This window comes from Hippocampus bargibanti, linkage group LG19, assembly GCF_051943395.1.
Source record: "Hippocampus bargibanti isolate YZ-2025 linkage group LG19, ASM5194339v1, whole genome shotgun sequence".
NCBI lineage: Eukaryota > Metazoa > Chordata > Actinopteri > Syngnathiformes > Syngnathidae > Hippocampus > Hippocampus bargibanti.
In genome coordinates, this window is record NC_142752.1 from 12,193,168 (window position 1) to 12,337,346 (window position 144,179).

The 144,179-nt window shown below is 42.8% G+C and overlaps 4 protein-coding genes across 6 annotated transcripts; 2 read left to right on the plus strand and 2 right to left on the minus strand.

Annotated features, from left to right (window-relative positions):
- Positions 1-4,947: 4,947 nt before the first annotated feature.
- Positions 4,948-23,047, minus strand: cgrrf1 (cell growth regulator with ring finger domain 1). The gene is made up of 6 exons (XM_089022162.1): positions 22,849-23,047; positions 18,004-18,140; positions 11,337-11,514; positions 9,241-9,388; positions 9,061-9,168; positions 4,948-7,038 (listed from the first exon to the last, which is right to left on the minus strand). The coding sequence occupies exons 1-6, from the start codon at positions 22,950-22,952 to the stop codon at positions 6,655-6,657; spliced, it is 1,059 nt and encodes a 352-aa protein (XP_088878288.1). The 5' UTR covers positions 22,953-23,047; the 3' UTR covers positions 4,948-6,654.
- On the plus strand, positions 19,731-71,423 carry ddhd1b (DDHD domain containing 1b). Of its 2 annotated transcripts, none has more exons than XM_089022147.1 (13): positions 19,731-20,770; positions 25,915-26,094; positions 26,233-26,361; positions 31,947-32,094; positions 32,177-32,286; positions 41,958-42,064; positions 42,230-42,486; positions 50,832-50,907; positions 53,113-53,262; positions 55,290-55,354; positions 59,332-59,510; positions 62,343-62,594; positions 65,286-71,423. In XM_089022147.1, the coding sequence occupies exons 1-13, from the start codon at positions 20,032-20,034 to the stop codon at positions 65,468-65,470; spliced, it is 2,577 nt and encodes an 858-aa protein (XP_088878273.1). In that variant the 5' UTR covers positions 19,731-20,031; the 3' UTR covers positions 65,471-71,423. The 2 variants fall into 2 exon arrangements, with proteins under 2 accessions (XP_088878273.1, XP_088878274.1); XM_089022148.1 differs by lacking the exon at positions 19,731-20,770 and adding an exon at positions 23,459-24,428.
- Positions 71,424-79,888: 8,465 nt separating this feature from the next.
- On the plus strand, positions 79,889-92,575 carry stxbp6l (syntaxin binding protein 6 (amisyn), like). Of its 2 annotated transcripts, XM_089022493.1 has the most exons (7): positions 79,889-80,038; positions 80,758-80,931; positions 81,792-81,922; positions 82,022-82,316; positions 85,988-86,086; positions 89,148-89,260; positions 90,815-92,575. In XM_089022493.1, the coding sequence occupies exons 2-7, from the start codon at positions 80,778-80,780 to the stop codon at positions 90,836-90,838; spliced, it is 816 nt and encodes a 271-aa protein (XP_088878619.1). In that variant the 5' UTR covers positions 79,889-80,038; positions 80,758-80,777; the 3' UTR covers positions 90,839-92,575. The 2 variants fall into 2 exon arrangements, with proteins under 2 accessions (XP_088878619.1, XP_088878620.1); XM_089022494.1 differs by lacking the exon at positions 85,988-86,086.
- A 27,163-nt stretch (positions 92,576-119,738) lies between these two features.
- Positions 119,739-131,568, minus strand: gjd2b (gap junction protein delta 2b). The gene is made up of 2 exons (XM_089022316.1): positions 131,193-131,568; positions 119,739-126,271 (listed from the first exon to the last, which is right to left on the minus strand). The coding sequence occupies exons 1-2, from the start codon at positions 131,261-131,263 to the stop codon at positions 125,431-125,433; spliced, it is 912 nt and encodes a 303-aa protein (XP_088878442.1). The 5' UTR covers positions 131,264-131,568; the 3' UTR covers positions 119,739-125,430.
- Between the last annotated feature and the right edge of the window lie 12,611 nt (positions 131,569-144,179).

The window sequence follows — 144,179 nt, forward strand, 5'->3', positions numbered from 1 at the left end:
AATAACATGATGGTGAATCGTTGCGTGTCGCAGCCAATTGCGGTAACACGCATAAAGAAGGTGTTAATTGACATAAATTCCAAGCGGTCAAATCAGCCCATTTCCAACGGAGCTTGCGTGCCATCTTGTACATTTTCTGGGCGCCAGATCTTCACCGGTTTCATCGCTTGCAGACGGCTCCAATTGATAACGGAAGGACTTCTCTAATCGATTGCAAACATTTATGCTTTCCACTTCAGAACTATTTGAATCATATTCATAATTGGATGAGGAACCAGAAAGCATCTTCTCCGAATCTGAACTCTCTGAAGCCATTTTTTTTTCTTCTGGAGCAAGGCAGTGTGTGACCAATAGTGACGTCACGAACAAGGGGGCGGGACTTTCTGAACCTGCCCACTTCCGACCTCATTTTGTGGCAGTTTTGGGACACTTTAAGTCATTTTTATTGGTGTTTTGCATTTGACATTTTTTTGTGTGACTAATGACAAAAAAAAATGTGTCGGTTGTCCTTTAAACGTGATTCTGAATGATACTGTACATATTTTTGAATCCAATCACCAACGTCAACACAATGTATAAAGAAATAACCATAGCTCTTCAATTTAGAATTGAAAAATCACAGGAAGAAAAAAAGATTTTACCATCGTTAATAAGGGCAGACAAATAAATGTTCATATCTCATGAACTAGTGCTGGAGAAAGGAGAAATATAAACGTCGTAATGTGTGTAATAGCTACACAAAATATTCTCACAATTGTAAAAACAATAGACACTAACTACAATCTTCCTCAGTCACAAAAGTACAATTCAAGCCAATTCTAAATTACGACAGCATTGAGTCAAACCGGCAATCAACTCCATTAGCATGTTGCTAAAATGTTATTAAACAGTGATACCTTGGCTTACGAACGTAATTGTTTCCCAGACTGTGTAAGGCGATAAATGTCTCCCAAAAATTAATTTCCCATAGGGAACCATTAAAATGAGAATAATCCGTTCCCAGGTCCCAATAAAACATAATTTAGCCTTCTTTCACAATTTTAAAGAATGATCCCATGTAGGTGCTTGTTCTGCAATAATTTTACCTAGTATCAGAATCATCTTTATTGCCAAGTATGTAGAACACACAAGGAATTTGTTTCCGGTAGAACACGCTGCACTAGTATCGTCGTAAAAAAAAAACTGCTAAGTGGCACTATACAGTTCCATTTTGGCTACTGTTGAAGAGTTCAAAGAGTTAATGGCTTGGGGGAAGAAGCTGTTTAAATGTCTGCTGGATTTGGTGCGCATGGATCGGTAGCGCCTGCCTGAGGGGAGTAGCTGGAAAAGGTGGTGGGCAGGGTGCGGAGGGTCCAGTAGGATTTTCCGCGCCCTTGTTCGGATTCTTGCAGTGTGCAAGTCCTCGAGGGTGGGTAGGGCGGTGCCAATGATTTTTTTCCGCCGTCCTAACCGTCCGTTGAAGTCGGATTTTGTCCATTTTTGTGGCGGCCCCGAACCAAACGGTGATGGAAGAACACAGGATGGATTCGATGACAGCCGTGTAGAAATGTTGCAGCACCTCCTGTGGCAGGCCATGCTTCTTTAGCAGCCTCAGGAAGTACATTCTCTGTTGGGCCTTTTTCAGGATAGAGTTGGTGTTGACCTCCCACTTCATGTCCTGGGAGACTGTGATTCCCAGGAACTTGAAGGTCTCAACGGTTGACACCAGGCAGTTGGATAGTGTGAGGGGTAGGTGTGGTGATGGATGTTTCCTGAAGTCCACGATCATCTCAACTGTCTTGAGCGTGTTCAGCTCCAGGTTGTGACGGCTGCACCAGAGCTCCAGCTGCTCCACTTGTTGTCGGTACGCAGACTCGTCGGCGTCTTTGATGAGACCGATGACCGTGGTGTCGTCTGCGAACTTTATGAATTTGACAGCTGGGTGCGTTGAGGTGCAGTCGTTCGTGTAGAGAGAGAAGAGCAATGGAGAGAGGATGCATCCCTGCGGGGCTCCAGTGCTCGTGGTTCGTGTTGTGGATGATATATTTCCCAGTCTGACCTGTTGTGTCCGTCCTGTCAGGAAGCTGAGGGTCCACTGGCAGATCGTGGGGGACACACCAAGCTGGAGAACTTTGGGGATGAGGAGTTCTGGGATGATGGTATTGAACGCAGAGCTGTAGTCCACAAACAGGATCCTTGCGTAGGTTCCTGTGTTGTCAAGGTGGTCGAGGATGTGGTGCAGTCCGATGTTGACTGCATCCTCCACAGACCTGTTTGCCCGGTAGGCAAACTGAAGAGGATCTAGCAGAGGTCCGGTGATGTTCTTTAGGTGGTTCAGCACGAGGCGTTCAAAGGACTTCATGACCACAGACGTCAGAGCGACAGGTCTATAGTCGTTCAATCCCGAGGGTGCTGGTTTCTTTGGAACTGGGACGATAGTAGACTGTTTGAAGCAGGATGGGACTTCACACTGCTCCAGAGATCTGTTGAAGATTTGTGTGAAGACCGGAGCCAGCTGGTCAGCGCAGACTCTCAGGCAGGAGGGGGACACTCTGTCAGGTCCTGCAGCTTTCTTGATCTTCTGCTGCTTGAAGAGCCGTCTAACGTCCAGTTCGTGGATCTGTAGGGCAGAGGGCGGAGATACGGTAGTTTCTGGTAATGGTGGGCAGACCGGGGAAATGGTGGTGTCCTTTTCAAATCGGCAAAAGTATGTATTTAACTCATCAGCCATACCATTGTTGTACACTGCTTGGGGGGAAGGTAAACGATAATTTGTTATTGCTTTCAGGCCATTCCACACCGATGCAGAGTCGTTAGCGGAGAACTGTTTGTTAAGCCTCTCCGCATAACGTTTCTTTGCGATGTTAATTTCCTTCGTCAGCCTGTTTCGGGCGAGTTTGTAAACTGCTCGATCGCCGCTTTTAAATGCGGATTCTTTCTCTTTCCTAAGCTGCCTGAGTTTGGGAGTGAACCATGGCTTGTTATTGTTGACTGAGCGGAAGGACTTTGTTGGTACACACATGTCCTCACAGAAACTGATGTATGATGTTACAGTGACTGTTTATTCATCCAATGTGCCCGTTGAAGTATCAAAGACGCTCCAATCAGTGCAGTCTAAGCATTCTTGTAGCAATAACTTTGCTTCATCTGTCCATGTTTTAACTGTCTTGACTACCGGTTTTACACATTTGAGTTTCTGTTTGTATGTGGGAATTAAGTGGATTAAATAGTGGTCAGAAAGACCCAATGCTGCATGCGCAACAGACCGGTATGCGCCTTTGAGTGCTGTGTAACAATGATCTAGAATGTTTTCTCCTCTGGTGAAACAGTCAATATGCTGCTTATATTTGGGGAGTTCACGGTTTAAGCGTGTTTGATTAAAATCGCCCAAAATGATCAGGGGTGATTCTGGATATTTTAGCTCGAGATGGTTTACATGGTCCGCTAGCGTTTGTATACACGCGTTAGCATTAGCTTGTGGCGCGATGTACACGGCAACGAGAATAGTACCTCATCAATTGTGTTCTGTTTAGCTGGGTGATAACGTTTTGCATCAAGTGTACAGATAGCTTGTGCGGGTTATTTGTGGAGCCTGATTGATGGGATATTTTAACCTTCCAGTCTACACTGTGCCTTTGAACTATCAAAGTTGAAATGATTCCAAATGTCACTGTTTTCTTTCCATTTTGTCGTCTGCCTGTCTCTTTAATGTTTAAATCACCTCCCCTTACTGCGGCGTTCTTGACCAATCACGTGGCTTTAACTGAAGACTGGGGGCGGGGAATAGAGAACAAAAACAATTGTCTGCCATTTTCTTCTGAGGAGAACGGGCTCGTTCGTGAACGACACATCAGTCATTGTGGCAGCTCTGTGTGTATCCCGAAAAATAGTTCGTATGCCAAGGTTAAATTTTCATAAATTTAACATTCGTAAACCGAAAAGTTCATAAGCCGAGGAGTTCGTAAACCGAGGTATCACTGTATCTTCTATCTTCAAGGAAAATTCAAAATGGAAGTACAGTGGTACCTCCGTTCTCGACCATAATCCGTTCCAGAACCCTGTTTGAAAACCGATTTGTTCGAACACCGAAACCATTTTTCACATTACAAATAATGTAAATGGTTTTAATCCGTTCCAACACCCTGAATACAGTAAAGTCTCGTTATATCGATATCGGTTATATCGATAGTACCGCTTATTACGATACTATTTTCATTTCCCTTGCACATTTCTAGTCTTTTTATGTATAATTAGTACCGTTTAGTACGATACCCGGTTATTAAGATAATCCGGTTATTACAGTGCTCCTTTTCATCCCCCGCCGGCCATTTTTGTTGTTTATATCGATATATCCGTCGCGCCATTGGTCAACTTGGTCACGTGTCTTGTTACGTGAGCCGCCATCGGTCGCGCCATTGGTCGACTTGGTCACATGAGCCGCCATCGGTCGCGCTATTGGTCGACTTGGCCGTGTGACTTTGTCACGTGACACGCCATCGGTCGCGCCATTGGTCAACTTGGTCACGTGTCTTGGTTACGTGTCACGCCATCAGTCGCGCCATTGGTCGACTTGGTCAGGTGACTTGGTTACGTGCCCAGCACCCGTGTAGCAGAGCAATTTTCATTTTCAGACGCTAGCTCGTGTGTAGCAGACGAGATTGAAGTGTTTGTGTTAAAAGGTAAAAATGGGAAGCAGAAGAAGATTGATGACTTTTTTAAATTGTATACATAATACAGTAAGATGTAAGCGTTGCAGTTTCCCTGTTGTGTTATGTACATGCCCACTGTACTGTATATGAATGCAATCGTTTTTTGCAACAATGTTTCTTGTTTTGTCTGCTGAAGCGCAATGATTTTGAAAATTATTAACATTCCATACTGTGTATTAAAGGACAGCCGATGTCACTTTTTATTCAAATGCAAATAAAAATGACTTCACGCCAAGACGTCTCGCATTACTTGTGAATCCAAACAATGGCTTCAGATTCGGATAATATGCTTTCTTGTTACACATCCAGTTATGAATATGTTTCAAATACACTGTAGTTCTGAAGATTAAAGCATACATGTTTACAATCATTAAAGAATTATATGTGCCATTTTGAGGCCACATTGGGGGAACATCAAGGGAGCTAATGGCCAGCTCCGTTTCTTATATGGCGCTTGGCTACCCTCTTTTGGCGGCTTTTGTTTAATGCAGTTCGGCACAGGATCGGATATATCGATAGTCCCGGTAATATCGATATCTTTCCGGACTCCCTTGAATATCGATATAACGAGACTTTACTGTATTTACCTTTTTTAGTAGAGTACTTTATACATTATTTTATGCATGAAATTGCACATTAAAATGCTGACCAACACATACAAAGCAATGTATATATCAGAAAATGTTAAGCAAAATGGCAAATAACAAATGTAACCCAGGCTAATTGTACGTTCGTAAAGAAAATAATTATGAATAGGACTTTTTACCTTTGTGGTGGTCAGCAGAAGGCGCAGGTGGACGGAGGAGGGAAATTTATTGTTTGGAAGGAGTCCCCTTCCATAAAAACTTCGCGGAGCTCTTCTGTCTGAGGGGTGCTCACACGTTCAAATCTCTTTCCTCGCTCCTGTCACGTGCGAGTTGACAGCGGGGGGCGGGGCTGCCTCTCCCGGCCGCCCTCCACCTGCTGTCAATTCTCTAATCACGGACACGGGGCATTTATACGGTTTGCGATCACCTCGGCAATGCCGGATGATTGACTCAACTCGCCACCGTACCTGGACTGTTCCTTCGATGTGCGAGTGTATCCGGTCTGAGTCATTTTCCCTGTGTCCCGTAAATTTATGTCATCTTCCGGGATTGCGTAATTTTGCACCCTTGTGAGCCATTTGCTTTTTGGCGTAGTAAGCGGGTCGGATCACCCCCTGCCTTCTTACTCGCTGTGTTTTCTTTTATTTGTGAATAAACATCCTGCTTGGGTAGTATACGTCTCCGCCGCCTGCTTTGGGATGCCAAACATTCCACTACGTTCCGACGAGTCAGCTGCCGTCACTCTTGCTCGGAACGTGACAGCTATGGATGACTCGGCTACAGGATGTTCTTTTCTCTTAACATATCCAATGACAGTTGCTCTCACTCCCACAGCCACATCACTAGATTTCACAGCCTCCTTATTCTTTAATATCGTACTGATCGTAGATTTCGTCTTGCTGTATTCCCTAGCCGGATCAGACACTCGCACACGTCCTTCATATTTTGCGATTTTATTTCTTTCTTAAATGCAATAGTTGTACGCACTACTTTTCTTTTTTCACTTGTAAGAGCTCTTACTTTCTTTTGAGGCATGATTAGGGGCTAAAACTCTTCATACACCTATATTAAACGCTAGACCAAAACGCAGCACGTCCGCAAGCGACAACAGAGAGAGAGCGATACACCCGTACGCCGCTCAGCATCCCACCCTCGCGTACGCTCTCACGCGTCATACCAGTGTTCGAACACCGATTGTTGTTCAATCTGCGAAGCAAGAATTTCTCGAATATTTTGTTCGAACTCCGATTTGTTCGAACTGTGAGTCGTTCGAAAACCGAGGTTCCACTGTATGTGTAAATCTTCATGTTGTTCATAGAAAAGCAAGACCACAATTGTGAGAATAATTCCAATAGATAACGCGAGCGTGACACAGATTGCTATGTGGTTGATTGACTTTGTCGTGGCAGTTGTTCAGTGTTGCTCGTATTGTTCACACCAGGACCAAGAGTCAGGGCAAATGACTCCTGGATGAAAGCTCGACATATGGGACAGTGTTTGAAGTGAGAAACACAACTATCGCACACGCAAGCATGCCTACAAGGCAGCAACACTCTGTTGATTGTTGCGTTTTGACACACGACACAGTCTTTGCCCTGCCCATCTGACGAGTCTTCATCATCTTCCTCCTTCTCATCCTCGACTGCTGACGCCACCTTTCCAGCCGCCTCTACCTCCTCATGCTCGGTCTCGCTGGGATGGGTAATGGGGTCCGGATCAGGATGACCAGATTCCCCACTAATATTAGCCGACATGAAGAGAGCCTGCAAGAAGTATCGGTTAATGATTTCAGGTTCATTTATCGGGTGTTCTGCTCGATTGGGCACACCGAAAAGATTTGATTTCCTCAAATGCTGACAGTGTGTTTTATAATCCGCTGCACTATTCAATCAAATCAATATTCGGATTGATATAGTACAGTGATACCTTGGTTTATGAACCCCTTGGCTTACGAACCTTTCAGTTTGCGAACGTTAAATTCATGAAAATTTTTACCTTGGCATACAAACTATTTTTCGGGATACACACGAAGCGCCACAATGAGTGATGTGTCGTTTGCGAACGAGTCCGTTCTAACAAAAAATGGCAGCCGACTTGTTTTTGTCCTCTATTCATCACCACAAGTCTTTGGTTAAAGCCACGTGAATGGTCAAGACCACAGCAGTGGGGGGTGGGGTTAAACATTAAAGAGACAGGCAGATGACAGAGTGAGAAAATGGATAGAAAATTTATTTTTATTATACATAAAACAAGGTATATTTGGTGTAGTTTTAAAGCTTAGAAAATTTGAAAGTAGAAAATGATGTTTTATGGGGACCTGGGAACTGATTATTCTCATTTTAATGGTTTCCTAAGGGAAATTAATTTTTGGGATACACACTTTTCGCCTGACACACTCTGGGAACCAATTAAGTTTGTAAGCCAAGGTATCACTATATTTTTAATAAAGCACTTTTTAACAGCTGCAACGGTAGTCAAGTCACTATAAATAGACCTGTACTACATTATATTGGATTTTCTTTGGTATAGCTCCATTTAGTGGGTGAATAACTCAACCACAGCCAGGTCACTATTTAAAGGTCAACCGACACCTTCGGACAAGTTGTGTCCATAATTTCTAAAATCACTTCAAATGACTTCTATAGAGCGCATTTTACAAAGATTCCACCGCATATAGCTATGTTTTACGTTTTAAGAGTCGCGCTGAATATTCAGGAAGTCAATGCCCCTGACCGAGAAAGTGAAACACAATGCATTTTGGGTACTTCTGGAGCAAGGCAGTGTGTGACCCATAGTGATGTCATGAACAAGGGGGCAAGACTTTCTGAATGTGCCCAGTTCCGAGTTTTGTGGCAGTTTGGGAACAGTCATTTTTATTGGTGTTTTGCATTTGACTAAAAATATCAGCCTGCGTGTTTTGGGTATTTTAGATGCTATAAAACGTTTTTCTGATGTCAATTCGGAAACAAAAAAATCGTGTCGGTTGTCCTTTAAGGATTGTTTTTTTATTAAGGATGTACTTACCACAAATGCTTAATTTGTCGTAAATATCCCCTGCTGATGATTTTGCTCCAGTTGTCGTTTGTTCATACACTGTTTGTTATGTTGCACAATGCAATGTTTGCATTGCGTCATCTGCTACAAGCCACATGAACTACTTTTTCCACGATGCTTTGAATAATATTGATATATTAATGTCTAAGCGCCTTTCAAAACTCTCAAGGAGACTTTACAGTCACAGGATAATGTAAGTTTACGTTTTGTAGCGTCATAAACTTTGTTAGCTTCTTTTGAATCTTTCTTCTGGAGCTGAGGTTCTGTGCATCTACTTTGGAAAATTATATGCAAATGCAAGACATTATAACGCTCGGTAAAGTCCGGAAGAACGAAGCATGCTTCTGATTGGCTGCCGTGCCACGTATGCAAATTGCCAATCGAACCGAAATTCCAAAATTTACAAACCGATCGAAGATTTCGAAATCTGAATAATTCATTCAGATTTCGAAATCTTCGTTCAAACGTTTGCTTTATTGAATAAAGCAAACGTTTGATTTGAAAAAAAATCTTAACTTTTTTTGAAGAAGTTGTCGGCCACCTGGACAGAGACGTTTTGTAAGTTATATGCCCAAAGTAAAAGTTGCATGCCCCGGGCGTTCGGGCAGACGTTATTTCAGACACTGCTTTTAGTGTGGAAAACAGTAAAAATACGCACCACATTTAACAAGTACAACTTGAAGAGTAAGTAAGAAAAACAGTGTTGTTAGCTTGCGATCGTGAAAACATACTTTTAACTCATACTTCTTCCCTCGTGAGGTGAGAAGGTACTGGAAAAGGATCCTTGCAGACAAGTTGTATATATCATCTGGTATGTGAATTATGGTGACACTGGCAACCTGAAAGATGGCATAATGTGTTCTAATTAGATTTTGAAAAAAAAGTACACTCTTGGTGATCAAAGGACTCACAATGTCATAGGTGTCTCGGACTTCTTGTTCCGCCAAGGTCAACACAGCCACGAGAGGATAGCGTTGTCTGGGCAACGGGCCAAAATCTGAGTGTCCCTGATCAGCTGGAATACAAGTGTAGCGTTCCTCTTTATCTTCTTTGCTGATACTAGGAGAATTGTGTCAAAGAGCCAAACAATCAGAGGTTTGATAGACACCATTCACAAAAACCTGCGGTTTTATAATAATAATAATCGATGAGAAGGTTTCTTCAGCCGTCATCTGTACAAATGTGAAGATTTCGGACGTTTCGCCTCCTATCCAAGAGGCTTCGTCAGTGACATAGTTTATTCAATACATTGTAAGAATGAAAATTGTAAAGAGCAGTACATTGGGGAGACTCAACAAATTCTCAAAAAAAGACTTTATCAACATCGCAGGGATAATACAAGAGGGTCTCAATCGGCAGTACATTTGCACCTAAAAGCTAGCAACCACTCATTTGACGACAATGAGGTTAAAATCTTAGCGAAAGAACATAGATGGTTTGAAAGGGGGGTAAAAGAAGCGATTCTTATAAAACAACAAAATCCTTCATTAAACCGGTCTGGTGGGGTGAGGTTCAATTTGGATCGTTCATACAATAGCCTGCTTAGGCAAAACAGGTTAGGCAACATTCGTAATGCTGATGAGGTGATACCGGTGGTAATGGGGCAAATAGGCCAGTCGTTAGTCCGGAATGTAGGAACAATCAGTGGGGCCACAGGAAGTGGTCCTCTGCTCCCCCCAACCTGAGAGGAGGGACCTATCATAGCTGTGTCCGGCGCCGTCATGGCTGGACATTCGGGATATATAAATAGGGCCGATACGACCAGTCAGACTTTAGTTCGCTGACGAAGCCTCTTGGATAGGAGGTGAAACGTCTGAAACCTTCAAATTTGTACAGATGACGGCTGAAGAAACCTTCTCATCGTTCTTAAATTACAGTATATGGGTGTGGAGTTATCTGAGCTTGAAATGGGGGCGGCTGTACAAAATACAATACAATACAATACAGTGATACCTTGGCTTATGAACCTAATTGGCTCCCAGACAGTGTGTAAGGCGAAAAGTGTGTATCCCAAAAATTAATTTCCCATACGAAACCATTAAATTGAGAATATTCCGTTCTCAGGTCCACATAAAACATAATTTTCAACTAAATAAGCCTTAAAACTATACACAATATACCTTATTTTATGTATAATAAATGTGGTATGGTATTGTAATTCAAGAAATAAACTGTACTATATAACAAAGTTGTTTTATTTACCTGTGATGGTCGTTGATGGCTTGATGGAATGGATAGCTTTTTGCATAAAGTGTCTCAAGGAGCTCTGGGTTGTACATTTTAGAAGTTGCAACAGCAACAGATGCTGGGCAGACACACTAGAAACTTCATTAATAGCTGGTTCCCTTGCTAGTATGTTCTCTTCAAATTTTACAGATGGCTTGTGCGGGTTATTTGTGGAGCCTGATTGATGGGATATTTAACCTTGCAGTCTACACTCTGCCTTTGAACTATCAAAGTTGAAACAAGTCCAAATTTCATTGTGTTTTCTATCCATTTTCTCACCATTTCACTTTTGTTTTTTTTTTTGTTTTAAGCTCTGTCGTCTCCCTTTTGTGTGTGTGTGAGTGTGTTTCTGTAATCCCTCCCCTCGCTCACTGCTGCGTGTATCCACTCCCTCCTCTACTACAGATCTTGACCAATCACGTGTGGCTTTAACCGAAGACTGGCGGGGAATAGAGGGGGAAAAAAGCCTGCTGCCATTTTCAGCTTCGTTCACTTCAGAGATCCAGCTCCAAGAACCGGCTCGTTCGTGAATGACACATCACTCATTGTGGCACTCCGTGTGTTTCCCGAAAAATAAGTCGCGGTATCACTGTATTTTCATATTTGTGAAACAATGAAGTTGGAAAGTATACAAAATATGATGGAAAGAGACTTAGGGTATCCCGTTACAACTATCAGTGGGAGAATGGAGGGGGGGTCATTTGGATTTCCTGTTTGAAGATTACACTGCCGGAATTAATTTTCGAATCGAAAACCAGCACTATATTTTCAAAAAGGATACTAGAAGCTCTGGTCATGATAAGAGAAGCAATGCAACACCTCCTTGAAATGTTGTGGAGTGTTGAACCTGGAGCCACCCTGGTGGGCCTGCAATGCTTGCTGCAGGGCACTGACCTCGCAACCCCAAAAACAGCTCAAGACGCAGTGCTCCAAACAACCTGTCTTCAGCCATGCGCCATCTGGAGAATTGGAAAGTAAGAATGTGAAGTCATACAAAAAAAACATCAACCCTTAAATTGGAGACTTCATTCCATGACCAATGGCAGTGTTTGAAATAACGTCTGCCCGGAGGCCGGGGGCGTACAACTTTTACGTCAGGCGTACAACTTTCAAAACGTCTCGGCCCAGGTGGCCGACAACTTCTTCAAGAAAGAAAAAAAAATACACGATTTTTTTCAAATCAAACATTTGTTTTATTCAATAAAGCAAAATCTACAAGCAAATTGCTACAAGTGACGTGGGCTCCTCTTTCTAAGCGCCTTTTAAAGGACAACCTACGTCACTTTTTTTGTTTCCTAACTGACATTAGAAAAACGTTTTATAGCATCTAAAATACCCAAAACACGCAGTATGATATTTTTAGTCAAATGCAAAACACCAATAAAAATGACTTAAAGTGTCTAAAAAGTACAGTGATACCTCGGTTCTCGACCATAATTCGTTCCAGGACCCTGTTCGAAAAGCAATTTTTTTCGAACAACAAAACTATCTCTTTGCTCCATTAACCGAAGACTGGCGATTTGACAGCGGGGGTGCGGGGCTGCCTCTCCCGGCTGTTCTCTATCTGCTGTCAATTCTCTAATCACGGACACGGAGCATTTATACGGTTCGCGATCACCTCGCCAATGCCGGATGATTGACTCAACTCGCCACTGTACCTGGACTCTTCCTTCGATGCGATGCGCGAGTGTATCCGGTCCGAGGTATTTTCCCTGCGTCACGTAAATTTATGTCATGTTATGATTGCGTAATTTTGCACCCTCGTGTGCCATTTGCTTTTTGGCATAGTAAGCGGGTCGGATCACCCCCTGTCTTCTTACTCGCTGTGTTTTCTTTTATTTGTGAATAAACATCCTGCTTGGGTAGTATACGTCTCCGCCGCCTGCTTTGGGATGCCAAACATTCCACTACGTTCCGACGAGTCAGCTGCCGTCACTCTCGATCGGAACGTGACAGCTACGGATGACTCGGCTACAGGATGTTCTTTTCTCTTAAAATATCTATCCAATGACACTTGCTCTCACTCCCACAGCCACATCACTAGATTTCACAGCCTCCTTATTCTTTAATATCGTACTGATCGTAGATTTCGCCATGCTGTATTCCCTAGCCAGATCAGACACTCGCACACCTCCTTCATATTTTGAGATCATTTCTTTCTTAAATGCAATAGTTGTACACAGTATATTTCTTTTCTCACTTTTAGCAGCACTTACTTTCTTTGGAGGCATGATTAGGGCTAAAACTCTTCGTACACCTATATAAAATGCTAGAGCAAAATGCAGCACGTCCGCAAGCGACAACAGTTGGTCACGGAGAGAGCGATACACCCGTACGCCGCTGAGCACCCCACCCTCGCGTACGCACTCACGCGTCGTATTGGCGTTCAAAGCAAGAATATCTCGAATATTTTGTTCGAACTGTGAGGCGTTCGAGAACCGAGGTACCACTGTACTTCAATTTGAAACCGGAAGTGGCCAGTTTCAGAAGGTCCCGCCCCCATGTTCGTGACGTCACGGCAAGACGTCTTGTCTTGCTCGAGAATCAAAACAATGGCTTCAGATTCGGAGAATATTCTTTCTTGATACTCATCCAGTTATGAATATGATTGAAATAGTTCTGAAGAAGAAAGCATACATGTTTGCAATCGATTAAATAATTTATTCCGTGTCATTTTGAGGCATCAGGGGTGGGAAATGTCGCACCCAAAAAAGGCAGAACATGGCGACGAAGCCGTATAAGGAATTAATCAGCCCGTTTCCACAGGCTGATTAATTCCTTACATGGAGCTTTGTCGTCCTCTTCTGCCTCTTTTTGGTCGTACACGACATTTTCAGACCAAAGTACAGCAAAATGCATTGACATGATGGAAGGACTGCTACAAGGTGTCCTTTTTTCGGTCAGGGGCGTTCCTTCAGTGACGTAACGTACAGACTCATCACCAACTCAAAAACAAGACTTCCGGAATATTCAGTGCGAGTCTTAAAACGTAAAATATAGCTATATGCAGTGGAATCTTTGTAAAATACGCTCAGTAGAAGTCATTTGCGTCGTCGGTTGTCCTTTATAACTCTCAACGACACAGTCACTGTATAGTCCAAAGCACGAACAGGCTTCTGATTGGCTGCTGTGCCGAGTATGCAAATTGTCAAACGGACTATACCGTGACTGTAAAGTGTACTTGAAAGTTTTGAAAGGTGCTTAGAAAGAGGAGTGCACGTGGCTTTTAGCAGACAACGCAACGCAAACATTGCATTGTGTACCATGCCGACAAACGACAACTGGAGCAAAATCTTCAGCAAGGGATATTTACCATAAATTAAGCAAGGGAGCATTTGTGGTAGATACTTCCGTAATTAAAAAAAACACTTTATACTTCGCAACAATGTTTGTTTGTTTTTGCAATTACAGTAAAGTCTCGTTATATCGATATCGGATATATCGATAGTCCCGGTTATATCGATACTATTTCTATGCACGCACTGAGAAAATTACATGCAAACAGGGTCGGATATATCGATAGTCCCGGTTATATCAATATTTTTTCGGACTCCCTTGAATATCGATATAACGAGACTTTATTGTAGTTGTCTTATTGTGTTTCAAGTTGTGAAAAATGGGGCAGGCAACTTTACGGCCGGGCAGGCAACTTTATGGCCGGGCAGGCAGCTTTTCAGAGTTGTCTGCCCTGGTGTCCGCTAACTTTTTGTCATGAGTTTCAGACTGTCACGTTTTTGCAATGAGTTTCAGACTGTCACGTTTTTGCAAGGTGGTGATGGCGGGTGCGGATCCCAAAAAGCAGGCAGGAGGGAGCAGGAGGTTGTTTGACAAATTGTATTAAAATAAAGGTCAGCAGGAACAAAATGTAAAACAACAAAATTATCTGAACAGAAAAAAGTATCAAAAGAAAACCAAGTGTAAAAGTCCTCCAAGGTTAAACAAACACGCACAGCATACAATGCATGCAATTGCAGACAAAGCATGCAACAAACAATGAACCGACACCGGATAGTCGTGCCGGGAGTCCTTTTAAGTGTCACTGATGAAAACGACCAGCACCTGCGAGGCTGCAGGCAGGGCTGACGTCGCTACCCGTTGGTCGCCAATCCGAACGTGGCAGTCCGCCACTGATCGGGACGACCTGTGTAGGTGCAGGTGGGGCCAACAGCGCCACCCGTTGGTCGCCAAATTGCACTGCCAGACACCCAGTGTCACCCTGGACGGCCACCTGGAAGGAGGTCTCGGCCAGACGTTGACGTGGACGTTACAGCTCGTCAAGTGACGCAATTCAAACTCGACGAGGCGTGGGCTAACGTGGACGTAGCATTGCGAGGCACAGGGTAGAAATGAGTGTCTGGCAGTGCACGCCCACGTCCAGCCACGGTGTCGTCGTGCATGACGGATTGAGTCGCATCCACGACGAGCCGTGCAACGTCCACGACGAGCCGTGCAACGTCCACGACGAGCCGTGCAACGTCCACGTCAACGCCAGTCCGAGACCCCACTCGCAGCTGGATCCCGGAGCGGCTAAGGACTGGCAGTTCCGGCCGTGACCTGGTCCCATACGGCCGTCCGTCCGGGGTGCCACTCTGCGCCTGCGACATCCGCGTTGAGCCAAGCGTCGTCGCGTGAACGTGCGAGAGGGATCGCACTCACGCCGACGACGATCCGGGCCGCGTCTTCATCCATCCCAGGCCGAGTCCCGTTCCCATCAGGCCGCCGCCTGTCGTATGCTGGAGAGGCAGCGGTTGCCGTCTCCACCATTGTTCCCTGGCGAGTGGAACTTTTGGGAGACTGTTGGGACTTCTGAAAGCAGCCGCCTTTGTGTTTGTGGAAACATGGCTGACCGACAGCATACCGGACAGTGCCATCCAGCTAGCCCAGCTAACTAGCTTCCGGGCAGACAGAGCGCTCGTCGAGGGGGGGGAAGACTCGCGGCGGGGGACTCTGTGTTTACATCAGTGATGCCTGGTGCCGCAACGCTGTTGTGGTATGCAAACACTGTTCGCCACTGATGGAACTTATGGTCATAAAATGTCGGCCATTCTACCTGCCGAGGGAATTTAGTGCCATACTGCTGGTAGCAGTTTACATCCCCCCAAGCTCAATTAACAACAGGAGCGCGGCATTGAATGAACTCTACCAGCACATCAGCGAGCAACAGACAGCCCACCCAGATGCTTTCCTTATCCTGGCTGGCGATTTCAACCACGCCAACCCCAAAAGTGTTTTTCCACATCTCCATGGACACATTCACTTTCCGACGAGAGGTAACAACATTCTGGACAATGTTTTCACCACACACAAAGGAGCCTACAAAGCCTACCCCCTCCCCCACCTAGGAGCTTCGGACCACTCCACTATCATGTTAATGCCCGCATATAGGCCTCTTGTCAAAGTCATCAAACCAGTCAAGAAGCAGATAAGGGTGTGGCCTGATGGGTCGTCAGAGGCACTCAAAGACTGCTTCTCCAACACCGACTGGAACATGTTCAGACAAGCGGCCACCTACAACAACAACACCGACCTCCAAGAGTACACAGACTCTGTTACCTCCTACATGAGGAAGTGCATGGATGACGTGACTGTCACCAGATCTGTCACCATCCTGGCCAACCAGAAGCCATGGCTGACGGGTGAAGTCCACAGGCTCCTCAGGGCTCGGAACGCTGCCTACAAAGCTGGCGATGAGCTGGGCCTGAGGACAGCCAGGGCCAACCTGTCACGTGGCATCAGGATGGCCAAGAGACAGCACTCCAGGAGGATCGCCAACCACTTCAAAGACAGCAGTGACACCAGGAACCTGTGGCGGTGGGATACAGACCATCACAGACTACAAGCCCACTCCACAGACCTGCGAGAACTCCACCACTCTGCTGAACCAGCTGAACGACTTCTTCGCCCGCTTTGAGGCAGACAACAGCACTCCAGCACAGAAGACCCCACCACCTCCCGGCGAACAGGTGCTGACACTGTCCCAGGACAGCGTGAGGCGATCCCTCAGAGGGACCAACGCACGAAAAGCCCCGGGTCCCGACGGCATTCCTGGCCGTGTTCTGAGAGACTGCGCTGTGGAGCTCACAGATGTCTTCACGGACATCTTCAACACCTCCCTGAGCCAGGCTGTTGTGCCCACGTGCCTCAAAGCCACCACCATTATCCCGGTCCCGAAGAAGTCGTCCCCCACCTGCCACAATGACTACCGCCCGGTCGCACTCACTCCCATCCTCATGAAGTGCTTCGAGCGGCTAGTTATGAACCACATCAAGGCTGCCCTCCCCCCCACCCATGACCCCTTCCAATTTGCATATCGGCCCAACCGCTCGACCGATGATGCCATCTCCACTGCTCTCCACACAGCGCTCACCCACCTGGAGACCAGAGACTCCTACGTCAGAATGCTGTTCATCGACTTCAGCTCAGCATTCAACACAATCATCCCCCAACAGCTTACCAATAAACTGAGCAAACTGGGGATCAGCACCTCCCTGTGCAACTGGCTGCTGGACTTCCTGACGGGGAGACCACAGGCAGTCAGAGTTGGCGACAACACTTCCAGCACCATCACGCTGAACACAGGGGCCCCCAGGGGTGTGTGCTGAGCCCCCTCCTCTTCACTCTGCTCACGCACGACTGCTCACCATCATCACCCAGCTCCAACCTCTTCATAAAGTTTGCGGATGACACGACTGTGGTGGGCCTCATCAACAACGACGAGGAGACAGCCTACAGGGACGAGGTCAGCCGCCTGGCCACGTGGTGCAAGGACAACAATCTCCGTCTGAATGTGGAGAAGACGAAGGAGATTGTTGTGGACTTCCCTTGAAGGGGGGGTACTGTCATGATCTGGTTGGCGACCAACAGGTGGCGCTGTCGGCCCCGCCTGCACCTGCACAGGTGCTGGTCGTTACAATCAGTGACACTTAAAAGGACACCTGGCACAACCATTCGTTGTCAGGTAATTGTTAAATGTCATTGTATGCTGTTGAACGCAATTGTATGCATTGTGTGCAGTGCATGTGTTTGTTTAATCTTGGCGGACTTTTAATCTTGGTTTTCTTTTGATACTTTGTATTTTTTCTGTTCAGATGATTTTGATGTTTTAGATTTTGTTCCTGCTGACTTTATTTTAATACAATTTGTCAAACACAACCTCCTGCTCCCTCCTGCCTGCTTTTTGGGATCCGCACCCACCATCACCACCTTGAAAAACGTGACACAGACACTGCGAATGGATGCAAAAATTGAACAAATTCATCTTATTTTTCCCCTCTAAGTGAATATTAATATTTTATCATTTTATGTTCACTGTTCTTTGACGGTGCAGGCACCTGCAGAGGCTCCTCTTGTTGTATATTGTCAAGTTGAGTTGGAAAAAAAAAACATTTGTGATGTATGTAACACATTACGCACGTATGAAAAGTTGTACTTCACTTCATTTTACTTACCTGCAACTGATGCGTATCTTGAACCAATTTTGAGGGAAAAAGGATTAGTCACTTGAACCATTTGCTTTTCAGGTGTTGTTTGGATGGACTCTGTGTCATCAGAGCTCCGCAGGATCACTGGAACATCAAAGCCAAACCTGAAGACATTGAAGCAAAAATAATCATATGGAGTGATTGGTAATCATGCATGAACATGGTCGTACAGTATATTGGCGATTGGCTGGAAACCAATTCAGGATGTCCCCCGCCTGGTGCCCGAAGACGGCTAGGATAGGCTGCAGCACCCCCCGCAACCCCAATGAGGAATATGCGGGAAAGAAAATGGATGGATATATCTTCTTTTCCATTCGGCTTTTCCCTTCAGGGGTCGCCACAGCCACAGTGTCCTTCATCTAACCCGGTTTTGTGCATCCTCTTATCTCACACCAGCGACCTTCATATCCTCTTTGACAACATCCATAAACCTCCTCTTAGGCCTTCCTTTCAGTCTCCTACCTGGCAGTTCAAGGTTCAGCATCCTACTCCCAATATATATATATATATATATATATAGATCTGACCCCTGATAGAGTCCCACCTTCACCTTGAATTCCTCCGTCACACCGACAACTATCCTACAGTCATGATACATATCTTGCAGCACTTTGACATACTTTTCTGTCACTCTAGATTTCCTCATGCAATTCCACAGTTCTTCTCTGGGCACCCTGTCATACGCTTTCTCCGGATCTACAAAGACACAATGCAGTTCCCTCTGACCTTCTCTGTACTTCTCTATCAGCATTCTTACAGCAAACACTGCATCTGTTGTACTCTTTTTTTTTGGCATGAAACCATACTGCTGCTCACAAATGTTCACTTGTGCTCTTGGTCTAGTTTAAACGTCTACACGTTCCCATAGTTTCATTGTATGGCATCTTCTCACCATCGAAGATCTTGTTGAACAACCCAGTCACAGTCTACTGGGGTTAAATCAATTTTAACGGGATGATTTCTTTTTATCACAAGATTAATGCTGCATGTTTTTTCTTCTTTGGAGGGGTTGAAAAGCCTTACGTACAAGAAAATCATAACCTTGCATAGCAACAAACTTGCAAATCAACACAGATAGCGGGATGATCTGATAAAATGATACGAGTTAATTATTCATAAAATATAAGTGCACTGTAGAAGAGACAGGAAGCTGAGCTGGACATAGCAGAACTGAAGAGTCACAACAAAACACAAAGAAACCACGCTAATGTAAAAGAGTGGCGAATAGTCATACAATGTGATTAAATAACCACCAGCCATCTCCTATCTATGATCCACTACAAAATAATTCCCCAAAACATGAAAAGAGGAATATCATACGACTGCCATTACAGGCTCAAAACCAAAAGTACGGTGAGTCTCGAGGGTTAAAAGTGTACACATTATACATATTCGTTAATACGACTGTATTTGCGAGTTTAAGGCTCTGGCACACACCATTTAAACAAACATATTTAAAAAAAATCAAAAGCCATTAAAGAAGTAAAATTAAAAATTATTGCAATTATTGCGTTATTATCGAACGCCATATTGTTACTAAGAGGAAATAAAAAAGATGAATTCGAATCACGTTATTTCCGTGAAATACATTCAAAATTCAACTATTGTAATTTGTATGCCTATTTTTCGTCGCCGGTACTATTATGTTCTATCTTCGATTCTTTTTTGGGAGATATTTTATTTTGATGAGCTAAACCGGAATCTCTCTCTTCGTTTTCTTTACAACCACACTGCTCATTTGCCTTCCAAACCATCGTCGTTTATTGTAACAGGAGCAACGGTTGTGTACGACGATTTAAAAAGAGGGAGGATGTGTAGACTTGCAACATGATATATTTTAACGAAAGGGTTCTGATCGTTTTGGAAGCCGTTGCTATAATGTGGGTGAATATAGTTGTCATGTGAACCGGGACCGGCAGGCGTACAGATGTGACTCGTGGGATTATAGAAGAACGCGGTGTGTTTAGTTAATTGAGAGCAATTTGAATTAAAATCATGAGCAATATGAAGGACAAAGACAAAGCGACTATGCGCCAACAGAGCTCGGATAATAACTCGGTGAGCAGCAGTGAATGGGACATGGCAAATGATGTTTTCGTGTCCGGCTACGACATGAACCCGATGGGAGTGGATACTCGCACCGGCGAGAGTGACCCAGTCGAACATAGTTTGGACAGACACATTCCTCTTTTATCACAAGACGGCATAATGCTGGGCCTATCTAAAGGAGAATACTCGAGCCCGTCTTATCTGGACATGGACCCGGACTACACAGAAAGTGACGGCAACGTGACAACCAAGAAGCGCATTCGCTCCAATAGCTCCAGGCACAGGGGTGAGATCGTCACGGAGCTGGGCCCGGAGGAGGTCAGGTGGTTTTACAAAGAGGACAAGCGGACCTGGAAGCCGTTCGTTGGACACGACTCATTGAAAATCGAGACCACTTATGGAAGATTTAGCGAGCAGAACCCCGACAAGGTCAAACACCACTGTGAACTCGCCTCGACCGAGGGCAAAGATGTCGCCACGTCCAGTGAGACCCAGCCAGTGGAGAGCGTGCCAGTGGACGAGTCCATCGTTCGTATTGAACCGACGATCCGCCAACGGCCTTCAGCGTCTGATGATTTGAGCGACCGGGATGACAACAGCATGAACATGAAAGCAGTGTGTGTGAGGGGAGGCCTCTATGAGGTGGACATCGGAGAGAAGGAGTGTTACCCTGTTTACTGGAACCGTAAGCACGCAATGTTCTTGTCTCTAAACCTGCACGGTCAACACTGATGAACCGGCCCATAATCCAATAAAATAAGGCAACAAATAAATTAGCCCTACAATATACCCAATCATTATTACATTTATAACTACAACACTACTTTTTGTGACTCATCAAACTACAATTTGCAACAGTGATAAAATGTTGCATGCAAGCTCTAAATACCATATAAACACTTCATCTATTGTAAGACGTCTTGTTAAATTAACCCTATATTATTAAATGTTTCAAGAAATAAGCCACAGAAAAAGAAAAGGCCCGTATTGGCCTGTCACACCTGCCACCCAAAAATGTCATGCGCGTGCCTTCCTCTTCAATGTCATGGAGTGCTGGAAACTATTCCAATTTATTTAAAGCATATCCTTCAATTCACACAGGAGGGCACAGACTGTCCACTTTTAGGACCACCATTATTGTACAGTATTTCCCCTATTACTTTATGACACTTAAAGGACAACCGACACCATTTTTTTTTGTTTCCTAACTGATGTCAGAAAAACGTTTTAGAGCATCTAAAATACCCAAAACACGGTGGCTGATATTTTTAGTCAAATACAAAACACCAATAAAAATGAGTTAAAGTGTCCCAAAACTACTTCAAAATGACCTCGGAGATGCAGAGTTTCAAAAGGTCCCTCCCCCTTGTTCGTGACGTCACACCAGGACGTCTTGCCTTGTTCTAGAATCAAAACAATGGCTTCACATTTGGAGAAGATGCTTTCTTGTTACTTATCTAGTTATGAATATGATTCAAATAGTTCTGAAGAGGAAAGCGTAAATGTTTGCAATCGATTAAAGAAGTCCTTCCGTATCAATTCAAATCGTCAGGACTCCAATGTAGCGTCTCAGAAAATGCACAAGATGGTGCCCAAGCTCCTTTGCAAATGGGCTGATTTGTCTGCTGAGAATTTGTGTCAACTAGTGTCAAATAGTTGTCTTGGTGCAACACACAACGATTCACCATCGCATTATTTATGTTTTCCTTCTAATTTTGCCATCAACACGAAGTTTTCAGAACAAACAAAGTACCCGAAATGCATTGTGTGTCGCTTTCTCGGTCAGGGGGCGTTCCAGACGTGACGTCACGTCAGGCATCGTCATCAACTCGAAAACAAGACTTCCTGAATATTCAGCGCGAGTCTTAAAACGTAAAATATCGCTATATTCGGTGAAATCTTTGTAAAATGCGCTCTGTAGAAGTGATTTTACAAATTATGGACACAACTTGTCCGGAGGCGTCGGTTGTCCTTTAATAGCAATGGCATTTGCGTGACTATAGTTCTAACCACATTTTAAATTAAAAGCTCATATGAATTGCTCAAGACGTAGAAATTGAATGCTGAGAAATTCAGTCAAAGAAATAATTAATAGTGGAGACTGAGTGGCAGTAGGTGTTGATGATGTCGAGGTTTTCTTTGGGAGTGACCAGGTTTGATAGGATCAGGAATGAGTACATTCGAGGGACAACTCATATTAGAGGCTTTGCAGGGAAAGTCAGAGAGGCCAGACTGACATGTCTAGAGGAGCGAGAGTGACTATGTCGGGAGAAGGATGCTGAGCCTTGAACTGCCAGGCAGGAGACCGAGAGGAACACCGAAGAGGAGGTTTATGGATGTGGTCAAAGAGGACATGAAGGTAGCTGGTGTGAGAGACGAGGATGAACAAAATCGGGATAGATGGAGGACATTGATTCGCTGTGGCGACCCCTGAGGGGAAAAGCCAAAAGGAAAAGAAGATAAGTGCACGGCATTATATGGCAGATTCCCACTACAGATCGTCTGTGTGTGCCTTGCATTTGAAATCAATTGAAAAAAATATGTTTTTGCCCTATAGATGCGTAATAAAAGAAACAACGCAAGTGTAATTCCACGTTTAATATTCCAGTCCCCACCTCGTGTTATATAGGGTACCTACGTGATCGAGTTGTTCGAATGTTCGAATCAAAAGGAATGAATCCACCCATACATTACAGACTTGAGTCATAAATAGATATCGACAGTTACTTTGTTTACAGAAAGAAGTCACGAAACATCACTTACCAGCCAAGGACCATGGCAGCTGTCACAACAAAACACAAAGAAACCACGCTAATGTAAAAGAGTGGCGAATAGTCATACAATGTGATTAAATAACCACCAGCCATCTCCTATCTATGATCCACTACAAAATAATTCCCCAAAACATGAAAAGAGGAATATCATACGACTGCCATTACAGGCTCAAAACCAAAAGTACGGTGAGTCTCGAGGGTTAAAAGTATACACATTATACATATTCGTTAATACGACTGTATTTGCGAGTTTAAGGCTCTGGCACACACCATTTAAACAAACATATTTAAAAAAAAAATCCAAAGCCATTAAAGAAGTACAATTAAAAATTATTGCAATTATTGCGTTATTATCGAACGCCATATGGTTACTAAGAGGAAATAAAAAAGATGAATTCGAATCACGTTATTTCCGTGAAATACATTCAAAATTCAACTATTGTAATTTGTATGCCTATTTTTCGTCGCCGGTACTATTATGTTCTATCTTCGATTCTTTTTTGGGAGATATTTTATTTTGATGAGTTAAACCGGAATCTCTCTCTTCGTTTTCTTTACAACCACACTGCTCATTTGCCTTCCAAACCTTCGTCGTTTATTGTAACAGGAGCAACGGTTGTGTACGACGATTTAAAAAGAGGGAGGATGTGTAGACTTGCAACATGATATATTTTAACGAAAGGGTTCTGATCGTTTTGGAAGCCGTTGCTATAATGTGGGTGAATATAGTTGTCATGTGAACCGGGACCGGCAGGCGTACAGATGTGACTCGTGGGATTATAGAAGAACGCGGTGTGTTTAGTTAATTGAGAGCAATTTGAATTAAAATCATGAGCAATATGAAGGACAAAGACAAAGCGACTATGCGCCAACAGAGCTCGGATAATAACTCGGTGAGCAGCAGTGAATGGGACATGGCAAATGATGTTTTCGTGTCCGGCTACGACATGAACCCGATGGGAGTGGATACTCGCACCGGCGAGAGTGACCCAGTCGAACATAGTTTGGACAGACACATTCCTCTTTTATCACAAGACGGCATAATGCTGGGCCTATCTAAAGGAGAATACTCGAGCCCGTCTTATCTGGACATGGACCCGGACTACACGGAAAGTGACGGCAACGTGACAACCAAGAAGCGCATTCGCTCCAATAGCTCCAGGCACAGGGGTGAGATCGTCACGGAGCTGGGCCCGGAGGAGGTCAGGTGGTTTTACAAAGAGGACAAGCGGACCTGGAAGCCGTTCGTTGGACACGACTCATTGAAAATCGAGACCACTTATGGAAGGTTTAGCGAGCAGAACCCTGACAAGGTCAAACACCACTGTGAACTCGCCTCGACCGAGGGCAAAGATGTCGCCACGTCCAGTGAGACCCAGCCAGTGGAGAGCGTGCCAGTGGACGAGTCCATCGTTCGTATTGAACCGACGATCCGCCAACGGCCTTCAGCGTCTGATGATTTGAGCGACCGGGATGACAACAGCATGAACATGAAAGCAGTGTGTGTGAGGGGAGGCCTCTATGAGGTGGACGTCGGAGAGAAGGAGTGTTACCCTGTTTACTGGAATCGTAAGCACGCAATGTTCTTGTCTCTAAACCTGCACGGTCAACACTGATGAACCGGCCCATAATCCAATAAAATAAGGCAACAAATAAATTAGCCCTACAATATACCCAATCATTATTACATTTATAACTACAACACTACTTTTTGTGACTCATCAAACTACAATTTGCAACAGTGATAAAATGTTGCATGCAAGCTCTAAATACCATATAATCACTTCATCTATTGTAAGACGTCTTGTTAAATTAACCCTATATTATTAAATGTTTCAAGAAATAAGCCACAGAAAAAGAAAAGGCCCGTATTGGCCTGTCACACCTGCCACCCAAAAATGTCATGCGCGTGCCTTCCTCTTCAATGTCATGGAGTGCTGGAAACTATTCCAATTTATTTAAAGCATATCCTTCAATTCACACAGGAGGGCACAGACTGTCCACTTTTAGGACCACCATTATTGTACAGTATTTCCCCTATTACTTTATGACACTTAAAGGACAACCGACACCATTTTTTTGTTTTGTTTCCTAACTGATGTCAGAAAAACGTTTTAGAGCATCTAAAATACCCAAAACACGGTGGCTGATATTTTTAGTCAAATACAAAACACCAATAAAAATGAGTTAAAGTGTCCCAAAACTACTTCAAAATGACCTCGGAGATGCAGTTTCAAAAGGTCCCTCCCCCTTGTTCGTGACGTCACACCAGGACGTCTTGCCTTGTTCTAGAATCAAAACAATGGCTTCACATTTGGAGAAGATGCTTTCTTGTTACTTATCTAGTTATGAATATGATTCAAATAGTTCTGAAGAGGAAAGCGTAAATGTTTGCAATCGATTAAAGAAGTCCTTCCGTATCAATTCAAATCGTCAGGACTCCAATGTAGCGTCTCAGAAAATGCACAAGATGGTGCCCAAGCTCCTTTGCAAATGGGCTGATTTGTCTGCTGAGAATTTGTGTCAACTAGTGTCAAATAGTTGTCTTGGTGCAACACACAACGATTCACCATCGCATTATTTATGTTTTCCTTCTAATTTTGCCATCAACACGAAGTTTTCAGAACAAACAAAGTACCCGAAATGCATTGTGTGTCGCTTTCTCGGTCAGGGGGCGTTCCAGACGTGACGTCACGTCAGGCATCGTCATCAACTCGAAAACAAGACTTCCTGAATATTCAGCGCGAGTCTTAAAACGTAAAATATCGCTATATTCAGTGAAATCTTTGTAAAATGCGCTCTGTAGAAGTGATTTTACAAATTATGGACACAACTTGTCCGGAGGCGTCGGTTGTCCTTTAATAGCAATGGCATTTGCGTGACTATAGTTCTAACCACATTTTAAATTAAAAGCTCATATGAATTGCTCAAGACGTAGAAATTGAATGCTGAGAAATTCAGTCAAAGAAATAATTAATAGTGGAGACTGAGTGGCAGTAGGTGTTGATGAGATCAGATGAATCTGATCACAGATGTTGATTTTCAATTTCCCCAGAGCAAGATCGCATTCCTGTGATGCGAGGTCAGTGGTTCATTGATGGAACCTGGCTTCCTTTGGAGGAGGATGAGAGCGACATGATTGAAAAAGAGCACCTAGCCCGTTTCCGCGGTCAACAAATGAGGGACACCTATGAAATGGAAGCAGTGACCACCACCACAGTAGACAGCAAAGATGGTAAGAAAAGTACCAATTGTGTAGAATCAAGCGATAATGTATAACTGTTTAACTGCATAAATAGCTTTCATGCACAACATCTACTGAGGAAATAGTTCAAATTGAACTGGTTGTTGATTCCTGTCTCACCCTCGACAGCTATTCACAGTTTGAAGCTGAGCCGCAACCATGTCGACTGGCACAGTGTGGATTTGGTCTACCTGTATAGTGACGCCACAACATCGAAGATTGCACGAACTGTCACTCAGAAACTGGGCTTTTCGAAAGGTAGATGGGAAAACTTGTAATAATATTACTATTTTGCTATTCTTCTTCTTCTTCTTCTTCTTCTTCTTCTTCTTCTTCTTCTTCTTCTTCTTCTTCTTCTTCTTCTTCTTCTTCTTCTTCTTCTTCTTCTTCTTCTTATTATTATTATTATTATTATTATTATTATTATTATTATTATTATTATTATTATTAGTAGTAGTAGTAGTAGTAGTAGTATGTTTTCCGCACTATAAGGCAAGGGGCACCCAAAAGCCTTCATTTTCTTCAAAAGATGACCCTGTGCCTTATACGCAGGTGCGCCTTATATGTGAATTAATATTGAGCAACAACAGGTCTCACAACTACTGTCAGCAGCATCCGACTCCATTTCCCCTGTAGATGAAGTAGTAGATGATGTAGTAGTAGTAGTAATGCTGGTGTAAATAAAACATCATTTTATTTTTGTAATCTCTTAAAATTAATTCACCTGCTGCAATTTGTTCTCAATTTCGCCATAATTTCCGTTTTTTGGCACAATGTTTCGAAATGGAAAATGTCTTGTTTGCTTGTTTTTGTATTTAGTGTCTTAAAAAATAGTTTTGAAAATTTCAAGGTCAAAATATTCCATGGAAAATAAAAGTTTTAAAGAAGGAAGATTGTCATCTCTGAAAATGATATTTATGATTGCATTGTGATGAACTCTGATAAAACCCTGGAATATTTCTGAGGTCATAAAAATGCAGAAACCACATAGTATGCTATTCTGCAATTTCTATTTTCATGTTTGATATTAAAAAAAGGAAAATTATGGGGAAATCCTGCAGTTGAAATTGACGTTTTAAAATACAGTAAAGTCTCGTTATATCGATATTCTCGGGAGTCTGAAAAAATATTGATATAACCGGCATATCGATATATCCGATCTCGCGGCATGTAAATGTTCTCTTTGCGTTCATAGAAATAGTATCGTAATAAGCAGTACTATCGATATAAACGATATCGATATAACAAGACTTTACTGTAGTGTAGGTCATTTATTGAAGGTGCGCTTCATAATCTGGTGCGCTTTATCGTGCGGAAAATTCGTTATTAAAAAAGAACCATCTCTGCTTTATGTTGCACATTTAACACATTTGACAATAAAGTTCATATCAACATGAACATGTTCATAGACAAGAAAATTTTTATCTCAGAAAAATAATTATCTCACCAGACATTTTGATTTTCCATGCACTCATTCTCACGCCCTTCAATGAAAATCAAATTAAACATTTATCAAAGAAAATAATAATGGCAGACAAATTATTGCAAAGCAACACAGTATGTTCTATTTTTGTGACCGGCACCGATCTGGCTGAACGACAGCTAGTATATTCATTTTAACCTTGTGTCGCGTCATGGGTGTGCACTGGCAGGTTTAAGTTTTACCTCCATTGGAAAATAATAGCATTTATGTATTTTTTCTTTTTGGCTGTTTAAAAGGTCTGAAAACAATTTCCCATTTCAGAACAGAAAAGAACAGGCACCATTATGTGTGTCATTCATTTAATAATAATAATAATAATAATAATAATAATAATAATAATAATAATAATAATAATAATTTGCATTTAGTCTTTCAAAACTCTCAAGGTCACTTTACAGTCACAGGATAAGTTTTTCTATGGGTGAGTAGCGGCAGCCACACGCGCGAGCGTTCACTCAACCCGGAATAACACAAAAAGATAGAAAGCTAGTTAGCTAGCTAATAGATAGCTAGCTAATATGTTTCCTGACTTAAATATCTAGGTAGCTATATAGCTAATACATAGCAAGTTAGCTAGATAGCTAATATGAAATAGAAATAATAATAATAATATTATGTCTGTGTAAGCTTTCAGTCGTACAGGAGTGGTCCATTGAAAAGGTTTCTTCAGTCATCATCTGTACTTCTTTGAAAGTGTCGGACGTTTCGCTTCTTATCCAAGAAACTTTGTCAGCAAACTAAAGTCTTACTGGTAGTTTAGGCCCAATATATATATCCCTACTGTCCATAGATGGCGGTGCCGGACCCTGCTATGATAGGCCCCTGCTCTCAGGTTGGGGGGAGCAGAGGACTACTCCCTGCTACTCCACTGATTGTTCCTATTGTTATGACTAACGACTGGCCTGAATGCCCCACTTCCACCGGTATCACCTCATCAGTATTCCTAATCCTATTTTGCCTAAGTAGGCTGTTGCACTAACGATCCAAATTGAACCTCACCCCACCATATCGGTTTAAGGAAGGATTCAGCTGTTTTATGAAAATCGCTTCTTTTACTCCCCTTTCAAACCATGTATGTTCTTTCGCTAAGATTTTAACTTCATTGTCATCAAATGATTGGTTGCTAGCTTTTAGGTACATATGTACTGCCGATTGAGGCCCACTAGTATTATCCCTGCGATGTTGATAAAGTCTTTTTTTGAGAATTTGTTTAGTCTCCCCAATGTACTGCTCTTTACAATTTTCATTCTTACAATGTATTGAATAAACTACATTACTTTGTTTTTCATTTGGCAGCCTATCTTTTGGATGTACTAATTTTTGCCTTAGTGTTTATCGGTTTGAAATAAGTAGGAATTTTGTGTTGCCAAAGGACTCTTTGTAGTTTTTCAGAAACTCCTGCAATGTAAGGTACTGCTACTCCTCTCCTTTTTGTATCTTCAGAATTTTGGGTTTCATTCCCTATTCTTTCTTTCTGACATTTGTTAAATGACCACTGTGGGTACCCACAGTTTGTGAGTGCTCTCCTGATATGTTTTGAGTCCTTTGCTCTACCTTCAACACTTGTTGGTATTAGTTTAGCCCTATGCTGGAGGGTTCTGATAACTCCTAGTTTGTGTTGTAAAGGGTGGCTAGAATCGAAAAGTAAGTATTGGTCAGTGTGTGTAGCCTTCCTAAAGACTTTTGTTTTTAGCGCGATGTCCTCTTTTATAATTACTTTACAATCCAAAAAGGCTAGTTGGTTCTCTTTAATGTCCTCACGAGTAAATTTAATGTTGATATCTACCGAGTTGAGTTTATCTGTGAAGGATAGAATTTCTTGTTTTTTAATTATGACAAAAGTATCGTCCACATATCTAAGCCAGTGTCTAGGTTTTGTCCCCGGGACGGATGTGATAGCCTGTTTATCTTTCTCTTCCATGTACAGATTAGCCACTATGGGAGAAACTCGTGAGCCCATAGCAAAACCATTAATTTGTTTGTCAAACTTCTCCCTAATTTGAAAATACAGTAAAGTCTCGTTATATCGATATCAGATATATCGATAGTCCCGGTTATATCGATACTATTTCTATGCACGCACGGAGAAAATTACATGCAAACAGGGTCGGATATATCGATAGTCCCGGTTATATCGATATTTTTTCGGACTCCCTTGAATATCGATATAACGAGACTTTACTGTACGTAGTATTAAGGCAGATTTCCAATAATTGGCAGATGTGGTCCGGTTTAAGTTTGGTTCTTTCATGCAGAGAAACGTCCACCAGCAGTCTCGTCCTCACCACTGAGACTGCTGCTGGGGTTGGGACAGATGTGAAGAGAGAAGTCACATCATAAGATGCCAATGTTTCCTCAGGTCTTTGATCCTCTCTACAAACCCCGTGGTGTTCTCTACGTGATATTCTGTGTTACCAACCAATGGAGCTAAGATAGTTTTTTGGCTACATTGAATGTAGAGGAGTCAATGCTACAAACAATGGGTATGAGGGGGAACCCTTCATGTATTTTTGGCAGGCCATAGATACATGGCGTGGCCTCTCCCGGGTATCATCTAAAATACATCTGTTTGTCTATATGTTTTCCTTTCTCTAAATTTTGGAGAAAGTCTATCATTTCTTTCTTTCTTGTATCTATTGGAAGGGTCCCTTTTTAGTTGCTCATAAGTGTAAGAATCACTGATTAGCCTATTTATTTTGTCTTCATAATCCAATGTGTTGAGAAGCACTTTACACCTACCCTTGTCTGCTCGCAAAATAGTAATATTTTTATCTTTTTGTTGAGTAGTTAACACCTTTCTTTCTTCTAATGTTATGTTGGACGCAGATGGTTTGGCACTTCTAAGAAGGGCTGATATTTTAATGCGTAGATCATCTGCCTCTGCATACGAAAGTTAATTTTTAATAGCCGATTGAGTAGCTGTGATATAGTCTATCTTCGGTATAGTTTTAGGAGTTACTGAGAAATTTAAACCTTTGGTTAGTACCGCCTTTTCTGTCTCTGAGAGATCTCTGTCTGACAAATTTTTGATCCAATTCTCTCTTGAAATCTGCTCATAACAAATTTTTCCAGTGTTTACAAGTAGATGTGATTGTTTCTGTAAAAGTAATTTTTGAAATGTACCCTTTTGTCTGTCTTTGGTTTTGTTGTGGTGCCTCATGTATCCGGATTTGGTAAATTCACACACTTCCTGATACATTTTGTGGGTAAGTTTGTAATCGTTGATAAGAAGTTTCTATTTCTGACTGTTTTTGTGACTGTTTTTTTTTATCTCTATGTTAAGTCTCCTAATTCTCAAATTAAGTATTTTCCTAGTATGATTTTGTTGCATTTTATCGGCTAAGTATACGGGTTCCAGGGGTGCTTGCTTCAAGCATTTAGGAATTAACCGGCTCTGTCTTCATCTAAGATTGAATCTGAGGTGGTTCTTTAAGTCAGCTAATTTAAAAGTGGCCTTTTCTAAGTTACGTACCACCAGAAGGATGTCTCTCCCAAAGTTGGCAGCAATACGTGTATATACTAATATGTTTCCTGACTCAAATTGCTAGGTAGCTGGCTATATAGCTAATAGATCACAAGCTAGCTAGATCGCTCATACGAAATAGAAATAATAATATAATAATAATACATTTCATTTCCAAGTGAAGGTCATCCCACAGTCACAGGACAAGTTCCTCTGTGGGTGAGCAGCGGCAGCCACACGCGCCAACTCAAAAAGTTTGAAAGCTTGCTAGCTAGCTAATAGATAGCTAGACAGCTAATAGCTAGCTAGATAGCTATCTAGATAGCTAATATGTTTACTGACTCAAATAGCTAGGTAGCTAGCTATATAGCTAATACATAGAAAAACTTATCCTGTGACTGTAAAGTGACCTTGAGAGCCCCGAAAGGCGCCTACAAATGAAATGTATTATTATTATTATTAGATAGCAAGCTAATATGAAATATAAATATACATTGTCCACTACTTATTTTTTTCGTGTAGCGTGACGCACAGGCAGGGAGACACGATGTCGATGACATACGTTTTTCCGGTTTGCAGGTCCAGATTAGGAAACATGTCAGAATTTTAACCTCTCGTTAACCCTTTTAGGCACAGCCGTTACTAAACTGGACAACGTACTGTATTGTTTTTTATGGTAACGGTGCATGAAAGTGTTGATTAAAAAATAAGTTTTACGTTTAAGTGTTAGGTACTTGAAATTCTGGCCATGCACATTCAGCCAATTTCAGCAAGCGATTGATTGTGAGAGTGTCGAAGGTCATGTTTTTGTTTTTGTTTTCGTTTGAACCATTGATTCTTCACACTGCTGGACACACACACATTAGAAGCTAACATGCCCCCTCTCCTACCCGACAGCTTCCAGTAGCGGGACACGTCTCCATCGGGGGTATGTGGAGGAGGCAGCGCCAGAGGACACACCGCCCGAAACAACCCACATCGTGTTCGTGGTGCATGGCATCGGTCAGAAGATGGACCAGGGTCGCATTATAAGGAACACCAGCATGTATGCTCTATTACTCAGTACAATAAGTAATCAATGTGATTGTTTTCGGCAAGGAGTTTATTTTTTTTATTTATTTTGTTAGGATGAGGGATGCTGCCAGAAAAATGGAAGAGAAGCACTTTCCGAATCGCACCACAGAGCATGTTGAGTTCCTTCCTGTTGAGTGGAGGTCCAAACTGGCTCTTGATGGAGGTATGTCACACATTGCAGCCATTGAAGATAAAACCTAAATATTGGGATGAGATACAGGTACATTATGAAATTCTGTATTTGAGTAAGAATGGTGTAGTCATTCAGTCATCCGTCTTTTCAGACAATTAAGATGATACATAATGTGAGTGACCGCATTTTCTCCAGTCTCAAAACTCAAACACAGGAAGCCAACACATAAAAGGGGAGATTATATAAAGGCAACCCACCTACGATAAGAAGGTTTCTTCAGCCGTCATCTGTACTTTTTGAAGGTGTCGGACGTTTCGCCACCTATCCAAGAGGCTTCGTCAGCGAACTAAAGTCTGACTGGTCGTATTCGGCCCTATTTATATATCCCTAATGTCCGGACATGGCGGCGATAGGTCCCTACTCTGCAGACTCAAGAACCACCTGGATACTCTGCTGTTGGTCTCCTTGTTCCTGGCCATCCATTGGAGAGGAGCATGATCAGAGGCCACTGTGAAACATCTTCCCAGGAGATAGAAGCGTAATGACTCCAAAGCCCATGTAATGGCAGGACACTCCTTTTCCACTGTGGAATAGTTCTTTTCCCTGGGCAACAGCTTCCTGCTAAGGTAAAGGATGGAATGTTTCTATCCTCCATGTACTTGTGAGCGTATGGCCCTCAGACCAACTTCTGACGCATCAGCTTGGACGCACAGCGCCTCTTTCAGATTGATGAAGGCCATTTCGGCCTCTGGGTTCCATTTCACGAACCGGGAGTGTTTTTTTGGTTGTTAATTCTGTCATGGGGGCTGCTATAGTCGCAAAGTCAGCGATAAATCATCTATAGTAGCCAGCCAGGCCTAAGAATGACCTCACCTGCTTTTTGGAAAGGGGCTGGGGCCAATCTTGTATGGCCCGTAGTTTTGCCTCTTGAGGCTTCACCAGGCCTCGTCCTATAGTGTAGCCCAGGTAGTTGGTCTCGCCAAACACCAATCTGCACTTTTTCGGGTTTGCTGTGAGACCTGCTTGTCTGAGGGAGTCAATCACAGCTTGCACTCGGGGTAAGTGACTCTCCCAGTCGGGACTCTGTATGACAACATCATCCAAGTATGCTGCTGCGTACCTCTTGTGGGGGGTGAGAATCCGATCCATTAGGCGCTGAAACGTGGCGGGTGCTCCATGGAGACCAAACGGGAGCCTGGTGTATTGATAGAGTCCCTCAGGTGTGGCGAAGGCTGTCTTCTCCTTTGATGCAGGGGCACCTGCCAATAACCCTTTGTGAGGTCGAGAGTGGTGATGAAGCGTGCCTGTCCCAGGGAGTCAATAAGATCATCAACACGAGGCATCGGATACGCATCAAATTCAGACACCTCATTCAACTTCCGATAGTCATGACAGAATCGTATTGACCCGTCTGGCTTGGGAACCAACACAATCGGACTTGCCCAGGCACTTTGGGACTCCTCAAATACTCCCAGTTCCAGCATCTTCCGTATCTCCTCCTGAATAGCTACCTTACGGGCCTCCGGCACACGGTATGGACGTTGGTGGACTGTTTTTCCAGGCGTGGTGCGTATTTCGTGTTGCACCACGTCTGTGTGTCCAGGTATGGAGGAGAAGACGTCTTGGTTACGCTCAACCAATTCGAGGGTCAGCTGGCGTTGGTGGGGGGACAAACTTGGACCCATCTGAACTTCTTCTCTGGCCGGTTCCTTGGCCTCGCTGGGGGGGAGACAACTGAACAGCGCCTCTCTTTAGGAGGTTAACGTGATAAATCTGCTCAGGTTTCCTCTTACCAGGTTGACTCACCTTGTAGTTTCCCTCCCCCATGCGTTCGATGACCTCAAAGGGCCCCTGCCAGGATGTCAGGAATTTGCACTCCACAGTTGGCACCAAGACCAGCACTCTGTCCCCTGGCTTGAACTCTCGAGGCTGGGCAGGTCTATTGTAGGAGACTTGCTGCTGTCGTTGGGCCGCTTCCATGTGTTCTCACACGATCGGATAAATGGCCTTCATCCTTTCCCTCATGTCCCCCACATGCTCGATGAGGGTACGTTGTCGGCACGGCTGCTCTTCCCAAGCCTCTTTGGCGATATCCAGTCCCCGAGGTCTGTAAGAGTACAACAGCTCAAAGGCTGAGAAACCGGTAGAAGACTGTGGTACCTCCCTCACGGCAAACAGCAAGTACGGCAGCAGTTGATCCCAGTTTCGGCCATCTTCTTTGGTCACTTTCCTCATCATGTCCTTGAGTGTCTTGTTGAACCGTTCTACCAACCCATCTGTCTGTGGGTGGTAGATGGATGTTCTCAGTTGCTTGACCTTGAGCAGGGCACACGGGTCCTTCATGACCTTGGACATAAAGGCGCTTCCCTGGTCTGTCAGTATCTCCTTTGGGATTCCCACCCTGCTGGCGAGAGCAAACAGTTCCTTTGCAATCTGCCTAGTGGTAGCCTTTCTGAGGGGAACAGCCTCTGGGACCCGAGTGGCATAATCAATCCTAACTAAAATATACTGGTGTCCCCTAGCACTTTTTGGTAGAGGTCCTACTATATCCAGCCCAAGCCTCTGAAAAGGGGTCTCAATGATGGGCAAGGGAATGAGCGGGTTTCTGTATGTGGGCTTTGGCGCCACCTGTTGGCACTCGGGGCAAGAACGACAATAGTTCTCCACATTCTTGTGCACCCCTGGCCAGAAGAACTGTTGCAAGATTCTCTCTTTTGTCTTTTCAACCCCTAGGTGTCCCCCTAGCAGGTGTGTGTGTGCCAAGTCCAGTACTGTATCTCGGTGTGGCTGTGGCACGAGAAGTTGTTCACGTACTTCATCATTTTGCTTCGTTACCTGGTATAATAGCCCCCGGTCAACAGCAAAATGGGGGTATGTGGGACTTGTCCTTTCCCCCGGTACTACACCCTCTAAAACCTGCACATTCTTCATGGCGTTGGCAAGGGTAGGATCCTGTAACTGGGCTGTACCATACCGGCCTGTTAGAGGAGGCAGCTTCTGGGTCCCTGGGCTCTCATCACCACTGGAAGCCGGGAGATTTTCTGGGGCAAGAGTCTCCTCGGCTGTCTCTGGGCCAGACTCCGTCTCCGGTGGTGCATTTGCTGTCCGTAGGAGAGCACAGGCTGGGGAGAGTGAATTAGGGGGGTAGGCTTGAGTATTCACTGCATGCGTCTTACCTCTCCCCTTCCGAGGTAGTCGGGCCAGTCTTTCCTGTGTTTCTCTCCACAGTGGGTGAAAGGCCGGGCAGTCACGTCCAATCAGGAGGGGGACAGGGAGAGAGTCAACCACACCAGCTACCGTGCGGATGATTCCTTTGGTTGTGGTCATGGTGAGTTCGGTAGTGTGGTACTCTCTGGTGTCTCCGTGGACACAGGAGACGGGAAGGGTTTTCACTGGAGACAACCTGGTTGGATCGACCAGCGTTTGGCGCACCAAGGTGACCAGGCTTCCGGAGTCCAGCAGGGCTTCAACATCCTGTTGATTCACTGTCACTGGACAGGTGGGGGGTCTTGTTAGTGAGCTGTCACCCCCCCCCCCGCCCCAGGAGGGAGGCATAATGAGCAGGGAGGGCACTGGAAGAGTCAGCGGTCGGCGTGGACTCTTCCGTTGGTTTTCCACACTGCCATGAGATGTGTCCCGTCTCTCCGCATCTGTAGCATTGTCTGGGATCAGCGCCCCTGGGTATCCGCCACTGCCTGGGTGGGCTTCTGATGCCGCCTGGAGCCATCTTGGCTGTGTTGGGGAGCTTGGGCACCTTTGGGCGGGCCATTCCAGTCCGGGGTGGAGATGTGTTGCCGGTTTCCCTCTTGGTCGTTCGCAGCATCTCCGCTGTGGCCTGGTACTGCTCCACTGCTGCCACTGTTTGACACGCAGTAGTCAGCGACTGCTGACTGATTATCCTTTTTGCCTCATAGGGCAGGGCCCGTAAGTAGCGATCCACGACAATGGCCTCGACCACATCAGCTGCCGTGTTCCTCTCCGGTTCCAGTCACTTCCGGGCGATGCGGGCCAATTCGTGCATCTGTGCCAGTGGAGGTTGGTCTGGCTGGAACGTCCAGGTGTGGAAGCGCTGTGCCATCCCGAACTTGGTGAGCCCATGTCGGCTGAGAATCTCAGCTTTTAGATAATCGTAGTCTTCTGCTCTGTCTGCGGTCAAGTCCAGGACAGCATTCAGCGATTCCCCTGTCAGGAAGGGTGCCAGCAATCCCACCCATTGCTGCTTGGGCCACCTTTCGCCTCAATATCATCCGTCACCCCCATCTTGGCTAAAAAATCACCCGCCTTCACCCGGGGCATGTTCTTGGCGGCCAATTGTTTTTGCAAGAGCAATTCCTCTGCCTTCAGTTCATTTGCTCTCTTTTGCTCCTCTAGGAGAACCAAATTGGCCTGATATTGGGCTTCCTGACTTGCGAGAAGGGTTTTCAAAATGTCTTCCCTTTTTTTGTTTTTGTAATTTAAGATATTTTCAATTTGGAAAAAACAAAACGCAAACCATCTATGTCCATGCACTTATTAACGCTTGTCCAGTGCCCGCATCCTCCACCATATGTGATATCATGAGAGGCTAGTTCTCAGCGGGACAGGACAAGAAGCGCAATGAGCGACAGGTTTGAATACAAACAAAGGTTTTAATAGAGGGTTTCAGGGGGAATTTACAAGCAACAAAGGCAAGAATAGTGTCTCTTCCAATACTTAAATCATAATAAAGTCTCTTCTGAGGTAAAACTGAAGACAGAGTTCGTTTTCATGGGGTTCTAGGCCTCACCCCTCTGGATGTCCTTCTCAGGTAGCCTCGCCCCCTTTAGCAAGGGTCCAAATCCAGTGTTCTGCCGTATGGTCCCAACTGGCAATGAGTTCCACACAGCAATCAGTTTCTCCACAGAGCACAGCAACAGAGCTTGTCTTCCCCGCCCTGCACACTCAGAGGCTTTCTGCCTTAAAAGCGTTGCTTGCCAATCAAGCCGTGATCAGCCACAGGTGTGGGGTTTTAATTGCTGCCTTCCACCAAATGGGGCCAAAACTCTCTCTGGGTGAAGCCATCTTAGGGGAATATACTTGCCCTCCAGGACACAGCCTCTCGTGACATCACAGTACCCACAGTTAGTGAGTGCTCTCCTGATATGTTTTGACTCCTTTTCTCTACCTTCAATGCTAGTTGGTATTAGTTTAGCCCTATCCTGGAGGGTTCTGATAACTCCTAGTTTGTGTTGTAAAGGGTGGTTAGAGTCAAAAAGTAAGTATTGGTCAGTGTGCGTAGCCTTCCTAAAGACTTCTGTTTTTAGCGCACTGTCCTCTTTTATAATTACTTTACAATCCAAGAAGGCTAGTTGGTTCTCTTGAATGTCCTCACGAGTAAATTTAATGTTGAGGTGATTTGTGAAGGATTGAATTTCTTGTTTTTTTAATTATGACAAAAGTGTTGTCCACATATCTAAGCCAGTGTCTAGGTTTTGTCCCCGGGACGGATGTGATAGCCTGTTTATCTTTCTCTTCCATGTACAGATTAGCCACTATGGGAGAAACTCGTGAGCCCATAGCAAAACCATTAATTTGTTTGTAAAACTTCTCCCTAATTTGAAAATACAGTAAAGTCTAGTTATATCGATATCAGATATATCGATAGTCCCGGTTATATCGATACTATTTCTATGCACGCACGGAGAAAATTACATGCAAACAGGGTCTCCTGAAATTGAAAATATGTAGTATTGAGGCATATTTTCAATAATTGGCAGATGTGATCCGGTTTAAGTTTGGTTCCTTCATGCAGAGAAACGTCCGCCAGCAGTCTCGTCCTCACCCCTGAGACTGCTGCTGAGGTTGGGACAGATGTAAAGAGAGAAGTCACATCGTAAGATGCCAAAGTTTACGTGATATTCTGTGTTACCAACACACGGAGCTAAGATAGTTTTTAAATATTTGGCTACATTGTATGTAGACGAGTCAATGCTACAAACAATGGGTCTGAGGGGGAACCCTTCTTTATGTATTTTTGGCAGGCCATAGATACGTGGCGTGGCCTCTCCCGGGTATCATCTAAAATACATCTGTTTATCTATATGTTTTCCTTTCTCTAACTTTTGGAGACAGTCTATCATTTCTTTCTTGTATCTATTGGAAGGGTCCCTTTTTAGTTGCTCATAAGTGTAAGAATCACTGATTAGCCTATTCATTTAGTCTTCATAATCCAATGTGTTGAGAAGCACTGTGCATCTGGCCTTTTCTGCTGGCAAAATAGTAATAATGTCTGTCTTTTTGTAGAGTATTTAACGCCTTTCTCTCTTCTAATGTTATGTTGGACGGAGGTAGTTTGGCACTACTGAGAAGGGCTGATATTTTAATGCGTAGATCATCTGCCTCTGCATACGAAAGTTTGTTCTTTTTAATAGCAGATTCAGTAGCTGTGATGTAATCTATTGTAGGTATTGTTTTAGGAGTTAGTGAGAAATGTAAACCTTTGGTTAGTACCGCCTTTTCTGTCTCTGAGAGATCTCTGTCTGACAAATTTTTGATCTAATTCTCCCTTGAAATCCGCTCATTCCTAATTTTTCGCGTGTTTACAAGTAGCTGAGATTGTTTCAGTAAAAGTAATTTTTGAAATGTACCCTTTTGTCTCTCTTTGATTCTGATGTGGTGCCTCATATATCCGGATTTAGTAAATTCACATACTTCCTGATAGATTTTGTGGGTAAGTTTAGTTTGTAATCGCTGATAATAAGTTTCTATTTCTGACTGTTTGCTTTTTATCTCTATGTTAAGTCTCCTAATCCTACAGAAAAAAAAAACGTTAGAGACGAAAATTTAGATTCATGTGATTAAAAAAACTGACTGTAATTAACTATTCACAATTAATGCAATAATTTGACACATCTACCATTATTTAAATCTATCACCTTTAGAACTCACTTGGAAAAGCCTTTAATTTTAACCTTATGAGTGGGTTAGTGCAAAATATGTCTGCACACCCTCTGAACTCAACTCAACTGTATTTATAGAGCACTTTCAAACAGCCATCACTGGATACAAAGTGGTGTACATGGAGCAACTATCATACTGTATATCCAAAAAAACGGCGATTAATCAGCAACAAAAATGCCACAAATGACCAAACTGTAAAACTAACATCAAATAGGAGTAATGCTGAGTCAAATGCTTAAATTCCAACCTACGACCTCATCGTGATGGGCAACAAAAGGCTCTGGCAGAAGCAGGGCTGGGGACCCGGCTTCTCACCAAATTCACATGAAACATCTTCACGACTTCACGACCGACTGCAATTCCGACTGAGGCAACGGCATCCGGGGGAACTGACGTGCCTCCCTTCAGCTTGGCAGGGTGAGTGATAAATGTGTTGGGAAAGCACTACCACAACTCCACTCACCATCACCTCCTCAAACGCAGTGAACGCCTCAAAATTGCTTGCTGTAACATTCAGACTCTGCGACAAAGGGACCCAAGCCCTCACCATGAGGTCGCTAACAACTATGGTGTCAGTGTGGCATGTCTCTCTGAAGAACGCCTCTCCGATACCGGGCAGCGACAGCTTAAGGTCCCTGGTGTCTATGCGGTCTATAAACTGTACCACAGTGGAGTGACGGATAACAGCAACCATCACAGCATTGCAATTGCCCTTGCTCCTGAGGCGCAGACTTCCCTGATGGCGTGGGAAACCATCTCCCACCGAATTGCCAGGGTGCGATTGCTAACATCTCTGATGTGGCAGTGTACGCGCCCATACTGAATGCTGCTGACATTGCAGTTGAAGCAGTTCTCCCATAATCTCCAGACGACCGTAAAGGGCATCCTCTCCAATGACATTTTGGTGGTTGGAGGAGACTGATGTGCGCACCGGACTAGCAACTGACACCACACGGCAAGTGAACCAAGACTGGATCACTGTAAACACGCTGGCAGAACGATCCATGCTTGTGCGAGTAACATGAGCAGACAACTTCCACGAACTACGGCGACTTACCACTGGGAGTATTTGGACAGATCAAAAGCCTACTGGCACGACTTTGCCGAAGAAACATAGATGACCACCTCTGTGGGAGATACCTGCGAGCTTTTTCAGGCGGTAACGGAGGCACACTGTAAATCAACCGGAGTCAGTGAAACAATCTGCACATCCATGATAACCTCATTAGAGGAACGACTGCAACGCTGGCACGAACACTTCAATCTCCCTCCATCGCTTTTAGCGCCAGTGCTTCCGGCAATTGACAAAGAGTATGACTGCAACTTGGACCTGCCAACGGTTGACAAAATTCGAAGTGTCGTGTGTCAACTCCAATAAAGAGTACAAGTGATTGTTCAGGGGAATGTTCAGTGGGAGGTTATTCCACAGAGAGCGACCAGCCGAGCCCATTCCAGATGAATGAAGCAAAGCAGTGTTACAACCCTTTTTCAAGAAGGGGTACACGTAGCTGTGCACCAACTCCAGAGGTATTTACCCTCTCAATTTGGCTGCAAACGCATTTGCTGAAACACTTCCAGATGGCCTCTGACCATCGAGATATTCGTGGTCACGAATATCTTGTGACCACGAGATATTCAATCTGTGTCGCATCATAGAGCAATGACTGGCCTAACAACAATCGACAGTCGTGTGCTTAATCGACTTTGCGGCGGCATTATGAGTCAGTCGACTGGAGTGCTTTGTGGAGGATCATGCAGGGCGACAGGATCCTTGTGAAATTGCTTTGGTTCAACCAGGGGCACGACTGGCCAACCTGAGTCCGCCTACGACAGCGAATCAGTAGCCTTCGAGGTGCGGGAGGGTTTCTGACAAGGCATACACAGATGACAGCACTGCTCAGAAACACGTTTGAGGAAGTTGAAATCCGCTGACAAAAATCCATTGGATGGTCTTGACCGTTGAAATGCGCATCAACATCTCTAAAACCAAGATCATCAGCCCAGTTTATCAATGGTCCCTGGAGGGCGTGAACTGGGAAAACGTTGATTCTTTCACGTATCTCGGCTGGAAGGGGCTGTTGTTTGACGTGGCACAGGATAGCCATGCTTCGGGCACCATGATCAGGTACAGTACGTTCTCGATGCCAAGGCAGAAGCCTGGTTAATCTGCCCAGAGTTAAAGCCGTTACAAACAAACAAACAAAGGCAAATGCCAAAGAAGGTAATGCGGCTGTTTCCAAATTAGCAAATTATGTTCAAACTCGGGTAGTCAAGTGGTTAGCACGCCGACTTCACAGTGCAGAAGTCGCCGGTTCGTGTCCTGCTCTGCCCGCCCTGTGTTCAGTTTGTATGTATATTATCTGCGGGCTCGCGTGGGTTTTCTCCGGGTCCTCCGGTTTCCACCCAGGCAGATTGAACCCTCCAAATTATCCTTAGGTGTGAGTGTGAGAGTGACTGGTTGTTTGTCTTTGTGTGCCCTGCGATTGGCTGGCAACCAATTCAGGGTGTCCCCCGCCTAGTGCCCAAAGATGGCTGAAATGGGCTCCAACAACCCCCGCGACCCTAATGAGGAATAAGCGTTACGGAAAATGGATTGATGGATGGATGGACGTTCAAACTCATAAAATGGGAGCCATAACCAAAAGTCCCACTTATCAACCCTCAATCAAGTTTAGCTGTTCTAATAGGTAGGATCTAACTTAGAATCAATGGCCTGTGCATAAGATTTAAGTCGAACTGTTCTGTTGATGTACATTTCATAATTGCATCGTCTACTTATGTAGACACGGTGGACACCATCACTCCAGACAAACTGAGAGGTCTCAGAGACATGTTGAACAGCAGCGCCATGGACATCATGTACTACACCAGCCCACTTTACAGAGATGAGGTGAGACTTTTTCTGGTGACCTGCAAATTTATGCAGTGTACACAATGAGTTTTATAAACAGGTGTGATTAAAGGCAACGACAATAATAGTAATACATCATCGTAATAATACATTTTATGTTCATTTGTCTCATGTGATGAATTTTTGCTGTGTTTATCAATGTAGATTACACGGGGTTTGACACTGGAGCTGAACCGACTCTACTCACTTTTCTGCACAAGAAATCCAGACTTTGAAAAAAATGGAAAGGTGTCCATCGTGTCACACTCCTTAGGGTGTGTCATCACGTTTGATATCATGACCGGTTGGGACCCCGTGCGCTTTCATCATTTAGAAGTGCCGGATCCAGAAGAAACAAAGGCCCGTTGGCCAAGTGATGACGAGCGCTATCTTCAGGAGCAGCTTAGACTCACACGCCTCAGGTACGTGAAAAATACTGTTTGGACTGAAATCACTCATTCCAACCACAACAAACCAATGTGGTGCATCGGTATAGGAAGAGACTATGGTTGTCTGGGGTACGTTAACACAATAACAATCTTGACAAAGCAATATGAATTAGCATATGACATGGCGATGCTCTTATATTTACACTATGCTCATGTGCAAAAACTGCTTTGCTTGTGTCATTTAAAGACTATATTTTCTGCGCTATTAGGCGCTTCGGAGAATCAGGTGCACCTTCACTGAATGACCTGTTTTCATGTATAGAGTGCACCACATTATGAGACACATAGAATTGAATCTTCAACAGTGCCTGTGTTTGCGTTGTGCATCCACTAGATCAAGGGTGTCAAAGTAATTTTTTGCCGCGGGGTTTCCTCTCGAGGGGCCGTTATGAATTTGGGGAACCCATTAGAATGTTTAAATCCCTTCAAATATTACATATGGACCACACAGCAAATTATTGAATAACTAGTTTTCAAATCTGAAGTCAAGAATAATGACTTTTATTGTGGTTGACATCCAAAAATATGAAATTTTGGCTCAGATTTTAGCAATCGTCATGGAATTTAACAAGTTTGATTTGCTTTCGCGGGCTGAAAAAAATGTATGTGGCGGGCCGGACTTGGCCCGCGGGCCTTGACTTTGACACCTGTGCACTAGATGATGCCATACTAAAGGGAGTACAATACAATACAGATTTATTTGTATTGACCAGGGGTCGGGAACCTATGGCTCTTTTGATGATTGCATATGGCTCGCTGATAAAACTAAATAATATTTTCGCTTTTTCGCCGTTCATCGATGAAAAGGTTTCTTCAGCCGTCATCTGTACTTCGTTGAAGGTGTCGGACGTTTCGCTTCTCATCCAAGAAACTTTGTCAGCAAACTAAAGTCTTACTGGTAGTTTTGGCCCTATATATATATATATATATATATATATATATATATATATATATATATATATATATATATATATATATATATATATATATATATATATATATATATATATATATCCCGACTGGCCAGACGTGGCGGTGCCGCACTCTGCTATGATAGGTCCCTGCTCTCAGGTTGGGGGGAGCAGAGGACAAATCCCTGCGGCTCCACTGATCGTTTCTATTGTCCTGACTGACGACTGGCCTGATTGCCCAATTTGCCTTGGTATCACCTCATCATCATGACTAATCCTCTGTTAACTAAGCAGTCTATTGTACGAACGATCCAAATTGAACCTCACCCCACCATTACAGTAAAGGGAAGGATTTTGCTGTTTTCTGAAAATAGCTTCTTTTACTCCCCTTTCAAACCATCTATTTTCTTTCGCTAAGGTTTTAACGTCATTGTCGTCAAATGAGTGGTTGCTAGCTTTCAGGTGCATATGTACTGCCGATTGAGACCCACTAGTATTATCCCTGGGATATTGATAGTCTTTTTTGAGAATTTGTTTAGTCTCCCCAATGTCCAATGCTCTTTACAATTTTCATTCTTACAATGTATTGAATAAACTACATTACTTTGTTTTTCATTTGGCAGCCTATCTTTTGGATGCACAAATTTTTGCCTTAAAGTGTTTATCGGTTTGAAATAAGTAGGAATTTTGTGTTGCCAAAGGACTCTTTGTAGTTTTTCAGAAACTCCTGCAATGCAAGGTACTGCTACTCCTCTCCTTTTTGTATCTTCAGAATTTTTGGTTTCATTCCCTATTCTTTCTTTCTGACATTTGTTAAATGACCACTGAGGGTACCCACAGTTTGTGAGTGCTCTCCTGATATGTTTTGACTCCTTTTCTCTACCTTTGACGCCTGTTGGTATTAGTTTAGCCCTATGCTGGAGGGTTCTGAGAACTCCTAGTTTGTGTTGTAGAGGGTGGTTAGAATTGAAAAGTAAGTACGTATTGTTATGTCGAATGAGAGGAGAAGAGTTGCTTTGTCAACGTCTTTATTGTGCCACCATCTTAGTCTACCTGCGGTCATGATGTCACCGCTGCTTTTTTGACCTGTCGCAACATCATGTAGCAGTGTGACATATGCTACATTTACCCCCCTCCCTGAAGGAACTAGAAAAACTCTGTAAACAAGGGAAAACGGGTAGACTGCCGGTTTCCCTGCTTAGACGTGTGGGTTATTCTGCCACGCGATAGGCTAAGCACTGGCTAGGGTCTGAACATTCAAAATCGGTGATTTAATTGTCCAAATACCGTGGGCAAAGGCGAACGCGAGCTGGCCGAGGCTCTGGCCCCACGGGCAAGGCTGGTTCATCACGCTCTTCAAGGCGTCCCACCGGTGTTCTCGGATGTGTGACAGGACGTCAGTAGTCTTTGCCTGAGACGCCCCTATCTGCGACAGCCCTGTCGTTCGAGGGGGTCGGTGCTGCCACTCTCCTGAGGCGGCTGGCATGCCAACGCGACCCGTCAGCCAGACAGAAGGTGATCGGTCAGAGTTGAGTGGTAATCTGGACTGGTGCTGTCCAGAATGAGTCCAATTTGTGAGAGCAGTTGCTTCGTCCGGCGCTTCTCGTTGTGCCCTCTGCTGGCTGAGGAAGAGTAGGGAAGGCCGTCTGCTTGGTTGGAGCCTTCTATAGCCCCGTTGGCCTGGGAGTGAATTGTGGCACCCGCATTGTCAGAGATGGAAAAGCCGAGTGCACAAAACAAGTCCAAGCCCAAGAGGTTGGCGCCTTGACGGGATATTTGGAAGGTGAAGGGGGCGAGAGTCCTCGAGCCATAGCGCACTGTGAAGGTGGCAGTGCCCACCATGCCAATCTTAGTGTGGCCATAGCCAAACAAGTCTTCAGAGTTGGCCTCGATCGGGAAATGAGGAAATAGACGTCAAACTGTGGACATGTTCAACAGTGACCTGGAGGCTGCAGTGTCGAGCAAGAGTGGTAAGCTCACTCCATCCAGTTCCACTGTGCACCACTTGAATGGCTTGGCGCGCGAGCCCACGCACTGGATGGTGGTCCGCCTCGAAGTGGTTCCTCTTTCCGCAGTGCTGGTATCTCTGTCCAATGGCTTTGCAAGTTGCCGCGTGTGTGGGGTGCCAGGTAGACCCACAGTTGGCACAAGGCCTGCGTGTGTTGGCCCCTTGATGTCTGACGACATTTACCTCGGCACCCTCGTAGGTGGAGGTGGGAGCAGAACGGCACATTCTGGCGAAGTGATTCATCTTCCCGCAGCATTGGCATCGTTGTCCGGTGGCTCTGCAAGTGGGCGCACGTGTGGGGTGCGAGGCAGACCCACAGTTGGCACAAGGCGTGCGTGCATCGGCCCCTTGACGTCTGGCCACATTTATCTCGGCACTGTCGTATGGAGAGGTGGAGTCATAGGTGGAGGTGGCGTCTGGGAGTGGAGGGGTTGGAGCAACAATCTGTGCCAACGCGGGAGAGTGTTAAGGTATGGGTGGGTTCATGAACCGAGCCGTTAATTGTGCTGCATTCTCCAATTGGAACGCCATTTCCACAGCCTTCGATAGTGGGAGGTCGTCAGGGGACAATAACAGTTTCTCCCGTAGCTTGGGATCAATCGTGTGCTCCGCTAGTTGATCTCTAATTATTTCCTCCTCCAAGCGGCCGAATTTACAGAGGCCCGCTAAACACCTCAAATCGGCAACGTAGTGGTGTACCGACTCGCCTGTTCGTTGACGTCGTTGACGGAAGTCAATCCGCCGGACAATCACGCTCTGCGGTGGGGCGAAATGTCTGTCCAACAAAGCAACACAATTTTTGTATTTATGCGCGAGCACGAGCATAGCCGTTAGCCGTGCGTTGCTTGCCTCGTTTAGTCCCATCTCCGTCAGATATGTCGTGAAAGAGTCATACCATACTTCGTCGCCAATGTTAGGTCCGGAGGAATGAGAGGAGAAGAGTTGCTTTGTCAACGTCTTTATTGTGCCACCATCTTCGTCTACCTGCGGTCATGACGTCACCGCTGCTTTTTTGACCTGTCGCAACATCCTGTAGCAGTGTGACATATGCTACACGTATTGGTCAGTGAGCTTCGCCGTTCATTTCCTGTTGGGGCTGCAGTTGGCGGAAAGCACAATTTTGATTGGATGATACTGGCCGTCATGTTGAAACAGGTCAACACCCCTTTAAATGAGCCAGACGAGTAAAAAAAGACGAGTACGCTCCAGCTTGAATGCACCGGAGGATTCACGATCCTAATTTGCAATGAAATAATAACATCGATGAAACAGTCGAATGTCAGTGATATTTTAACAAGCCCCATGTTAACGTTAGCATTAATATACTTCTGCGCGAAGTATATTGCAGATAGCAAGTGTGGAAGCTAATGAGCCGTGTGCAGGCTAGCTAGCAGTAACTTCGCCTATGGACCCGGCAAGTTGACTTTCATTCTGATCGTTTGGCTGGATTTTTACCAATCATGAGGAAAGGAAAACCATTCATGTTAACGGTGAGTACTATCACAAAGTTATTTTAAATAATACATTCTGACATTTTGTTTAAAAGTGGCCGCGCGTGCCTGCGTGTTTGAGTGCACGTGCGTGTGTGTGCGCGCGTGTGTGTGTGGCTCTCACTGAAAAATATTTATCTATATTTTACTCCTATGGCTCTCTTAGTCAAAAAGGTTCCTGACCCCTAGTATAGACTTTATATTGTAGAGCTTTCACAACTGCTGCAGCTGTAGCAGAGTGCTTTATAGAACATTTATAAGGTGCACTGTCAGCTTATATGACAATCAAATGTTTTTTATGTGTGCCTTATTGTTCGGAAAATTCAGTACTTTAATGACTTATGTAAGTCATACTCAGTTGGGTGCAGTAGTTGGGCAGTTAATTTACAGTGGATAAAGAAAGTTTGTATTTCCAGTCCTGGAAACAAGATAAGAATCATTGATAAAAACTTTTCCCATTGGTGATGTGACCTCTGACCTGTACAATCAATTGAAACAAAATCTTCTGGAGAGGGGAGCACAAATAAACTACTCTAATTTTGTAGTTGTGAGTGCACACTGTACTGTGATTGTGTTTGCTGAGGTAGGATGTGGGAAGAAGAAACGAGCGCAGTGGGGAAAAAAGCAAGTTGGCTCATAGAATATTGATTGAAGGCTCAATATTGGCCAGGGAGGGAGGGTTGAATCCAATTGGCGTATCAAGCGGTGCAGAGATGCAAGATTCTGACAGATCAGTCATCTGACAAACCTGGCACCTATAGTTAATTAGGAATATTTAAATTAGAAGTTATGGTGAAAAACAAAACCAAATATTTGGTGAGGCGCAGTTTCGTGTTTGCAACAAACACACCTTTTGGAAATAAGACCCCAAAAAATTAACCTTAGTTTTACTGGAATATGTGACATTTTCTCACATTTTTGGTGATGTCAAGCGTAATTTTGGAAACAGTTTTTCTGTAGATGACAAACTCTTATTACCATATCTAATTGCCAAGGTAATGAAGAATAAAGAGATTGTTATCATGTTTACAAAACAGTCAGTACTTGTCAGAAATTCCTGCAGGTCCCTCATAGTGTTTTTGTAAACCATTTGGCAGCTTCTCTGACCAGTTCTTTGTCTTTTTATCAATTTTGGAGGGACATCCAGTTATTGGTTTTGCAGCATTTTCTCAATTTGATGATGCCTATTTTACGAAATTTTTGACTCTATCACTGCCATTCCCAAATTTATTTTTTTTCCATGTTTGCACTTTGTTCCAGCTTTAACAACTTGTTGTTAAAGCGCTATATAAATCAATATGTATGGATTGCATTGTATTTTGGACAGCCGTCCTCATTTCAAGCTCAGATAGCTCCAGACTCATATAACTTGGGAATTATCTTTTTTTCTGATGAAAGAAGACAGTGTAAGATTTCTTATGCTGAATTGAATGTTTATGTAGTCCTAAAACTCAATATTCCGTAGGTCCTGCAATTTGAGTGAAAATGAGTGGACACATCTTGCACACTGTCTGACAGTGAATGAGTTAATGACTTCGAAATACCTTTTCATCCTTTTGCCGACTTTTGCTTTTGAGCAATGCGATCTTGCTGGAAGCTTTTTGCGGACCATTATTTTGCTGTTAGATGTGACGCCCTGCATTCATGTCAGGAAAAGCTAACTAGAACTTTTGAACTTTATTTAGGGATGGCCAGAGGAATTTTTAATAATAATAATAATAATAATAATAATAATAATAATAATAGGCGGCCCGGTAGTCGAGTGGTTAGCACACCGGCTTCACAGTGCGGAGGTCGCCGGTTCGCGTCCCGATCCGGCCTCCCTGTGTGGAGTTTGCATGTTCTCCCCGGACCCGAATTGGTTGCCAGCCAATTACAGGGCACACAAAGACATACAACAGTCACTCTCACACTCACACCTAGGGACAATTTGGAGTGGTCAATCTGCCTGCCATGCATGTTCTTGGAGTGTGGGAGGAAACTGGAGGACCCGGAGAAAACCCACTTTTGTTTTTCTACTTAACCCACGCGTGGTCCACTGGGACTAATAAAGGCATATCCAATCCAATCCAATCCAATCCACACAGGGAGGCCGGACCGGGACGCGAACCGGCGACCTCTGCACTGTGAAGCCGGTGTGCTAACCACTCGACTACCGGGCCGCCCCCGGAATGCCCTTGGTTGGGTGTCCCGCCCGGGGCCCGAAGCGTTTACTTTGAAAAAATTAGAGTGTTCAAAGCAGGCCCGCGCCGCCCGCATACCGCAGCTAGGAATGATGGAATAGGACCCCGGTTCTATTTTGTGGGTTTTCCTTCCTGAACTGGGGCCATGATTGAGAGGGACGGCCAGGGGCCGCTAGAGGTGAAATTCTTGGACCGGCGCAAGACGAGCCAGGGGGAAAGCATTTGCCAAGAATGTTTTCATTAATCAAGAACGAAAGTCGGAGGTTCGAAGACGATCAGATACCGTCGTAGTTCCGACCATAAACGATGCCGACTCGTGATCCGGCGGCGTTATTCCCATGACCCGCCGGGCAGCGCCCGGGAAACCGCCAAGTCTTTGGGTTCCGGGGGGAGTATGGTTGCAAAGCTGAAACTTAAACATATTATGTTATTCCATTTTTAGCTTAGTACATATTATGTTATTGCATGTTTACTTTAGTATACATGGAATTATGAAGCTTATTAGTTGAATAGTTGTGAAAGTAGAATGTAACAAGTATCAACTTTCAGTCTAAATGTTCTCCCAACATACTTGTCCGTAGCTGATTGGACAACAGATCGCTGCTGTGTGACTTCCAATACTTGTCCGGAGCTGATTGGACAACAGATCGCTGCTGTGTACTTTCAAAACTAGTCTGAGCGGGCGGGCTTTGATCTTCTGCTTCTTCTTGCTCTTGTGTGTGTTCCAGGCTCCCCGCTTCAGACGAGAGATGTTCTCTTTTTGTTTCATAAGAATAAAGTAGTTTTTCTGTTCACCATCTATCGTCCCCGCTGGTATTTCAGTACAGAACTTCGTTGAACACCGAACCAGATGAGAAACAGGAATTAGAACCCAACAATAATAATAATAATAATAATAATAATAATAATAATAATACATTTCATTTATAAGCGCCTTTCAAAACTGTCAAGGTCACTTTACAGTCACAGGATAAGATTTTCTGTGGGTGAGCAGCGGCAGCCACACGCGCCAGCGTTCACTCAACCCGGAAGTTAATAGATAGAAAGTTAACTAGCCAGCAAGTAGATAGCTAATAGATAGCCAACAGATAGCTAGATAGATAGCTAGCCACCCTAGATAGCTCTATAGCTAATAGCTAGCGAGATAGTTAGTTAGCTAATACACTGAATGTCACTATTAAATACACAGATAGAAAGCTAGCTAGCCACCTAGTAGATAGCTAATAGATAGCCAGCAGATAGATAGCTAGATAGCTAGCCACTTAGATAGCTATATAGCTAGTAGATAGCTAGTTAGCTAATGCACTGAATGTCACTAACAACAACAATTATAATAATAATTATAATTATCACAAGTGTGTGTGGAGTTTGAAAGCGAAAGTTTATTCTGAATACAGCTACGTGCCCAGTTACAGCACACATGTTTATTTGGACTTCTCTGTCAATGTTTCCTTGTTTTACAGTTGAGCTGCAAAGTTTCAGGACACATCAGAATCGTATTTCCTAGTGGCCTTTTTAAAAATCATAACATCGTGTAATTTGAACAAGGTTTTTAGGAAGTCATTTTATACAGTACAGTACTCCTTTTTTCGAAAAGAAAAAAAAACATTACCGAAAGCAACCCTCTCACAACAGCTGCATTGTATTTGCTGTTATTATTTTGTGACATTATTTATAACAATTAACATATATGCATGTGTATAATGTTATTTTTTTTTCTGTACAGGTTGAGAGATTTGGAAGATCAATTCCAGGGTTTGCAAACATTGTCTTGTGTTGCAGTTCCAGCTTTGAAATTCAAGGTAATTTTGACTGGGAACATTTATTTAAGGTAATCAGCACTTCAACTTCTGGACTGTTCAGAACATAGAACACTCGAATTAAGAAACACTAATCGATTAAAGGACAACCGGCACCATTTTTTTTGTTTCCTAACTGACATAAAAACGTTTTATAGCATCTAAAATACCCAAAACACGCCGGCTGATATTTTTAGTCAAATGCAAAACACCAATAAAAATTACTTCAAGTGTCCCAAAACTGCCACAAAATGAGCTCGGAACTGGGCAGATTCAGAAAGTCCCGTCCCCTTGTTCGTGACGTCACTATTGGTCACACACTGGCTTGCTCCAGAATCAAAACAATGGCTTCAGAGAGTTCAGATTTGGAGAAGATGCTTTCTTGTTACTCATCCAGTTATGAATATGATTCAAATAGTTCAGAAGAGGAAAGCATGAATGTTTGCAATTGATTAAAGAAGTCCTTCCGTATCAATTCGAGCCGTCTGGACTCCAGCTCTGTTGAAAATGCTGGTCCACTGGGAATTTGTATAAATTTACACCTTCTTTATGCGTGTTACCGCAATTGGCTGCGACACATGATTTACCATCGCGTTATTTATGTAGTTTTCCTTCTAATTTTGCGATCAACACGGTGTTTTCAGATGAAAAAAAGTACCCAAAATGCAATGTGTGTCGCTTTCTCGGTCACACGAGTTCCCTCCGTGACGTCGTTAGGGGATCGTCATCAACTCGAAAAACAAGACTTCCTGAATATTCAGCGCGAGTCTTAAACCGTAAAATATAGATACGTATATGCGGTGGAATCTTTGTAAAATGCGCTCAGTACAAGTCATTTGAAGTGATTTTACAAATTATGGACGCAACTTATACGGAGGTGTCGGTTGTCCTTTAAATAATTATTTGGGATACTTGAGTCACGATTTAGAGACCTTTTTTGAATTAACTCTGTGAGGGACAGCGGTCACATCAGTGGACAGCTTTTTGTTTTATTAGGTTATAGGATCCATGAAAGAGCTAAAGTAGTCACTCAACAGTAAATCTATGATTTAAAAAAAGACATTTGCCGACATCTGTTTTTTCTTTGGAAAACACAAGTCAATGTTTTTCACCTTTTCTATGTTACAAATCAAGTCATGAATCTTGATTTTTTTTCATTATGCCATTTCTGCTGTCTTTAATTCAAGGTGGAGGTGGGACTCCACCAGGGGTCAGCTCTGAGCACCTTCTTATTTGCTATGGTAATGGACAGGCTGACAGACGATGTTAGACAAGAATCTCCTTGGACCATGATTTTTGCCAATGACATTGTGATCTGTAGCCAGACCGGGGAACAGGTGGCGGAGAAACTAGAGATGTAGAGATATGCCCTGGAAAGGAGAGGAATGAAGATCAGTCGCAGCAAGACTGAGAATATATGTGTGTGAATGAGAGGGATCCAAGTGTAAGAGTGATGCTACAGGGAGAAGAGATAAAGAAGGTGGAGGATTTTAAGTACTTGGGGTCAACTGTCCAGAGCAATGGAGAGTGTGGAAAAGAGGTAAAGAAGCGTGTCCTGGCAGGCTGGAGCGGCTGGAGAAAATTGTCAGGTGTGATGTGTGATAGAAGGGTTTCAGCTAGGATGAAAGGAAAAGTATATAAAACAGTGGTGAGACCAGCCATGACAGTGCCACTGAAGAAAAGACAGGAAGCAGAGTTGTAGATGTTGAAGTTTTCTTTGGGAGTGACCAGGTTGGATAGGATCAGGAATGAGTACATTAGAGGGACAACTCATATTAGAGGCTTTGGAGAGAAAGTCAGAGAGGCCAGACTGAGATGGTTTGGACATGTCCAGAGGAGAGAGAGTGACTATATCGGCAGAAGGATGCTGAGCCTTTAACTGCCAGGCAGGTGACTGAGAGGAAGACCGAAGAGGAGGGTTATGTATGTGGTCAAAGAGGACATGAAGGTAGCTGGTGTGAGAGAAGAAGATGCACAAAACCGGGATAGATAGAGGACATTGATTCGCTGTGGCGACCCCTGAAGGGAAAAGCCGAAAGGAAAGAAAAATATTTCTGCATTGTCTTTCTGAAATAATGTCCTGTACAACGAATTGAAAATCAAAATCCTTGATGAAACACTAAATTAATCGATAGATTAATCGATTAATCCCCATAATCATTAGTTGTAGCCCTAATTCAAATCACTGTTGTTTTTTCATATTTTTAGGTGGAGAATTTCTTCTGCATGGGCTCCCCACTGGCAGTATTTTTGGCACTACGAGGCATTCGTCCAGGAAGCAATGTCGTGCAGGACCATATCCTCCCCACCTCAATCTGCAAACGTCTTTTCAACATATTCCATCCAACTGATCCTGTAGTGAGTTCATTTTTGTGTACCCGCTACATCCTACCTATTAGCATTTGTCCAAAGCCACAACGTGTAACTGGGTTCATCTGTGATGTCTTTGCACTTGTGCCTGACAATCAAGCAATCCAAAGAAGCTGAATTGCTGGCAAAGCACCACAAATCCCCTCCACCCAACTCCCATATGCTGGATGGTTGTTGTTCAGGCTCTCTTTATGTTTCGTTAAGGAAATTAAAACTAGGGAGCGCCCCTCCCCCCTACAAAAAAACAACTACTCCATTTTGTGTTTCTAAAACTTAAAATAAACTAGAATTATAGCACAATTATCCTTCAGACCAAACATCCACAGCAAAGCTGTTTATTGGTTTTATTAGCTATCTAGCTGGCTATCTATTAGCTATATGGCTATCTAGCTGGCTGGCTTTCTTGCTAGCTATCTGTTAGCTATCTGTTAGATGTGAGTGGCTGGCTAGCTATCTAGCTGGCTATCTATTGGCTAGTTATATAATAATAATAATAATAATAATAATAATACATTTCATTTACAAGTGTTGGGGTAATTCGCTATACAAACATCTCTAAACACCGCTTTCTAATCTTTGTTTACGTTTTGGACTTCCTGATACGTCATATCCTGCCTTCCCTTAGATGATGTCGCATCTACATTACGTCACATCCTATCGCGTCACACCCTGTGCGCCGTATATAAATGCTCTCCCAGTTTTTCTTCTCTCTGTCTCTCATGCTCCCTCCTTAGCCGACACCGCAATGTCTCCGCTCTCTTCAAGATTAAACCAACTTTCTGTTCAACACCTGGCTTCCTGATGATTTAACCACCCTCTGCCACCAACGCCCGTAGAAGCAATGAATCAGGGACGAACGATCAAAATAAACCCATTAATAAGCGCCTTTCAAAACTCTCAAGGTCACTTTACAATCACAGGATAAGTTTTTCTGTGGGTGAGCAGTGGCAGCCACACGTGCCAGCATTCACTCAACCCGCAATAACTCAAATAGCTAGCTAGCTAGCTAATAGACAGATTGATAGCTAATAGACAGCCAGCTAGGTAGCTAATAGCTAGCTAGCTAGTTAGCTAATAGATAGCTAGCTAGTTAGCCAGCTAGATTGCTAATAAATAGCTATTTATCTAATAGATAGCAAGCTAGATAGTTAGTTAGTTATCCAGCCAGCTATCTATTAGCTATCTATTAGCTAGCTAGCTCACTTTCTAGCTATGTGGGTTACTTCCGGGTTGAGTGAACGTTAATAATAATACGTTTGTGTAAGCTCTCAGTCGTACAGGAGTGGTCCATTGATGAAAAGGTTTCTTCAGCCGTCATCTGGACCTCTTTGAAGGACGTTTCGCTTCTTATCCAAGAAATTTCGTCAGCGGACTCTGTCCCCCATCGTGCTGAGATGGGCAGGCTGAGGCACACAGAGGTGGAGGGAGGAAGAGGATCTGAGGGAAGCTAGCGCGTGTGGCTGCCGCCGCTCACCCACAGAAAATCCTATCCTGTGACTATAAAGGGACACTCAGAGTTTTTAAAGGCGCTTAAAAATGAAATGTATTATTATTATCATTCACTTTCGTCTTTGTCAATTGAGTTGTTTATAAATGTAATTATATATTCATTATTACAGCACAACCATACATAAAAAGGAAGGTTGAACAGATGTTTAGATCCTAGTTTACTTCCCTTTTGTTTTCTTAATTAGTTGTTCGTAGCTGATGAAAGGAAAAATCTCAGTAGTCCTAACATGAGTTAGAAATGCGTGACATGTTTCAGAAGCAGGTCCACTTGCGAAAGGGTGGGTCAATAATATGATCCAACAGAGTTATCTAACTATAACAGCTAAATCTGGAAGACCCTCATTGCCACTCTCGCTCGTATGAACTGCACAAATGCATCCATCAAAAATAAAACTACTGCTTATTTTATTGATTATTTTATTTATTGATTATGGGAAAACACTATCCAATGTCCCAGGAAATGGTCATGTTTCTGTCCAAATAATTTTTTTCTCTGCTCTTTTTAGGCATACAGATTGGAACCCCTTATTTTAAAGCACTACAGCAATATTGCACCCGTTCAAATCCACTGGTAAGTCATATTGATTTTCATTCTGGGATGTAGGCTTTCGAATAAGATTCAATTTGAATATCTCTCGATGTGAATCAAAGTTTTTTTTTTTTTCTCCAACGTGTCATCCCTCTGAATGACTCAAAATCATTGAACAAGATTAGTAGGAAAGAATGGATTTGGAACCAGATTCTTGCACGGCCTGTTCATGCTTAACAACTTCAGGGACGGTGGTCACCACAGTGGCAGCTCACCATGATATCAGGTCAAAGGGGAGTATGAAAGGGTTAAATGAGGATAGAATTCAAGAGCTTGGTATGAAGCTCTGGTATTAAGTGACAAAATAACACCAGATCAAAATAATCTGTGGGTTGACGTCCTTAATCCATGACAGATTTTAAATCAACAGTTTCAGAAAATGTTGATATGGTCAGGTTATGCAGTTGACTCTTGGTGGTCATTTTGGTAGACAGTGTGTGTGCATTTTATATTTATTCGGGTATTTATTTGATAGAGTCCAGCGCTCCCCATGAGATGCCTGTGGGGAATAAGCGGATCATAACATGGATGGATGGATAACCAAAGTAATCAGAATATGTAGTTATTTTTTTTTTATTCATAGCTGAAAAAAAATGTTGGTCCCGATGGGCCAAATACTTTTTCCTCAGTGCTGCATATGTAGGCGTCACCAATTCTGGTCCTCAACGTATTTCTAAATACAGTAAAGTCTCGTTATATCGATACGCAAGGGAATCCGAAAAAATATCGATATAACCGGGACTATCGATATATCCGATCCTGTGGGGGGATGCGTAAATGCGGCATCTTTGTTATGGCATGTAATTTCATCATTGGGTTCATGGATTGCGTATCTAACATGTTTTTTTGTACAGTAGTGAAGTGAAAAATAAAGTTGTGCATAAAATAAAAACGTCTTTACACTTTTTAATGACTATTTCCTTTCAAAAATGCAACCAACCAATGCTAAATCGTCAAGTTCTATTCACACGAAGCCACGAACGCCAGCATGTACAATCATATGAAAAACAGTGATTGTTGCAAACAATAAAGATATCTGGATGCAACACAATTAAATACTGTACATGGATGAAAAACCAAAACTGCAACGTTTACATAACTTACGTGACGTTCGAGAGTGGCTGAATAGAATGCCGGCGCGCAGCTGTGACGTTACAACAGCTTTTTGACTGACTCAAGAAACACAAAAAGTGATGTTGGTTGCCCTTTAATGCACAGTATGGAATGTACAGTCATTTTCAAAATCATGACGCTTCAGCAGACAAAACAACAAACATTGTTGCAAAAAACGCTTGCATTCATGTAACAGTACATGTACATAACACTGCAATTAGTATGTATGTAAGCTATTTAAAAAAGTCATCAATCTTCTTCTGCTTCCCATTTTTATATTTTAATATGAACACTTCCATCTTGTTTAACGTTTCTAAAAAACCGGATGCATTTTCTACGGATTCAAAGAAAGATCGCGTGTCCGCAACCCCTTGCAACGCTTTTGTCGAAGTTGCAAAAGGTGTGCATTCAGTCGCTTCTTCTTCATCGTCATCAGCATCATCATCATCACGGTACTGTGGCATACTTGGCTTTGACCTCCGCTGCGATATCCGCATCTGATGAGCTTGGGAATGTCGCAATGTCTTTGTCGACTGCGACATACGATGCAATGTCGGCGACTTTTAGCTTTTCAGCCAACACTGCAAGAGGAATGTTGTCGTCATCCTCTTCGTTAGCTCCAGATGTTTCCTCACTGCACCCTGGATTTTCCAATTTGCAGTGACGGAAGCAGTTCTTGATGGTGTTTTCGGTCACCGTGCTCCACGCTTTGGAAATTGCTCTGATGGCATCCAAAACAGTCCATTGTTGAAGACACACGAGCAGCCGTCTGATACACACGAGCTGCCGTCTGAAAATGGCGTCTGCTCGGGAGAGCTGCTCACGTAAAAAGACACGTGACCAAGTTGACCAATGGCGCGACGGATATATCGATGTAAACAACAAAAATGGCCGGCGGGGGATGAAAAGGAGCACCGTAATAACCGGATTATCGTAACAACCGGGTATCGTACTAAACGGTACTAATTATACATAAAAAGACTAGAAATGTGCAAGGGAAATGAAAATAATATCGTAATAAGCGGTACTATCGTTATAACCGATATCGATATAACGAGACTTTACTGTACATTGATACCCTGGTTTACGAACTTAATTGGTTCCCAGAAAGTGTGTGTAAGGCGAAACGTGTGTATTCCAAACATTAATTTCCCATTGGAAACCATTAAAATTAGAATAATCCATTCCCAGGTCCCCATACAACATAATTTTCTACTTTCTAATTTTCTAAGCCTTAAAACTACACAAAATATACCTTATGTATAATATGGTATGTATAATACTTTATGTATAATAAATGTGCTATGGTATTGTAATTTAAAGAAATAAACTGTACTGTGTAATACAGTCGTTTTATTTACCTTTGTGATGGTCGTTGATGTCTAGATGCGATGGAGCATCAGCATTAAACACTTGATGAGGAACCTAGCCTTCTTCTTCCAGGAATGATTCCTTGCAAGCTTCGGCATCTTTAGCGTTAGAACTGGCTGCCTCACCATGACGAATTACACGATGAATCCCTGTACGACGCTTAAAGTTCTCAAACCATTTGTGGCTCGCCTTGAAATCATCAATGGGTGACGAACTTCCAGGTTGCCTCTTGACGATATCCAAGTGAAGTTGCCGTGCTTTCTCTGCGATAATTTTACCTAGTTCCTCATCAATGGTTTGATATCTTTTTGCATAAAGTGTCTCAAGGAGCTCTGGGTTGTACATTTTGGAAGTTGTGATATTGCAACAGCAACAGATGCAGGAAGTGTCACGATCTGGTTGGCGACCGACGGGTGGCACTGTCGGCCCCGCCTGCACCTTCACAGGTGTTGGTCGTTCCGATCAGTGGCAGACTGTCACGTTCTGGTTGGCGACCAACGAGTAGTGCTGTCGGCCCCGCACAGGTGTTGGTCGTCTTCATCAGTGGCAGTTAAAAGGACACCCGGCACGACCATTCTGTGTCGGGTCAATGTACTGTGTATGTGTTTGCTGCACCCTGTCAGGTTTGTTTATTCTTGGCAGACTTTTACTCATGATTTTCAGTGATACTTTGTACTTTTCTGTTCAGATGACTTTGATGTTTTACATTTTGTTCCTGCTGACTTTATTTTAATACAATTTGTCAAATACAACCTGCTGCTCCCTCCTACCTGCTTTTTTTGGGATCCACAACCACCATCACTACCATGCAAACCGTGACAGGCAGACACACTAGAAACTTCATTAATAGCTGCTTCCCTTGCTTGTCTTTTCTCTTCAAATTGTACAGATGGCTTGTTTGTGTTATTTGTGGAGCCTGATTGATGGGATATTTTAACCTTGCAGTCTGCATTCTGCCTTTGAACTATCAATAAAGTTGAAATGAGTCCTAATTAAAAAAAAAAAGTCAGCTGCCATTTCCAGCTCGGGTCTCTTCGTTCACTTCAGAGATCCAGCTCCAACAAGCATGCTGTGAGCACTCTAACCCCTCCCCCCCTCACTGTTGCGTATCTCCTGCTGCGTGTGTCCCCCATATCTCCTCTATGGCTCCTCATGGATCTTGACTAATCACGTGCGGCTTTAACCAAAGACTGGGGGCGGGTAATAGAGGACAAAAAAAGTTGTCTGCCATTTCCAGCTCCTTGTTAGGAGCTCCAACAACCGGCTCGTTCGCAAACGGCACATCACTCATTGTGGCGCTCCGTGTGTTTCCCGAAAAATAGTTTGTGTGCCAAGATTATATTCTCACGAATTTAACATTCCTGAGGTGAAAAAGTTTGTTATCTAAAGCATTCATAAGCCGAGGTATCACTGTACATATGTACATTGCTCAAAGATGAAGTTGAATTTGATTTATCTTGGCTTTGATGCGGCAGGTACAACACCACTAGCCCCACACCATATGACCAAATTCGCCCCACGTTGCTCAACCTTCCCAAGGAGATGACATCTGTCTCAGACTCAGAAAGCCTTCCGAGCCCCTGTACCTCCCCGCCCCAGGTACGACGACACTACGGAGAGTCCATCACCAGTCTGGGCAAAGCCAGCATCATGGGTATGTATCATGGGTATCATCATGGGTATTTCTGTGTTATTTGCACATCTATCACAAAGGTTTCAGTTCATCAAATCAATTTTAATATCACACTGAGACTACCTTAGAAAACACAAAATGTCATTTCTCATTGCCTATTGAAATCATCATGGGTCTGGAGTTACATGAGCTTGAAATAAGGGCAGCTGTCCAAAATACAATACAATGCAATAATAATCACAATACAGTGGGGCCTCGGTTTACGAACATCTTGCCTTACGAAAAGCAGACGACCGAACAGCGCCCCAGCCGGCCTACCTTTCCACACCCCCTCTCGATGAGTGCACACGTCGATCGTCTTCAACGATACTTTTGCTGTTATGGGACCGAAAAAGACCCCACCACAGGCTCATGTTCAGCCGAAGACGACACAAAACAAAATTACAGTCGAGGAGAAGAAGGAGATGATTGAGAAACACGAACGATGTGTGCGTTTGTGGCGTCACAGGTGCGCACCGCGGCTTTCATGTGAATCTCAGCCTGACACATTTCCCACGCTTGGAAATGGTATAAAGGCGCAGCCGTCGCGGGACAGAAGATCAGAATTCATCTTGGACTCAGACACACATGCAACTCCCAGAGACCTGCTCAGCATCGGACGGAGTTTCACAGTACGACTTGCTCGACTCCACGCCACGATCAAGCTCTCCGTCACTTCCCTGAGAGTAACTAACTGATATGCAAAGTCCACCATTGATACCATCACGTGCGAGTTGACAGCTGGGGCGGGGCCGCAAAATAAAATGGCACACGGGGGTGCAAAAACTCGCGATCCCGGAAAGCAACAAACTTACGCGATCGCGGCTAACATTCACCTTGGCCGAAGCAAACTCTTGTGCTGGCAAGTCCAAGACACTGGCGAGGCGCAATCCCCTAATCACCGACACTGGGACCTTTAAACGAGTCGCTGTCACCTCACCAGTGACATGATTACGACGCCTCACGAGTGTCTTGAACTTGCCAGCATAAGAGTTTGCTTCGCTCGAGGTGATTGATAGCCGCGATCGTGTGAGTTCGTTGCTTTCCGGGATCACAAGCTTTTGCACCCCCGTGTGCCATTTTATTTTGCCTTGCTTGATTGGCTGGACGGCTCGCCCCCGCCCACCTTCTTTTGTCGCGTCATTCCGGGTCCGTGGAATCATTGGACTCGCGCCTTTTGTTGTAATAAAATCTCTGCCAGCACCTACGGGACTCGAAGTGGATGCAGATGACATCGAGGAGCTTGTTGCTGACCATAATGAGGTCCTCAACACAGAGGATTTGATTTGCCTTCAAGAGGACAAGCAGAAGCAAGCTATTCAGAAGTTGTCATCTGTGGGTGAGGAGGAGGAGATGGCTGCAGCATCAAGTGAGACCAGGTGGAATGATGTGCAGGATTTTATTGAACAGTTCCATCCAGAAAAAAAACTGTGACTATGAGAATCATCAACAGGAAGAATGATAATGTGATGCCTCAGTTTCGTAAGACCTTACAAGTCAGAAAGCAACAGTTGTCAATTAAAAGCCATCAACTACCATCACAAATGTAAATAAAGTGACTTTATTATACAGTGCAGTGTATTTCTTTCATTACAATACAATAGCACATTTATTATACATAGAATAAGGTATATTGTGTGTAGTTTTAAGGCTTATTCAGTTGAAAATTATATTTTATGGAGACCTGGGAACGGATTATTCTCATTTTAATGGTTTCCTATGGGAAATTGATTTTTGGGATACACACTTTTCACCTTACACTGTCTGGGAACCAATTAAGTTTGTAAGCCAAGGCCCCACTATAATAATAATAATAATAATAATAATAATAATACATTTCATTTATAAGTGCCTTTCAAAACTCTCAAGGTCACTTTACAGTCACAGGTTAAGTCTTTCTGTGGGTGGGCAGCGGCAGCCACACGCACCATCGTTCACTCAACCCGGAAGTAACTCAAATAGATGCAAAGCTAGCTAGCTAGTTAATAGACAGCTAATAGCTAGCTCGCCATTTAGCTAGACAGCAAATAGATAGCAAGCTAGATATCCAGCGAGCTAGATCGATAGCGAATACATAGCAAATACATAACTGCCATAACATATTGGTTAAAATAGCGCTTTAACAACAGCTGAAGCTGGAACAAAGCGCTAACATGGAAAAAAGGTAAATGCTGCCCCTTGTGGATGAGAAAAAAACATGACAAGCGGCCATGGCCAGCAGTTTATCGGTACCCAAGCATGAAAAAACAAAACCTGAACTAATTCGGGAATCTTTTACTTCGCTGACGGAGCCTCTTGGATAAGAAGCGAAACGTCCGACACCTTCAAAGAAGTACAGATGACGGCTGAAGAAACCTTCTCATTGATTAATTCGGGAATGGCGCTCTACGTCATATTTTCAATTCGCGATTAAATTCGGGAATGGCAGGGAATGAGTTAAAACAGTATTAAAATAGCCCATTCATTGAAGTGTGTGCTTTATAATCCAAACTGCTTTAATGAGCAGGAAATATGGTACCCAACATGTGGATTCTTTTAATATTTTGAATATTTTGGTGTGTTGGTATTTTTTATGTTTTATTGCTATACACGGCTTTACTGCTTCATGTATAGAACTTTCCATACAGCGATGGTGGTTTCAAAGTGCTCTATAAGTGTAGTTAAGTTGAGCTAAACTAAGAGTTGTTTTTCATTGTTTCTGCAACCATTAGTGGTGCCAGCTTAAATGCCATCTTGTGCCATGATTCTTTTTTTAGTTTGATTGTTTTGCTCAACACCATCCATTGATCCGGTATGTTCCTTTTTGGCCTTCAGGTGCTGCAAGTATCGGCAAAGGAATCGGGGGAATCCTTTTTTCTCGCTTTTCTCGATCCAGTGGACAGGTGGGCGGAGTGGAGGAGGAACCCTCAGATTTTGAGGGTCGAACCACAGAAGCGGACAACGCAGCGGGAGAGAAGGCATTGCTTCCCGAAAGTGACGAGAAGGAGAAACAAGTCGAGGATGAGCGGAGGGAAACTGAGCAGGCAATGTCTCAGTCCACTTCAGTCGTCTTAGACCACACAACCTGTAAGTGCAAAAGCTCCCTCTACTCCATTGTTGAACTGTCTGCAAAGTAAAACGCCAATTTCGTGATCACAGGACATTGTTTTGCTCAAAACCCACTTGTTTAAAATTGCTTTCAATGTATAGTTCTATCTGCTATTTTATTATGTATCATTTTACTTATGGTTTTATTGTTATGTGCTTTGTTTTATTGTTTTTATTGTAAAGTGTCCTTGGGTTTTTTGAAAGGCGCTTGAAATAAAATGTATTATTATTATTGTTTTGTCTGATAGCAGAAGGATGGCTTTGGCAAGAATTATCCCTCAAACCACAAGCGAACATAACAGGCTAATCCAGAGTTTCCCAACCTCTATTGAGCCAAGCCACATGATCACGTTACAAAAAAATGTCATAGAACGCCACCAAATAAAAAAGAATACTGGTCACTGCCATTTCCCGTGATAATATGTCATGTTTTACAACAACAACAAAAAAACTAAACAAAAAAATAACCCGGTTTTCTAAAGGGGAGCATAAAATATATTACTTTTTTTTCTACGTTTTACAAGTTTACCATGACCCCAGAGCACAGGTGTCAAAGTCAAGGCCAAATTTGACCTGCCACATCGTTTTATTCGGCCCACGAAAGCAAATCAAGCATGTCAAGTGCCACGATGCTTGCTAAAGTCCGAACTAAAATTTAAAATTGTCCCCTGTAAACCATAATAACTGTCAATCATTATATTTTACTTTGTCAGAGATGTTTTTTCGGATACTGTGAACAAAGGCTAAAACACAGGAAGATTGTCTTTTACTGCCGGCACGGGACGCAGCTATTCATGATCGATGGCCAACTTCTGCAACCCTCTGCTAAGCTATTTATTGAGAGTGCAGTGATACATTGGTTTACGAACCCCTTGGCTTACAAACTTTTCGGTTTACGAATGTTGAATTTATGAAAATTTTACCTTGTCATACAAACTTTACCTTGGCATACGAACTTTTTTCATACACGGAGCTGCCTCAACGAGTGATGTGTCATTCGCGAACGAGCCCGTTCCTCTTACAACAAAATGGCTGCCGACTGTTTTTGTCCTCTATTCCCCGCCCCCAGTCTTCGGTTAAAGCCACATGATTGGTCAAGAACGCAGCAGTGAGGAGGGGTGGTTTAAACATTAAAGAGACAGGCAGATGACAGTGAGAGAGTTTCAACTTTGATACGACAGAGAGTGACAAAATTGATAGAAAACAGTGAAATTTGGACTCATTTCAACTTTGATAGAGTATAGACTGCAAGGTTAAAATATCCGATCAATCAGGCTCCACAAACAACCCACACAAGCCATCTGTACACTTGATGCAAAAAGCTATCAACCCAGCTAAACAGAATGCAATTGATGAGGAATTAGGTAAAATTATCACAAAGCACCTGCAAGGGATCATTCCTCAAGATGGTGAAAGAAGAAGGTTACGTTCCTCATCAAGTGTTTAATGCTGATGAAACCGGCCACTCCATTCCATCGACCATCACAAAGGTAAATAAAACTACATTATTATATAATACAGTTTATTTCTTTAATTATAATACCATAGCACATTTATTATACATAAAATAAGGTATATTTTATGTAGTTTTAAGGCTTAGAAAATTAGAAAGTAGAAAATGATGTTTTATGTGGACCTGGGAACGGATTATTCTCATTTTAGTGGTTTCCTATGGGAAATTATTTTTGGGGATACACACTTTTCACCTTACACACTCTTTCTGGGAACCAATTAAGTTCGTAAGCCAATGTATCACTGTATTCATATTCCATCACTACCGAATGTCTCAAAGAGGCGGCGGCGGCGCCAACCGCGGGCTCGACACGGCGTTCTTGTTGCGGCGATCCTGCGCGCCCTAGCGCCGACGCTCGACCCACTTCGGCTGTAGTCCTCATCAGTTGACCCCCCCCCCCTTCTCGTCACGGCTGTCTCAATCTGTCTGTCTCAGTCCCGACACCCATCTCCCTCGGCTCAATTCCTGGCCCCATCGCGACCGGTGTCGGTGGACACTACCCCTTCCGGTGCCATCACATGATCGACTGCTGTGCGAGAGTGAGATGCTGGCTAGCGCGTTGCTGTGCCAGGCGTTGAATTAAAATTTAAAAAATAGAGTCTGGCGGTCTTTGACGTAAGTACGAGTGGTTGTAAGTTGCGCCGGTCGTAAGTCGGATGTTACCTGTATTAAATTGTACCGCATTATAAGATGCAATCTTCACTAGATAGAACTATGCTCAAAGAAATGCCAACAGAACACAACAGTAAGCAACCGCTCCCCCAACCTTTGATCAGGGACCTATCAGAGCAGAGGTCTGCCACCGCTACCTCTGTCTATTCGGGATATATATAGGGCCAGAGTTACCAGCACAACTTTAGTTCGCTGATGAAGCTCTTCGGATGAGGAGCGAAACCCCCGACACCTTCAAAGAAGGACAGATGATGGCTGAAGAAACCTTGTCTTCGATGGACCACTCCTGTACGACTGAGAGCCTACACAGAAAAATCTTCTTAACAGTCACTTTTCAGCAAACAAACTAAAAAAGTTAGTTTCGTATACATTTGACACATTCGGTTTATTGCTATGCTTTGGATAGGGATACATTTGAATATATTTCCCCATTCCAACAAACACAACAATCAACTCCTGGCTTGCTGTGTTTCTCTGTGTTTCAGTGGAACTGGAAAGACGCATCGACTTTGAGCTGCGGGAGGGCATGGTGGAGAGCCGCTATTGGTCAGCGGTGACCTCTCATACAGCTTATTGGTGCTCTTGTGATGTGGCCCTTTTCCTCTTGACATTTATGTATCGACCCCTAGATCCTCTTGAGACTGCTGAGGACAATACAGATGCCTCGTAAAATAAACAAACAAACAAACAAAACAACCAAGAGAAAAAAAACATTGAACACATACGGCATGGGCTAGTCAATTCATACATTTGTGAAAAAAGAAAATAAGCAGTCTATTCCCATTCTCGTTTGCTGTTTTAATACAAAATGATCTTAAAATGGCACCGATTACATACAGGTACAATTTTATACACCTTACACATTACGATGTCTAAAATGCCAACATTTTCACCCTTAATCTTTGGTAATACTATTCAGTCAATACGTATTGATTTTCAATTTAGTTTTTTTTACGTCATGGCTTTGAATATAGAAATGTAAATATTTATATTTATTTGTTTATTCAGCATGAAAATGACTGTTATCAAATGAATTGAAACTGAATTGACAGTGACACTCATACAAGCATTCACATGCATACATGCAGGCATACACAGACACACACACAACAATAGCTTGATGTGTCCCAGTTTACACGCTCAAACCTTAATGTGACCTTTGACATAAGGGGCAGACTGTCCCCAAAGCCTTCTCCTAGGACCACTTTCCATAATTTCCTCTTCACGATCTTTTGCTGCAACCATTTCTCCTTTTTTTATGTTTGTGCGGTTTTCCTTGTTGAACATTCCGGTATGTACAGTGATACCTTGGCTTACAAATTTAATTGGTTCCCAGGCAGAGTTTGTAAGGTGAAAAGTGTGTATCCCAAAAATTAATTTCCCATAGGAAACCATTAAAATGAGAATAATCCGTTCCCAGGTCCCCATAACACAGGGGTCGGGAACCTATGGCTCGCGAGCCATATATGGCTCTTTTGATGATTGCATATGGCTCTCCGGTAAATCTGAATTCATATTCTCGCTTTTTTTCTGTTCATTTTCTGTTGGGGCTGCAGTTGGCGGAAAGCGCAATTTTGATTGGATGACACTGACCTAGGTTGGCAGAAAGCGCAATTTTAACTGGATGATACTGGCCGTCAGTTGAAACAGGTAAACGCCCCTTTAAATGAGCCCGACGAGTAAAAAAAAGTACACTTCAGCTTGATTGCACCCTTAAATTCGCCTTTGTGGAGAAAAAAGGTTCTGATTTTAATTTGCAATGAAACAATACCATCGATGAAACAGTTGAATGTTAGTGACATTTTAACAAGCCCCATGTTAACGTTAGCATCAATATACTTCTGTGAGAAGTACGTTGAACAGCAAGTGTGGAAACTAATGAGCCGTGCGCAGGCTAGCTAGCAGTAACTTTGCGTATGGAGCCGGCAAGTTGACTTTCATTCTGATCGTGTGGCTGGATTTTTACCAATCATGAGGAACAGAAAACCATTCATGTTCACAGTGAGTACTATCACAAAGTTATTTTAAATAATACATTCTGACATTTTGTTGAAAAGTGGCGTGTTGTGGCTCTCACTGAAAAACATTTCTAAATATTTTACTTTCATGGCTCTCTTTGTCCAAAAGGTTCCCGACCCCTGCCATAAAACATCATTTTCTACTTTCTAATTTTCTAAGCCTTAAAACTACACAAAATATACCTTATTTTATTTATATATAATAAATGTGTTATGGTATTATAATTAAAGAAATAAACTGGACTGTATAATAAAGTTGTTTTATTTATCTTTGTGATGGTCGTTGATGGATTGATGGAATGCAGTGGCCGGTTTCATCAGCATTAAACACTTGTTGAGGAACGTAACCTTCTTCTTTCACCATCTTGAGGAATGATCCCTTGTAGGTGCTTTCTCTGAGATCATTTTACCTTGTTCCTCATCAATTGTGTTCTGTTAACTTGGGTTGATAGCGTTTTGCACCAAGTGTACAGATGGCTTGTGTGGATTATTTGTGGAGCCTGATTGATGGGATATTTTAACCTTGTAGTCTACACTGCCTTTGAACTATCAAAGTTGAAATGAGTCCAAATTTCACTGTTTTCTATCATTTTTGTCTCTCTCTCTCTCTCTCTCTCTCTCTCTCTCTCTCTCTCTCTCTCTCTCTCTCTCTCTCTCTCTCTCTCTCTGTCGTCTGCCTGTCTCTTTAATGTTTAAACCACCTCCCCTCACTGATGCGTTCTTAACCAATCACGTGGCTTTAACGATGACTGGGTGCGAGGAATAGAGGACCAAAATAAGCCGCCTGCCATTTTCCTGTCAGGAGAACGGGCTCGTTCGCGAACGACACATCATTCATTGTGGCAGCTCCGTGTGTATCCCGAAAATAGTTTGTATGCAAAGGTAAAATTTTCCTAAATTGAACGTTTGTAAACCGAAAACTTTGTAAGCCAAGGGGTTCGTAAACGGAGGTATCACTGTATATATATTTTTTAGAGATGGGGTAATATTCTGAGAAAAAAAGTCGCAAATTTGCTAGTTTCAAACTCGCAAATTTGCTAGATTTAAAGTCAGAAATTTGCTAGATTTAAAGTCACAAATTTGCTAGATTTAAAGTCACAAATTTACTATATTTAAACGTTAGAAAAACGTTTCGAAGTTTGAGATCACATCATTCGGTCGTGCGGTGGGTTAGCGTTAGCAGCCTTGTGAGACGAGATAATTTGCAGAACAGAAGTGGGTACCTGTGGAATTGCAGTTATGGCGTAATTCATTTATTTTATAAGGTTTTCATGGCCTAACTACATACAAAATGTAAATACTTTTGGCCGCGACTGAGTTCACGACACCGCCTTTTCAAACTCCGGATAGAAATCACAATATTGTGATTCTTTGCCAAGACTTGAAGGAGCTCTTTGTTACTAAACCCAATCTCAAAGTAACAACTGATTAGCTCGTCCATTTCAGCAGGAACGTATCCGTCAGCTACAGAAGCACATTAGGCTGCTAAGCATTAAGTTGCTAACCGAATGATGTATCTCAAACTCCTATAGTTTTAGAACTATTTGAATCATATTCATAACTGGATGTGGAACAAGAAAGCATATTCTCCGAATCTGAAGCCATTGTTTTGATTCACCAGCAATTCAAGACGTCTTGGCGTGACGTCACGAACTGGGGGCGGGACTTTCTGAAAATGCCCAATTCGCAGCTGAATTTTTTGCAGATTTTGGACACTTTAAGTCAATTTTATTGGTGTTTTGCATTTGAATAAAAATATCATACTGCGTGTTTTGGGTATTTGAAATGCTCTAAAATATTTTTCTGATGTCAGTTTGGAAACAAAAAAGTGACGTCGGTTGTCGGTTTGAATCTAGCAAATTTGTGACTTTAAATCTAGCAAATTTATGACTTTAAATCTAGCAAATTTGCTAGATTCAAACTTGCAAATGTTTGACTTTTTTTTTCTTAGAATAATAACCCATCTCTAAAAAAATGTGTCATTGTCACTTAAATATATTTCAACCTGGCCCTAATGCTCTCTGTACTGTCGTTTATTAAAAAAAGGCAAAGAAAAAAAGCATTTTTTACATTTTTTGGCCATTTTCCGAATTTCTGTGAATTCATTCTGAATGACAAACTGACTTTCTTTACCGTCCTTACATATTTGTTGGGTGTGCCTGTATTTAACTCAAAAATGTGTCCACTACAGTACCAGGGTTTTTGTCATTGTCACTTAAATTCTCGGACCCACAAAATATTGAGTTTTTGTACTACATAAACATTCAATACAGCTTTAAAAACCTTAGACTCTCTTTTATCATAAAAAAAGTTAATTCCTAAATTATGTGGGTCAGGAGTTAGATGAGCTTGAAATGGGGACAGCTGTCCAAAAGACAATGTAATACATACATATTGGTTTATATAGCGCTTTAACAATAGCTAAAGCTGGAACTAAGCGCTAATATGGAAAAAAAGATGAATGCTGCCACTTGTGGAAGAGAAAAAAGATTGGCAGAGGTCTGGCCAGTGCTTTATCGGCACCCAAGCAAGAAAAAACAAAACCCAAACAAATTCGGAAATGGCGCTCTACGTCATATTTTCAAAACCTGAACAAATTCAGGAATGGCAGTGAATGAGTAATGGAATGTATTTTCCGGTATTTTCTCCAAAAACAGATTGTGTTGGATCCGATCATTCATTCATTTTCCGAATTGTTTTATCCTAACTAGAGTCGCGGTGATCCAGGTGTCTTCGGGCAGCAGGCAGGGAACGCCATGAGCTGGTTGCCAGCCAATCGAAGGGCACACAGACAAAAAAACATTCACACTCACAGCTAGTTAATACAGATGGACTTTATTTGAATGTCAACTATGCCATAGTACAGTATTGAATGAACGCTGGCGCGTGTGGCTGCCGCTGCTCACCCACAGAAAAAAAGCTTATCCTGTGACCGTAAAGTGACCATGAGAGTTTTGAAATGCGTTTATAAATGAAATTTATTATTATTATGAGTGTCTGAAACCCATGGCAAAAAGCTAGCGGCTACCCGGGCAGACAACTCTGAAAAGTTGCCTGCCCGGCCATAAAGTTGCCTGCCCCATTTTTCATATCTTGAAACACAAAAGGACAACTAATCGCAAAAAACAAACCCATTGTTGCGAAGTATAAATGTTTTTTTAATTAAGGAAGTACCTACCACAAATGCTTCCTTGCTTAATTTTTGGTAAATATCCCTTGCTGAAGATTTTGCTCCATTTGTCATCATGGTGCACAATGCAATGAACAATGCAATGTTTGCATTGCGTTGTGTGCTCAAAGCCACGTGGAGTCCTCTTTCTAAGTGGCTTTCAAAACTCTCGAGTACACTTTTCAGTCACGGTATAGTCCGAAGTACGAAACAGGCTTCTGATTGGCTGCCAGTGCCGAGTATGCAAATTGCCAAACCTAAAAAGTGTCCTTGAGAGTTTTGAAAGCCGCTTAAAAAGAGGGGTGCACGTGGCTTGTAGCGGGTTGCTTGTAGCTTTTGCTTTATTGAATAAAACAAACGTTTGATTTGAAAGTTGAATTTGAAAAAAATCTTTTTTTTTCCTTGAAGTTGTCGGCCACCTGGGCCGAGACATTTTGAAAGTTGTACGCCCGACGTAAAAGTTGTACTCCCCAGGCCTCTGGGCAGAAGTTGTTATTATTATTATTATTATTATTATTATTATTATTATTATAGTAATAGATGATGTCCCCTTTCCCCCCCGTGTTTACAACTCATTTCGTGTCCTGTCCTGTTTTCACTCTGTGTGCCAACGTTTGTGCATAGCTGTGTCCGAATACGCTGACTGGAGAGGGGCACCAAAAACAATTGATTCAGCTGTAAAATAACTCAGCCATAAATCATATTTAAAAACTTTTTTTTTTCTCCAGCTGTGAGACTGCCAAGTCACAAAAGCCCTTTAAAAAACTGTGATCCCTTTAACCTGATTTCAAAAAGCCAGTTTTGTATTGACATGATAGTGCATGACATTGGCTGAGCGGTTTGAGCTGACCAAATGTTCTTCATATTCTCAGTGACTAATACAAACTGTAGATAAATACGAGAGAATCTAGACACAAAACCTAGTGGGACCATGTTGACTGTGATTGTGGATCTGACATGGTGAGGCTTCTCCCGCACGACCACATGTCCACTTTTGTTTCACACATAAGGTAATTGCGCTTGCTAGCAAAACTGTTCATTGGTTTTATATGCTATCTAGCTGGCTATCTATTAGCTATATGGCTATCTAGCTGGCTGACTTTCTAGCTAGCTATCTGTTAGGTATCTGGCTGGCTGGCTCGCGATCTCGCTGGCTATCTAGCTGGCTGGTTATCTAGATAGCTAACTTAGAAATCTATGAGCTAGCTAGCTCACTTTCTCTCTATTTGGGTTACTTCCGGGTTGTGTGAACGCTGGCGTGTGTGGCTGCCGCTGCTCATCCACAGAAAAACCTATCCTGTGACTGTAAAGTGACCTTGAGAGTTTTGAAAGGGGCTTATAAATGTGTCCATGTTATGGTCACTCGAATTACAGGACCCACATAATATTTAATTTTAGGACTGCATCAACATTCATTCAGCTATATATTTGCTATCTCGTTGTACTAAATTCATCCTGTCTACTTGATAACTAATGTGAAGCAGATTCCTTACTTACAGACAGTGTATTGTCGGTGTTCAAATACCTGACATGTTTCGGCGACTACTTCCGCCTTCGTTCGTTCGACGAAGGCGGAAGTAGTCGCCGAAACATGTCAGGTATTTGAACACCGACAATACACTGTCTGTAAGTAAGGAATCTGCTTAACATTATTTGCTATCTATTTGCTATTTATTAACTTGCTAGCTAGCTATTTAGCTGGTTATCTGGCTGGCGAGTTAGCTATTTAGCTGTGTTTCTATTAGCTATTAAACTATTAGGCTGGCTAGCTGGCTTATTATTATTATTATTATTAAGTCCAAGTCCAAGACGTCCAAGATGGCGCCCGAGTAGGCAGCTGTCAGCAAGTGCTCCCATGGGCCTTGCTTTTTTTGGTTTTTTTTGTCTTGTTTTTGTGTTTTATTTTGTCACTTTGTGTTGTTGTGCATCGTGTGGAACTGATACAGATTGTTTTTCAGCATTTTTGACCACGACATTCATCAAGGAGGAGACTGTGCTGAGTGGTTGCGCCTTTTCGGCAGCATGAATATGCCAGTACTGTTTTTGAATGGGAGGAATGTCTGTGCCATTCGACTGTCATCGCTGAACACATCTGGGGCGATTGTGCTTTTTTTGCGGCTGTAATGGGCAGCATCTTCACAGACCCGCTTTGTTCAGTTGAAAGGTCGGTGCTGTTGGACAGTCTGCGGCTGGATGGATACATGGCTCGAGGAGCCCGCGATAAGAAGAAAGGAGCATCAGCGCAGAGCGCCGATGCGTATGTGGAACTGTCGCGGCTTGGAATTGAAGCGGATTTATGTGGGACAGGAGATGTGAGACAATCTCTTTTCGTCAATGGATGCTACAGCTGCGTGTTTGCTTTCAACATTTAGCTTGTAGTCGACGTGCACATTCCACCATGATGTCCCTGATCCACTGGTGAAGAGATGCTTGGATCCTCTCCTCTTTCATCTGGAACTGCTTCGTGTAACAAAGAGGGTACAGAAAGTGCTTAAGAATGAATGACTCTCTGTGTCTTTGTGTTGTCATGTTATCAAGACGGCGCCGCGAGAGTGGCTGCCTTTCCAACAGCTCCTGTATTTTGTTTTTCTACTTTCATTCCTTTCATAACTTTGCTGCCATGAAATGTAAATTTCTCCACTGCGAGACTAATAAAGGCAAATTCAATCCAATTATTATTACAATCATCGTACCTATTCATCTCGTACTGTGTTCTACGGGCAGTCAGCTGATCTGATTTGCCAAGTCACACACTTCCACATCCGAAATAATAATAATAATACATTTTATTTCTAAGCACCTTTCAAAATTCTCAAGGTCACTTTACAGTTACAGGAGACATTTTTTCTGTGGGTGAGCAGCGGCAGCCACACGCGCCAGCGTTCACTCAACCCGGAAGCTAGCTAGCTAATAGCTAGTTAATATCTAGCCATCTAGAGACAGCTGACGAATAGACAGCTAGCTAGATAACCATCGAATGCCAATCAGTCAGATATCTAACCTACTAGCTGGCTAGCTAGCTAGCCATCTATTTGCTGTCTATTAGATATCTAACCAATCATCCAAGCATGCCTTTCTCCGCCTTTTCATTTTGGAACGCAATGATAACATTGTATTATCACTGATCATGAAGGTAATCCCCCCCCCACCCCGTTCCATTTTTAAAATGTGAAGTGGCCAAATGTTCGTGAGTTTCCAACACTATTCTAACAACATGTGAATTTCAACATTAGCGCAGAGCACGACACTAGAAAATACACTTTTATTAAATTAGATTTTTTTTCTCAAAGATTAAGTACGAAGTCAATGGGGTGGTCAATCATCAACATAATGTTGTGTCACATTATCTGTTATTTATTTTGTTGTTTTGACTTCAAGATGGCGCCGCACGAGTGGCTGCCTTTACAGCAGCTCCTGTATTTTGTTTTTCTACTTCTTCCTTTCTTTTCCTCTTCCTTTCATCACTTTCTTTCACTATCTGGCTGGCTATCTAGCTAGCTATCTGTTAGCTGTCTGGCTATCTAGTTGGCTATCTGGCTAACTATCTATTACCTATGTATTAGCTAGCTAGCTTTCTATCTTTTTGCTTTCTATTTGCTATCTATTAGCTAACTGGCTGGCTGGCTATATATTAGCTGTCTGGCTATGTAGTTAGCTATATGACTAACTATCTATTAGCTATGTATTAGGCTGGCTAACTATCTATTAGCTATCTATTAGCTCACTAGCTTTCTAGTTGCTATCTATTAGCTAACTGGCTAGCTGGCTGGCTATCTAGCTAGCTATGTATTAGCTGGCTGGCTATCTAGTTCGCTATCTGGCTAACTATCTATTAGCTATGTATTATCTCACTAACTTTCTATCTATTTGAGTTATTCCGGGTTGAGTGAACGCTGGCGCATGTGGCTGCCGCTGCTCACCCACAGAAAAACGTACCCTGTGACTGTAAAGTGACCTATTTATTATTATTATTATGATGATGATGATGATCAAAAGCCTGGCAGATCAAGCAGGGTAATGTGTAATCTTTCGTTGCCCTGTTTGCTCATTCCATTGATCACTCCGGATTTAAAAAAATGGTGTCATGCATTTGTTCATTTAGTAAAGAAGATGATATTTCAGAGGCTGTTTAGGACAGTCTTACCTCTCACAGCTGCTGCGGATTGCCCGAATGTTTTTATCCCAAACCGATACTTATGCATTGTTCACATCAGATTTAAAATTTGAATAAGAAACAGCAGATACAAATCAAATAATAAATGCGGCGCTAGGTTCATTTATTGTGCAGCATGCGTGCTAGTTCATTGTTGTAAACCTGAAATGTTGTATTTTGAAACCGTCCTTTCCCAAAGACCCCTTGTACAATAGCGTTTTTCATTTCAACCAATTATGTCATACTTCTTTTCAACATCATCTTGAACTGACTGAAATTGATACCTTTAACAAATTTATTTCCATTAAAAAAATTCCAAGGATTTGCATCTTGGTCTCCGTTTATTCATTTAATTTATTGTAGTTACAGTTTCCTTTCTGGCACCGTTCTGAATTTGGGTAAGTCATTGTCAGAGATGTTCGATCGGATACAGTGAACGAAGGCTCGGACCCAGAAATATTGTCTTGACTGCCGGCAGGAGACGCAGCCATTCACGACAGACGCCTGAATTCTGCAGCCCTCTGCCAAGCTATTTATTGCGAGTATGTGCAAATTTAAAGGACAACCAACGTCTCTGGACAAGTTGTGTCAATAATTTGTAAAATCGCTTCAAATGACTTCTACTGAGCGTATTTTACAAAGATTCCACCGCATATAGCTATATTTTACGTTTTAAGACTCGTGCTGAATATTCCGGAAGTCTTGTTTTTGAGTTGGTGACGAGTCCTCACCCTACGTCACTGAAGGAACGCCCCTGACTGAGAAAGGACATACCTTGCATCACCTCAATGCATTTTGTGGTACTTTGTTTGGTCTGAAAACTTCGTCTTGATCCGTGTTGATGGCGAAATTAGAAGGAAAACACATAAATAACGCAACGATGAATCGTTGTATGTGACACCGAGACGACTCTTTGATATTCGTTGACGAAAATTCCAAGCTGAAAGATAAACCTATTTCCAACAGAGCTCTGCCGCCGTCTTCTGCATTTTCTGTGACACTACACATCAGTCTTGATCGCTCAAAATGACTCTGAAGACCTTCTTTAATCGATTGCAAACATTTATACTTTCCTCTTCAGAACTATTTGAATCATATTCATAACTGGATGTGTATTAAGAGAGCATATTCTCCGAATCTGAAGCCATTGTTTTGATTCTCAAGCAAGGCAAGACGTCTTGGCGTGACGTCACGAACTGGGGGCGGGACTTTCTGAAAATGCCCAATTCGCAGCTCAATTTTTTGCAGATTTTGGACACTTTTAGTAATTTTTATTGATGTTTTGCATTTGACGACAAATATCAGCCTGCATGTTTTGGGTATTTTAGATGCTATAAAACGTTTTTCTGATGTCAGTTAGGAAACAAAAAAGTGACGTCGGTTGTCCTTTAAGTGATACATTAGTAAAACATAGTTTTCTTGATTAGAATACCACACCCCTGGAACGTTCTGAGTGCGAACAGCTGTAAGCAATAAAACATTGTCTCTTCCATGAACTGATAAATTTGTAACCTGGCTAATGAGCTCTTCCTGTGAAGGAGTTTTAAGTCGTAAATTGCTTCGGCCAAATCCTAAATTCTGTCCAAGGCCAGATCTCCTAGATGAAGATGACATTTTAACTTGCAGTGTCTGTTGACCTGATTGACCCCAGGTTGTTTGTGCTTCAATTGTGTATTCGAGTCACACATGTTGACTAAGCATATAACAGCATGCAACTTTTAAATATGATAACTTCTTATTATCCATCATTAATGTTTAATCCGCTCCACATATTACATATAGAGGGCACAACAAATTAATGAATTACTAGTTTTCAAATTTGAAGTCAAAATTAATTACTGTTATAATGATGTCATGGTGTCAAAAGAAATGTTAAATAATTTCTTGTTTTTTGGATTTTCGATTGGATTGGATTGGATATGCCTTTATTAGTCTCACAGTGGAGAAATTTACATTTCACAGCAGCAAAGTGATGAAAGGAATGAAAGTAGAAAAACGAAATACATGAGCTGCTGGAAAGGCAGCCACTCTCGCGGCGCCGTCTTGAAGTCAAAAGAACAAAATTTTGAATAGGAAAAAGGTGCACATTTCTCCCCATCCAAAACAGTAGAGTCGGGCAACCGCTAATTGTCTCTGAGAAGGTGATTGCAACCACCTGGGAATGGCCAATTGCCGTGGGGACCTGATTGGCCAGAAGCTCAGGTGAACCACCTTTAAAACCAGACTGAGGAGGGAGAAAGGACAGCCTGGAGAGCAGTGTTACCTGTGGTCTACCGAAAAATGACATCCACCACGACTTCATATAAAGAGAACTCAAAATATCCTTTCTGGATCTAGCTGTGTGAACTTTTATCATTTTTTCCACCTGCTTGCTGTCTCGCCGCTAAACAAATGATGAGAAGGTTTCATCAGCCGTCATCTGTACTTCTTTGAAGGTGTCGGACGTTTCGCTTCTTATCCAAGAGGCTTCGTCAGCCAACTAAAATTTGCTGGTATTTTTGGCACAATATATATCCCTACTCTGTACAGACGTGTCGGTGCCAGGCTATGATAGGTGCCTGCTCTCAGGTTGGGGGGCGCAGAGGACTACTCCCTGCGGCTCTACTGATTACTTCTATTGTCCTGACTGATTAGTTCTATTGTCCTGCCTGAGTATGGGTTCTACGAGAGGCCTGATAGCCCCATTTGCACTGGTATCACCTCATCAGCATAACTAAGGCTATGTTGCCTAAGCAGTCTGTTGTACGAACGATCCAAATTAAACCTATTTTCTTTCGCTACGATTTTAACCACATTGTCGTCAAATGAGTGGTTGCTAGCTTTTAGGTGCATATGTACTGCCGATTGAGGCCCACTAGTATTATCCCTGCAATGTTGATAAAGTCTTTTATTGAGAATTTTAGTCTCCCCGATATTGCCCTTTACAATTTTCATTTTTACAGTTTATTGAGTAAACTACATTACTTTTTTTTTCATTTGGCATCGATGGACCAGTCCTATACGACTGAGAGCTTTTACAGAAGTACTGTTATTATTGTTTAAATGGGACAATTTGAAATTAAGGGTCCGGCTTTTGGAAGCATCATGGAATTTCACAAATTTAATTTGCCTTCGCGGGCCGAGTAAATTCATGTGCCAGGTCAGATTTGGCCCAGAGCCTTGACTCTTACAGCTGTGTTGTAAACTCTCTCCTGGAGTCACCGCCGGCCTTGAAAGGGTTAATTACACTTCACATTAATTACGTCCTTCTGTCCTACTAATTGTGAGAGGCATCATCAGGCATTTCTAATATTTGGAGAAGGACGTTTGAAATTTACGATACCACTTTAAAGGACAACAGACACCATTTTTTGTTTCCTAACTGACATCAGAAAAACGTTTTATAGCATGGATGAGAAGGGATATATAAATAGGGCCGATACGACCAGTCAGACTTTAGTTCGCTGACGAAGCCTCTTGGATAGGAGGCGAAACGTCCGAAACCTTCAAATTTGTACAGATGACGGCTGAAGAAACCTTCTCATCGATGGACCACTCCTGTACGACTGAGAGTTTACACAGACGTTTTATAGCATGTAAAATACCCAAAACACGCAGGCTGATATTTTCAGTCAAATGCAAAACACCAATAAAAATGAGTTAGTGTCCCATAACGACTTCAAAATGACCTCGGAGATGCACCGTTTCGGAAGGTCCCGCCCCCTTGTTCGTGACGTCACGCCAGGACGTCTTGCCTTGCTCTGGAATCGAAACAATGGCTTCAGATTCGGAGAAGATGCTTTCTTGCTACTCATCCAGTTATGAATTTGATTCAAATAGTTCTGAAGAGGAAAGCATAAATGTTTGCAATCGATTAAAGAAGTCCTCCCGTGTCAATTCGAGCCGTCAGGACTCCAATGTAGCATCTCAGAAAATGCACAAGATGGCGCCCAAGCTCCGATGGAAATGGGCTGATTGTCTGCTGGGAATTTGTGTCAACTAGTATCAAATAGTAAGTAGTCTTGGTGCAACACACAACGATTCACCATCGCGTTATTTATGTGTTTTCCTTATAATTTCGCCATTTACACGGATCAACACGAAGTTTTCAGACCAAACAAAGTACCCAAAATGCATTATGTGTCGCTTTCTCGGTCAGGGGCGTTCCAGACGTGACGTCACGTCAGGAATCGTCATCAACTGGAAAACAAGACTTCCTGAATATTCAACGCGAGTCTTCAAACGTAAAATATAGCTATATGCCATGGAGTCTTTGTAAAATATGCTCAGTAGAAATCATTTGAAGTGATTTTAAAAATTATGTACACAACTTGTCCTGAGGTGTCGGTTGTCCTTTAAAGGGCAACCGACGTCACTTTTTTGTTTTTTTAACTGACATCAGAAAAACGCTTTATAGCATCTAAAATACCCAAAACACACAGTATGATATTTTATTCTAATACAAAACACCAATAAAAATGACTTAAAGTGTCCAAAATCTGCAAAAATTTGAGCTGCGAATTGGGTATTTTCAGAAAGTCCCGCCCCCAGTTCGTGACATCACGCCAAGACGTCTTGCATTGCTGGAGAATAAAAACAATGGCTTCAGATTCGGATAATATGCTTTCTTGTTACACATCCAGGTATGAATATGATTCAAATACAGTGAAGTCTCGTTATATCGATATCGGATATATCGATAGTCCCGGATATATAGATATTTTTTCGGACTCCCTTGAATATCGATATAACGAGACTTTACTGTAGTTCTGAAGAGGAAAGCATACATATTTTCAATCGATTAAAGAATTTATTTTGAGGCAAACGGGCGGGGAGGAATGTCTCACCGAGCTGTGAGGAATGAATCAGCCTGTTTCCACCGGCTGATACATTCCTTCCATGGAGCTTGGACTCCCTCTGCTGGCGGCTTTTGGATGTAACACAAGGGTTTCAAAAAAAACAATACAGCAAAATACATTGACGTGATGGAAAGACGCTACAATGCGTCTTTTTTACGGTCAGGAGGCGGTCCTTTTCTGACGTCACGAGAGGACTCGTCACCAACTCAAAAACAAGACTTCCTGAATGTTAAAAATATAGCTACAGTAAAGTCTCGTTATATCGATATCGGATATATCGATAGTCCCGGTTATATCGATACTATTTCTATGCACGCACGGAGAAAATTACATGCAAACAGGGTCGGATATATCGATAGTCCCGGTTATATCGATATTTTTTCGGACTCCCTTGAATATCGATATAACGAGACTTTACTGTATATGCGGTGGAATCTTATTAAAACACGCCCAGTAGAACTCATTTGAAGCCATTTTACAAATTACGGACACAGCTTGTCCTCCGGTTGTCCTTTAAATGGAAGACACTAATTAGCTCTTCACAGGGAATGTAAAACACCTCCATACGGAATAATAGTTTCATTTAAAAACATATTTGACACACTTTGGCAAAATCAGATTTTAAGAGCAAAATATTAAATAATCCAGCTCCAGATTAATGTGATTAAACGTTCCCAAGAGTGGAAGAGAATATTTTTTTATTATTATTATTTTTCGAAATACCGTAACTCTTTCTCTCTTGATTTATAATTCAGTGATTAAAATAGCGAAATACTGTGTCGTTTAGATCTGAAGCCACCATAAAGCGCAGAGACTCATGGCTCTGTGTCTGAAACAGAGAATGTCTGTTTCTGCCTTTCAATGTCATCCTCGTCTAATGGGACAGACTGTGATTTGTGTGTGCCTTCACTGCAAGGCACACCACTCGGTGTGCTGCCTCGGTATAAATTCATGACAGCTAAATTACCTAGTAGTTAATGTAACAGGAAACTAACGTCACTTTCAACTAACAGGAAGAACTTGGTGCACTTTTGATATTTGAGAGAAGGAAACAAGGGGGGTAAGCGAAACAACTTGATGTTACAAATTGTTTTAGTGATTAGAATTAGAAATTTTCTTGTGCCATTAGAAGCATCAAAACTAATAAATTGACACACTTTGCTTGAACCAATGTCCCGAAGGATAATAAAGACCAACTATTCAGGTGATGTTTACGTACCCAGGCGACATTTGAGAAATTTTGGATGCAGAAAATACTATTAACTGAGTAAGGAACAAATCATTGTTTTTTTATCGCTATGTGTTGCCGCTTATACTCACACGGGCATGCTTGAGCCTATCCCAGCCGTGAGATGCCGTCCCAATATATCGTTATTTATAATAGGACACATTTTTACAATTTCCGCTTGAGTATTCAAACAAATAGTGGAAGCATGACTCGGAAATGTTCTCTCATTTTACCTATAAAAATAGGTCAGCATTTCAAAATAAAAGCAGGTAAATAAAAAAGTGAAATGTGCACATGCCAAATCCAGTGCTTAACAAAAAGAAAAAAAGAAAAGAAAGGAACGTTGAGTATCCCTGGTTTTATTTGGTAGTAATGGGAAAATGGAGCATCTATTATTATTATTATTATTAAACATGTCAGGTATTTTGAACACCGACAATACACTGTCTGTAAGATAAGAATCTGTTTTAAATTTGATATCAAGTAGACAGGATGATCTTAATACAACAACTAAAACTTACTGTTTGCTTATTCTCACAAAATCATGACAGGTTTACGTCCAACATCAACAATGAATATTCAGTCTACAATCAACAAAGAAGTCTTCATTCCCTGTAAGGAGTGGATGCAGGTGGCAGTGGAGGTACAGAGGAGGAAAAAGAAAAGGACATATTTCTTTTCCGCTGGATCTAAAGGAGACTATGCAACATTCATTTGTGTTTCAGGTGCAAATATCACTTTGTGAAATTCATGTGTATAAGACTTCACACACAAGTCTGAGCTATTTAGTGGCTAGATATGAAAATACAGTACTGTACACCCTTGATCACACCCTGTGATCTTGACTGTTGCTGGTTTAAATCATTCTGAAGCTTGTGAAAAGTTCAGAACAATGTTTACCACGATATGGGTGGAGTCTGTCGGATATACTTGACCAACCAAATTCCCTAATTACTTGTTTGCCAGGCCTCTGATTGGATAATTAATGGATTACCATGTCCTAATCCCCTTCCTGTCGGGTATAAAAAGAAAGGGTTTTTGTCTTAAAAAAACAGTTCTTCTTCAACGAGATGGATCCAACACCACGGATTTCTTTGCACAGAAGGACATTATTGTGATGGATTGGCCTGGAAATTCACCGGATTTAAACCTGATTGAGATTTTTTTGTCAATAATCAAGATTCGTCTGCAAGAGAAAGATTGCACAACAAAAAAAAGCCCTAATTTGTGCGATAATTAAGACCTGGTACAGGGACCCTTCCATCATCAGCAACTGTCAAAATGTGGTCGATTCCATGCCAAAACGCATCGCTGAAGTGATAAAGAACAAGGGAAAGTAAGAAGTATGCTCTTTATTATTAAAATGTACATTTGAATCATTTGAGTTGTCGAAAAATGTAAACAATCAATTTTACCCCAGAATAACAGGGCGGTGCAATTAATTTGCACAAGGGTGTGTGTTTGTTTTCCGTCCGTTTCTGTCAGTGTGGAAAAGAATGTCGTGGAAAAGTTCCACTTTTCCACAACATTAATCCATCGGAATTTAGTAGTCAGTGACTAACACTAGTTTATGCGCTCTGTGTAGTGACCAACACAAGGCCGCACCAGCTCATCATCTCAAAGGTGAAGCAGTTTAGGGGTTCCTTGGCCTTCACAAGGACATCACAGTGGGCGGTGGAGCAGCTACGACAGGTCAATGGCATTAACCCCAACAAGGTCATCACCTCATTTTGATTTTATAGAAAGCGTCAATCAAGAAATGGCTTTTGAAGCTCATCAAGAGTACTTGCTAACATGTTATCCACTCTCCACTAGGACAGCCCAGAATTTGACTTGGTATTTGTCAATGCAGTGGATCAGTGGGTGGCCACGTCAGCGGCAGAAAAGTGCATCCTGGTCCAGATTCTATATCGTGCCTGCCAGACCTACTGGGCGGGAAAGGCGGGAAGTCTGGTAAAGACGGGTCGGCGGGTTTCCCAACAGGACGGGGGTGCTGGTCCGATGGATTCTTCACCAGGGCCATCATCCGGAATAATAAAAGCACGACGGAAAAGCTATGTTGCGCCCAGACCGCCAGAGTTCATCAACTGCTCATCCAAACTTACAGGAGGTACTTTATAATAGAATTATCCCTTTCCTTAATACAGTGATACCTTGGCTTACAAACTTAATTGATTCCCAGACAGAGTGTGTAAGGCGAAAAGTGTGTATTCCAAAAATTAATTTCCCATAGGAAACCATTAAAATGAGAATAATCCGTTCCCAAGTCCCCATACAACATTTATACTTTCTAATTTTCTAAGCCTTAAAACTACACAAAATATACATCATTTTATGTATAATAAATGTGCTATGGTATTATAATTAAAGAAATGAACTGTAATGTATAATAAAGTCATTTTATTTACCTTTGTGATGGCCGTTGATGGCTTGATGGAATGGAGTGCCCGGTTTCATCAGCATTAAACACTTAATGAGGAACGTAGCCTTCTTCTTTCACCATCTTGAGGAATGATCCCTTGTAGGTGCTTTCTTTGCGATAATTGTACCTTGTTCCTCATCGATTGTGTTCTGTTTAGCTGGGTTGATAGCTTTTTGCATCCGGTGTACAGATGGCTTGTGCGGGTTATTTGTGGAGCCTGATTGTTGGGAATTTTAACCTTGGAGTCTACACTCTGCCTTTGAACTATCAAAGTTGAAACGAGTCCAAATGTCACTGTTCTATCCATTTAGTCACTCTCTCTGTCGTCTGCCTGTCTCTTTAATGCTTAAACCACCTCCGCTCACTGTTGCGATCTTGACCAATCACGTGGCTTTAACCGACGACTGGGGGCGGGGAATAGAGGACCAAAACATGCCGGCTGCCATTGTCTTGCTAGAAGAACGGGCTAGTTCGCGAAATAAACATCACTCCTTTTGGCACCTCCGTGTGTATCCCGAAAAATCGTTCATATGCCAAGGTAAAATTCTCATAAATTTGACATTCATAAACCGAAAAGTTCGTAAGCCGAGGGGTTCGTAAACCGATGTATCACTGTATTGTGCAGTGCATCCCTTTTAGGCTATCACTGTCCTTTTTTGTGTTTTGGGCCACTTAAGTCAGAAAATTGTGGTTCGATACGGTTAGGTAGACTGACTCAAACAAACTGTCGTAAAATAATAACTGCACCACATATGAACATGTTCATGAATTTAAGCCTTCCATGATCCCTGTAAGACACGGGTGTCAAAGTCAAGGCCCGCGGGCCCAATCCGGCCCGCCACATCATTTTTTTCGGCCCGCGAAAGCAAATCAAACTTGTTAAATTCCATGATGATTGCTAAAATCTGAGCCAAAATTTCATATTTTTGGATGTCAACCACAATAAAAGTCATTATTCTTGACTTCAGATTTGAAAACGAGTTATTCATTAATTTGTTGTGTGCTCTATATGTAATATTTGAAGGGATTTAAACATTCTAATGTGTTCCCCAAATTCATAACGGCCCTCAAGAGCAAACCATAACTACAATGTGGCCCGCGGCAAAATCTGACTTTGACACCCCTGCTGTAAAACAATAACATCATTGGCTGTCCATTGTTGTGACCGCTGAGTGTTCACAATAAATGAACAGGGTCACGGGAGGAACTCAAAATGCTAGCAAGAACCTCTCTCGTAACACAGGTCAAAATGAAGAAGAAACACACACACACACAAAAGGGAGACGACAGAGCTCGAGACAAATGTGGAAAAAAACAAAAAACAAAAGTGAAATGGTGAGAAAATGGATAAAAACACATTGAAATTTGGACTTATTGCAACTTTATTGATAGTTCAAAGGCAGAGTGTAGACTGCAAAGTTAAAATATCCCATCAATCCGGCTCCACAAATAACCCGCACAAATCATCTGTACAATTTGAAGAGAACATACAAGTAAGGGAACCAGCTATTAAGTTTCTATTGTGCCTGCCTGCATCTGTTGCTGTTGCAATTTCACAAGTTCTAAGATGTACAACACAGAGCTCCTTGACACACTTTATGCAAAAAGCCATCCATTCCACCTACAAGGGATCATTCCTCAAGATGGTGAAAGAAGAAGGCTACGTTCCTCATCAAGTGTTTAATGCTGATTAAACCGGCCACTCCATTCATCACGCCATCAACGGCCATCACAAAGGTAAATAAAACGACTTTATTAAACAGTATAGTTTATTTCCTTAATTACAATACCATAGCACATTTATTATACATAAAATAATAAATATTGTGTGTAGTTTTAAGGCTTATTTAGTTGAAAATTATGTTTTATGGGGACCTGGGAACAGATTATTCTTGTTTTAATGGTTTCCTATGGGAAACTAATGTTTGAAATACACACTTTTCACCTTACATGAAATTTCTGGGAACCAATTAAGTTCATAAGCCAAGGTATCATTGTATTAACAAATTACTTCACACTTATAATGAAAAGTAAATATTCATTTAAAATTAGATTCTCGCAGATTTATTAGATTACTTTTGCTTTTCCAGTTTAATTGGTTTACAGTCAATGAAAAGAAACATTTGTTTTATTACAAATGAGAAAAGTATTCTTGCTAACACATTTACAATTTCTTATGTTGCAGAAATGTTAAAAATGTAACCACACAGTTCCTATTCCCTGATTGAAGGCACATTTCTACTATTGAAAGTTTTAAGCTAGCTTGCGTTCAGATCCTGAGAATTCATTGAGAAGAGTTAAAATATCAGTTATGGTTAGCACAGCGCCTTTTCTCATGCCACCGGCCATCTTTGTGTGCGGTGGGGAGGGGGGGGGGGGCGTTCAAGTCAAATTGATGACTTCTGAATTGTCTGAGAACAGAAGCAAAAATAAATTGTAATTTCCACAATATTACAATTTAACCCCAAAAACAATGTGAGCATTTAATTACGCTGAAGAAATATTTAACTGCTAGCAAAGCAATGATAGCATTATCAAAGGTGGCAGTTAATATCTTTGTCATTGCTGTCTCCAATCACTTTAGGTCTGTGTAAGCTCTCAGTTGTACAGGAGTGGTCAATCGATGAAAAGGTTTCTTCAGCCGTCATCTGTACTTCTTTGAAGGTGTCAGACGTTTCACTTCTTATCCAAGAGGCTTTGTCAGCAAACTATTTTTTTATTGCTGGTAGTTTTGGCCCTATATATATCCTACCGTCCAGATGTGGCGGTGCCAGGTTGGGTGCTCTCAGGTTGGGGGGAGCAGAGGACTATTCCCTGAGGCTACACTGATTACTTCTTTTGTCCTGCCTGATTATGGGGTCTACGACTGGCCTGATTGCCCCATTTGCCCTGGTATCACCTCATCAGCATAACTAAGCCTATTTTGCCCATGAAGTCGGTTGTAGTAATGATCCAAATTGAACCTCACCCCACCATGGTGATTTAGTGAAGGGTTTTGCTGTTTTACGAAAATAGCTTCTTTTACTGGACAGCAGGGATATATATATATATATATATATATATATATATATATATATATATATATATATATATATATATATATATATATATATATATATATATATATATATATATATATAGGGCAAACACTACCAGCAAAAGGTTTTAGTTCGCTGACGAAGCCTCTTGGACAAGAAGCGAAACGTCCAACACCTTCAAATAAGTACAGATGACGGCTGAAGAAACTTTCTCATCGTTCAATCACTTTAGTTTACGTAAAAGGGTTATTTGACTTCAGTTTATTATGTGATCATTACAGATTAATACATAATTAATGTTTATTTATATTTTTGTGACAGATTCCACCTCAATGAATCTGTTCGTCTACCGCTGCAAAGCCTTCTTTAATCATATGAAGAGGAAGACGGTTGTAAACCATAGGAGCCCGCACCATAAATGTAGGAGTTTTTTTTACTGTAACAAAGAACAAGATTGTGTCAACTGTTTCTGTCATGTTATCCAGAATTTGTCTCCTTGGATTTTTTTCTGTGTGTCTGTTATCCATTGTTTATTCTGTGCCCATCTCCAGATGAAAGGCATCTTTGTATTCTATGACAAAAGGGTGTGGGGGAGGGTCGGAGGTCACGAGTGCCATGGTCACTTTGTTGGTTTCAGTGCAACAATACAATGCAAAAGAGTAGCTGGTGTTGATGGGATGGATGGGAGGGTGCACAGCGGACCACTGAACCCATTGATAAAGGCACTGCAATTATTGGAAGACGTGCCAGGCAGCAATACAGCAGAGAGTCTCACATTTGTACTTTGTGATTCATGACCTCAAACGCTCACTGTTCGTCGTAACTGAATGTGAAACCTCTAATTTTCCCAGTGAATTCCAGGGCTTATGCTCTGCCACTGCACCGCTGAAGTGTTAAACAACGCAACCTCGGTTTACGAACCCCTTGGCTCACAATATTTTCGGTTTACGAATGTTAAATTTATACAAATTTTACCTTGGCATACGAACTTTACCTTGGCTTCCAAACTTTTTTTCGTACAAGGAGCTGCCTCAATGAGTGATGTGTCGTTTGCGAACGAGCCCCTTCTTTTAACAACAAAATGGCAGCCGACTGTTTTTGTCTTCTATTCCCCACCCCCTGTCTTCGGTTAAAGCCACGTGATTGGTCAAGAACACAGCAGTGAAAGGGGGGGTTTAAACATTAAAGAGACAGGCAGACGACAGTGAGAGTTTCAATTTTGATAGTTCAAAGGCATAGTGTAGACTGAAAGGTTTAAATTCCAATCAATCAGGCTCCATAAAGAACCCGTACAAGCCATTTATACACTTGATGTAAAAAGCTATTAACCCAGCTAAACAGAACACAATTGATGAGAAACAAGATAAAATTATCACAGAGAAAGCAACGACAAGGGATCATTCCTCAAGATGGTGAAAGAAGAAGGTTATGTTCCTCATCAAGTGTTTAATGCTGATGAAATCGGCCACTCCATTCCATCAAGCCATCGACCATCACAAAGGTAAAGAAAACGACTTTATTATACAGTACCGTTTATTTCTTTAATTATAATACCATAGCACATTTATTATTCACAAAATAAGGTATATTTTGTGCAGTTTTAAGGCTTAGAAATTAGAAAGTAGAAAATGATGTTTTATGGGGACCTGGGAACGGATTATTCTCATTTTAATGGTTTCCTATGGGAAATTAATTTTTGGGATACACAATTTTCGCCTTACACACTCTGACTGGGAACCAATTAAGTTCGTAAGCCAAGGTATCACTGTACTTACTTGCAAGGTGGTGATGGTGGACCCCAAAAAAGCCGGCAGGAGGGAGAAGCAGGGTGTATTTGGCACACTGTATTAAAATAAGGTCAGCGGTAACAAAAGCTCAATCAACAAAGTCATCAGAAATGAAAGGTCCAAAGTAGCAAACAAAATGATGAGTATAAATATGAAAAGTTGAAACAAACCTGACAGGGTGAAACAAACAATGACCCCACAATCTTGAACAAATGTACACTTGAGTTACAGTTGGTTTGATTAATTTTCAATATTTTGAAGGTCCCCAAAAAATTCTGATTCTCAAAACGTGGACTCAGATGGACTTGAACAAAAAGTTCATTGTGGTCATGAAAAGACGGCCCAAAGCGCAAAACGACACAAGACAGCTCCAAGCAGAGGAGGAGATAATAATAATTTAAAAAAATAATAGCTTCACAGTGCAGAGGTTGCCGGTTCACGTCCCGGTCCGGCCTCCCTGTGTGGAGTTTGCATGTTCTCCCCAGGCCCGCATGGGTTTTCTCCGGGTACTCCGGTTTCCTCCCACATTCCAAAAACATGCATGGCAGGCAGATTGAAGACTTCAAATTGTCCCTAGGCGTGAGTGTGAGAGTGACTGTTGTTTGTCCTTGTGTGCCCCGTTGGCTGGCAACCAATTCAGGGTGTCCCCCGCCTCGTGCCCGAAGACAGCTGGGATTGGCTCCAGCACCCCCCATGACCCTAATGAGGAATAAGCGGTACGGAAAATGGATGGATGAGATAATAATAATAATAATAATAATAATAATAATAATAATAATAATAATAATAATAATAATAATGACATTATTTTCTGAAGCCCCCTCTAAACCCCGGAGGAAAAAAACAAATCATCGCACAGCAGCGATCGAGCTGGCTACCTAGCTGGCTACCTAGATAGTTATCTATTTGCCATCTATTTTCTGTCTATTCGCTATCTAGCTAGCGAGCTGGCTATCTGGCTGTCTATCTATTAGCTAGCTAGATATCTATTAGCTATGTACCAAGCTAGCTATCTGGCTGGCTATCTATTAGCTAGCTGTCTAGCTTTCTATCTATTTGAGCTATTTCGGGTCTAGTGAACGCTGGCGTGTGTGGCTGCCGCTGCTCACCCACAGAAAAACTTATCCTGTGACTGTGACTTTGAGTGTTTTGAAAAGCGCTTATAAAAAAAATTATTATTATGATTATGATGATGATGATGATGATGATGATGATGATGATGATGATGATGATGATTTGCCCGCCTCCGTTAAAATTCGTATCCATCTTGCTGGCTGAAACAAATCTTGTAGTTACATTTTCCGCCACCAGGTGACAGCCAACCACCAGCATGAAGCACAACAATTAATCAAAAGCAAACTACACGATCTTCACCAAATGAGAAATGCATCTTAACAGGATGTAAAACTTCTTCCGAAAAACAAAGATGTCATAGCACAAAATTGTTTAATATGTGTTACTGTAATAGTAAAAATAAAAGGACCGATGCTTTTAAAACGGCTATGTGCACTCAGTGCAATATTTTGAATTAAAAACTTTTACCAATAAATGTTTTTACATGACACAACATTTTCAGCGACTCTCAAAACATTGAAATATGACCACAAACTGCAAATTTGTAATATTATTAGTATTAGTGCTTTTCTTTCATTCCATTATTCCATTGATATTAATTTTCATTGTTTTCACCATAGTCCATCAGATGAAAGTGGCTCTGGGAGAACGTGGGCACAAACTGTCTGCAGCCGAAGACAAGACAGTTGGGCTGGTGCACACAGCCCAGCAGCTTGCAGATATTGCTCACAAGGTATTTGAACAATAATTTGATTCCATGATTAACAAGGGTGAAATGAAAATCAAGATAGGAGCATGAAATGTCAATGGCAGCAAAATATTTGAATACTGGTACACAATGCCTGTTAACGGTTAAGATATCAGAGTATACTATAATTTTTACAGTGGATATCTACAACCTGAACAAGAAGAATCAATGTATAAAATGGATTTGGGTGTCTTTTTATTTTGGAACCAATGAATGTTTGGGCAAAGATAGATCTGGAGAAAGCGTATGACAGGGTGCCCAGAGAAGAGCTGTGGTATTGCATGAGGAAGTCTGGAGTGACAGAAAAGTATGTCGGGGCGGTGCAAGACATGTTTCGTGACTGTAAGACAGTTGTGAAGTGTGCTGTCGGTGTGACGGAGGAATTCAAGGTGGAGGTGGGACTCCACCAGGTGTCAGCTCGGAGCCCCTTCTTATTTGCTATGGTGATGGACAGGCTGACAGACGAAGGAATCTCCTTGGACCATGATGTTTGCAGATCTGTAGTGAGAACAGGGGACAGGTGGGGGATTAATTATTACTATTGGGGGGGATAAACTATAACTATTGCAAATTTCCCATTGTGGCGCGAATGAAGGTTTTCTGATTCTGATTCTGAACTACAGATGTGGAGGCATGCCTTGGATAGGGGAGGAATAAAGATCAGTCGCAGCAAGACGGAATATATGTGTGTGAATGAGAGGGATCCAGGTACAAGAGTGATGCTACAGGGAGAAGAGATAAAGAAGGTGGAGGATTTTAAGTACTTGGGTTCAACTGTCCAGAGCAATGCAGAGTGTGGAAAAGAGGCGAAGAAGCATGTCCAGGCAGGGTGGAACGGCTGGAGAAAAATGTCAGGTGTGATGTGTGATAGAAGGGTTTCAGCTAGGATGAAAGCAAAGGTGTATAAAACGGTGGCGAGACCAGCCATAATGTTTGGACTGGAGACAGTGCCACTGAAGAAAAGACAGGAATCAGAGCTGGAGGTAGCAGAGATGAAGATGTTGAGGTTTTCTTTGGGAGTGACCAGGTTGGATAGGATCAGGAATGAGTATATCAGAGGTACCATTCACATTAGAGGCTTTGGAGAGAAAGTCGGAGAGGCCAGACTAAGATGGTTTGGACATGTGCAGGGGAGAGAGAGTGACTATATTGGGAGAAGGATGCTGAGCCTTGAACTGCCAGGCAGGAGACCAAGAGGAAGACCAAAGAGGAGGTTTATGGATATTGTCAAAGAGGACATGAAGGTAGCTGGTGTGAGAGAAGAGGATGCAAAAAAACGGGTTAGATGGAAGACACTGATTCGCTGTGGCGACCCCTGAAGGGAAAAGCCGAAAGGAAAAGAAGAAGAATGTTTGGGCAAAGAAACGAAATAGCAGATCGGTCTCAAATGGATACCTAGCCCAGATGGCTTGAAAATTAATACCAAAGTGCTTACAACTTAATGCTTGACTGTCAAGAATTCACTCAACAACGCTTACAGTGTAATAATTTAAATATCCTTAATATGTCATTTTCATGATTACCCTATCTACATTTCAGATGGCCCTGAAATATGCAAAATAGCTTCTGAACGGGCTCCCACGTGATGAAAGAGACAGAGAATGGATGAAATCACGGCATGTCCCTCAATGCTTCCTAAAACTGTATTTAAAAAAGACTAAGGATCCGTACAGTGCCACTTGGTTTGTGTGTTCAAGATTAAATCTTTTAATATGTGTTTATTCTAAAAACACAAAAGCTATATTTTTCACAGTACATTGATACCTCGGCTTATGAATGCTTTAGCTAACTAACTTTTCGCCTTCCGAAAGTTAAATTCGAATATTAAAAATATAATCTTGGCATACAAACTATTTTTCGGGACACACAGTGCGCCACAATGAGTGATGTGTCATTCGTGAACGAGCCGGTTCTTGGAGCACCTGAAATGACAGCCGGCTTTTTTTCCCCTCTATTCCCCGCCCCCAGTCTTCAGTTAAAGTCGCACGTAATTGGTCAAGATCCGTGCTAGAGTAGGGAACGGACACACGCAGCAGTGAGCGGGGGGAGGGGTTACAGAAAAAGAAACACACCCACACACATACACACGAAAGCAAGACGACAAAGCTTGAAACGAATAAAACAAAAGTGAAAAAAAATACATAAAAACCAAAGTGAAATGGTGAGAAAATGGATAGACAACACAGTGAAATTTGGACTTGTTTCAACTTGATTGATACTTCTTGATTGGAAGAGTGTAGACTGCAAGGTTAAAATATCACATTAATCAGGCTCCACAAATAACCCGCACGCGCCATCTGTACAATTTGAAGAGAACATACAAGCAGGGGAACCAGCTATTAATGAAGTTTCTAGTGTGTCTGCCTGCATCTGTTCCTGTTGCAATATCAACGTCTAAGATGTACAACCCAGAGCTATCCATTCCATCAAGCCATCAACGACCATCACAAAGGTAAATAAAACGACATTATCATACAGTACAGTTAATTTATTTAATTACAATACCATAGCACATTTATTATACATAAAATAAGGTATAATGTGTGTAGTTGTCAGGCTTATTTCGTTGAAAACTGTTTTATGGGGACCTGGGAACGGATTATTCTCATTTTAATGGTTTCCTATGGGAAATTAATGTTTGGAATACACAGTTTCCGCCTTACACACACTTTCTGGAGACCAGTTAAGTTTGTAAACCAAGGTATCACTGTATATACGTTAAATCTATTGTCAGCCATCAGACGAACCTTGTTTTAATCAGTTGTGTTTGCATTGAAAGCACCTAGCGCAAATGTCTGCATGTTGCTATCTCAACTCATGGTCATGTGCTGCTGTCAAATGATATTGTGTCTCCATTGTCTTTATCTGTGTTCTTTGAACACAAAGCCATCTGTCATTTTGGCTTAGTCTTTGTTTCCATGTGTCATATCATCTGTGTCGTTTCATGAGAATCGAAGAAAGATTGTTCGGGTACGTTGTGGTATAACCTTGTAGTAACGGTCCAATTGGAAGATTAGCAAGAGTCAAAAATCAGTGTTCAAAGTTTTTTAAGTTGAATGTGTTGAAGAACTGTATGCATTACTTTTGAACATACTGCTATTACATATTTATAACCTATCGTGTATCACGTCGATTTTATGGTTATTGTTTTGTTTCGTACATTGGAGTTTCACTGAAGTACACCCACATTATTCAAAGAATAAATAATATGTTACCGGTACTTGACTTGTTCAGCACTGGTTCTATTCTGGTCTTTGAACCATTCATACTCGATTGTATCCAAAATGCAAATAAAATGAATTGTTGCTCATCAATGTTCCTTTCCTTGGTATGTCTGTGTAAGCTCTCAGTCGTACAGGAGTGGTTCATCGATGAAAAGGTTTCCTCAGCCGTCATCTGTACTTCTTTGAAAGGTATATATATGTGACGGGTGTCACAACAGTGACTGTCTTCATCTCCACGATGCTGCCGTATTAATGAAGACGAGACGCGTGGATGTGTCTTTTTATTTCTTTTATTTCTGCAACACAGTATGGCAGAAAGGATGGGTGAAGTCGCATGGGTTTCGTCTTGTGATTAACCTGAATCTCCTCCAGATTGATCTCAATATGCAAAACATTGTTGATAACAAAACAGAATGAACAACGTGTGATCGTATAGTGGTTATTTACAGAAAATGAGAATACAACAGAAGTTCACTGTTATTTACATGATGTCCCTGAACGCATCATAAGCGGAGACTCGGCAGAACACGCGGTGCACTTCCCAGGGCGCACAGTTCAACCCGCCACGAACATTCACGGGCAAATGAAACACGACAAAAGAAACTAAATATTGTACAATAAAATCAAAATGAAGCAATTATTACCTGCAACACAGTATGGCAGAAGGGATGGGTGAAGTCGCATGGGTTTCGTCTTGTGATTAACTGCGCAACAGAAAAGCACTATGAAGCCCATGTGCTTCAAAGTTCCACTCGACAAAACGTGAAGTAAATAATGACACAAAAAGTAATCTGGACTCGAAATGAATAAGGGAACTAATTAAATAACACTAGACAGTACAAAAGGGGAAACAAAATAAGATATTGTCATGAAAATGCGCATTAATCGAGACCATCAGAAAATTGCGACTCACCATGAATGTCCTCCAGATTGTTCTGGAAACTATGGGCGGGACATGGTGCCACGCTGTGCGCCGTTGCGTCACTTCCTTCATAATTTAATAATCTAAGTGCACAACTCCGTTACATAATATATAGATAGATAGATAGATAGATAGATAGATAGATAGATAGATAGATAGATAGATAGATAGATAGATAGATAGATAGATAGATAGATAGATAGATAGATAGATAGATAGATAGATAATTTATTAATATATTTTATTTATATATATATATATATATATATATATATATATATATATATATATATATATATATATATATATATATATATATATATATATATATATATATATTGATATATATATATATATATATATATATATATATATATATATATATATAGGGCCAGAGCTACCAGCAAAAAAATTGTTAGCTGACAAAGCTTCTCAGATAAGGAGCAAAACGTCCGACACCTTCAAAGAAGTACAGATGACGGCTGAAGAAACCTGTTCATCGATTTCCTTGGTCTGGTTGTCACATAATTTAAAATGTGTGGTGAACCTTTCTGGATTTGGTGGCCTTCATCAGAGGAGGGATGTTCTCACATGAGATTAATGCAATTGTTGAAGGGCTTCTTGATGGAAACCAGACACAGTGCTCATTCAAAATTATGGCAAGGGCTTCTTTTTGGAATATCACAGTTTAGTTGTGCTCATTCTGCTGTTCTTGGGTTATCATAACAGTGGAATTATAGACAATTCTTTGTTTACTGTACTTTGTCTCAACAACACACTCTTTGGTTATCCCCTGTGGAAGAACATGCATGGAACTTCATATGTTTATATATTGCAACAAATGGGCATTAAGATTTAAACAACCTGACTTTGCAGATCCAGTGGAAACCACAGCAAAGCTTATTTGCATTGCAGTGAGTTACTGGTTGCATGCCAATGGCATCTGTCAGTAAACATCTGCAGCCTTTCATGCGTTTGACTCTGATTATGTCAACAGGAAAGGCAGCTTAACTGCTCATTTATACAATAAATATACAATGAAGATGACATATGAAAGGATGTGTACTCAAATAATGCAACTCTTGCCTGAACAAACCACCAGGTGGGAAAAATGTCCGAAAATCAGCTGATTAGGATCAGGGAACAAAACATATGGGTCTACTCTGAGTACTGTGTGACACTGAAGGATTAAGGTCACAGGTACAGTGAGTGAAAGGATATGACAGTAAGGACAATTTGCACATATTAACTCATTCACTGTCAGACAATGTGCCAAAAATGTTTCCACTCCAGGTTTTTGTCATTGTCTTTCGAATTCGAATCCACAGAATATTGAGTTTTAGGACTACATAAACATTTAATGTAGTGTAAGAAACCGGAGACTCTTTTCTTTCATCAGAAAAAAGTTATTTCCTAAATTATATGGGTCTGGAGTTATGTGAGCTTGAAATGGGGACGGCTGTCCAAAATACAATGCAATCCATACATATTGGTTTATTCAGCGCTTTAACAACTGAAGATGGAAAAAAGTGTGGACATGGAAAAAAGAGGGTAATACTGCCCCCTTGTGGAAGGGAGAATACATTGCCAGAAGTCTGGCCAGCGCTTTATCGGCACCCAATCAACCAAATAATTCGGGAATGGTGCTTTACATCATACTTTCAATTCCCGAATAAATTTGTGAATGGCAGTGAATGTGTTAATATTTTAATTAACATGTTTTTTTTTTAATCCAGCCTCTCTGTGTGGAGTTTGCATGTTCTCCCCGTGCTTGCTTGTTTTTTTTTTTCCTGCTATGGTTTCTTCCCACATTCCAAAAACATTCATGGCAGGCAAAATGAACAAATTGTCCCGAGGTGTGAGTGTGAACACGGATGTTTGTTTCTCTCTGTGTGCCTTGCAATTGGTTCAGGGTGCCTCCCGCCTATTGCCAGGAAAGAGATGGGATCGGCACCAGCACCCCCACGATCATAGTGAGGATAATGCGGATGGGATAATAGATGTCTGTCTGTCTGTCTGTCCGTCTCGATCTATCTGTCTCTCTCTCTCGCACTCTCGCTCTCGCGTTCTCTCGTTCTCTCATTCTCTCTCGCTCGCTCTCGATCTATCTCTCTCTCTCGATCTCTCTCTCGATCTATCTCTCTCTCGCTCTCTTGCTCTCTCGCTCGCGCTCTATCTATCTATCTATCTATCTATCTATCTATCTATCTATCTATCTATCTATCTATCTATCTATCTATCTATCTATCTATCTATCTATCTATCTATCTATCTATCTATCTATCTATCTATCTATCTATCTATCTATCTACCTACCTACCTGCCTCTATCTACGTGCCTGCCTCTGCCTTCCTGCCTGCCTGCCTGCCTGCCTCCCTGCCTGAATTGACTGAGGGTTTCCTTCATTTCTTCGAATGTTAGCCATTGTGAAAAAAAATAGAGAGCAAAAACGATAATGATGAGATCAAGAGGTCTAGAAAACAACATTTAAGCTACAGCAACAACAAGGTCAATAAACCGACGGATACTGTATGATCAGAGCATTGTCATCAAATGGTGATTATAGTTTTGCTTTTTTGAATGTTGCTGTGCCGATTACCATTTTGTGTTTGGAAGCCTTTTACTGAGCGAGTTGCTTGTTCTGTAGCAACAAAGGGACATATGTCTTATTGTGCCGGTCCCAAACCCGGATAAATACAGAGGGTTGTGTCAGGAAGGGCATCTGACGCAAAAGCTTGGCCAAAACAAACACGAGGATCAAACCTCTAAAGATGGAGGACACTGATTTGCCATGGCGACCCCTTGAAGGGAAAAGCCGAAAGGAAAAGAAGAAGACTTGGTGCTTGGGAATTCCTGAAATACATGACTTAACTTGATGATTAAATTGGCAGCATGTGTGAACACCAGAAGGAATCCCCCCGCTGCCATCTCCTGGAGACATACAGGAACAAGATCATGGCAGGTCAGTGTGAAAGAAAGTAGGAGTAGCAAAATACAAACAAAATCAGCAGAGTTTTTTTTCTTAGCTGGTAACACAATGGGATATAATATTATACACTTGTCAATGTGTGATGATTTTAGTGAGTGGAAAACATTGGACAAGCGCTGTCACATTCATAAAACTGAATATGGTAACTAAAATATAACCCATCTATCGAAAAATTAAGTACCGAATTTCAGATACAGTGATACCTCGGTTTACGAACCCCTTGCCTTACAAACATTTTGTTTTATGAATGTTAAATTTATGAAAATTTAACCTTGGCATACAAACTATTTTTCGGGATAAACACGGAGCGCCACAATAAGTGATGTGTCATTCGCGAACGAGTCCGTTCCCCTAACAAGAAAAGGGGAGCAGACTTTTTTTGTCCCCTATTCCCCGACCCAGTTTTAAAGCCGCACGTGATTGGTCAAGAACGCAGCAGTGAGGGGAGGTGGTTTAAACATTAAAGAGACAGGCAGACGACAGTAATAGTTTCAACTTTGATAGTTCAAAGACAGAGTGTAGACTGCAAGGTTAAAATATCCCATCAATCAGGCTCCACGAATAACCCGCACAAGCCATCTGTACACTTGATGCAAAAAGCTATCAACCCAGCTAAACAGAACACAATTGATGAGGAATTAGGTAAAATTATCGCAGAGAAAGCACCTCCAAAGGATCATTCCTCAAGATGGTGAAAGAAGAAGGCTATGTTCCTCATCAAGTGTTTAATGCTGATGACTCCATTCCATCAAGCCATCAACGGCCATCACAAAGGTAAATAAAACAACTTTATTACATAGTACAGTTTATTTCTTTAAATATAATACCATAGCACATTTATCATACATAAAAGCAACTATATTTTGTGTAGTTTTAAGGCTTAGAAAATTAGAAAGTATAAACTTATGTTTTATGGGGACCTGGGAACGGATTGTTCTCATTTTAATGGTTACCTATGGGAAATTAATTTTTGGGATACACACTTTTGGCCTTACTCACTCTGTCTGAGAACCAATTAAGTTCGTAAGCCAAGGTATCACTATATTGCACTTTGCAAAGAATACATTAGAAGTTATGTTTCCAAGTGTTTATTATAATGTACAGAATTCTTTCTTTGACAATCTTCGAAGCTGCAATGTTATTAGGCATGTGCAAGGGTGTTTGCGCATGTGTGTTTTTGTGTTTGTTCTGAAAGAAGGAAGGTATGATGATGTTTGAATCGAGATAGTTCATGGGCAGGACAAGGTTTCAGAAATACGGGCTTGAGAAATGAGCAACTCAAACAAGGCCATTGGGCTGGAGGTTACGCTCTCCTTCATTACCTGGCAAGCCATGCAATCTACTGCACAACAAATGACTTACTTGCAAGCTGTTCAGAGGTCCTGACAATTGAACTCGTGGGGCCGCCTATTTAAAGGACAACTGACGCGTCCGGACAAGTTGTGTCCCTAATTTGTAAAATCACTTCAAATGATTTCTACTGAGCGTATTTGTTGGATCATTTTGATCGTTCGCCCTTGGTTCATTGCTTCGACGGGTGTTGATGGAAGAGGATGGTTAAATCATCAGGGAGCCAGGTGTAGAACAGAAAGTTGGTTTAATCTTGGAGAGAGCGGAGGCATCGCTGTGTCGGCTTAGGGAGAGAGCATAGCGATAGAGAGAAACGAACTAGAAGAGAGAGCATTTTATACGGCGCGCAGTGTGTGACGCGAAAGGATGTGACATAATGTAAATGCGACATCATGTAAGGGAAGGCAGGATATGACGTATCAGGAAGTTCAAAATGTAAACAAAGATTACAGAGCGATGTTTAGAGATGTTTGTATGGCGAATTACCCCAACAGTATTTTACAAAGATTCCACCACATATAGCTATATTTTACGTTTTAAGACTTGTGCTGAATATTCAGGAAGTCTTGTTTTCGAGTTGATGACGATGCCTGACGTGACGTCACGTCTGGAACGCCCCTGACGGAGAAAGCAACACACAATGCATTTTGGGTACTTTGTTTAGTCTGAAAACTTCATGTTGATCCGTGTTGATGGCGAAATTAGAAGGAAAACACATCAATAACACAATGGTGAATCGTTGTGTGTTGCACCAAGACTACTAATTGATACTAGTTGACACAAATTGCCAGCAAAAAAATCAGCCCATTTCCAACGGCGCTTGGGCGCCATCTTGTGCATTTTCCTGGATGCTACATTGGAGTCCAGATGCCTCAAAATGATCCAGAAGGACTTCTTTCATCGATTGCAAACATTTATGCTTTCCTCTTCAGAAATATTTGAATCATATTCATAACAAGAAAGCATCTTCTCAGAATCTGAAGCCATTGTTTTGATTCGCGAGCAAGGCAAGGCGTCTTGGTGTGACGTCACGAACAAGGGGGCGGGACCTTCTGAGACTCGCCACCCCAAGGTCATTTTGAAGTAGTTTTGGGACACTTTAACTCATTTTTTATTGGTGTTTTTCATTTGACTAAACATATCAGCCTGCGTGTTTTGGGTATTTTACATGCTATAAAATATTTTACTGATGTCAGTTAGGAAACAAAAAAATGGTGTCGGTTGTCCTTTAAGTTAATGACTCTGTTCAATAAAACACTCAAATGATTTTTAGGTACTTTTGTTTCCACCTGTTTCCTCACTGATGAAGGAAAGAAGTTGTTAAAATAAAATAATAAGACACAGGAGGGAGAGCTATTGCGTACATGCTGAATTATATGGAAATATTTTTCTATTTTCCTTGAAAAATGCATTTAGAAAGTAAAAGTTGTAATCAATAAACACTGTTGCTTTTTGTTACATTATGGCAAATCTTGCGAAAAGAAGCCGAGGAAAATTTGTCAAAGCAACAGGCATTATATGACGCGATGATGAAGACAAGAGCAAGTGGCCAAAAAATGCCAGGTAAATTCAAATTTTATCATGTCACTTTAAAGGAAAACCAACACCATTTTTGTTTCCAAACTGACATCAGAAAAATGTTTTATAGCATCGAAAATACCCAAAACACACAGGCTGATATTTTTAGTCAAATGCAAAACACCAATAAAAATGATTTATAGAGTCCCAAAACTGCCACAAAATGAGCTCGGAACAGGGCATATTCAGAAAGTCCGACCCCCTTGTGCGTGACGTCACGTCAGGATACTCCTTCACAAACTGCCTTGCTCCAGAATCAAAACAATGGCTTAAGAGAGTTCAGATTCGGAGAAGATGCTTTCTTGTTACTCATCCAGTTATGAATATGATTCAAATAGTTCTGAAGAGGAGAGCATAAATGTTTGCAATTGATTAAAGAAGTCCTTCCGTATCAATTTGAGCCATCTGGATTCCAATGTAGCGCTTGAGCTTGTGCACACGATGGCGCACAAGCTCCATTGGAAATGGAAATGGGCTAATTTGTCTGCTTGGAATATGTGTAAACTTCGTGTTACCACAATTGGCTGCAACACACAACGATTCACCATCGCGTTATTTATGCAGTGTTCCTTTTAATTTCACGAGCAACACGGTGTTTTAAGGTGAGAAAAAGTACCCAAAATGCATTGTGTGTCGCTTTCTCAGTCACGGGAGTTCCCTCTGTGACGTCACTGAGGGCATCGTCATCAACTCGAAAACAAGACTTCCTGAATATTCAGCGCGAGTCTTAAAACGTGAAATATAGCTATATGCGGTGGAATCTTTGTAAAATGTGCTCAGTAGAAGTCATTTGAAGTGATTTTACAAATTATGGACGCATCTTGTCTGAAGGTGTCGGTTGTCCTTTAAGTCAGTGCTTTCTGTAGGGTATGAATATTTTTTTATCAGATTGCTGTGTGAGGCCACTACAGTTGCCGCTACAGCAACTTTGTCACAATGTATCACAAGTATTCAGCCCACGGTTATATTTTTAGGTGTCATTGGAGACTTATTGACACCCATTACCAGTTTCTGATGTCACAACCTGTCAAAATGAAGAATGGTTTGCTCTCAATTTCAGAAATAGATAAAATATGGTTAATTGCATTTTAGAAGTCTGAATACAGTGATACTTCAGCATACGAACCATACAAACGAATTGGTTCCCAAAAAGTGTGTACGGCGAAAAGTGTGTCTTCCAAACATGAATTTCAGAATCAAAATCAGAAAACCTTTATTGGTCCCACAATGGAGACATTTCCCATAGGAAACCATTAAAAAGGAGAATAATCCGTTTCCAGGTCTCCATAAAACATAATTTTCGACTAACTGAGCCTTAAAACTATACAAAATATATCTTATTTTACGTATAATAAGAGTGCTATTGTATTGTAATTAAAGAAATAAACTGTACTACAGTAAAGTCTCGTTATATCGATATTCAAGGGAGTCCGAAAAAATATCGATATAACCGGGACTATCGATATATCCGACCCTGTTTGCATGTAATTTTCTCCGTGCGTGCATAGAAATAGTATCGATATAACCGGGACTATCGTTATATCCGATATCGATATAACGAGACTTTACTGTATATAATAAAGTCGCTTTATTTACCTTGTGATGGTCGTTGATGCCGTTGCCTTTTGATAATATCCGAGTGAAGTTGCCGTGCTTTTTCAGCGATAATACCATCACACACTGTCCCCTGGTAGCTGCTTTTCGTTAATCCAAATCAACAGAAGTTTTTCAACCTCTTCTATTGCCTGAGACCGTTGCTTAGACAACACTCTGCCTCGTTCAGAATGTGACTGAATACTCCGGCCACCATGGATCCCGCCGACAGAGACAAGATCCTGTCCGCTCTGGCAGACCAGGCGGATCAGGTACTGTGCCTCGTTCAGAACGTGACACTACCCAACAAACATTTTGGTGAGAATTGGTCAGGTAACCAACTTCACCCTTATTAGGTGGAGGAATCTTTCCATTTTGGACAGATTTGTCATGGAAAGAAAATGTCATGTAAAAAATGTGAAATGATGTGCTTAATATATGGTGTTCCAGTCTCTAAATATTTCTCATTTATTTTTACTTTATTTTATTCAGTATATTATTTCAGAGTAAATTACAGTGATACCTCGGTTTACGAACCCCTTGGCGTACGAACTTTTCGGTTTACGAACGTGAAATTTATGAAAATTTTACCTTGGCATACAGATTTTACCTTGGCATACAAACTTTTTTTGTACACGGAGCTGCCTCAATAAGTGATGTGTCGTTTGCGAACGAGCCCGTTCTAACAACAAAATGGCAGCTGACTGTTTATGTCCTCTATTCCCCGCCCCCAGTCTTCGGTTAAAGCTATGTGATTTGATATAGAGGGGGGGGGGGGGTGTTTTAAATATTAAAGAGACAGGCAGACGACGGGGAGTGAGTTTCAACTTTGATAGTTCAAAGGCAGAGTGTAGACTGCAAGGTTAAAATATCCCATCAATCAGGCACCACAAACAACCCGCACAAGCCATCTGTACACTTGATGCAAAAAGATATAAACCCAGCTAAACAGAACACATTTGATGAGGAACTAGATAAAATTATCGCAGAGAAAGCACCTACAAGGGATCATTCCTCAAGATGGTGAAAGAAGAAGGTGATGTTCCTCATCAAGTGATTAATACAGATGAAAGCGGCCACTCCATTCCATCAAGCCATCAACGACCATTACAAAGGTAAATAAAACCACTTCTTTATTATACAGTGCAGTTAATTTCTTTAATTATAATATCATAGCACATTTATTATGCACAAAATAAAGTATAGTTTGTGTAGTTTTAAGTTTTAAAACGGATTATTCTCTGTGAACGGATTATTCACATTTTAATGGTTTTCTATGGAAAATTAATTTTTGGGATACACACTTTTCACTTTACACACTCTGTCTGGGAACCAATTAAGTTCATAAACCAAGGTATCACTGTATCTGATTGTGGCACTATGAAAGGCTTTCTGATTCAGTCATCTTCAAAGTAAGTGTTTCCAAAAAAATCTGTGTCAATGTTGCTATATAGTATAAAAATAGAACTTATTTTCAGCAGAAGTATAAGGTGCACTCTGGGCTGTGAGCGGCTTTATCCTGTCTGTGGATGTCCTGAACCACTGGCCTACTTCACCTGAAAAACACCGAGAATGAGAAGCAGCTGTAAATCCTATAATCCACACATGCTGCTGGCCGCTATGTGATTAAAGAGACCAGACGCAACTCTCTGATTTGAATAACCCAATCTCAAATATGCCTAATGGTCTCTCCATCGAGGGACTGAGCCACATAATACAAGGACCAAATCTGTCGTGAATGAAATTCCACCCAAAAGCAGTTTCTGGTAATTTTTTTCATGTTTCAACATGCCACATTAATTTTGTGTCACATTAAGATCTAAAATAAAATGACATCTTCCACAACTGATGTTTTCTTAATTTGGGTTTATTAGCCAAATCTGCTCTGCTGTCCGTAGTACCCATCATGGATGAAATGCCATTCATTCATTCATTCATTCATTCATTCATTCATTCATTCATTCTTTCTTTCTTTCTTTCTTTCTTTCTTTCTTTCTTTCTTTCTTTCTTTCTTTCTTTCTTGCGTTCATTAATTTTCTGATGCATTTATCCTCACAAGGGTGGCAGGGGGCTGGAGCCTGTCCCAGCCGGCAATGCATGACATGCAGAAACAAACAACCAACCACACTCACACTCCCACCTTTTCATCGATGGATCACTGCTGTAAAACTGAGAGCTTACACAGAAGTAATGTTTCAATATCCAAATGTGCATTAAAAAATCTAATTATTTATCGATTTTACAATAATTCTGATAAAATATTTGACCATGAAGTTACCCATCCAGGGCTGAAATAGATTTTGCCACTCAAGCAATATTGTCTCCGTGAAGGCTTCACACCCCTCCTATAAATGTGATTTTGCTAACGATGATGCAAGGAGCAGTGGTCATTTATAAGTGTCTCAGGGACAAACAATAAAACGTGATCAGTTCACTGGTAATCTGTGAATTCAAGACTCCTCCACCTAATAAGGGTGAAGTTGGTTACCTGACCAATTCTCACCAAAATGTTTGTTGGGTAGTGTCACGTTCCGAACGAGGCACAGTACCTGATCCGCCTGGTCTGCCAGAGCGGACAGGATCTTGTCTCTGTCGGCGGGATCCATGGTGGCCGGAGTATTCAGTCACCTTCTGAACGAGGCAGAGTAAGAGCCATGGACTGAAAAAACAAACAAACCAAACAAACCTCGTCAAAATGAAAAGAAAAGCTGGATCCCAAAAGTAAACGACAGAGACAGTGGATCCATTCATATGGTTTAATGAAGACACGCAAGACTGTAATGACAGAATAAATGCAAACATAAGGCGCTAGTCCAAACGTGAACCAGGGGCAATATAAAAATAATGATTACCGAACGAGCGAGTAGGGGGGCAAGGGGAAAACCAACCCGCATACTCACAGTAGGGAATAAAAAGGTCCCGACACACAAGGAAGTGTGACGAGACGAATAAGTATGGCTAGAAGAAATACTTGCTTTTTTGGGACTAAAAAAGATCCCACCACAGGCTAGTGTTAAGACGAAGAAAATTACGGTCGAGCAAAAGAAGGAGATCATCGAAAAACACAAACGAGGTGTGCGTTTGTGTGACTTAACGTCCCAGTACCAGTATGCTAAGTCGACCATTGCTATGTGTGGCTAAGGGTGTTTCTGTGTTGTCTAAGCAACGGTCTCAGGCAATAGAAGAGGTTGAAAAACTTCTGTTGATTTGGATTAACGAAAAGCAGCTACCAGGGGACAGTGTGTGAGGGTATTATCGCTGAAAAAGCACGGCAACTTTACTTGGATATTATCAAAAGGCAACGGCATCAACGACCATCACAAAGGTAAATAAAGCGACTTTATTATAAAGTACAGTTTATTTCTTTAATTAAAATACAATAGCACCCTTATTATACGTAAAATAAGATATATTTTGTATAGTTTTAAGGCTCAGTTAGTCGAAAATTATGTTTTATGGAGACCTGGAAACGGATTATTCTCCTTTTTAATGGTTTCCTATGGGAAATTTCTCCATTGTGGGACCAATAAAGGTTTTCTGATTATGATTCTGAAATTCATGTTTGGACGACACACTTTTCGCCGTACACACTTTTTGATCACACTCACACTCCCACGATGGACAATTTGGATTGTTCAATCCACCTCACATGCAGGTTGTTTGAATGGGGGAGGAAACCGGAGTACCCAGATAAGACCCACACAAGCCTGTGGAGAACATGCAAACTCCACACAGGGAAGCTAGAGCTGGATTTTAGCTCAGTATCTCTGCATTGTGAGTCCTACGTATGAAAAACTGGACCACCCGGCCACACTGAAATGCCATGAAACTTCAAATAGCACTTCTTTTCCTTCTGACGAGGGGTGTTCCTAGGGAGAACAATCAACTGCGGAATAGGCACCCTTCTGCATTGGTGTGCAAACCTAATCGCTGGGTGTCAGAGATGTTCGATCGGACACTGTGGACCAAAGCTCGAACACAGAAAGATAGTGTTTTACTGCCGGCAGGAGACGCAGCCGTTCATGACAGATCCCTGAATTCTGCAGCCCTCTGCCAAGCTATTTGTTAAGAGTATATGCACATTTAAGTGAGACAATAATAAAACATAGTTTTCTTGATTAGAATACCACACCTCTTGAGTTCTAAGCACAAACAACTGTAAGCAATAAATATTAGCTTTTCCATGGACTGATAAATTTGTAACCTGGCTAATGAGCTTTTCCTGTGGAGTTTCTAGTCATAAATTTTACTCAGGTGACAAAGGAGTTTCCCAAGTCCTAAATTCTGTCCAAGGCCAGATCTCCTCGATGAAGATGACAGTTTAACTTGCTGTGTCTGTGAAACTTAGATTGACCTCAGGCCATCTGCGCCTTTTGTTTGGTTGGCCGGCTAAGCATAAAGCTTTTAAATATGATAACTTCTTATCATATTTGCTATATCACTGGGATATAGCATATATACATTATTAAAGGTCTGTATCAGAGCATATGTGCCCCAATTGTTGGATGGTTAATGGACCACAAAACATCAGTCAGACCATGTACATGGCAGAAAATAAACAGTTGGACAGTGCTTTTGAATTTGCTGACCAGGGTGGTAGTCTTCCTTTTAAAGTAATCAATATTTCCATCCATTCATTTTCTTACACTTATACGGGGTCGGGTCACAGGGCATCTTTAGAAGGGATGCACAGACTTCCCTCACCCCAGCCACTTCTTCCAATTCTTCCCAGGCCAACTGGGAGACATGGTCTTTCCCACGTACCCGTGGTCATATTCTGGGACTCCTGCCGGTGTGACATGCCCGGAACACCACCCCGAGGTGTCCAGGCGGCATCTCAATCAGATGCCTGAGCCATCTCTTCTGGCTTCTCTAAACATAGAGAAGTTGCTCTTTTCTGAGCCCGTCCCTGATGACCAAGCTTCTTAATTTCTTTTAAGTAGGGCCCAGAGACCCTCCTGAGGAAATGCATTTCGGCTGCTTTTTAAGCAATCTCGTTATTTCAGTAACAACCCATAGCTCATGACCATAGGTGAGATTTGAAACGTAGATTGACTGGTAAATCGAGATCTTTGCCTTTTGTGCCCAGCTCGTTTTTAGTCATGCCACACCAATACCACATCTGCCTCAGAGCAGAAAGCTGCACCGGTCCACCTGTGGATCACCCGCTCCCTACTGCCCTCAATCGTGAACGAGACCCCAAAATACTTAAAATTATCCACGGGCAAGATCTAATCACTGAATATTTGTAATCATATTTGAGAGTTATGGATTTCTTTTTAACTCACATCGAACTGATTTGACCCAATTATGAAATTATTCAGAAATAATCAATGCATCCACATTATTCTTGCTTTCAATGACTGCATTTTGGTCAACTAAAATTGACTGAAAATTACTATCACACAGAAATAATGAATATGTGACGGAGACTATTTTCTTTCAAAAAACTAAAACCAAGTCTACACCGAACATGGCTGCCAATAAAACATGCCTTTCAAGTACAGTGGTTACTGCAGTGGACAATTTATCTGGTTACAAGGTGAATGAAAGGGTTAAATTCCTCACTGAAATGTCTGATGAACAGACAATCACAAAAATCCACGACTGAACGGAACAGTTCTAAACATTGACAACATTTAGCTTGGACACTGAATTACATGTGATCTACACACAATGAGGCCTGACCTATTTGACATTAGTGTATTTCACGGGTGCATTAATCGAGCTCCCTTAATCCAGATTAAATATCCAGATGTTATAGGACAGAAGTCTACAAGTGGACCGCAAAAACAAGGTTGTATTGGATCTATATGATTCTGACATGACACGCCAGATGTTTGACTTGATATGATTTTGCGTCACAAATCGGAATGTCAACTTTTGTCAAAACTGTTTCATAAAAGGCTGGATCCCCTTTGTGCCTCAATTGTGTTGTTAGTACCTCTAATAATGTCTAGTCTGCAGACCTGAGGCAGGTGCGTAGGGTTGGGGGAGCTCACAGAGGTTAGGTGGGGTGAAGCCATTTAAAGATTTGAAAACAAAACATAGGTTATTGAAAACAACTCAAAAATATATCTGGAGCCCGTGAAGGGATGCCAGAGTAGGAGGTATAGTATGTGCTCCCTCTTATGAGAACCAGTAAAGAGGCGAGCAGCAGCATTCTGGTGCAACTGGAAACGCTTAATGGAGTATTGACTGGCTTCAAATTAAATTCCATTGCAGTAATCCAGACGGGATGTAAAAAAGGCATCAATGAGTGTTTCAAACTGCTCTTGAGAAAGGACAGGCTTGACTTAAGCCAGCCAGCACCAATTTAACCATTTAAATCTTGGGAAGTTGGTCCTCACTTTGGCCACATTAGGACGACACTCACATCACTTAACTTGACTGCATTCATAATCATCAATTGTCACATACCTACCTCAAGTCTCTGTTTGCTACTCAGTTATTTGGGAATGAAAAACTTTTACAATTATTTCATGCTATTTTATGGTTCAGTCTCAATTGTTCCATTCACCAGTCTCCTTATAAATCCAATTAGTTAATCTGCCGAAAGAAACACAGCCCCCACAAGACCACCCTAGAGTTGAAACAATGTTTCAATATCGATCAATAGCTTTCTTCAGCCATCATCTGTACATCTTCGAAAGAGTCGGACGTTTCATTTCTCATTCAAGAGGCTTCGTCAGCGAACTAAAGTTCGACACCTTCGAAGAAGTACAGATCACGGCTGAAGAAACCTTTTCATCGATGGATCACTCCTGTAAAACTGAGAGCTTACACAGACGAATGTTTCAATATCCAAATGTGCATTGAAAAAATCAAATTATTTATCGATTTTATAATAATTCTAATAAAATAATTGACCATGAAGTTACCCATCCAGGGCTGAAATAGATTTTGCCACTCAAGCAATATTGTCTCCGTGAAGGCTTCACACCCCTCCTATAAATGTGATTTTGCTGACGATGATGCAAGGAGCAGTAGTCCTTTATAAGTGTCTCAGGGTCAAACAATAAAACGTGATAAATTCACTGGTAATCTCAGCAAAAGTATTTTTCCTCTTAACGTTAGGAAAAAGTTTGGTCATAGTAACGGTTTTGATGAAGCACCTGGGATAAACTGAATAGTAAAACGATTTGCGATACATTAAAGTCAGTGTACATAACGCCGTTTGATAGACAAACAGATGAGGACAAGATTGATGTGGTTAACTGTCAGTAATCCATCAGAGGATAAATGGGCGGTCTCCCCTGCATCACATTCCACGCCAATGTGTCCCTGTGAACGTCCCTGACTGATGGTCCTGGAAAAAGTCAGGGTCCTGCATAATCAGGTGCAATTGGGGCCTAAAGGACAACCGACGCATCCGGACAAGTTGTGTCCATAATTTGTAAAATCGCTTCAAATGACTTCTACTCAGCGTATTTTACAAAGAGTCCACCCCATATAGCTATATTTTACGTTTTAAGACTCGCGCTGAATATTCCAGAAGTCTTGTTCTTGAGTTGGGTTAGGGCATCTATTTGATATTCGCTGACAAAAATTCTAAGGAAACAAATCTTCTGAACCTGGCCACTTCCGGATTCAATCTTTTGCAGTTTCAGCACACTTTAACATCATTTTTATTGGTGTTTTGCATTTGACTAAAAATATCATACTGCGTTTGGGGTATTTTAGATGCTATAAAACGTTTTTCTGATGTCGGTTGTCCTTTAAGAGCTCCAGCAAGTATTTGGCTCTATTCACAGAAGTGTCATGTTGGCTCATATGGTCACAATTCGAAAACTAATTGAAAAACGATTGTATCCCACAAATGTAGACACCAAACTAAAACCCTGTATTCATTCACAGAAAGAAAGTAATACAGGAACAAAAAAACACTTCCAACAGGCAAATAATGAGCATGAAAATAACAAACGAAATGAAAAGAGTCCAGTCTACTTAACAAAAGAAAAGCAAGATAAAAACTAAAGAAGGACTCTACTTACAAAAATGTGAAACCAAGAGACCAAGAACAACGATGACAAGAGCAAGAGATCTCACACAAAAACACAGTTGAGCAAGAGCAGTAACAAGGCCAAAGAATCTGACAAGTGAGCGCATTGAAGGAAAGGCCCTCATCTGCCACTTGCAGTCGATAAACAAAACCAAGATCATGACATAAATGACCGATTGACTCCATCTGACGATGATGCTTTTTAAAAATCGTGTGTGTGTATGTGTATGTGCGTATGTGTGTATGTGTGGATGCGTGTATGTGTGCATGTGTGTATACGTGTATGTATGTATGAATGTATGTCAAATAACTTCCATAAAAATACAAAACGGTGGATTCTCATCTTCGTGTTTTTATTCGAAGATTGTTAAGCTCGCTGTCTACAAACCAACTATTCGTCAGGGCAGAAGTGGTTGCGCTGACTTGGCTATCGGACCTCTATCGCCGGCTGTATCAAAACGACGCGTTGATGACTACATTGACGCACACTTCAGCCCTCAAAATGACGATAAAGGTGATCACAAAGGGAAATCAGGATACCCTCCACAGCGCCATTATAAGGACATTTCACATAATAGCCCCAGTGTGTTGCAGCTTGTCGCATCTCGTACAACCCAGCGTTCTGAGCAACCCCAGGCCACATGGCGGCCAGTCTTCCCTCATGCCAATGTTGATGCCTTCAGATCCCACTCACCGCAGGGCAACAATGCAGCAAGCTCTCCACGTAAAGTCAGCGACAGGCTTACACCGAGGTCTAATGGGGAATAGGTGAGTGAGTCAGGAGAGCCAGGAAGGGAGGGACCCGCTCCAAGGTGCAGCGGAGGAAGAGACAGGAGGGGAGGGACATGCTCCTGGCGTCGACGAGGATGTGACAGTGCCCCGCCTCAACGGACGCCTCTTGGCGGCCCACCCGGTTTGGAGGGGTGAGCCAAATGGAATGCCCAGGTGAGAGATGGGTCGATGATCCAGGAACGGGGGACCCACTGACGTTCCTCTGGCCCATAGCCCTCCCAATCGACCAGGTACTGCACTCCCCTGCCCATGCGCCTGGACTCCAGTAGACCGGGCCGTCGTCCAACATCCGGGGGGGGGGGGGGGGGGGGGGGGGGGTGTAGGAGCTAGGGTGCTGGTCTCCACTGGCTTGAGGAGGGAAAAGTGATAGACCGGGTGGATCCTCATCGAAGGTGGCAGCCGGAGCTTCACCGAGACCGGGCTGAGGATGGCCTCAATGGGGAAGGGACCTGTGACGCGTGGGCCCAGTTTGGCCGAAGTCCGGCCAACCGGAGGTCCCTTGTGGACAGCCACACCTCCTGCCCGACCCGGTATTTGGTTGCCTTGCGGCGACGACGATCCGCGGCCAGTTGGTTCCGGGACGCCGTGCGCACCAAGGCGGTCCTGGTCTCCTTCCACACTCCATGGGCCCGTCTCAGGTGGTGTTCGATGGACGGGACTTCACCTGGCCCTCCTGGGTGGGGAACAGAGGTGGCTGATAACCGCAGGCGGACATGAACGGGGACCGACCGGTAGCTGTGGAGGCCAGGGTGTTGTGGGCGTACTCCACCCAGGGCAAGTGGAGGGCCCATGATACGGGACTGTGAAGGCACACACACCAGAGCGCTGCCTCCAGGTCCTGGTTCTTTCTCTCCGTCTGGCCGTTGGTCTGGGGATGGTAGCCAGACGACAGGCTCGCCGACGCCCCTAGGGACCGACAGAAACGTTTCCATACCTTGGACACGAACCCCGGTCCGACACGATGTCCGCCGGAATCCCATGGAGACGGACGACGTGGTTAACCAGGAGTTGAGCCGTCTCGATGGCGGACGACAACCTTGAATGGATGAAGTGGGCCGACTTGGAGAATTGGTCGACAACGGTGAGAACGACCATCTTGCCACGGGACAGGGGGAGACCTGTAACAAAGTCGACAGAGATATGGGACCAGGGTCGGGAGGGAACCGGTAGTGGCTGGAGAAGTCCCGCCGGGGTTTAGTGGGAGGCCTGTGACGTCCCTCCTGTACTCCGGCCACCAGAACTGCTGGACGATGAGCTGGATCGTCCTGTTGACCCCCGGGTGACATGCGAGCCTGGAGGTGTGTCCCCAGAGTAGCACCTCAGTGCGTAGCGCCGGGGGGATGAACAGGCGATCCACTGGGCAGCCCTTGGGGATAGGATTAGCCCCCAGGGCCTGCTGGACTTTCCTCTCAACCTCCCACCGCAGGGCGCCCAGGATGTGTTGCGCCGGCAGGATGTAGACGACGAACTCCTCCCTCTCTGCCGGCTCGTGGATGCAAGATAGGGCGTCAGGTTTGGTGTTCTGCGACCCTGGGCAGTAGGTGAGAGTAAAGTTGAATCGCGTGAGGAACAGCGCCCATCGGGCCTGCCGCGAGTTGAGTCTCTTGGCGGACCGAATGGCGGCCAGGTTCTTGTGATCTGTAAATACGGTGAAGGGGTGTTTGGCCCCCTCAAGCCAGTGTCTCCACTCTTGCAGCGCCAGGAGGACCGCCAACAGTTCCCGGTTCCCCACGTCATAGTTGGCTTCTGCGGGGCTGAGCCGGCGGGAGAAGAAGGTGCATGGGTGGAGTTTCTGGTCAACCGGGGAGCGCTGATATAGGACCGCCCCCACTCTGGACTCAGATGCGTCAACCTCGACCGCAAACGCGAGGTCCGGGTCAGGGTGACGTAAGACTGAGGGGTTGGAAAAGGCTTGCCAGAGGCGGTTAAACGCCCCCTCTGCGTCGGGTGTCCACCTGAAAGGGACTTTGGTAGAAGTGAGGTTAGTGAGGGGGAGTGCCTTCTGACTGTAACCACGGATAAAGCGGCGGTAGAAATTGGCAAACCCCAAAAATCGTTGGAGCTGTTTGCGCGTCTTCGGGGTTGGCCACTCTACCACCACTTTGGTTTTGGTGGGATCGGCCCGGAGCTGTTCCTGCTCCACGACGAACCCCAGAAAAGACAGAGCGGACATGAAACTCACACTTCTCTGCCTTCACGTAGAGCCGGTTTTGCAGGAGCCGCGCCAGGACCCATCGGACGTGCTCCCGGTGTTCTTCTGGGGATTTGGAAAAAATGAGGATGTCATGTAAATAAACAAACACAAAGACGTTGATAAAGTCCCTGAGCACATCGTTAATGAGGTTTTGGAATACGGCGGGAGCGTTGGTGAGTCCAAACGGCATCACCAAATATTCAAAATGCCCCGAGGGCGTTTTGAATGCGGTTTTCCACTCGTCCCCCTCTCTGATTCGAACCAGGTGATAAGCACGTCGCAGATCCAATTTCGTAAAAATGGTCGCCGATTGAAAAGGCGCGAAGGCTGAATCCATGAGGGGGAGAGGGTATTTGTTGCGAATGGTGATGTCGTTGAGACCCCGATAATCGACACACGGACGCACGTTGCGGGAGGGCATTACCAGGAATTGTCGATGTTCCACATGGTTACCCGCTAACTTAAGTTTCAGTGGTGCTGTGATGCGGGTAACCTTGGCCAGTAGTCGACCATCAAGGTCGAGAATCTCCTTGGGGGTCTGTAGAATCTCGAAGTCGCATCCCAATGATTCGGCCAGTTGGGGGTCGATGAAGCACCCATCTGCCCCCGAATCCACTAGCGCCTGTATAGCTTGGGAGTTGGATGGGCCGAATAGTTCACCGTGTAACTCCAATCGTGTGACGGGCGCCGTCCTCGATGCCTCCGATGGCCGCCGCGGTCGCCGTCTGGCCGGGGACGTGCGGGTGCTGGAGGTCTTGGGCGGGGGTCATTGGGTGCGGCGACCCCCGGGGTTGGCTCGATCGCTCCCGCTCCACACCTGCAGCGGCTCGGGGAACTCCTCCTGGCGTCGCGCCTGCTCGTCGCCGTCGGGTGTGGTCGTCCGCTGCTCGTGTCCGGGTTCGCCGGACCGCTGGGTACCTTGCTCCCACTGCCGCTCCCGGAGGCGATGGTCTAGGCAGATGACTACGTCAATCATTTCGCTGAGGGCGGTGCCCGCGTTGCGGGTGGTCAGCTTGTCCTTCAGAGCGGCGCTCAGTCCGCGACGAAACACTCCTCTCAGCACTCGATTGTTGTAGCCACTCCGGGCAGCCTGGATGCGGAAGTCGATGAAGTACTCAGCGGCCGAACGCGTCCCTTGCACACAGTCGAGAAGGAGTCCCTCGGCCTCGCACTCTGTGACCGGGTGGTGGAACACTTGGTGAAGCTCGGCCACAAAGTCTGGGTAGGAACTACAAAGTCCGGGCCGGGACTCCCGGACGGCCAATGCCCATGACTCGGCCTGGCCCGTGAGCAGGCTGGTGATGAATGCCACTTTAGCTTCATCGCTAACGAAGGCAGAGAGTTGTTGTTCAAAAACCAACAAGCACTCCATCAAGAATTGAGCACAGCGTAGCCTTCGTAGCGTGAGGGCTGTGGCAGTGAGGACTCGCGACTACTCACGGGGGGAGGAGGTGGCCGTCAGGGTTGCGAGCCGTGTCTCAACCTCCTGTAGGCACTGAGCCAGCAAGGACGCGATGTGGCGGTTCTCCGCGATTGCTTGCGCCAGCTGGCTCGAACGCTCCACCTGATGAGCTAAGACAGATATGAATTTGTCTCCACCGGCGAGATCCATAGTTGGTATTATGTCACGTCCACTTCGTGACAAGACTCGAGGGACGCCGGAAGGTAGTGGGGATCGGATCCGAAATACACGGTGGAGACAGTGATTCAAATAAAAAGTCTTTACTGCGGACGACCACACCCGGCGGCAACGAGCAGGCGCAATGCCAGGAGGGGTCCCCAGAGCCGATGCAGATGGGGAGCGGCAGTGATCGTACCAACCCCGGGGGTCGTCGTACTCAAGGGCCTTCCCCAAAGACCTCCAGCACTTGTAAGTCCCCGTCTAAACGGCGAACACAGCGCCCGTCGGAGGCGACGAGGACGGCGCCCGTCACGCAGTTGGAGTTGGACGGCGAATTACTTGGCCCGTCCAATTAACAAGCTATACGGGCGTTAGTGGATTTGGGGGCGGACGGTTGCTTTATCGACCCCCAACTAGCAGCATCATTGGGTTGCGGCATCGAGGCCGACTTAAAATCCCCAAGGAGATTCTCGACCTTGACGGCCGACTTTTAGCCAGGGTCACATGAGTCACCACACCCCTTTTGCTCATGCCCTCCCGCAACGTGCCACTCGTGCTGGGCCTCCCCTGGCTCAGCACCCATGACCCTTCCATATCGTGGGAGGGCCCCACCATACAGGGTTGGACTCCCTACTGTGACGCTAACTGTCTGCGGTCGGCTACGGCAGGGCGAGACCCCTCCCGTGGTGGCTCGCCCAAAGAGATCTGTCTTGAGGGCGTGCCACGTTCTTACCACGATCTGCGGGAGGCATTCAGCAAGGACAGCGCGCAATTCCTGCCACCCCACTGACCGTATGACTGCTCCATAGAACTGCAGCCAGGGGCTCCACTACCGGACTGCCGACTTTACCGCATTTCACACCCGGAACAAGAAGCCCTGTCATCCTACCCTCGAGTTCTCAGCTCGGCGCAGGGTCCTTCTTTATTGAAAAGAAAGATAAGCCCCTGCGTCTGTGTGTTGATTACCGGGCTCTGAACGACATCACCATCCGCAACAAATGCCCTCTCCCCCTCATGGATTCGGCGTTCGCGCCCCTCCAATCGGCCACTATATTTGCTAAGCTGGATTTGCGTAGCGCATGCCATCTGGTTCGCATCAGAGAGGGGGACGAGTGGAAGACTGCATTCAAAACGCTCTTGGGGCATTTTGATGCAGTTTGGACTCACCAACGCTCCCGCCGTATTTCAAAGCCTCCTCAATGATGTGGTCAGGGATTTCCTCAACGTATTTGTCTTTGTTTATTTGGACGACATCCTTATCTTCTCTAAATCCGTAGAAGAACACCGTCCGACGTGTCCTGGCGTGTCTCCTGCAAAACCGGCTCTACATGAAGGCAGAGAAGTGCGAGTTCCACGTCCTCTCTCTGTCTTTTCTAGGGTTCATCATGGAGCAGGGGCAACTTCGGGCCGATCCCGCCAAGACCAAAGCGGTGGTAGAATGGCCAACCCCCAAGACGCGCAAAAAAACTGCGATTTTTGGGGTTCGCCAATTTCTACCGTTGCTACATCCGCGGTTATAGTCAGAAGGCACTTCCCCTAACCAGTCTCACTTCCACCAAGGTTCCCTTCAGGTGGACAACCGACGCGGAGCGGGCGTTTAACCGCCTCCGACGCGCCTTCACTAACCTCCTGTTTTACGCCACCCCGACCCGGACCACGCGTTCGCGGTAGAGGTCGACGCATTGGAGTCCAAGGTGCGGTATTATCTCAGCGCTCCCCGGCCGACCAGAAGCTCCGCCAATGCGCCTTCTTTTCCCGCCGTCTCAGCCCTGCGGAAGCCAACTACAATGTGGGGAACTGGGAAATGCTGGCTGCCATCCTGGCGCTGCAGTAGTGGAGACAGTGGCTCGAAGGGGCCAAACACCCCTTCACCGTCTTCACCGATCACAAGAACCTGGTCGCCATTTTGTCTGCCAAGAGACATAATTCGCGCCAGGCACTGTTCCTGACCTGCTTCAACTTCATTCTCACCTACGGCCCCGGTTCGCAGAACACCAAACCGGACGCTCTATCTCGCATTCACGAGCCGGCAGAGGAGGAGGTCATCGCCAACATCCTGCCGGCGCAACACATCCTAGGCGCCCATAGGTGGGAGGTGGAGAAGAAGGTTCAGGAGGCCCAAGGTGTTAACCCGGTTCCCAAGGGTTGCCCGGTGGATCGCCTATTCGTCCCCGCTGCACTACGTGCCGAGGTGCTGCACTGGCGACACGCCTCCAGGGTTGCTTGTCACCCTGGGGTCAACAGGATGATTCACCTCATCGCCCAGAGGGCTACAGGAGGGACGTCGCGGACTACGTGAAGGCATGCCCCGCCTGCGCCTGTGGGAAGGTCTCCCATCAACCCCCGACGGGACTTCTCCACGGGCCTCCCCCCTTCCCGTGGCAAGATGGTCGTGCTCACCGTGGTGGACCGCTTCTCCAAGTCGGCCCACTTCATCCCGTTAACCAGGTTGCCATCCGCCATTGAAACAGGCCAGCTCCTTGTTAACCACGTCGTCCGTCTCCACGGGATTCCGTCGGACATTTGTCGGACCGGGGACTGCAGTTCGTGTCCAAGGTATGGAAACGTTTCTCTCGGTCCAGGGGCATTGGCGAGCTTGTCGTCTGGCTACCACCCTCAATCCAACGGCCAGACGGAACGCGGCTCTACGGTGCATGTGCCTACACCGTCCAGCGTTGTGGGCCCTCCACTTGCTGTGGGTGGAGTACGTGCACAACACCCTGGTCTCCTCAGCCACAGGTCGGTCTCCATTCATGTCGGCCTGTGGTTATCAGCCGCCGTTATTCCCTACCCAGGAGGGGCAGGTGGAGGTCCCGTCTATCCAACATCACCTCAGACGGGCCCACCGAGTATGGAAGGAGACCAGAGCCGCCCTGTCGCGCACGGCGTCCCAGAACCAACACATCGCGGATTGTCGTCGCCGCCAGGCACCGGTCTACCAGGTCGGGCAGGAGGTTTGGCTGTCCACGAGGGATGTCCGGTGTGCTGGGACATCGGCCATTGTCGTCCATTGAGGGGGGGGCACTGTCACATCCTAATTGGCATCAGGTGCGCGCCCCTCCCCTCCCTGCTCTCCGGGCTCACTCACCTGATTCCAATCCCATTGATTGTGCCTTCTGGCTTTTAAAGCCACCCGTTTCCGCTTGGCCCTCGCCGGTGTATTCTTTCGGTCATGACCCTGTCACCCAGCAGTACGCAGGTTGGTCCCGCTCGGCTGTCGTGCCTCTCTGTTCACTTGCCTTACCTTCTGTTTTGCCCTGCGTGTCTCAATAAAAACCCTTTTTGAACTATACTGTCTCCATCGAGTATTTTGGATCCAACCCCTTTCTTTTTTCGTCTGTCGAGTTCTGTCTCCACTCCTCGTGCGGACGGATGTCATATCCTGCCTGCCTTTACATGATGTCACATCCTATATGTCACATCCTATTACGTCACATCTGTCCGTCTTATATAAATGCTCTCCCAGCGCGTCTATCTTCCTCTTGACTCTGTCTCTCCTCAAGCGACCTCACAATGTCCCTGCTGTCTACAAGATTAAAACAACTTATTCTGTTCAACACCTGGCTTCCTGCTGATTTCACCGTCCCACTTCGAACACCCTGAAGAGCGATGAACCAGGAACCAGGGTCTAGCGGATCGGCGTCGAGAGGGGGGAGTGAGCCCCGCTTCTTCCAGATGACAAAGCCTCTTTCCTTCGAGTGGGTTCGAGTGGGGCGCCCTCTCTTCTTGATACTCATCGCTCAGGATTGCGTCAACGGGCGAGTGACACCGGCATGCAGCTATGTTGAATCAATGTATTGCGTGGAATTTTTGTGGCCTGAAATTCCAAAAATTACGGTTGATCTGCGATCGGTGGGCTTGTAGGCAGAAGAACGTGGTATAGCAGATCAGTTCTAGACGAGCCCTGTGGGCGAAGAATTTCTGCGCAAGACTCGTGATGCCTGTATGGATTATGAGTCGAATACCGCGCGCCTGGCAGACCAGAATTCAGAAGACAAGGGCATACGCGGGAGGGCCATGGGGAGAAATATTTCTTGAACTGGAGGATTATGTGTTCTTTTTTGTTTAAATGCAGCTGCAATAGATCATGGATTTTCTGTGATATTAATGCATTCATCAACATTAGGCTATTCATCATCATTGCATGCCATGTGGTGTTGCGAGGGGGTCGGTCGAGGAGAGCCATTTTGGAGGAGCCATCTGTCTTTGTATGTCTTTGTGTGTTTCTATGTGTGTGTATGTATCTCTACGTGTGTGTGTGTGTGTGTGTGTGTGTGTGTGTGTGTGTGTGTGTGTGTGTGTGTGTGTGTGTGTGTGTGTGTGTGTGTGTGCGTGTGCGTGTGTGAGTGTGTGACCGGCCAATGACAAAGACAGTGTGATGGCTGTGCTTTGTGTGTGTGCGTGTGCGTGTGTGAGTGTGTGACCGGCCAATAACAAAGAGAGTGTGATGGCCGTGCTTTGTGTGTGTGTTGGGCTGAATGACTCGAACCATGGGGGGCGTCTGCACTGATCGCACCTCTGACAGTTAATGCGAACGACCAGGTGGCTGGAGGGAAGGCCATTTTTTTAAAAGACAAAAGGCAAGCCTTGGGGAATTGGGCTCAGGTGGGTGAGGGAGATACTCGTGGTACTCAGTCATTGCAACCTGTTGGCAAACAATTTACCGAGTGACAGTGACAGCGTTGGTTCAAGTGCCAGGAACAAATCAAGACCTTCTGTTCCATTGTATCCATCTGATCATCTTCTGGGGACGCTTGTGAATATGATCAACATGATGGAGTTGGAAACATTTTTTGAGGACACCTAGAAAAAATGTTTTCAAGATTCACAGCCGCATTCTAGGATCGGCTAATTGATTCGTTCGCCGAATGGGTAGATGTTGTATCCTCCAAAAAAAACAGAAAAAGAATAAGGCGGATGCGTTAAAATTGGCAGACGTATTGTGCAAAAACATTGTTCCTGCCTGCATGTAATCTGCCGCGGAGTTCTCTCTTCTTTCACAGGACGAGAGACTGCCCTGATGAAAGAGCCATTTTATTGCAAAAGGACTCGTGGGGACCATCCAGATGACTATCCCGTCACAACGAAATACCTGCCTAACCATGCCACATCCCGCGGCCAGGATGCCAGCGGATGCGGCAAGGAGACTTTTGTCTCCGCTCGACGTTCTAATGAATGACAAAACATTAATTTTCCCATAACTCTTTGATGAATACCGTCCAGTTGAAACAAAAACTAAGTAAATTAAATAGGCAGGCAAATTAGACTGCTTGATGAACATCCATATAAAACTGGAATAAATTGACATGGTAAATGTTGCTAGATTCACTGGTGATTAATTACTTAATAGAGATTCACCAGTTGAAATCGTGGGAGTTTTCGTAAAAGAATAGTTTATAAATTAATTAAAATAATGATCGTGAAATGATCATTACGCTTGTTTTGACCTGACAATTGTCATTCCCCTGAAGTTAAAGGACAGATGATTCATACATGCGATATATATATATATATATATATATATATATATATATATATATATATATATATATATATATATATATATATATATATATATATATATATATATATATATATATATTGAAGTTGATGGCGATAAAAAATTGGATTTGATTGGATTTACCTTTATTAGTTTCCCAGCGGAGAAATTGATTTGCAAAGTACAAGGTTAATTTGCAAAATATGATGACTAACTTTTTTATGATGCTTTTTATGCAGATGATGTGAGCCGAAACAATTCGCAAACAGAGCCAGGATGGTGGTTGAGAATTCAATTTGCAGGATGACTTTAAACATTTTTAGGAAAAGAAGATAAGACACATTTAAAATGCTGTAGGAATATTTCTCATCCAACCGCCTCAGAGTTAACTAGTTCTAAGTTCCGCCAAATTTGATTTTGTCATTTGGAATTTTTCGACAACACAGGAGCCAGCGACGAATTGTGACAATTGTGCGTGATCAAATGAAAAATATTCAACGATGGAGATTTTATCTAAAAAGATTCAAATCTAACAACAATAATAATAATAATAATAATAATAATAATAATAATAATAATAATAATAATAAGAAGAAGAAGAAGAAGAAGAAGAAGAAGAAGAAGAAGAAGAAGAAGAAGAAGAAGAAGAAGAAGAATACATTTCATTTATAAGCGCATTTTAAAACTGTCAAAGTCACTTTACTGTCACAGGATAAATTTTGCAGTGGGTGAGCAGTGGCAGCCACACGCGCCAGCATTCATTTAACCCGGAAGTAACTCAAATAGATAGAATGCTAGCTAACTCGAGAAATTGGGCAAAAGCATTGAATGACAAATCATTCTAGTCAGTTGATTTAAAAATCAAACACATTTTACTCGTTCATAGGGCTAATTTTTCTTATATATGTCTAAAATACATCGTTTTGACCAATGATCAAAACCCATGACATCCTCATTTTTCTCCCATTTTCATATACAAATACAAATGGAAACAATCGTTCATACAAACATTCCACTGCTTGGACACTTTAGTCTTCTGTTTTAACAGCACATACATATTTTTGGGGAACATGGGTAAAAAAGAAAATTATTTGAAACGCATGCTAGCGTTTTAAATTCAGACTCCCTTGAAAAAATATTTCATAGGTTGACCACAAAATGTGTTTATTGACACCGCTGAATACGCATATACTCTACATTACATACCGTGGGATAGAAGCTATAACAATATGCGACAATGTACTGTACATGTATGGCACTTGTTCAATAAATAAATGTATAAATGAACAAACAAATAAATAAATAAATAAATAAATAAATATGGCGCTTTGGTGTCATTAAAAAAACGGAGGGACACCTCCAGGTAAGGCCTGTGGTGCAAGCCCAGGCATCCATAGTAAAGACGTGTGTGTGCGTGTGTGTTTGTGAGGACTACTAACATTTTATACCATACATATTGAGGACATGTTTTTTTTTATGTAGCCACAAGGGGGCACAAGCCAGTGTCTTATTGTGCCAGTCCCAAGCCCGGGGGTTGTGTCAGGAAGGGCATCCGACGTAAAAAAAAAAAAAATGCCAAAACAAATATGCGAATTAAACCTCTGAATCCCATACCGGATCGGTCGAGGCCCGGGTTAACAACGGCCGCCATTGGTACTGTTGACCTTCAGGGTGCCAGTGGAAAATGGACTACTGTTGGTCGAAGAAGGAGAGGAGGGAGGTGTGCCCGGAGGAAAAGAGAGAAATGGAACGCCAAGAGTATAGAACAAAGAGTAGGAACTTTGAATGTAGGAACAATGACAGGTAAAGGTAGAGAGCTGGTTGACATGATGCAGAGAAGGAAGGTAGACATACTGTGTGTCCAGGAAACCAGGTGGAAAGGGAGCAAGGCTAGAAGCTTAGGGTCAGGGTTTAAGTTGTTCTATCATGGTGAAGACAGAAAGAGAAATGGAGTTGGGGTTATCTTAAAAGAGGAGTTTGTTAGGAATGTCTTAGAAGTAAAAAGAGTATCAGATAGAATGATGAGTCTGAAGCTAGAAATTGAAGGTGTGATGTTCAATGTTGTTTGTGGGTATGTCCCACAAGTAGGATGTGAGCTGGCAGAGAAGGAGAAATTTTGGTTGCACTTTGATGAAGTCATACAGAACATCCCGAGAAGTGAGAGGGTTGTAATTGGTGGAGACTTCAATGGACATGTTGGGGCGGGAAACAAAGATGATGAGGAGGTGATGGGCAGGTTTGGACTCCAGATGAGGAACGCCGAAGGACAGATGGTGGTTGACTTTGCTAAGAGAATGGAAATGGCTATTGTGAATACTTTCTTTCAGAAGAGACAGGAACATCGGGTGACCTACAAGAGTGGAGGCAGAAGTACACAGGTAGACTACATTTTGTGTCAACGGCGCCATCTAAAGTGACTGCAAAGTAGTGGTTGGTGAGAGTGTAGCCAGACAGCATAGGTTGGTGGTGTGTAGGATGACGCTGGCAGTGAGGAAGATGAAGAACTCAAAGGCTGAAGTGAGGACAAAATGGTGGATGTTGAAAAAGGAAGAGTGTTGCATGAAATTTAGGAAGGAGGTAAGACAAGCACTGGGTGGGCAAGAGGTCCTTCCAGATGACTGGCAAACTACAGCGAACATAATCAGAGACACGGGTCGGAAAGTACTTGGTGTATCGAGTGGAAGAAAGGTAGATAAGGAGACTTGGTGGTGGAATGGGAGGTGCAGGAGTGTATAGAGAGAAAGAGGTTAGCAAAGAAGAAGTGGGACACTAAGAGGACGGACGAGAGTAGACAGCAGTACAAGGAGATGCAGCGCACGGGTTCAAGTAAAGGTGGCAAAGGCCAAACAAGAGACCTATGATGACTTGTATGCTCGGCTGGAAAGCAAGGAAGGTGAGACTGATCTTTACAGGCTGGCGAAACAGAGAGACAAAGATGGTAAGGACTTGCAGCTGGTTCGGGTGATTAAGGATAGAGATGGCAATGTATTAACAGGTGCCAGTAGTGTGATGGCAACATGGAAAGAGTACTTTGAAGAATTGATGAATGAGGAAAATGAGAAGGAACAAAGAGTTGAAGACGTGATTGTTGTGGACCAAGACGTAGCAAACATTAGAGGATGAATGGGGGAAAGGCACTCGGGCCTGATGATTTACCAATCGAGGTATGGAAGTGTCTTGGGGAGGTGGCGGTGGTGTTCCTGACTGGGCTATTCAACAAGATCTTAGATGGTGAACAGATGCCTGAAGAATGGAGACGAAGTGTACTCGTGCCCATTATGTGACAAGGGAGATGTGCAGAGTTGTACTAACTACAGAGGAATAAAGTTGATGAGCCATACAATGAAATTCTGGGACAGAGTAGTTGAAGCAAGACTAAGAGCAGAAGTGAATATTTGTGAGCAGCAGTATGGCTTCATGCCAAAAAAGAGTACGACAGATGCAGTGTTTGCTTTAAGAATGCTGATAGAGAAGTACAGAGAAGGTCAGAAGGAATTGCATTGTGTCTTTGTAGACCTGGAGAAAGTATACGACAGGATGCCCAGAGAAGAGCTGTGGCATTGCATGAGGAAGTCTGGAGTGACGGAAAAGTATGTCAGAGCGGTGCAAGACATGTATCATGACTGTAAGACAGTTATGAGGTGTGCTGTCGGTATGACTGAGGAATTCAAGGTGGAGGTGGAACTCCGCCAGGGGTCAGCTCTGAGCCCCTTCTTGTTTGCTATGGTGATGGACAGGCTGACAGACGATGTTAGACAAGAATCTCCTTGGACCATGATGTTTGCAGATGACATTGTGATCTGTAGCGAGAACAGGGAACAGGTGGCGGAGAAACTAGAGATGTGAGATATGCCCTGGAAAGGAGAGGAATGAAGATCAGTCGCAGCAAGAGGGAATATATGTGTGTGAATGAGAGGGATCCAAGTGCAAGAGTGATGCTACAGGGAGAAGAGATAAAGAAGGTGGAGGGTTTTAAGTACTTGGGGTCAACTGTCCAGAGCAATGGAGAGTGTGGAAAAGAGGTGAAGAAGCGTCTCCAGGCAGGCTGGAGCGGCTGGATAAAAATGTCAGGTGTGATGTGTGATAGAAGGGTTTCAGCTAGGATGAAAGGAAAAGTGTATAAAACAGTCGTGAGACCGGCCATAATGTTTGGACTGGAGACAGTGCCACTGAAGAAAAGACAGGAAGCAGAGCTGAAGATGTTGAGGTTTTCAGGAATGAGTACATTAGAGGGACAACTCATAATAGAGGCTTTGGACAGAAAATCAGAGAGGTCAGACTGAGATGGTTTGGACATGTCCAGAGGAGAGAGAGTGACTATATCGGGAGAAGGATGGTGAGCCTTGAACAGCCAGGCAGGAGACCGAGAAGAAGACCGAGGAGGAGGTTTATGGATGTGGTCCAAGAGGACATGAAGGTAGCTGGTGTGAGAGAAGAGGATGAAAAAAAACGGGATAAATGGAGGACATTGATTCGCTGTGGCGACCCCTGAGGGGAAAAGCCGAAAGGAAAAGAAGACATAATGAGGACATTTTTGACAGGTTTTTCATTCTAATGGCTTCTAGGGGGTCTATATATGCATCTGTTAAAGTTTCAGAAAGGTCCTCATAAATTCACCCAAAATGATTTTTTGGTGTCTATATTCATTTCACTTGGATACACACTTTTTACTCATTGTGTGTGTTTATGTCTGTGTGTGTGTGTATGGTTTATGAGAAGAAAAAAGTTCATACCACAAAATGTAAAACTATATTTTAACCAAATTCACAACAGGAGTGAGGACTTTGAATGTAGCCATTCAGAAACCACACTCCTGCTATTATTTCATTTTCAGTCCACTTTTTATTTCTTTGTTTTTAAAGAAGTTGAAGTGGGAAATGGGGTGACATTTAGTGTTCAAATGTAACACTAGTTCTTCTCTAAACTTATCAGCAACGGTGGTCCTCACGCACTCCTTATCTGGAGTTATCCGGACCTCACAAAACCATTGAAACTGGAATGTGTGTGCGCGTGTGTGTGTGTGTGTGTGTGTGTGTGTGTGTGTGTGTGTGTGTGCGTGTGTGTGTGTGTGTGTGTGTGTGTGTGTGTGTGTGTGTGTGTGTGTGTGTGTGTGAATTGGTTTTGGTTCCTTTAAATATAGGTATCCATAATATGTGTTTACTGTATACTAATGTCTCTGTTGACTGTGTTTTGTTTACAATTATATTTGTGTATATTTTGAAGATGTATTTCAGAAATATGGAACCATCACATTCGTGTCCATTTCGTTCCCAAAGGGAAAAAAAAACATGCGTACATCCAACTACGACAAATAACATCCAACTACGACAAATATTGATGTAATATGTCAGTCATCTTGTGGCACATCACAAACAAAGACAAAAGTCATGAAAGTGTGTGAAACATGGAAATCATCATGTACAGTGATACCTCGGTTTACAAACGCTTTAGCAAACAAACTTTTCGCTTTACGAACATTAAATTCGCGAGAATATAATCTCGGCATAAAAACTAGTTTTCGGGAGCGCCACAATGGCTGGCGGACTAGTTTTCGGCGGAAGAACACCAAACCACACGGTCGAACAGCGCACCGTGGCTGCCGGACTACTTTTTCACACACTCTCTCTATGAGTGCATACTGGTTTGTTATCAAGGATACATTTGCTATTATGGGACCGAAAAAGACCCCATCACAGGCTAGTGTTAAGCCAAAGAGGACATAAAACAAAATTACGATCGAGCAGAAGAAGGAGATCATCGAGAAACACGAACGAGATGTGCGTTTGTGTGACTTACTCAGGCAGAAGTCTATTACTGGTCCCAGTACCAGTATGCTAAGTCGACCATTGCTACATGTGGCTCAGGATGTTTCTGTGATGTCTAAGCAACGGTCTCAGGCAATAGAAGAGGTTGAAAAACATCTGTTGATTTGAATTAACAAAAAGCAGCGAGCAGGGGACAGTGCGTGAGGGTATTATCGCCGAGAAAGCAGTGCAACTTTACTCGGCTATCATCAGGAGGCAACTACATCAACGACCATCACATCATCAAGGGAAATAAAACGACTACATTATACAGTACAGTTTATTTCTTTAATTAAAATACAATAGCACATTTATTATAAATAAAATAAGGTATATTTTGTGTAGTTTTAAGGCTTATTTAGTAGAAAATTATGTTTTATGAGGAGCTGGAAACAGATTATTATCCTTTTCAATTGTTTCCTATGGTAAATTAATGTTTGGAAGACATACTTTTCGCCTTATACACACTTTCTGGGAATCAATTAAGTTCGTAAGCTGAGGTATCACTGTATATGGAAATCATCTTAACATATAAGTTACTGGAGTTTCTACTCAGCTGTCCTGCAGAGCATTTTTACAAATGTATTTATACATATGCAGAGTCACTGGATTGAGTGCGTCCAAAATTGGGCATACTCATCCTTGGCAAGTCTTTGTTGCGGATCTCATAAATAGACTTCCGCCTGGCTCGCACTCCTCTCACGGCCGCTTTTATCTTCCGCCACCCGAGATGGTTGAGCTCTGCTAAGTTGAGCACCACACAAATGCCACTGACTGCAAACATGAAGACCAAAAACACAGTCTTCTCGGTTGGTCTGGAAACATAACATTCAACGTCTTTGATGCATGGGTATCGATCGCATTCATAAACAGCAGGGACATTGAATCCATAAAGGAAATATTGACCCACGAGAAATCCGATCTCCAGTGCATTTCTGAATACCACTTGAATGATGTAGAACCTTGATATTCCTTCCTGCCTTCTCATTTTGGACTTAGTTGTTCGCACGATTGAATTGGGGGCATCCTTGACCTCAAGGCAATCGGGTTCTGCCTCCTTGTTGGTGTTCTCTGTGTTCTGTAGCACACCGTTAACAATGGCGTTCTTGAACTTCTTGCTGTCGTCTCTTTTTATGTCCTGCTCCTTGTCCAGGGAGAGGTAAACTGTGGAGTAGCGTCGCTCCTTCTGTTTGGCAGACTGGTGGACAGAGTAGGTGATAAAGCAAAGGCTGGGGCAGCAGACCATAATGATCTGAAACACCCAGTACCTGATGTGAGAGATGGGGAAGGCTTTGTCATAACAAGCCTGGTTACAGCCTGGCTGTAAGGTGTTGCAAACAAACATGGACTGCTCATCGTTGTACACTGTCTCTCCAACTATTGCCACGATCAGAATGCGAAAGATGACCACAACGGTCAGCAGGATCCTGAGGAGAAAAACATAGTCATTTCATGTATATTGTATGATTGACTTTTTTGTCGTAGTCTACATTTATATCCTGCATTTTAATACTTTAACCCTGTCAGGGACTGTCGACACGTTATCCTGCTGTCTGGATGCATGAAAGTGTTGAATGGTGTCTTTAGATTTTTAAAAATGTGTTCACGTTTGCTTTTACAAACACAGTGATACCTCAGTTTACGAACACTTTAGCTCACAAACTTTTCCCCTTACAAACATTAAATTGGCGAGAATATAATCTTGGCATACAAACTAGTTTTTGGCGGATGAACCAAACCACACAGCGCCACGGTGGATCGCGGACTAGTTTTCGGCGGACGAACACCAAACCACATGGTCGAACAGCTGCACGGTGGCTGGCGGACTAATTTTCGTCACCACCTTTCTTTGAGTGCAGACCTAGTTTGTTATCGAGTGGAGTACTTTTGCTATTATGGGACCTAAAAATTACGGTCGAGCAGAAGATCATCGAAAAACACAAATGAGGTTTTGTGTGTCTTAGCGTCCCAGTACCAGTACGCTAACTCGACCATTGCTACGTGTGGCTAAGGGTGTTTCTGTGTTTTCTAAGCAACCCTCTCAGGCAATAGAAGAGGTTGAAAAATTTCTGTTGATTTGGATTAACGAAAAGCAGCAAGCAGTGGACAGTGTGTGAGGGTATTAAGAGGCAACTACATCGACCATTACAAAGGTAAATAAAACGACTTTATTATACTGTACAGTTTATTTGTTTAATCACAATACAATAACACATTTATTACATGTAAAAAAAAGTATATTTTGTGTAGTTTCAAGGCTTATTTAGTAGAAAACTATGTTTTGTGGGGACCTGGAAAGGGATTATTCTCATTTTTATGGTTTCCTATGGGAGATTAATGTTTGGAAGACACACTTTTCGCCTTACACACACTTTCTGGGAACCAATTAAGTTCTTAAGCTGAGGTATCACTGTATTTTAACCCTTTCAGGGACTGTGGTTACTTTAGTGGACAATTTATCAGGTTGCAGGGTGCATGAAAGTGTTGAATTGTGTGTTTGTATTGATTTTTAAACATGTGTTCACATTTGCTTGTACAAATAGCAGGTTTTGTTCTCAAATAAAATTGGAGTCAGCATACCTTAAAAAGTGCTCCTGATTCTCCCCAAAGTCATGCATGGTAGTGACCGCATTATACTTTAAAGGACAACCGACGTCTCCGAACAAGTTGTGTCCATAATTTGTAAAATGGCGTCAAATGACTTCTACTGAGCGTATTTTACAAATATTCCACTGCATATAGCTATATCTCCTGTCCTCCAACAGCTCCACTGGCTCCCTGTTAAACTCCGTATTGAATTCAAGATACTTCTGTTTACATTTAAAGCCATCCATAACCTTGCCCCCCCCCTATCTGTCTGACCTAATTCAAATCTCCATTCCTTCTCGGGCCCTCAGATCCTCTTCCTCCCTCCACCTCTACACGCCCTCTGCCCGTCTCACAATGATGGGGTGCAGAGCTTTCAGCCGCTCCGCTCCTAAACTCTGGAACTCACTTCCACCCAACATCCGCAACATTGACTCCTTTCCTACTTTCAAATCTCATCTGAAAACCCACCTGTTTAAACTTGCTTTCATGGTCTAATTTATTATGCTGTTTTATTATTTATTGTTTTATGCATGATTTTACTGTTTTGTGTGTTGTCTTTGTTGTAAAGTGTCCTTGAGTGTTCAGAAAGGCGCTTGTAAATTAAATGTATTATTATTATTATTATTATTATTATTATTATTATTATTATTATTATTATTATTATTATTATTATTATTATTATTATTATTATTATATAGTGGTACCTCGGTTCTCGAACCCCTCACAGTTCGAACAAATCGGAGTTTGAACGAAATATTCGAGATATTCTTGCTTCGTAGTTCAAACACCAATCGGTGTTCGAACGCCAATACGACACGTGAGTGCGTGCGCGAGGGTGGCGTGCTGAGCGGCGTATGGGTGTATCGCTCTCTCCGTGACCAACTGTTGTCGCTTGTGGATGTGCTGTGTTTTGCTCTAGCGTTTAATATAGGTGTACGAAGAGTTTTAGCCCCTAATCATGCCTCCAAAGAAAGTAAGAGCTGCTAAAAGTGACAAAAGAAAAGTAGTGCGTACAACTATTGCATTTAAGAAAGAAATAATCGCAAAATATGAAGGAGGTGTGCGAGTGTCTGATCTGGCTAGGGAATACAGCATGGCGAAATCTGTGATCAGTACTATATTAAAGAATAAGGAGGCTGTGAAATCTAGTGATGTGGCTGTGGGAGTGAGAGCAAGTGTCATTGGATAGATATTTTAAGAGAAAAGAACATCCTATAGCCGAGTCATCCGTAGCTGTCACATTCCGAGCGAGAGTGACGGCAGCTGACTCGTCGGAACGTATCGGAATATTTGGGATCCCAAAGCAGGCGGCAGAGACGTATACTACCCAAGCAGGATGTTTATTCACAAATAAAAGAAAACAGTGAGCAAGAAGGCACACGAGGGTGCAAAATTGCGCAATCCCGGAAGATGACATAAATTTACGGGGCGCAGGGAAAATACCTCGGACCGGATACACTCGCGCATCGAAGGAAGAGTCCAGGTACGTTGGCGAGTTGAGTCAATCATCTGGCATTGGCGAGGTGATCGCGAACCGTATAAATACCCCGTGTCCGTGATTAGAGAATTGACAGCACGTGGAGAACGGCCGGGAGAGGCAGCCCCCCCCCCCCCCCCCCCCCCCCGCTGTCAACTCGCAAGTGACAGGAGCAAAGAGATGGTTTCGGTGTTCGAAAAAAATCGCTTTTCGAATAGGGTCTTGGAGCGAATTATGGTCGAGAACCGAGGTATCACTGTATTTTACGTTTTAAGACTTGCGCTGAATATTCAGGAAGTCTTGTTTTTAAGTTGGTGACGAGTCCGTACGTGACGCCCCTGACCGAAAAAAAGACGCATTGTAGCGGTCCTTCCATCACGTCAATGTATTTTGCTGTACTTGTTTGGTCTGGGGACCTCGTGTTATATCCAAAAGCCGCCAGAAGAGGGCATCCAAGCTCCATATAAGGAATTTATCAGCCTGTGGAAACGGAGGTGGCCAGAGGAGGTCGCCATTTTGTGCCGCTTTTTCGGTGAGACATTTCCCCTCAATGTTGCCTCATCAATTCCAAACATGTATGCTTTCCTCTTCAGAACTATTTGAATCATCTTCATAACTGGATGTGTAACAAGAAAGCATATTCTCCGAATCTGAAGCAATGCAAGACGTCTTGGAATGACGTCACGAACTGGGGGCGGGACTTTCTGAAAATGCCCAATTCGCAGCTCATTTTTTTTGCAGATTTTGGACACTTTAAGTCATTTTTATTGGTGTTTTGCATTTGAATAAAAATATACTGCATGTTTTGGGTATTTTAGATGCTATAAAACGTTTTTCTGATGTCAGTTGAGAAACAAAAAAGTGACGTTGGTTGTCCTTTAAGGCAGTTTTTTCTTCAGATGGAACCAGGGTTGTAATAGTTTTGTATTTGTCATTATTGATTTTCCTTTGACTTCAATTTTTGATTTTATTTTCTCAGTTAACTTCTTTTTAAAAACATATATATTAACTGCATTGTTACAATGGTGTCTTCTTTTTTAAATTATTTTAGTTAAATTGAGTATTTTTACAATTGCATAAAAAAATTGAATGAGTACAGTGTAATAATATAAATTAAATTAGAATTATCCAATAATAATAATAATAATAATAATAATAATAATACATTTTATTTATTAGCGCCTTTCAAAGCTTTCACTGACACTTTACAATCACAAAAGAAGCATAATAAAACCACAGATAAAATTATAAATAATGACAGTTCAACCTTGCTTCTTCTGTATTGCTGACTAGTAATATCGAAACAATACACCCCCTTTTAACACGTATGTTTTTACGTCATAATTTTTAATTGTGTGTTTCCCTGTCTGAGCATGTGTTGCTTATCAGCGGGAATCCATCAGAGAACATGGGCAACAGAATACAAGTACAGTAGCATGCATGCCCTCTTTGTTGGAAGTCCCCCCTAGCTGAGCGTCTTGCCACCCACTCCACAAGTTGTTTCGTTAGCTCCAATTTCAAATGCACACTTTTGCAATCACAAAACCTTAGGTGCCATTTGTTTTATTTTAGTTCCCGTCTGTAAATTTGGTTGTTTTTTTGGTTGAATGTTTCACATGCATGGTTGAGACAGTTTGAAAAGAATGCATTTTTTTTCATTATTTGGGTTGTTTATTTTTGACTTCCCCTCACCTAAAAACAAAAGTATTCACTTGAGTTTTATACATTTACCATAAAAAAAAAATGTCTTTTTTGTTGTTGTCTTCGTCTGGTTTTTTTTTTCACATATGGCAAAAAAAAAGAGTTTGTTTTGTATACTGTTCAAGATTCATTTGTTGTTTGTTCCAGGGTGACCCAGCTAGTCATTTGGGGGGTTACATATCACCGTAAATTATGAAAGAGGCCGTGTTTAACAATTGGTATCATTCACTCTTTGACAAAATCAGATATTTACGACGAGCTCTGGTGTCTGTTTAAAGAAAAACTCAATTGGAGAGGAAAGGCAATTACAGAACTTATTTCTGTTTGGGCGGACGCTGCTGAGATGAAAAGAAGACTCCTTATCAATGGCTCACTCTCGTGTCTGTTCATGACAATGTTCAGGATGCTGTCCGCCACTGAAATAGCGTCACTTATCACTTTGTACTAACTTTCGTCTAATTTCTTTCCATTTCCTCTCAGCCCAACATTATTACATGTTGTAGAGTCATATTAATCACCGAGTCATAAAAACTCGTTTTTGTGTTCAGACACTGGGGTTGAAGGCTTTACTCAACTCTTACCTTCCGATCATCGTCGAATGCTGCTGGACTGCCGCCTCCAAGAGACGCTCCAATATGGTCCACTCTCCCATGACTGTTTTTCATTCGATAAAATCTCACACAGAATGCTAAAAAGTATCCGATTGATCTAGCATTTTCCCAGCCACGACGCGCATCGAAATGCTGTGGATGGAAGGCGATTCGCTCCCAGAACAGCTGCTCCGCGCAGTCTTTGAGTGAGTAAGCTCGCCCCCCCTCCTGGTCAATGGCGTCTGCAAGCTTAGTTTATGAGCGCACTTAAAAAGGACGATTGCGAGCGAGTGAGGGGTTGTTGCACTCGGCGTTAATTCCGGTTTAAGTAGACTTCTCGGCGTCACACGCACGCTTGGGAAGAGAGGTCGGGGATGCACGCTGGTGGAGTGGGAACATAAGCATGCATTTAGCCAGTGACGTGCAGTCAGGGGAGGCAGGTAAGGCTGTTCCTCACCTGTCATCATGGAAATATCAAATGACAAAATAAATTAAACAGACAGTCTGTTTAATTTATTTTGTCATTTGATATTTCCATGATGACAGTAAAGTTTAAAACAGTTATATTTATTTAGTGATTTGTACTTTAACGTGGTGAGGCAGCAGCCGGCTGTGCCTCACCATGGATTGCGCAATCACTATAACTGTGCTGGCTTGCTCTACAGTTAGACCGCATTGCTGTCCCTCTGCATATCGCTATTAAAGTGTTCAAAACCTTTTAGTATATGAACTAAATTTCTACAGTTTAGCTGGGGTATATAATGTACAGTCACTGTACATTATAAACACCCTACTACAGTGTTTATTTTATTTTATTTTTATCAAAACTGTGTGCATCGGTGAGGCACACAGTTCTCCTGCCTCATGGCAGGGGGCACTAGTGATTAGAGATTCTTCTTGAGACTCCTCGGCTGCAGAATAATAGAATTAGTGACAGCAAGCTTCGGTAAACAGTTAGCAAGTAAAGTGCAACCATCCAGTCATTTTTTCGTGTTGCTTGGCCTTATTTTCAGAATGGAGGATTTCTAAATTGAAAGAATGTTATAAACTGGACTTTCAATCGAAGCAGGAGATAATAATTAAAGGAAGACCAACACCGGACTGTATAGCTCACAAACGGTGAGGGATGAATGTAAATCTCCTGGACAGCTTCTCAGCTTTTTGGCCAAGAAGGATCTCATTGAAACTATTCCTGAAGCTACAAAGTTGCTCCAGCTCGTGCTCACTGTTCCAGCTACTACAACATCAGTGGAGCAGTCATTCTCAGCACAAAAGACTGAAAACATGTATACAGTCGGAACAGGACTGATCAAGGACGACTTTCTTCACTGGCAGTGATCTCCATTGAGACAGAGACTTGGACTTCATTTATAAGTAAAGGTAACACGATAATAACGTTTTTTTTTTCTATACTAGTTTGTATACAGCATATAAAGAATGCTGACATGACATTTTAAACAAAAGATGTCAACTGTTGCCAATCAAATGGTGAATAAGCTTCTCTGTGGAATTCATATGTTTGTAAATCTGACTGTGATGACGTCAGTGCCTCACCAGCCATGAACCACGTCACTGCATTTAGCGGCTGCCCTCTGCTTGTGTCTTGTGAGTGAGAAGATGCACATATATGCACGCTTATGTGTCAATCGGAGATGGGCAACTAGAAGCCAGTGTTCAGCAATCCATCCATCCATCCATCCATCCATCCATCCATCCATCCATCTGTCAATCCATCCGTCAATCCATCAATTTTACTGATACGCTTTGTCAGGGGGTGTTGGAGCCTGTCCCCATGTCTTGAGGAAGTAGGCGGAGGACACCCTGAACTGTTTGAAGCCAGTCGGAGGGCATAAACCGATTAACAACTACCACTGCTCATACACACACACCTAGGGACAATATGGCATTCAATAATAATAATAACAATACATTTAATTTACAAGCACCTTTCTGAACACCCAAGGACACTTTACAATAAAACAACGATACATAGAACAATAAAACCATTAATAAAATGCTAAATAATAAAATAGCTGATTAAACTAGACCCAGAATGCAAGTTTAAACAGGTGGGGGTTGAGGTGGGATTTGAAAGTAGGATGGGAGTCAATATTCCGGATGTTGGGTGGAAGTGAGTTCCAGAGTTTGGGAGCAGAGGGGCTGAAAGCTCTGCACCCCATCGTGTTGAGACAGGCAGAGGGCATACAGAGGCGGAGGGAGGATGAGGATCTGACCTGCAATGCAATCAACATGCTATGCATGTTTTTGGAAAGTAGGAGGAAACCCACACAGGCATGAGGAAAACATGCAAACCTCACTTTGGAAGGAGGGAGTAGGGATTTAACCCATGACCACTACGCAATGAGGTCACCACCCTAACCCCTCATCCAATTATAAAAAAAAAAAACACAAAAAAATGGTGGGATTATTTTATACTTCAAAATAAACATTCAAGATGCGTTTCCACAAACATTGGTGAAAATAGGATGTGACACAGTTTATGGACAAACTGAATGGCAATTGGCTCCCACAAATGTAGACACAAACAAAATCCATAGCAAAAATATTTCTTGATTCACAAAACTGCATTGAGTCTGTGTAAGCTCTCAGTCGTACAGGAGTGGTCCATCGATGAGAAGGTTTCTTCAGCCGTCATCTGTACAAAAGTGAAGGTTTCGGACGTTTCGCCTATCCAAGAGGCTTCGTCAGCGAACTAAAGTCTGACTGGTCGTATCGGCCCCATTTATATATCCCTAATGTCCAGACCTGGTGGCGCCGGACACAGCTATGATAGGTCCCTACTCTCAGGTTGGGGGGGGCGCGGGACCCCCCCCTGTGGCTCCACTGATTGTTCCTACATTCCTGACTAACGATTGGCCTATTACCCCCACTCCCCCCGGTATCACCTCATCAGCATAACGACCCTCATCAGCATTGCGAAAGTTGCCTAACCTGTTTTGCCTGAGCAGGCTATTGTATGAACGATCCAAATTGAACCTCACACCACCAGACCGGTTTAATGAAGGATTTTGTTGTTTTATAAGAATCGCCTCTTTTACCCCCCTTTCAAACCATCTATGTTCTTTCGCTAAGATTTTAACCTCATTGTCGTCAAAAAAATTTGACGACAATGAAAATCCTTCATTAAACCGGTCTGGTGGTGTGAGGTTCAATTTGGATCGTTCATACAATAGCCTGCTCAGGCAAAACAGGTTAGGCAACTTTCGCAATGCTGATGAGGGTCGTTATGCTGATGAGGTGATACCGGGGGGAGTGGGGGTAATAGGCCAATCGTTAGTCAGGAATGTAGGAACAATCAGTGGAGCCACAGGGGGGGGTCCCGCGCCCCCCCCAACCTGAGAGTAGGGACCTATCATAGCTGTGTCCGGCGCCACCAGGTCTGGACATTAGGGATATATAAATGGGGCCGATACGACCAGTCAGACTTTAGTCCGCTGACGAAGCCTCTTGGATAGGAGGCGAAACGTCCGAAACCTTCACTTTTGTACAGATGACGGCTGAAGAAACCTTCTCATCGAAAAAACTGCATTGAGAAAATATGGACAGAAATCTTTGGAGCAAGGAAAAACCGTACATGAACAAACTATAAAACTAGGCAGTAGCAACACAAAATGTCTAATTACATCTAATTACATAAAATAAAAACAAGATAAAAAGTGTCACTTACTTGTTAGAGTTGAAAGCAAAAACCACAATGGCTAGCTTCAGAGGTCTAGAAAGCAAGACCTGAGAATGAGCAGCAAACCAGGTCAATAATCTGACGGTGATTTGGCAATAACACAGTAGCACTTAAAAACATAGCTAACTGATGAAACATTGGCAGCAGGTGTGTACACTGTAGGTTATTAGTCTCATAGTGGAGAAATGTATACTTCACAGCAGCAAAATTATGAAAGGAAGAGTCTTTCCTTGCCTTTGCATATGCTTTTTGTATTGTTTTTTGTTGCAGTGAAGAAAATAAATAAATAAATAAATAGATAATAATAATAATAATAATAATAATAATAATAATAATAATTATTATTATTATTATTATTATTATTATTATTAAGCTTACTATTATTATTATTATTATTATTATTATTATTATTATTATTATTATTAAGCTTATTATTATTATTAATTATTATTATTATTATTATTATTATTATTGTTGTTGTTGTTGTTGTTGTTATTATTATACTTATTATTATTTGTCTGTGTAAGCTCTCAGTCGTACAGGAGTGGTCCATCGATGAAAAGGTTTCTTCAGCCGTTATCTGTACTTCTTTGAAGGTGTCGGACGTTTCGCTTCTTATCCAAGAAACTTTGTCAGCAAACTAAAGTCTTACTCGGAGTTTAGGCCCTATATATATATATATCCCTACTGTCCAGACATGGCGGTGCCGGACTCTGCTATGATGGGTCCCTGCTCTCAGGTTGGGGGGAGCAGAGGACTACTCCCCGCAGCTGCTCCACTGATAGTTCCTATCGTTCTGACTAACAACTGGCCGGATTGCCCCACTTCGACCGGTATCACCTCATCAGTAATACTAATCCTATGTTGCCTAAGCAGGCTATTATGTGAACGATCCAAGTGGAACCTTACCTCACCAAACCGGTTTAATGAAGGATTTAGTTGTTTTATGAAAATCCCTTCTTTTGCTCCCCTTTCAAACATCTATGTTCTTTCGCTAAGATTTTAACCTCATTGTCGTCAAATGAGTGGTTGCAAGCTTTTAGGACGTATTGCTGCCAACTTTGGGAGAGACATCCTTTTGCTGGTACGCAACTTAGAAAAGGCCACTTTTAAATTAGCTGACTTAAGTAACCACCTCAGATTCAATCTTAGATGTAGACAGAGCCGGTTAATTCCTAAATGATTGAAGCAAGCACCCCTGGAGACCAGATACTTAGCCAATAAAATGCCATAAAATTATACTAGGAAAATACTAAATTTGAGAATTAGGAGACTTAACATAGAGATAAAATACAAACACCCACAAAATCTATCAGGAAGTGTGCAAATTTACCAAATCCGGATACATGAGGCACCACAGCAAAACCAAATAGAGACAAAAGGGTAAATTTCAAAAATTGCTTTTACAGAAACAATCACAGCGACTTGTAAACACGGGAAAATTAGGTATGAGCAGATTTCAAGGGAAAATTGGATCAAAAATTTGTCAGACAGAGATATCTCAGAGATAGAAAAGGTGGTACTAACCAAAGGTTTAAATTTGTCTGTAACGCCTAAAACAATACCTACAATAGACTACATCACAGCTACTGAATCGGCTATTAAAAATAAACTTTCCTATGCAGAGGCAGATGATCTGCGCATTAAAATATCAGCCCTTCTTAGAAGTGCCCAACCACCTCCGTCCAACATAACATTAGAAGAGAGAAAGGTGTTAACTACTCTACAAAAAGATAAAAATATTACTATTTTGCCAGCAGACAAGGGTAGGTGTACAGTGCTTCTCAACATATCGGATTATGAAGACAAAATAAATAGGTTAATCAATGATTCTTCCACTTATGAACAACTCTCCATTGCTCTTCTCTCTCTACACGAACGACTGCACCTCAACGCACCCAGCTGTCAAATTCATAAAGTTCGCAGACGACACCACGGTCATCGGTCTCATCAAAGACGGCGACGAGTCTGCGTACCGACAACAAGTGGAGCAGCTGGAGATCTGGTGCAGCCGTCACAACCTGGAGCTGAACACGCTCAAGACAGTAGAGATGATCGTGGACTTCAGGAAACATCCATCACCACATCGACCCCTCACACTATCCAACTGCCTGGTGTAAACCGTTGAGACCTTCAAGTTCCTGGGAATCACAGTCTCCCAGGACATGAAGTGGGAGGTCAACACCAACTCTATCCTAAAAAAGGCCCAACAGAGAATGTACTTCCTGAGGCTGCTAAAGAAGCATGGCCTGCCACAGGAGGTGCTGCAACATTTCTACACGGCTGTCATCGAATCCATACTGTGTTCTTCCATCACTGTTTGGTTCGGGGCCGCCACAAAAATGGACAAAATCCGACTTCAACGGACAGTTATGAAAAAATTATTGGCACCGCCCTACCCACTCTCGAGGACTTGCACACTGCAAGACTCCAAACTAGGGTGTGGAAAATCATAGTGGACCCTCCGCACCCTGCCCACCACCTTTTCCAGCTACTCCCCTCAGGCAGGCGCTACCGATGCATGCGCATCAAATCCAGCAGACATTAAAACAGCTTCTTCCCCCAAGCCATTAACTCTTTGAACAGTAGCCCAAATGGAATTGTATAGTGCCTCTTTGCAATTTGTTTGCTGATGATACTAGTGCAGTGTGTTCGACCGGAAACAAATTCCTTGTGTGTTCTACATACTTGGCAATAAAGATGATTCTGATTCTGATTCTAAAAAGGGACCCTTCCAAGAGATACAAGAAAGAAATGATAGACTGTCTCCAAAAGTTAGAGAAAGGAAAACATATAGACCAGGGGTGTCAAACTCATTTCGGATGGCGGGCCACATACGGCCGAGGGAGATGTCAAGTGGGCCGGACCATTAAAATTATACCATACTCTGCTAAGAATCGCAAAAATATCATGTCTTTTCTTTGTTTTGGTGTAAAGAAGCACAAGAACATTAGGAAAATATTGACATTTAATGAACTATCGTTTTACAAAACATTTCATGAAACACCTCATATTTCCTTAGACAAATGTGCAATTTACATTTATTATTCACAAATATGCATTGCAACTGATCCCATTGATTGTACAAAGGCACAAAACTTTATTTGGTACTGAAAAATAGAGTAATGCACTTTAAGATTAAATGAGACTTTTAAAGAAGGGGAATTTTTAAACCGCTTACACATACGCATATAAAATCTAAATGTAATCCCTGTGTACACCTTACAAACTAAGGAGAGTGATTTTAAATGTGTAATAAAGAAAGTGTTCACCTGTCCTGTAAATCTGTAAACGTCATACATGAAACATACATACACATACAATACATACTGAAAATTTATGGAGTTGTGTGAACAGTAGAATTCCATCACAGAACTTTTGTTTTGAAGCTGCTGACTAACATTAAAGTGTGGTATGGCAGGCTGTGGGTAATGTTGCTGTCGCTGAGAAGTTTGTCAAACTGATAATGGTTCAGACCTCTGGACCGGATGAAATTTACAGTGCGAACAACCACCTCCATTTTCAGCGACTTGCAACACAATGCCTCCTGGTGCAAAATACAGTGAAATGTCCAGAAGCGATCTCCTCCATTAAGGGCTTGTACTTTGTCTTTGAACTTTGTCACGACACCTGCTTTCTTTCCGACTTTCAGACGCGCTGTCTGTAGCCAGGCTGACAGCGCGGGACCAGTCCACTCCAACTCTGTCCAATACATCAACGACAGAGCCGAAAATGTCCTCGGCTGTTGTGGTGTCCATCATTGGCACCAACTCAAGAAACTCTTCAGTAACAGTCAATGTCTCATCAACTCCTCGAATAAATATGGCCAGTTGGGCCACGTCCGTGATGTCAGTGCTCTCGTCAATTGCCACGGAAAATGCAATACATCCTATCTGCTATAGTATTCCTCGTCAGGCTAATATTGGCAAAAGCTTGTCGCTTCTCGGAACATACAAGTTTAGCCGCCTTCATCATGCATCGTTTAACAAAGTCACCGTCGAAATACGGCTTCGATGCTAATATTATTTCGCTAGCAATTAGGTAGCTGGCTTTTACCGCTGCTTCATTGACTTCTCGGCTCCGGATGAAAGTTGACCGCTGTTTCCTCAGACCCGCCTGCAATTCGTTAATCTTTCTCTTCTCAGTTGTCCTTGCAAGTGGCGTCGAATATTATATTCCTTCAATACCGAAACTTGTTGCAAACACACCAAGCACAAAGGTTTTCCGTGCATCTCTGTAAATAAATAGGACGTGGTCCATTTTTCTTTGAACATTCTACACCCCATATCTACTTTTCTCCGTTTGGATACCGACATTTTGGCTAATGAGGGTGTAGCGGAGAGGTAGAGACCAAGGTATTAACAACGTACAACGTAGCAGCAGATGGCGCATTGACACAGTCTGCTGTTTTCAGTCTGTCTCAGTGATGCGGCGTGTCTTCTACCCTTTTAGAATCTTGAGAATTATTGGTTTCGTTCGCTATTCTTTCTTTCTGACATTTGTTGAATGACCACTGAGGGTACCCACAGTTAGTGAGTGCTCTCCTGATATGTTTTGACTCCTTTTCTCTACCTTCAGTGCTAGTTGGTATTAGTTTAGCCCTATGCTGGAGGGTTCTGATAACTCCTAGTTTATGTTGTAAAGGGTGGTTAGAGTCAAAAAGTAAGTATTGGTCAGTGTGCGTAGCCTTCCTAAAGACTTCTGTTTTTAGCGCTCTGTCCTCTTTTATAATTACTTTACAATCCAAGAAGGCTAGTTGGTTCTCTTGAATGTCCTCACGAGTAAATTTAATGTTGAAGTCTACAGAGTTGAGATGATCTGTGAAGGATTGAATTTCTTGTTTCTTAATTATGACAAAAGTATCGTCCACATATCTAAACCAGTGTCGAGGTTTTGTCGAGGTTTAGATATGTGGACGATACTTTTGTCATAATTAAGAAACAAGAAATTCAATCCTTCACAGATCATCTCAACTCTGTAGACTTCAACATTAAATTTACTCGTGAGGACATTCAAGAGAACCAACTAGCCTTCTTGGATTGTAAAGTAATTATAAAAGAGGACAGAGCGCTAAAAACAGAAGTCTTTAGGAAGGCTACGCACACTGACCAATACTTACTTTTTGACTCTAACCACCCTTTACAACATAAACTAGGAGTTATCAGAACCCTCCAGCATAGGGCTAAACTAATACCAACTAGCACTGAAGGTAGAGAAAAGGAGTCAAAACATATCAGGAGAGCACTCACTAACTGTGGGTACCCTCAGTGGTCATTCAACAAATGTCAGAAAGAAAGAATAGCGAACGAAACCAATAATTCTCAAGATTCTAAAAGGAGAGGAGTAGCAGTACCGTACATTGCAGGAGTTTCTGAAAAATTACAAAGAGTCCTTTGGCAACATAAAATTCCTACTTATTTCAAACCGATAAACACGTTAAGGCATCTGATGGAAAGAGTGCGCCACTTAGCGTATCATCCATGAATTGCAGCGAATTAAAAATATTAATTCCCTGTCTTTTATGCATTTTTCCACTTTCAAATTATCCTGCGGGCCTGATCGAACCTCCTTGGGGGCCGGTTCCGACCCGCGGGCCGTATGTTTGACACCCTTGATATAGACAAACAGATGCATTTTAGATTATACCCAGGGGAGGCCACGCCATGCATCTATGGCCTGCCAAAAATACATAAAGAAGGGTTCCCCCTCAGACCCATTGTTTGTAGCATTGACTCCTCTACATACAATGTAGCCAAATATTTAAAAACTATCTTAGCTCCGTTGGTTGGTAACACAGAATATCAAGTAGAGAACACCACAGGGTTTGTAGAGAGGATCAAAGATCTCATACTGCAACCTGAGGCGCCCCATCCTCACTGTACACAGTGTTAGTGGTGCACTGCTTTCCCCTCCTGAGACGCCGGATGGTGGACCAGAATTTCCTCAAAGCGGTCCGGAAGCGGTCCTACCATGGCTTCACCGAATTCTTCCCATGCCCATGTTTTTGCCTCGGCGACCACCGAGGCTGTATTCCGCTTGGCTAATCGATGCCTGTCAGCTGTCTCAGGGATCCCACAGGCCATATAGGCCCGGTAGGACACCTTCTTCAGCTTTACGGCATGTCTTACTACTGGTGTCCACCAGCGAGTACGGGGGTTGCCGCCACGACAGGCACCAACCACCTTACGGCCACAACTCCGATTTGCCGCCTCAGCAAGGGAGGTACGGAACATGGTCCATTCGGACTCAATGTCCCCACCTCCCCCGGAACATGTGTAAAGTTCTGCCGGAGGTGGGAGTTGAAACTCATTCTGACGGGGGATTCCGCCAGACGTTCCCAACAAACCCTCACAACACGTTTGGGTCTGCCCTGCCAGGTCGGACTGGCATCTTCCCCCACCAACGGGGCCTACTCACCACTCGAGTTTCCAAAACATGAGGCCGCAAATCTGATGATACAACTATAAAGTCAATCATCGAACAGCGACCAAGGGTGTCCTGGTGCCACGTGCACATATGGATACCCTTATATTTGAATAAAGTGTTTGTTATAGACAATCTGTGTCGAGCACAGAAGTCCAATAATAAAACACCACTCCTGTTCTGATGGGGGCGGGGGGTGGGGGTGCGTTCCTCCCAATCACGCCCCTCCAGGTCTCACTATCATTGCCCACATGAGCATTGAAATCGCCCAGCAGAACAAGGGAGTCCCCAGGGGGAGTGCTCTCCAGCACACCCCCTGAGGTCTCCAAAAAGAATGGGTACACTGAACTGCTGTTTGGTGCATATGCACAGACAACTGTCAGAACCCGTTCCCCCACCCGAAGGCGGAGGGAAGCAAACCTTTCGTCTACCGGGGTGAATCCCAACGTACAGGCGGCGAGCCGGGGGGCAATAAGTATGCCGACACCTGCTCTACGCTTCTCACCGTGGGCAACTCCAGAGTCGAAGAGAGTCCAACCCCTTTCGAGAGGGCAGGTACCGGAACCCAGGCTGTCTGTGGAGGCAAGCACAACTATGTCTAGTCGGAATTTTTCGACCTCGTGTACCAGCTTGGGCTTCTTCCCTGTAAGAGAGGTGACATTCCACGTCCCAAGACCTAGCCAGGGTCCCCGACTTTGGCTGCCGCCCAGCTCACAATGCACCCGACCCCTCTGGCCCCTTCCATGGGTGGTGAGCCCTTGAGAAGGGGGACCCACGTTTCCTCTTCGGGCTGAGCCCGACCGCGCCCCATGGGTGTAGGCCCGGCCACCAGGCGCTCGCCAACGAGCTCCATCTCCAGGCCTGGCTCCAGAGAGGGCCCCCAGTGACCTGCGTCCGGGCAAGGGAAAACCAAATCCATTTGTGTTTTTCTTCATATGAGGTCTTCTGAGTCATACTTTGTCTGGTCCCTCACCCAGGACCTGTTCGCCATGGCTGACCCTATCAGGCCTATCAGCAACGATGAGGGTGTTACATGGTAATAGACTGAAATGAATGCTACAGTGCACCTTACAGATACACAAAGTTACCTAATAAACTACATACATCCATATAGACTAAACTAAACATGAAATAACATAGGATGTTTACGGATGTGTATAAAAACGTTCTATAATTGGGACACACGAACCCTTCCACCACGGTAAGGTGACGACATTATTATTATTATTATTATTATTATTATTATTATTATTATTATTATTATTACTATTATTATTATTAGTAGTAGTAGTAGTAGTAGTAGTAGTAGTAGTTAGTAGTAGTACTAGTAGAAGCAGTAGTAGTAGTAGTAGCACTAATTGTAGTACTAGTCGTAGTAGTAATAGTAGTAGTAATAGTAGTATCAATAGTAGTATTGGTTTTTTTTCCAGTAGAGTCTTTGTGTCAATGTTTGTACCTGTAGAACCCCATCACCATTCAGTTAATTTTCAAACTGTGACACACTATTGCATTTTAGCAATCAAGATTAACATACTCTGACAATGGCATCATCAATGGTCACAATACGACCTTATTTGGTAAAGTCAGATTACAGGAGTGTCAGACAACATAAGAGACAGGCAGGCTGTCTATATTTAGCCAGTTGTTCATGGCTGAGGAAGACTATACTTGGTTCCAGAGACAGTCGTCTTTTTAAATTTTTCAGAGGGTCTCTAAATATAGAAATGCATGACGACAACCTGTTGTCGTTGTGTGAAAGCATCAAATCGGTACTATATTTTGGGAAGCAAATGAATCAGGAAATGTTTGCATTTCCTGCTACGCCTACTCCAGATGCCCTCCATAGTTTGCAGTGATATACATCGGAAATGTTTAAATGTACACGATAGACACATAGAAAGATGACGCTACATAGGTGTATGTTTCTTTATTTTATAGTTGTTTTACTTATTTTATTTGTTTTGGAAGTGGCACATTACTCTTGACAAATAAGTCAAATTATGTCATTTACTTTTTTTTCAGAATCATTTCACAATACACAAGTCACAAGTTTCAAACTATAGGCCCGTGAGCCAGATCTTGCTTGCCACATAATTTTATGTTGTCCGCAAAAGCAGATGAAAGATGTCAGCTTCCATGCTAGTTGCTAAAATATCTCCCAATATTTTTCATTCTCATATGCTTGAAGTCAAGATAATTCAATTATGTACAGAAAATAATAATTGGTGGATTTCATTTACTTACATTTAAGGGTTAAGAAGAGCCTAATGGTCGAAATAATAACCTTATTAAAAAAAATCAGTGTTTGTAACTCATGAAAAAAATAGCGGGATAACGTTCTCAATGAAGCACAGAGTGAAAAGGTTCCTAACATCTGCAGTAATATCTCCATACCTATGAATCCTTAGCAGGCTGAAAATGATTAGGTTGATATTGGCTTGAAAATAATTTTCGCTCCTTGAATTGTTAAAATGTATCCAATTTATTGAATTGTGTGATGGCCTTACCTGAAAAGAGGGAGGAAGTCAAATAGCCTGGGACATCTGGGAAAATATCAATATTTCATATTTAGACAACTGGAATGGAATGTTATTTGGTCTGAAACTCAAATTAGCCATTTCATGGGATTTGGGGCCTTCAGTGAACTACACTTGAACTCACAAAGCTGTTCACCCAGAGGTTCAATGACATTCTCACAGAGTTGATAGGAAATGCATAAGCCTGCATGACTAAATCTGTTTGGGAAGATTTGGTCATTCGTGGAATATCATGGTTGCCAGAGTCCTCGATGAGACAAGTATTGCCTCTTCATTTGCAGTCCCTTTATAATATAGCAGTCATTTTGAACAGTCCAG

Excerpts from the sequence above, each read along its gene's own strand:
- ddhd1b (XM_089022147.1), top strand. The coding sequence starts at position 20,032 with ATGAGCAATATGAAGGACAAAGACAAAGCGACTATGCGCCAACAGAGC. Across the intron at positions 50,908-53,112 it reads TTCCAGCTTTGAAATTCAAG|GTGGAGAATTTCTTCTGCAT; the intron begins GTAATTTTGACT and ends TCATATTTTTAG. Across the intron at positions 55,355-59,331 it reads GCACCCGTTCAAATCCACTG|GTACAACACCACTAGCCCCA; the intron begins GTAAGTCATATT and ends TTGATGCGGCAG.
- cgrrf1 (XM_089022162.1), bottom strand. The coding sequence starts at position 22,952 with ATGGCTGGTGGTTATTTAATCACATTGTATGACTATTCGCCACTCTTT. Across the intron at positions 9,389-11,336 it reads TATCATGACCAGAGCTTCTA|TATCAGCAAAGAAGATAAAG; the intron begins GTATCCTTTTTG and ends CAATTCTCCTAG. Across the intron at positions 7,039-9,060 it reads GGAAGAAGTATGAGTTAAAA|GCTCTCTTCATGTCGGCTAA; the intron begins GTATGTTTTCAC and ends TACTTCTTGCAG.
- gjd2b (XM_089022316.1), bottom strand. The coding sequence starts at position 131,263 with ATGGGAGAGTGGACCATATTGGAGCGTCTCTTGGAGGCGGCAGTCCAG. Across the intron at positions 126,272-131,192 it reads CATTCGACGATGATCGGAAG|GATCCTGCTGACCGTTGTGG; the intron begins GTAAGAGTTGAG and ends TTTTCTCCTCAG.
- stxbp6l (XM_089022493.1), top strand. The coding sequence starts at position 80,778 with ATGAATATTCAGTCTACAATCAACAAAGAAGTCTTCATTCCCTGTAAG. Across the intron at positions 81,923-82,021 it reads ATGGCATTAACCCCAACAAG|GACAGCCCAGAATTTGACTT; the intron begins GTCATCACCTCA and ends ACTCTCCACTAG. Across the intron at positions 89,261-90,814 it reads TTGCAGATATTGCTCACAAG|ATGGCCCTGAAATATGCAAA; the intron begins GTATTTGAACAA and ends TCTACATTTCAG.